The sequence below is a fragment of the Eleutherodactylus coqui genome, chromosome 2 (assembly GCF_035609145.1).
Source record: "Eleutherodactylus coqui strain aEleCoq1 chromosome 2, aEleCoq1.hap1, whole genome shotgun sequence".
Taxonomy (NCBI): Eukaryota; Metazoa; Chordata; class Amphibia; order Anura; family Eleutherodactylidae; genus Eleutherodactylus; species Eleutherodactylus coqui.
Genome location: NC_089838.1, coordinates 262,292,286 through 262,414,937, shown reverse-complemented (window position 1 = coordinate 262,414,937; position 122,652 = coordinate 262,292,286). Strand labels below are relative to the sequence as shown.

The following is a 122,652-nucleotide window of genomic DNA, read 5'->3' as shown; positions in this document are numbered from 1 at the left end:
TTGCACTTGCTAATGTTCGATTTGCACGCCGATGCGAAGCATTTTTTTCATTCAATGCCGCCTTGCATCACTTCTGTAAAATTGCGATCCTCCGGCACACGTTTCACGTGACTCAAAGAATCGCAAGTGTTTCCCATTGATTTCAATGAGAAACATCACGCCATGCTTGCATGCACATCGCATAACATGCGAGTGCCATGCGATATCTTTCATAGTCCCATTGAAAACAATGGGCGAGGCATTCCAAGGGAACGCCCCAAGATAGAACACGCTGCAATTCTTTTGCTCATGTGAATAAATACCTTCAAAAGAATGGATTTCATATTCGCACAACTTTTATGCGCACACGTGACGTGACTGAGCCCTCGATGAGGATTTTGATGCGGAGTTGCCAGCAGAATTAAGCCATTTTTTTAATTAAGCCATTTTCAATTACTCATCAAAATCTGCACGGAGACCTGGATTTTGGTGCAGAATGTTCCACATATTGCGTCCAAATTCCACCCGTGTGCAAGTGCCTTTACACAAACAGGCAATTTATTAGGTCCTGCCTCTGCTGTGACTTATAAACAGATACTTATGGCAAACTTGTTGTGCTAATTGGGCCACCTAAGAGCTGACTGAGGGAGCTAGTCTGGCGGTCAAATACCTTTGATGTATCGGCTATCAACTGTGGCATCTAAGGGGTTGAATAGACAGTATCAACCTATCAGGAACCTATTACTGCACTCCTGCTGTGAATGTCCTGCTGTCAAAGGCTGCCACTCTCCCCACAAGTCAGTTTGTGAAATTTTCTGATCTGCTGCTTCCAATCTAAGGGGCTCTCTCACACAAGCCTTTCCCCCCCCCCCGTGCGCCGTGGGCATATCACCCACGCAGGAGCACGTAGCAGTGCGCAATGCATTGCATACTTGCTGCATGCTGACAATCCCCATACACTATCTTGACATGTATGTGTGTGTAATGCGCGCTGAGACAGTGTATGCTGTGATCTTTTTTTTGTGAGCGCATTTCGCATGCTGGATGTGAGAGGCACAACTGCGAGTAATGTAAAGCTTGTTACTGCATATTACGGTCGCAATACCTGCGTGTGTAATTCCCTGTAAAAAAAACACTTGTGTAAGAGGGCTCTTTCACACGGACGTTAAAATCGTGTGAGACGCACAAATATGAACTCCATTCTTTTGAATAGGGGCATACAAATGAGCTATATTTTCCCGCTTGGCATCGCGATGCAATGGTATGCAGGAAACAAATCTCAGCATGTTCTATCAATGAGGCCGTCGGAGGCATCGCACCATGTGCAAAGTGCATGCGATGCGAGGTCTCCCATTGACAAACGCACAAAGCGGAGTGCTGAAGCGCGTGGTGCCTGATTATTGTCGATCCCCTATCACATCACTCACTACAGAGTTCCAAAATACTTGCAGCGATTTTGAACAGCAAACTTGCAAAAGTTATCTTCTAGCGTTGGGAGTTTAATAAAAGCTGTAAATAAATATACGATTGTTGTTCCTTCACTTCTGGTAGTTCTGGTGACATCGAATATGCATCAAATCTTATGAAGAATCGCCCGTGCATCGCTTTTACTTGTACGTAGTAGCGCCAAACTTCTGCATATTATCAGTGACTTCTAAAAAAGTACAGTGGAGCTTTGTATCAGCCGTTACAAGCCTATTGTAGCAGCTCCGTGCAGGCGCATTGGGGGATAACATGACCAGGTGCCAGCTGCTTTCCATTCTCACTCGCTGGGGCCTTCCCAAGCCTTTTTTTTTTGTCATCTTGTCTTGGAGTCCACATCACCATGGTAACGGGCGCTGGCATGCAGGAGTCTGGCGAGACCATACTGTTAATCAGGACAGCTGCAAGGCTGGCCACCCCAAGAACTAAACAGATGGAAACCTCTAGCACTACAGGCGCAGAAGGTTGTCATTAAAATACTCCACAAACAATTATTCTGTTTACCGATCTACTCAGTACAAGAAATACGTGTGTATACTAGTGACCACAAAGCATGGAGGCAGCGGTTGGAATGCTGAGACTTGTAGTCACCGCCATACGGAGGTTATTATGGAGCCTGCTCTAGAAGAACGTGTCGACGATGCAAGCGTGAACGCAAATAGTCTGGTGGTACCGTGACACCCTGATATTAATGATCAGTCGCTCTTATCATGTGGAACACGTACCGCCAGGCCATTTCCATCATCTTCTGACTGGGTGATCTGCGTAGACTTCTTTTACAGACAAGTAGCTGACTGTCTCCATAGTGACTAAAGGACCATTTGCATGAAGCAATTGGCAATAAGCGATCGGTTAGTGATAATACTGTGGATGTAGTGCTTGTTTACAAATATCGATACATTGTAACAATTCCTGCAACTGCACATAACTGTCTCAGTAGTCATCGGAATTTTAGATAGGCACAATCCATTTACTGAGTTACAAATACGCGTAATCGTATAAGTAGGAGCAGTGATTGTCACTTATCCTTAAAGGGCTTCTTCAGTTTTATGGAAGTAAGGCTATTTGTACCTGGAGGTATTTGTGAGACAACACAAGGAGTGTGACGTACATAGAGGAAAAGTATAATGGAAAGAATTGCATCTCTTCCGTGTTTTGGGCCGCTTCTGGCTTTGGCTTACAAATACGGTTGCTTCAGCAACTTTTTAATATACTTTAGGACTAATGCATCAATGCCCAATCAGATCACATCTATCATTTTCCAAACTACCCTGTATTGAAAGCTAAGATTTAATGAAAAGTGATGACATTTTTTTTGTAGAGCAGTTTTTATGCATAAGGCTCTTTGTGGTTTAATTCCTCAGTGATTTTAAGATCTCTGCTTGCTGTCAGCAGCTGCATCACCTTCTGCATCTCACTTACACAATCCTTTCTTTTCTTTTTTTTTTGGCCTTATGTCCTTTTTTTTAAAATTTAAAGTAGAGATGAGCGAGTGTACTCACTAAGGCAAATTACTTGAGCGAGTATCGCCTTTTGCGAGTACCTGCCCGCTTGTCGCTAAAGATTTGGGTGCTGGCAGGGGAGAGCGGTGAGTTGCGGGAGTGAGCAGAGGGGAGCAGGGGGGGGGAGAGAGTGAGAGAGATATTTCTCCCCGCCCCCCCCCCCCCCCGTTCCTCCACGCTCTGCCCCGCTGCTCCCCGCCCCCCGCCCCCCGCCGGCACCCGAATCTTTTGAGACGAGCAGGCAGGTACTCGAATAAGGCAATACTCGCTCGAGTAGTTTGCCGTAGCGAGTACGCTCGCTCATCTCTAATTTAAACAAATATTTTATTGGTTTTAGACAATGCTGTCGATACAAATTGTATAAATGCAGTGCTCATGAACAACATATGGAAACAAGAAAAAGACAAAAACAAAGCAAGAACAAAACAAAACATGATGATCCAATTATAATCTGGCGTGCGCAATCTGTAGTGAATGCACACAATAACATTCCATAAGGATAGTCACGTTTTATAAGTTGTATCATTCCATTAATGCAATCGACATCAGGAGTCAGTATTGAGGATCACTTGGAGAGAAAGGGGGTTTAACAGAGGGGGCAGGGGAGAGTAACAGGTGTAAACTAATAAAAGTGAACTTGAAATTGGGCCAAGGATTTAAAGTTTAAGGGTTGAGGATGGCCTTGCCAGGATTAGATATACTTGCCAATTGTAGGTTGCACACATAGACCCAATGCCCATGGACAGATTATCGCTGCGGAATTTACAGCCAGACACCCGCCGCGAATTCTGCAGCCATATCTAACCATGGACATGCTGTATTAAAAGATTCTTCCCTGCCCACGAGCGGAAATTTTGTGCGGAAAATCGGACAGACGGCTTCCATTGAAGTCAGTGGATGTTGTCTGTCCCGCGATATTCAGCGCAGTGAGCACTGCGGACGTATCGCAGGAATCCACATCATAGCCCAGCGCTGGCGCGTCATGTCCTACACTGCGCATTTGCGCCGGCTCGCAGGGCGAGACACTCGCGGCGGATCCGACAGGTGAGTATAGGGTCTCTGATGGGCGTTGGGTCTGATTCTGCTGCGAGATTTCGCAGTCGGAATCCGATCTTGCTGTGGGCAGGAAGCCATAGGAAGCTGCAACAGTGCTGCATTCTAGTGAGCAGGGTCAGGAAAGGCACTATAGCAGCAAAGCTCCATCTGAAGGGGTCCCCCTATTCTTGGGATATTTGTGATTACTAAAATTTGGATCCCACTGATCCCATATGAATATATTGTTATGCTATTAAAGGGGTATTCTGGTGACATTAAGTTACCCCTATGAGAAGGATAAGGGATAACTAGCTGATTGGTGGGATATGACCACTGGAACCCCACTGTTCACCAGAATAGGGGTCCTTTGTCCCCTGTAAGACTGGCAAAATGAATGGTGCAGCAACACACACCTCTATGGGGTTAGCTGAACGCTATACTCAGCTACTGTATCTCCAGGACTTCCATATAGAATTGAGCATAGTGTGCATGGTCACCTGCCGCTTCAATCATATGGTGGACATGTGACCCCCTGATCTCATGATTAGCGGCTCTTGTAACTCCCATCAGTCAGACACACGATGGAGTTAAAAGAGCCGGAGATAAGTTGAAAACTTGTCACAACCCCTTTAAACTTTATTGCTCATATGTCCACTATGTACAACGGTAACAACAAAAACTATATGCAATTACAAGTGGATGTGTCATGTTCTGTATAGACGGACGGTGGAAGCTCAGAACCCCTGGGGGGCATAAGTAACCCCAGTCCTACACCATTGGGGATGTCATAAAAGGCATCAAAAAATAGCTTTTTGTTACCTTTATCGGAACTTTGGGACCTGTTGTAAAAAAACAAAACACCGTACACGCTGCCTATATCATGTGCTAGTTTATAGATCCCGTCCTTTCTGTGCACTTCTCCTATATATAAAGCTGTTCCTAATGCCATTCATTTATCCTGCGAGATGGCGAATAGAGAATCGCTGGAATCCATTGAAATACTAATTGCAATGGTTACTTTTGTGAACCGGTACTGATTGATTTTAGCAAAAAAAAAATTGCAACATCTAAAAGACTGTAGACTCTGCATGCATCAATGATGTAGTTCTAGGAGGGGAGTCATTAACCCCTTGTTGTCAGGCCTTCCATGAATAATAATATCCCCCTCAACCCCCCAGCCCTGGGTGATTAGTGCAGGGTGGGGAGCAGCTTCTCCCAAACATGTGACCCCTTTGTTAGAATGAGACAGTGGAGATGTCCTCAGACTGGCTCACTAACCAATAGATGGCAGCAGAAGGACACCAAGATACCAGCTGCCTAAATAAACAGAAAGGGGGTTAAAAAAGGAGAAAAACTTGTGCAAGATGGCGTCTGACTGGAGGGAGAGGGAGCCCCTCTCTGCATCCCCGGGCTGGTGAGAGAGGGGTGCGGGCAGCCTGGCAGGAGGAGGGTCCTGGGCACTACATGGCGCTGTCTCTGCTCGGGGGATTGCACTGGGCTGGATGCATCCTGCTGCTGGCTGCTGGAGGTGAGTGCACAGATTGGGGGCTGCTCGGGAAAAAGAGGGAGGGGTGTCAGGATGTGCCCCCCAATAATCTGCCTGTGGGGTATATGGGGATCTGGAGGGGGGATGCTGCCTCCTCCCCAAGCCCCTAGTGCACCATCAGGGTTGCCAGGATAAATGGCTGCTGCATTCGTGAAATGTGCCAGTGGCTATAAATCACATGGGGCACATGCATGAGAGGAGATGGGGCACGATCGTCTCATGCCCGGTGCTCCACATTGTCAGTCACTCTCTGGCTCCATGACATGATCAGTGCTACACTCATAGAATGACAGCATCTGTATGACATGTTCATGTGTTACAGTCCCTGCACTGATATAATCAGGTATATATGGCACTGATAGAATGGTAGAGTGCAATAACATGACGCTGACTATGGCATACTTATATACTGCAGGTCAGACCCTGCACTGATATAATCAGGTATATATGGCACTGATAGAATGGCAAGAGGGTTATAATATCTATTGGGCATGTTCTTATATTACAGGGCAGTCCATGCACTGATATAATCAGGTATAAATTACACTGATATAATGGCAGAGGGTTATAATATCTATATGACATGTTCTTATATTGCTGGTCAGACCCTGCACTGATATAATAAGGTATATATGGCACTAATATAATGGTAGAGTGCATTAACATGACTATGGCATACTTATATACTGTAGGTCAGTCCATGCACTGATATAGTTGTGTATATGACACTGATATAATGGCAGAGGGTTATAATATCTATATGACATGTTCTTATATTACAGGGCAGTCTATGCACTGATATAGTCATGTAGAAATGAGACTGATAGAATGGTAGAGTGCAATAACATGACACTGACTATGGCATACTTATATACTGCAGGTCAGTCCCTGCACTGATATAATGGCAGAGGGTTATAATATCTATATGACATGTTCATATGTTACAGGTCAGTCCATAAACTGATATAATCATTCATGTATAAATGACACGGATATAATGACAGAGGGCAATAGCATGACACTGACTATAGCATACGCATATATTACAGGTTAGTGCATAAGCTAATATAATACTATAGGGGTATAGTATCTATATGATATGTTCATATATTACAGGTCAGTCCATAAACTAATATAACTATGTATAAATGACACTGATATAATGGCAGTGGGCAATAACATGACACTGACCATGGCATGCTCATATACTACAGGTCAGTCCCTGCACTGTTATAATAAAAGAGGTTTATAATATCTATATGATATGTTCATATATTACAGGTCAGTCTATGTCTTCATATAATCAGGTATTAAATGACACCAATATAATGACATGGATTTATAACATGGCACTGACTCTGTGACGACATTACAGGTCAGTCTGTTCACTGATATAATGGCAGAGGGTAATAACATGACACTGACTGTATGACATACTCATATATTATAGATGGGTCCATGTGTTGATATAATGACAGAGGATAATAACATGGTACTGACTATATAATATGCTCATATATTATTGGTCAGCCTATGCACTGATATAGCTATGTATAAATGACACTGATATAAAGACAGTGGGTTAGAACATGAAATCAGCTCTATGGCAGTATTACAGGTTAGTCCATGCACTGATATAATGACAGAGAGTCTTAACATGACACTGACTCTTATGACATGTTCATATATAATAGGTCAGTCCATGAACTGATATAATCATGTATATGGCACTAATGTAATGGCAGAGGGTTATAACATGGCACTGACTATGACATACTTATATATTACAGGTTAGTTCATGCCATGATATTACAAGAGAGGGTTATAATATCTATTATCATATGTTCATATATTACAGGTCAGTCCATGTATTCATATAATCATGTTTTAAATGACATCGATACAATGAGAGAGGTTCATACCATGGCCCTGACTCTGTGACATGTTCACATATTACAGGTCTGTCTATGCACTGATATAATGACAGATGGTAATAACATGACACTGACTGTATGACCTACTCATATATCACAGATGAGTCTGTGTACTGATACAATGTCACAGGATAATGGCATGGCAGTGACTCTATGATATGCTCATATATTACTGGTCAGTCCATGCACTTATATAGCCATGTATAAATGACACCAATGTAGTGAGAGAGAGTTATAACATGGCACTGACTCTATGGCAGGTCCATATACTACAGCTGATATAATGGCAAAATGCTATTTACAAGACTTTGTAACAAGAATTCTAGTCCAATAGTGCTATATTCACATACAAACTACCCAGATATGACGTCGGTACGGTTATGGCAGGCACCAGCATAGCGAGGTGCTCATATGTCCTAGGTCTGTATACATCTAACCTTATAGAATGGTAGAAGGTAATAACAAGACACTGGCACAGTGACCTACTCATGTATTACTGTTCTATCCATACACTCATGATACATTCTTGTGTAAACTAATATGATGGCAGAGGGTAATATAACACTGCTATATTAACCAGCTCTTACCTTATAGATCTATCCATGCACTGATGCAATCTTGTATTAACTGCCCTGTGGCCTTGGCACATTGAAATTGCCCATATATCACAGGTCTTATTACAGGTCTCTCTATTCACTGATATGTTGATGTATGAAGTGACCTGATATAACAGCAGAGCGCTATTGACGTGTTGATTTATTAATATATAGACAGGGCATAAGTTGTCTCTTATTTATGGCAGGATCGAAAAACTGACAGAGTGACTGATTGGTACAGTCATTGCTTGGCTCTCGCTTGTTTCACTGAAATTGGATTTAGAAGCCGAAAGCTTCAGCCGCTTCAAAGACTTTAGAAGTTTTTTTTCTATTTTTTTTGTAAACTACATCCTTGATACAGTTAAATCTACCCAAAAGACCACCTCTTATCCCCCTCGTCCAGAGCACGCTTCCTGAGATGGATTTTTAATTCTACCATGTATTGTATGTTGACCATCATCTTCGAGAAGACTTCCTCCTCCTCCCTAGATGACTCCTCTTCCATGCAATGTTGGGTGGTTGTTTCAAAGGGGCTTCACTGTATTTACAAATACATAAATGGAAATAGAAACTGTTACAAATATTTATTTACTGCCACTATTTACTAACAGGTACTTTATATCCATCATCTGTATGATATTTACAAATGAAGCCATCGATATTGCCACATAAACCTTTGTGACTGTTGAAGTCAAGAAACTCTTGTAGTCAATGGGCAACCATGCATCATCTCTCTGCTAATAAAGAGAGATCCAGAGCAGAGGAGCCTTTTTATTACATCTACACTATCCTACCAAAAGTAATTGGACACCTGAGCAAGAATCAAAGGCAGTATTTATTAACATATATTAATACTTAGTGGGCCTCCTTTGGCACTGACTCTATGGCTTATGTTTTACTTCTGATACATTTCAGCTAGTATTTCCCTCCATTCATCCTCCAAATATATGGCGAGTTATCTCAGAGAAGATGGACACTTTTCATATTTTCTGACCTGACGTTCCAGTTCATCCAAAAGATGTTCAGAAACTGTCGTGGATAATGATTAACGAGAAATTGGCCTCCCTTCTAATGGACCGGGAGGAACTTTTTGAACGTACCTGGGCTCCCAGGTATGAACACTCCCTAATAGAGATGAGCGAACCTACTTAGACACGCCCCGTTTTCGCCCGAGCGCCACGATTTTCGAGTACTTCCGTACTTGGGTGAAAAGATTCGGGGGGCGCCGTGGGTGAGTGGGGGGTTGCAGCGGGGAGTGGGGGGGGGGGAGAGGGAGAGAGTGAGAGCTCCCCCCTGTTCCCCGCTGCTACCCCCCGCTCCGCCACGCCTCCCCCGCCCCCCGAATCTTTTCACCCAAGTACGGAAGTACTCAAAAATCGCGGTGCTTGATCGAGTAATTACTTGAAACGAGTATATTCGCTCATCTCTACTCCCTAACTATGCAGATCTGGAACCCCAGGGCCTTAAACCAAACCCTCCCCAGCAATCCCAGTCAGTCTGTTAGTGTCTCTTCTTCTCCCCCTATTTAAGGGGTAGTAGGCCAAATGAAACTATGAAGCCGGAAGAATTCTACGTTTCAGGAAGTCGCCCAACTCCTACCCACCCCCTTCCCGTTTTCCTTTTGTGTTTTGACCCCCGTTTACCCTGTTTTTTATAACTGCAGTCACGAGCTTAGGAAATTTTTCCTAGATATATTATTTCCATAATGGTGTAAGGAAGTATTTTGTCTCGAACACCCTCACTGGGTACGTACGACATTCACTTAGGGTCAGTAGCTTCCTTGATATGTTTAATATCAAAGGCTCTCCTATTATTGACTGCTATGTTTAATCATTTTTGTATGTAACATTATTCTATACACAAATTTAATAAAATTCATGTGAAACCATAGATGTTCAGTAGGGTTCAGGCTGGGACTCTGTGCAGCCAGTCCCATTGTGAACATCCATATCCTCAAATTAACATAAAACAGCATTGGATTTGTGTCTTGTTGGAAGTATTGCTGCCCATTCTCCGAGTATTGTCCCATTATCACCAGCACATTATTGTCTAGAAAGTCAAGGTACATCTCCGTGTTCATGGTTCTTACCATGCCATGTAAAACAACCCCAGACCATAATGAAACCTCCGCCATACTTGGTACAACACACAGAGGCAAAAGGCGTTCCTCAGACATCCTCCACACCCAGCTATGTCCATCTAATTTGGAGAAGGGATTCATCACTCCATAGAACGCTCTTCCATTGTTCAGATGTTCAATGACAATGCTCCTTGCACCAGTGTAGACGAACCGATGCGTTGCGCTTCATAATGGATGGCTTGTGTGCATAACCCGTATATCCAATAGCGAGCAGTTCCAGTTACAAACTATGTCTGCCACCTCCAATGGTCTGTATCTTATATACAGGGGCGTAACTAAAGGCTCAGGGGCCCTGATGTAAAAGGTGAGCTGGGGCCCCCCTCTATCTGTATCTGTACCCGTACCCATACCTAAACCATGCTACACAGAGGCATAACTTGAAACTTCTGGGCCCCAATGCAAAATGTGTAACAGGGCCCCCAACTATAATGCTTTATTCATAGTACTGGGCTCCCTATATGGAGAAGAGAGGTCTTATGGGCCCCCTAAGGCTCCTGGGCCCGGGTGCAACCGCATCCCCTGCACCCTCTATAGTTACGCCCCTGCTTATATAGCATGGTTTAGGACAAGTGACTTGCTAATAAGATAAAATCCATTCTACTGATTAGGGGTGTCCAATACTTTTGGATAGGATAGTGTATATGCATAATAGGGCATAGGAACAGGGAATTTCTATGGGGAACAACTTCTTTGAATCCTTGATTATACTTTTGTGAGTTTGTGTTAACTATGGGAATACTAGAGCAATGATTTTGCGCCTTTTAACTAATGTTTTCCCCTTACTGACTTCAATAGAGAAAATCATGGCCCATGTAAAAGCTGCTTTGGAAGCTGCTACTCTAATGGTGTTTTCCATAATAGCAGTTCAAGAAAAATTTCCCAAGTAACAACATTGTTACCAATCATTGCAAAACCACATCTAAGCAGGCGGTTTGTGCAGCATTTTTTTTAGAAGTAGTAGTCAGGTTGCTCGCCGTGGCATCACTGCTGCCGAGTGTGAATGTGAGTGTAATACAATTGTTAGCAAACTCAATTGGCTCTTTCCATATTTCCCATGAAGAAGACTGGAATGAGCCCATATTTGCTAACCTTCTTCACCATTCTCCTTTTCTCTCCTGCAGGCTCACATAAAAGGGACATGGGACGACATTCTTGTAAAAAAGTTTCTGATACCATCTCAGGTACAAAAGAAGAAATCTTCATTTTTCCATCATGTAACGCTGTGACCGCAGTAGTCGTTGTCAAGCAGCAGTCAAAATGTTGCAAGATGGAGGAATATAATTTTTTTTGCACCTGAATTGCTATCAAAAACTCTTCTAGTGGACCATGAACCTGTGGATTTCAGGCTCTGGTGGCTGTGCATCTACCCACATGTACCATATGTAGAAAGAAAGCTGCTCACGTTGTTTATTTTGCTGTAGGACCCCAATCTTGTGAACAGTAGTGATTTCCCAAAGATCAAACATTTTTTGCATGTTTGCCCTCCGAATTACTATTCTTTTGAGTGTGAAGTCGGTCAGTAGTTACTAGTCGTTCCATTTCAGCTCACTGACTACTGACCGGCTTCTTACTGAGTGTAAACAGGAGTCGCTCAATCTATGAGCGACTGCCTGTTCACTGGGAATGGAGGCGAGAAGCCGGAAAAGATCTCCAGCAACTTCATCTCTATTATCTGGCAGACTATCACTCCTGTATTATAGCACAGGAGCGATAATCACTGAGACGACTTATGCGCCTAACAGTTGTCCCGTGTAGAGGCACACTAAGGCTCTCTCTGTTCATGTTACCATTCAGCTTTCTGTTTTCCTCTTCCATCATGGGAGCAGGAGACCCAAATGCTAGATCCGTCCTATTGTGGAAACAAATGGTACTAAAACGCCATGTTTGCCTATGGCTTTACAGAAATTTCAGTTTTATAAACAAAATAGTTGTAGGAAAATGTTGCAAGTACTGTTTTTATGGAAAACCGCATGTTTTTCCATACTGAAGACAAAACTGCAGCTGATAGGATAACACTCTGGCTTAAAAGAAAAAAATCGCAGTATGTCCTAAAAATCTAGGTTTTTAACTGCGCTATGTGAATGAGTTCTCATAAAAATCCTACTGCAGTGTAACAGTGTACAGCTAAGTTGGCAGGTCCCAGCTTTTTTAGCACTGGGGAATCTGTATTAATTTAGGCCAGCTCCAGATATGGTAGTACTCACATCTAAAGCTTGACCATGCACCCTTCACAGTAATCACATCCAGAGCTTGACCATGCATCCTTCATGGTAATCACATCCAGAGCTTGACCATGCATCCTTCACAGTAATCACATCCAGAGCTTGACCATGCATCCTTCACAGTAATCACATCCAGAGCTTGACCATGCATCCTTCATGGTAATCACATCCAGAGCTTGACCATGCACCCTTCACAGTAATCACATCCAGAGCTTGACCATGCATCCTTCATGGTAATCACATCCAGAGCTTGACCATGCATCCTTCACAGTAATCACATCCAGAGCTTGACCATGCATCCTTCATGGTAATCACATCCAGAGCTTGACCATGCAATCCTTCACAGTAATCACATCCAGAGCTTGACCATGCATCCTTCACAGTAATCACATCCAGAGCTTGACCATGCACCCTTCACAGAAATCACACCCAGAGCTTGACCATGCATCCTTCATGGTAATCACATCCAGAGCTTGACCATGCACCCTTCACAGTAATCACATCCAGAGCTTGACCATGCGCCCTTCACAGTAATCACATCCAGAGCTTGACCATGCATCCTTCACAGTAATCACATCCAGAGCTTGACCATGCACCCTTCACAGAAATAACATCCAGAGCTTGACCATACACCCTTCACAGTAATCACATCCAGAGCTTGACCATGCACCCTTCACAGAAATCACACCCAGAGCTTGACCATGCACCCTTCTCAGTAATCACATCCAGAGCTTGACCATGCATCCTTCATGGTAATCACATCCAGAGCTTGACCATGCATCCTTCACAGTAATCACATCCAGAGCTTGACCATGCATCCTTCACAGTAATCACATCCAGAGCTTGACCATGCACCCTTCACAGAAATCACACCCAGAGCTTGACCATGCATCCTTCATGGTAATCACATCCAGAGCTTGACCATGCATCCTTCACAGTAATCACATCCAGAGCTTGACCATGCATCCTTCACAGTAATCACATCCAGAGCTTGACCATGCACCCTTCACAGAAATCACACCCAGAGCTTGACCATGCATCCTTCATGGTAATCACATCCAGAGCTTGACCATGCACCCTTCACAGTAATCACATCCAGAGCTTGACCATGCGCCCTTCACAGTAATCACATCCAGAGCTTGACCATGCATCCATCACAGTAATCACATCCAGAGCTTAATACTTAATACTGGACATAGTATGTTGGGCCAAAAGGAGACACATGTCCATCCAGTACAAGCTATTACCCCCCTATGTTGATCCAGAGGAAGGCAAAAATACCTCAATGAGGTAGAAGCCAATTTTTCCTTCAGTTTATGGGAACAAATTCCTATCTGACTCTATTCTGGCAATCGGAATAATCCCTGAATCAATAACCCTACTAATAACCACTGACTATAGCCTGTAATATTGTAACATTCAAGAAAGGCATCCAGGCCCCTCTTATACTCTTTTAGTGAGCTCGCTATTACCATGTCCTCAGGCAGAGAGTTCCATAGTCTCACTGCTCTTACAGTAAAGAACCCCCTTCTGTGTTGGTGTAGAGACCTTCTTTCCTCTAGAAGTGGAGAGAGCCCTCTTATTACAGTCACAGTCCTGGGTATAAATAGATGATGGCAGAGATCTCTGTATTGTCCACTGATATATTTATATATAGTTATTGGGTTGCTTCTCAGCCATCTTTTTTTATAATCTAAATAACCCCAATTTTGAAAACCTCTCTGGGTATTGTCGTCCGCCCATTCCAGTTATTACTTTAGTTGTCCGCCTTTGTACCCTCTCAAGCTCTGATATGTCCTCCTTGAGTATCGATGCCCAAAACTGTACACTATATTCCATGTATGGTCTGACAAGTGACTTGTAAAGGAAGACCAATGTTCTTGTCATGGACCCCTAGACCTCTTTTGATGCACCCCATGATCCTATTTGCCTTGGCTGCAGCTGTCTGACACTGGTTGCACCAGTTAAGCTTATAGTTAACAAAACCCTCAAGTCCTTTTCTATGTCAGTGTTACCCAGTGGTTTCCCATTTAGTGTGTAATGGTGACATGTATTTCCTCTGCTCATGTGCAGAACCTTACATTTATTGGTGGTAAATCCCATTTGCCACTTTTGTGCCCCCAACTTATCCCGATACATTTGTAAGAACATTTCTGTCCTCTTTTCTTCTAATTACTTGACATAGTTTTGTATCATCTGCAAATAATAATATTTTACTGTGCAATCCTTCTACCAGGTCATTAGTAAATATATTAATGAGAATCGCTGCCTACAAGCACTACTTCTGGAGGTGAATATAATGCACCGCAGAAGCACTATGTAGCGGTATAGTGAGTATCTAAGAAACCACAAAGATTCTGTGTGCCATCGTACAGGCTTGTGTGATTGGCTTTGCCATGTACATGTGACACTATTGTCATGAGACAGTGGTACTTGAAATACAGGCATCTATAAAGTACTCAAAAGCATTTTAAACAGTGGGCACATAGTTAAGGTGATGTTCACTGCTTCTGCAGTCCCTATGGAAAGAATATTCATTTGGCAGGGGGAGAGCCCTCCAATCAGCGGTACTGCTACAATGGCGCATAGTTCTCACAGGGAATGTGGAAGCCACTGATAACTCGCTTGCTATGTTCTTGCTGCCTCAACTGTTCATGGGCATTTTATAGAACCTGCATTTAAATGCTACTGTCTTATGACTGTGGGAACTTAAAACTGCAGCTTGTATTCTGCTGATATTGGGAGTCTTATTGATATTAGGAATGTTAACCCTTCATTTCCGAGTGGGGTGGGGGATGCCCGGCTCCCCCAATTCATAGCAAAGAGTTGGTCTTGTGTGCAGTCATTCTCCTTTGAACTATGTACAAGATAATACAGTTCAGTGGAGAGTGACTACACATGTGTTGGGAGTAGGGAACCAGGCATCCTGATATTCATGGTCAGTGAAGGTCTCAGTGGATGAACTTCCATGGATCAGACATTTATGGAACATCAAATTAAAGGGGTATTCTGGGCATTTACTATCTTCAGGATAGGTCATCAATAGATGATTGGTGGAGGTCCGCTGGGGATTCCTGCCAATCAACTGATTCTCTGTCCCGCCGCCAGTACAGCAGAGCTGGATGTCTGCATTGCTAGCCAGAAATGTAATAGATAGGTTTTATTTCCACTTATGTGATGCCTCCTATTACATTTCTGACTCCTCATTGCAGTTAGAGCCAGAAGTATAATAGAAGACGACATTCCCATTGATTTCAATGGGAGTGAATTCTGCTCTTACACTTTTGGCTTTGACTACCGATGCAGACATCCAGCTCAGATGCACTGACAGTGGGTTGGGGGATCAGCTGATCGACAGGATCTCGAGTGCGAGATCCCCACCTATGAACCATTGGTGACCAATCCAGAGGATAGGTCTTCAATAGTAAATGTCCAGAATACCCCTTTAATATCTCATAAATGTCTATCGTCAGAAAACCCCCTTAAAGTGGTTGTCCCGCGAAAGCAAGTGGGGGTATACACTTCTGTATGGCCATATTAATGCACTTTGTAATGTACATCGTGCATTAATTATGAGCCATACAGAAGTTATTCACTTACCTGCTCCGTTGCTAGCGTCCCCGTCTCCATGGTGCCGTCTAATTTCAGCGTCTAATCGCCCGATTAGACGCGCTTGCGCAGTCCGGTCTTCTCCCTTCTGAATGGGGCCGCTCGTGCCGGAGAGCTGCTCCTCGTAGCTCCGCCCCGTCACGTGTGCCGATTCCAGCCAATCAGGAGGCTGGAATCGGCAATGGAACGCACAGAGCCCACGGTGCACCATGGGAGAAGACCTGCGGTCCACCGTGGGTGAAGATCCCGGCGGCCATCTTAGCAAGGTAAGTAAGAAGTCGCCGCAGCGCGGGGATTCGGGTAAGTACTATCCGTTTTTTTTTTTTTACCCCTGCATCGGGTTTGTCTCGCGCCGAACGGGGGGCCTATTAAAAAAAACAAACCCGTTTCGGCGCGGGACAACCCCTTTAAGTACAGTGTGTTACATTGCACCACATTTGTATATTCATATCATTTTATATTCAGAGCACTTGAATGTAAATACTAGAGACATGTTCTGCTATGCATCATCAATTGGAATATAAATATGTGTATTAATATGTATGTATCCATATAATATCCTGTACTGTGCTGTAGAAGATAATAGTATTCATTATAGCTTGGGGGCTTACATGTAAGAAGAGTGGATGATGGGGGATGTCATCTATGTGGTTAAATGTAGACAGTTTATTATATATTACCCAAGCAAATTTTGGAACCACCTTCAATTTGGCAATACCCATTAAAGATGTGGATTCAGTGGGCAATGTGGATAAGTTTTGCAAAGTTTTGCAACATTTGAAGATGCTTGAAATGCACAACAGCAACTATCTGTAGTAAGAGGCCTTGTGTTTTCAGACAGATTCTTCATACATCTTGAGACATTTTTATGCATGTGACATATGGTCGTGTTACAGAAAATCGCCTGCAGACAAAGGCCATATTTATAATCCTCATAGTGTTTTATGTGCGCATATTCTTAAAGATTCCTTCCCAAATGTTGCCCTCGTAAGTGTCAGGGTTGTTTGATGATAGTAGCAGGGACTCTGCCAGTTTGACTATAATTAAATCAGTTTGTAATGAGTCCTTAGTAAAAAAAAATCATTATTTCTTACACCCTCCTTTTCCCACCCTGGTGGTCTCACCAGCAGGTAAATATTATGGCCACAGCTTGATCATACAGTGCAAACCCATCAGATGGCTTGCTGTATATTACAGCCACTCCATCCAATAGATCAGCACCTCTCGGATGAAGCATTTATATGACAAGCTTATATGGCTGATATATGGAGCGCTGCTACTTATCCAAGAGGACGGAGCCATGTATGGGCTGAGTTATGAACACTAACAGCTGGAGGGCATGTAAGAAATATTAAAGTGGCCTCGTTTTTAATAAAGATCAATTACAAACTTATTGCTAGTAAAAGGACCACTTGTGGCCAAGGGTTAGAAACCGGACATTTACTTTAAAGGACCAATCTGACAAAAACCCATTTTCCATCTCCACCCCCTTACCTGATTGCCTGCCACACTATGGAGGTCTCCTTTGTGTATTGCAGTCATTTCCATGCTGTGCTACCCCCTGTCTGATACTTATCAGGCACCATTTTGATGTTGCTCTCACATCAATCCCATGATGCATCAGCACAGCATTACATGTACCACTTCTGCTGCAGGGAAAACTTTGCCATTACATTCTGTATTTACCTAAATAAGTTAGAAACCGTAAGTATACAGTCAGAAGGATGAGTTGTGATTTCCTCTATTATAACGGTGTGACAGGAACTGTGTAATCATCATCAGTAACTGTGATAGGAGTGTCTGTATCCCCCTCTGAACATTTTCTATGGTAGAGCCCATGTATTAGCATCACACAGACTGAGAAAATGACTAGAAGCTGAACACATAACCCCAAGTAGATCTAAGCTGGTCCTCATCCCTGCATCCTCTACCTGCATCCCGGTGTCATCTTCGGCAGTTAGGACCACTCACTCCTCAGTTCTCCAACTGTTTTAGCATTGAATCCAGCTGAACTGACCCAAAACATGTTTTCCAATGCTGGTTGTCTATTTGCCCAATTAAAGGAGAAATTTTGACCTAATTGTTCTGATTAGTCAATTATTTCTTGGAGCATTGTGCCAAGCCTCCACTGTTTTGTTCTTGCACTCCTCCATACACCCACGCCCCTTTAGGTGGAGCGATTTGTGATTGTTAGCACCCCTAGAATTTCCTGCACACTCCAAACCTCCACGGCGCTTTACCTCTTTTCTGGGCCACTCATTGCATACGGGTTTTGCCCAACAGCCATGTATTCTATTTTGCATCTGTCACTTCTGACATGTTTGTTTTAGTAAATACTTATATTCCTGATGGAATAGTAATTCTAGAGCACATTTTCTTAGGACTCTACTTTGTGCTGTTCCTCTATTATTCAGAGTTTACATTCACCTTGTCAAAGGGGCGTGTCAGCACTGATGTGATATAATCAGACTGTGTACGGACACGCCCCGACTGTCAATTTATTCATACAAGGAGGAATAACAGAGGAGCGGCACAATGCCGATAAGAAAAGATGCTCCAGAATTGTTATGTAATGAACAATACAAGTATTTATCAGCGCAGACACATCAGGGAAGTGACAAGCATTAAAATAGAAGATAATGCTAAGATTTTGCCTTTAGAATTGACTTGTGCTTCCAAAAACAGGTCCGGACTTAGGGAAGAACTGACCAAAGATCATCAGCCGGCCGCCGTTCCAAGGTCTGACAAGATAATATTTAACAGCAGATCTTGTAAATGAACATACATGGAAATGCTCAGTATTCAGCTGACACATCCACTGCAGAGGTTACCTAGGCCATTATATATAATAGATCTCTGAACCACTGCGAGCTTCCTCCTGCAGTGCAAATACAGTACGCTTGTCAGGGTTCTCCTCCCGCCCTGACAGTGACTCTCCGGAGGTGCACCAACACAGCGCTCCCCTTTTCGATGCTCAATGATTTCTATTGATACTACATTTATAGGAAGTATGTTTTACAGGGTCATATTTTACCATTATACCGGTCACCTTTTTTACATATAATTTATCTCTTGCTGTTCCTGCTTTACATGAACAGAGCTGCAGTTACAAATCTATAGGCCTCAGAGCTGAATTTGAACTGCTAAATTCTACCATAAAATGATCCAGATTCGTATTACATAAAGGGTAACAGAATAAACAGATTTTATTGAGCTCATACTGAGCAAATGTCCATACTAATTGATTGAAATAGCTGGAAACTGTTATTCTTCTTTTAGGCCGCCTTCCCAAGAGCATATTTTCATCGGTATTCCATCCATATTTTCCTGTCTTTAATATGAAGCTAAGGTTAAGCTATGAGTCTATTCACACGGGTGCATATATAATATGTATGTATTTTGAGAAAAAAACAGCTTAACTACTTTCATCCATTTTGCATATGGAAACCACCCACTTAAGTCTATGGAGATTACTTAAAGGGCCACTTCAGTGAAAACACTTTTTTATTCATCCCTGCCCCCCTCATCTGATTGCCTGTCACATTCTGGAGGACTCCTCTGTGTATTGCAGTCACTTCCAGCCTCCTTTCTGATACTTATCAGGCACCATCTTGATAGTGACATTTTTTGGTTCTACTTCCATATCAATCCCATGTTGCGCCAGCACAGCAATAAAGCGGTTTTCCAGTGAAATACTATTGATGACCTATCATCAGGATAGGGAAAAAGGCTTACCAGCAGCACATCATTAAACCCAAATCGGGTAGGACTGGAAGTAATGCAACAGCCACTTAAGAACTTGAACAACTGTTTTCAGAGCAAATCCAAAGAAAAGAGCCAGCTACGTTTCAACCCTGTGGGTCCATGTCAAGCAGACAAAGACCCACAGGGTCGAAACGTAGCTGTTTGACTTTGGCATGGAAGAATAAAGTCTTTTACTAGTTTTGCACCCAACTATGCTGCCACTTCTCTTTTCTTCCTAACATCAGGATAGGTCATCAATAGTTGATCGGCTGGGGTCTGTCGTTCGGGACCCTGACCAATCAGCTGAGCGGGCGCATGCTGTCAGTACCGCAAATACACAGAGGTCAGACAGGAAGCCTCCACGCCAACCTCTGTGTAGTGGCCAGCGCTTGTAACTGCAGGCATGGCTCCCATTGATTTCAATGAGAGCTGTGCCTGCAGTTACAAGCACCGGCCACTACATGGGAGGTCTGCGCAGAGACTTCCACTCCAAATACACAGAGGTTGGAGCGTAAGCCGTGCCTGCAGTTACAAATGCCGGACACTACACAGAAGTCAGCCTCTGCTCCGACTTGTGTGTTATTGCAGCGCTGACAGCATGCACCCGCTCAGCTCATCAGTCTGGGTCCCGAGCAGCGGACCCAAGCCGATCAACTATGATGACCTGTCCTGATGATAGGCCATCAATAGTATTTCACTGGAAAACGACTTTAAATATAGGTTGCAGTATTTCGTCCTACTGTGGGGAAGTTTACTTATCATTATCTTCTATAGTCACCTAAACAAGCTACAGTCCACAATTATACAGTCACGAGGATGAGCTTTGATCTCCTCTATTATAACTGTGTGACAGGAGCTGTGCAATCATCAGTAAGGCCGGACTCACACGAGCGTATTCTGGCAGCGTACAGCCTGCAAGACATATGCACGCGGCACGCAGCATACGCATTGACATTTAGTACTGGCTGTGTGCCGCCCATAGCCATGTACTATCTTGTTGCAATTTATCTTGCATGCACATTTTGCAGAAGTGATGTGAGTGGCAACATGGCAACTATGGTTGACTGGCATAGTGTATTATGCGCACAAGATCCGCACGCAGAACATGCTGTACCAATACACTCGTTCGAGCCCGGGCGAACAGTCACAGAAGTGCCTTGTCTCCCTCTAGGCAGTTTCTGTGTTAGATCATGTAACAGCATAACACAGACTCAGATGTGGTCTCTAACCTATTGAGGTTCTGCAGGTTGGTGACCCCATCTCTAGGTAACTTTACCTGGGTGCTGATTGAACAAATGAAGTTGGTACCTAATTGGCATCTGGAACGTTTGTTTCAAAGTCCCCAGCTGTGCCATGTCACAAACTGTGGGATAAAGTTTTAGCAGGGCAAGCGACAAAGTGGTGTCACCATTGCTTTCTTATATACATCCATAATTTCTTGTAATATTGGGAATAAGAGGAGGAAATTGATAACCAAGAGGCAATTCATTTCTTTTATTATAATCTATTAGTTATATTCTGGTATATAGGGGCAGTAAACAGTATTATAGTAGTTATATTATTTTACAAATAGTATTATATATTATTATCAATATCAGGTAGTGTTGTAGTTATATTTTTGTACATAGTAAGTAAAATTGTACATAGTGTAATATTATATGTTATTATCAATAGTTATGGTGCTGTATTTATGTAATGAGCTTGATTCTTATGCTATATTTATGTTATCAGCTTGGCTGTTGTGCAATATCCCTGTTACTAGCTTGGTTCTGGTGCTGTATTTATGTATTGAGTTTCATTCTGGTGCCATATTTATTTAATGAGCTTGGTTCTAGTGTCATAACTACGTTATGAGCTTGATCCTGTTGTATTTATGTCATCAGCCTGGTTCTGGTGCTGTATTTATGTTATGAGCTTTGTTCTGGCAGTGTATATGTCATGAGCTTGGTTCTGGTCCTGTATGCATGTTATAAGCTTGGTTCTGGTACCATATTTAAGTAAGGGGCTTGGTTCTTATGACATATGTATGTTATGAGCTTGATCCTGGTGCTGTATTTATGTTATAACCTTGGTTCTGATGTCGTGTAAATGTTATGAGCCTAATTCTGGTATTGTTGTTATGGCAGGTGGAGATGCTGTAAATGGGCACTGTTACTGTGTAAGGACAGAAAGGGCAGTGGATGGGGTTAGAGGTGTGGCTTAATGTTAAAAATAATTGCCGCGTCACACTATGCAAACTACTTATTTGTACCCTGTTTGGAAACCCTCCTTTAAAAATTCTGTAACATATGGAGTGACACAATCCCGGCTCATGCAGACAAAATTGGTGTTCAGCACTCAGGATAGCTGCAGATGGATCCCTATGGGAGCTGTAGGAGAATAATAGATTTATTGGGGATTTTATGATTTTAGGGACATTAGATGTTGTTTCCTAGCAGTTATACAAGATGCATATACGCTTTTCCACTGCAGTGTATATACTGTGCTAGATGAGTTCCATATTGTGGTGAGGAATGCATCTAATTACAGAGAAGCTGGAATCTGTATTATGTGGTTGGAGAGCCCTCCACTTTATAGACCAGGCCTAATTATATGAAACATATATACTGTAATTCACTGCCTAGGCGGTAGTGCACAGCAGTGTGCGTTGTTTACCTGTATGTCAAAGTGTAGACCAAATCTCGCTCTTTTGTTACAGTAACGGCTGGTAGCTAATTATGTCTATGTATTGTGGGAACCCCTTAGTGCTAGCAGAGACAGCTGGAATATGAAATGTATGAATCAACGGTATGTAGAAGTATAGCAATCCTATACAGAGCGCAGAACTAGTAAAAGGTGGTTTCACACTCTGCACTTTTCAGGAAAAATGCTACACTTTTTGTGGGACTTTTTCGAGTACTTTTTGACTCAAAGCCACAAGTGGAGTCAAAAGCAATAAGAAAAATAAAGGAAGGACTTTATACTTCTTCCTGCTAGATCTGGTTCTGACTTTGGCTTAGAAAGCTCCATCAAAACCTGCAGTGTCATGTGTGAAATCCCACTTTCCTTGCATCCTACCAGCAGCACAGTTATGGGGTATTTCTGCCCCTGTGGACTAGAAGGGCAGATGAAACTTTTAATGAAAATCTAATTAAATAGCCCTGCTCCATCCCCTATATAAGGCTAAGGGCTCTTTCACACGAGCGCATAAACGTCATTGTTTTTACGCCTAGACGATATATGCGACCATCTGAGCCATTAGTTTCCAATGCATCCGTTCACATAGGTGATTATACGACGTGTAAAACTGTCGAACTGTGAAAGATGGAACATACGCAACCGAAATACGCGCCAACGCATATAGGTTGGGCAAAAAGATAGTCCTGGAATTATCTTTTGGCCAATATATGCCGGTGGGTACCATAGACTCCTATTAGAAATCATTCAGAGGATTTAAGCCAAGCGTGGGTTTCCTGGGATGCAATATATTTTTCAGCTAAAAACCTTTCATGCACTTTTACGGCGCTAGCAAGAAAATGTTAAATTGCCTGCGCTTGTGTGAAAGAGCCCTAAAGGTGTTTTTAGACAGAACGATTATCATTCAAACAAGTAAAAGTGAATCATAATCGTTGGATTTTTCACTTATCGTTCCGTTTAAATTCTCATTGTTCAGTCCTTCACATTCGCTAATGTGAAAAACTTAACGGAACTGTACCATTCTCGTTGAAGGAGTCAACGATGTATCTGCCTGTCTAAACAGTCTGCACGAGAGTGAGCTAGTGATGACGTCACTTCACTGCTCGCTCGTGCAAACGAGAATTGGCTCTTCTAAAAAGAGCCTAACTATTCCTACCTAGCCTTGTGTTTTTCTGCCCTGTGAAGACTTAGGGCTCCTTCACATGGGCGCTGTGATTTTCAGTCGGCCGCAGCACGGCTGTACCATGGCTGAAAATCACAGGAACAAGAGGCAGTCATGACCAAGTCGCGGCTGCATCTCCTGTTTATGTGTTCATTCAGACGACCCGGGTTCGCCGAGTATACGCCGACACCTGGAATACAGGCGGGCAGGGAGAGAGAGTTTAGCTCTGCTAAACTCCCTCCCCCTCTCCACCCTTTGTTGGCTGTTGGCAATGGGAGGGGGCAGGACGGGGCGAGAGCTAGTGTGCTAATCCCCCCCCTTCCCCCCTCCTTTCCCTTTGCCAACAGCTGGCAAGAGGCGTAGAGGGGAAGGGAGAGGGAGTTTAGCAGAGCCTCTGCTAAACTCCCTTCTACCTCCCTTTTCCGGCAGCTCACATAGGCTCCCATAAGGGTCTATGGCACTGGCCGCCGTATTCCGGACGGCAAAGATAGGTCCAGAACTATATCTTCCGGCAGGCGTAAAAACAGCTCACTGGAATGCGTGCCACGTGTGCTATCTTTTCCGGCCGGCCGTTTTTTACGCACCTGAAAATCGGCCATCTGAACGGAATCCAATGCATCAGATGGCCGCGTACATCGGCCGTGAAAACATGGCCAATATACACTCGTGTGGATAAGCCCTTAGGGACAGATTAGGCTAGGGGGCAATTTTGTGTCTCCACATGTTTCAATCTATAATTTTTTTTATTAATTTATTTTTAAATAACTTTTTGATTTGCACAAGGACTTTCCGCGCTTTTCCCCCAGATAGGCTACTCCATGATCTCCCTATATTTACTTTTAGGCATACAAACCAGGTTATACCCTTACCAGTTTTTTATCCAGAGCCTACTTCTGAAGAGGAAGAAAGACTCCATATACCAGACATTTCTTGATGTCTAAGAATCTACCTTACTAAATCACAAAAAGTAGAAAGGCAGAGAATTTACTTGTTCTCTTCTCATTGAAAAATAAGGGAAAGAAAGCTTTAAAAGCCACTGTGACTAGATGGATAAAAAGAAGCAATCGGTGGGTTCTTTTCTTTTTCTCAGGGATTAGATTCTCCAGAATTCGAAAAGGCATACTCAACTTCTACAGTTTCCACCTAATGGAAAGACGCTCAATCCCCTTAGAGTACATTTGTGAGGCAACTTCCTGGAGGTTCCAAGGCACATTCATCAACCATAATAAATTAGAATCCAGGTTGTCAGACGGCATAACCGTTGGTCACTCGATTTTAGACGCTTCTCAGAAAGAAGGCCCTTTTTATTGGGTTCTAATTGCTAATCCCCCATAATTGTGCTGCTGGTAGGATGTAAGAGAAGAGTTGATTTCTATTGTTAATCTGTTTTCTCTTAAAGCCCATTTACACGCAAAGATAATCTTTCAAAGGATTGAAAGTTTTAGCGATCGTTTTGCATAAAGTACTACTGCATGCAAATGAGCCTCCAGGAGTTGCTTGCAGAACTCTGCAATTAGCCCCATTGTTCTGGCATGGGCTGCTAAGAGTAAAAAATGTTATCTCCTGTTCAGTGTGTGGTTTGAATGATGGTTTTTATGCTCACCTAAAAATCATCATTTAAATGAATTTGAGTGATAATGGTAGCATTTACATGCAACGATTATCGTTCATATGCTATCTTTTTATCGAATTTTGAGTGATATTTATTGCGTGTAAATGGGCCTTAAACCCTAACAGAAGTACAAGCTTCCCCCAATAAATTTTTTCTTCCTTTGTTATAATTTATAATTAACACAATGCTAGGTAGGAATAGTTAGCCCTCGAGGGGACGGGAATATTTAATTAGGTTTTTGTTAAAAGTTCCATAATTGCATAATTGTGTTGCTGTTAGGACTAAGGAAAAACAGATTAACAATCGAAATCAACTCTTATACTGTAAAGTGCAAAGGACGAAATCTGTGTTACATACGGTAGGTGTAACGGTTGAATAATAAATAATAATAAAAAAAAAATTTATTTGTATAGCGACAACATATTCCGCAGCGCTTACATAGACGGGGGGGGGATACAGAAAGACAAAAAATACAGAACCACGGTTACATAGTAATCAATTGATGGAAACAATAGGGGTGAGGGTCCTGCTCCAACGAGCTTACATACTACAAATAGTGGGGTGATCCAGAAGGTACAGGGGCTGGAGATGTGCACGGTATGGCGGGGTGGAGATGTGCACGGTATGGCGGGGTGTAGAGTGAGCGATGTTATACACATAGACAATGGTCAGACGTTTAGCCGTGTGATGACAGAATCGGTATGACTGCAGGATCGGTTTATGATGGCTAGCAGGGATTGCAGTCAGTAGGTCAGGAAGCATGTTATCAGGTGGAGTACAGAGGGGTTTGTTTAGGGTATGTGGTATGCCTCCCTGAAGAGGTGCGTTTTTAGAGCACGCCTGAAGTTCTGCGAGTCCTGGATTGCCCGGGTAGCCTTTGGTAGTGCGTTCCAGAGGACCGGTGCTGCTCTGGAGAAGTCTTGGAGGCGGGAATGAGAAGTTCGAATTAAAGGGGCGCTCTGTCTGGTTTCGTTAGCAGAGCGGAGAGCCGGGCTGGGTGATGGATTGAGATGAGGGAGGCAATATAGGGGGGCGCTGCGCTGTGGAGGGCTTTGCGGATGAGGGTAGTGATTTTAAATTGAATTCAGTATTTGATGGGCAACCAGTGCAGTGACCGGCACAGGGCAGAGGCGTCCGAGTAGCGGCTGGACAGGAAGATGAGCCTGGCTGCCGTATTTAGGATGAATTGGAGAGGGTAGAGTCTACTGCAGGGGAGGCCAATCAGCAACGAGTTGCAATAATCGAGCCGGGAGTGGATGAGGGCAACAGTAAGCGTTTTTAACGTGTCCACGGTGAGAAAAGAGCGGATTCTAGCGATGTTCTTGAGGTGCAGCTGACATGTTCGGGACAGAGATTGGATGTAGGGGGTAAATGAGAGATCAGAATCGAATATGACCCCAAGGCAGCGGGCGTGTTGTCTAGGAGTTATGGTGGCGCCACACACTGAGATGGAGATGTCAGGAGGAGGTCGGTTAGTGGAGGGTGGCTTATGTGGCTAAATGTTATATAGAAGTGGCTTGTTAAATGCAGCCAAAGTATTTTTGAAATAATGGCTAGTTGCCATCCAGTAGACTCACTCATGGAATCAAAAAAGCACATGCTACAGGGATTTTTCATGTGTATAATCTGTATCCTTAACCTGAGTCCCCAGAACAAGTCATGCAAATGACCCCTTTAATTTTTTTTTCAAACTTCTTTATTGAATTTTCAATTGTGAACAAGTCCCACAATCCAGGAACAGTTGACTTTGCAGAGTCTACTGGCAATATAGATGGCTAAAGTTAAACCTAGTACCCCGACAGAAATGCAATTGAGAAAACACTTTGATAGCATTGAGAGAGTGGAAGACAGAACGTTGGGGGTGAGTTAGGAAGGAAACTGTTTACCACAAAACATAATACAAAAGTAATGAAAAGTGGGGCCAAATACAAGCATTTATGCTATGTGGAAAACCCAGGGATAAAACTGAAGCAAGATCGTGAAGAATTCCAATCCGACCATATGGCCTCGAAACTAGGCATTTTATTTTCAATTATACTAATGATTTTCTGAAAACTACAGATTTCCTCAATTTTAGCTAGGGTTATGGGGAAGGGGATAACAGGGGACTTTCAAATGACAACTATGGTCCATTTGGCTGCTGATAATATGTATGCTGACACTTCCGGTGGTACTTGGGTAAGCGTCTGATTTCAGCATGCAGCAATGCAGACCATTGGGAGATTTTTATTCCGACTCCAAGCTTTGAGTTTAAGGGACTCTCCACTCTCTTCCAGTAGACTTGGGCCAATGGACAATGCCATAATATGTGGGCTAAAGTCCCAATACTGCCAATGGTAGCAAGTACTTGGGTGCAAGGAGTGAACTTTGGAGAGCTTCTCTGGGGTGAGATACCAGTGGGTCATAATCTTGTATGAGGCCTCCGTAATATTGCTAGACCTAGAGATAGTGCCAGTATTGTAAAAAATCTGTTGTCAAGATCTCTTCCTCGAGATGGGTCTCAATTCTTGTTGCCATGTTTACATATATGAAGTAGGGCCTACAAAGAGAGAGAACCTAAATGGCCATATAAGTCAGAGATGGCTTCTCTACCCCAAGAAGAGTAATGGCAGAAGACTTTGTACCTAGTTATAAATTTGGCTGTAGATCAATCCACCTAAAGTATTCCTAAAGTGCATGATTTTATTGCCCCTGCAGAGCTCAATGACTAATTAAACCTGCCTGGGTCCACCAATGGAAGTCTAATGGCGATTGCCCAGGTGGGAAATCAGGATTCAATAAAACTGGTTGCAGTTGGGATGGAGAGGAAATTAGGCCATATTTGTCACGTCAAGATAGCCACAATGAGAGAGTGTTGGACTATTTTATTGGTAACAGCAGAGAAATGGTGTTCTAGTGACGGGAGACACATCAAGACCCTTAAAGAGCTGGGGAAGGTCCCCATGGATCGCCTGCAAAGGGATCACAGTTCCGCGAAGCAATTTACACTATCTGTGCAACCTGGTTATACAACTTCAGGTTATGGAGGCCTAAAACTCCATTACTAATGGAGCGATAAAGTACTATTTTGGAGGCTCCAGCCTTGTGGCCAGCCCAGATAAATCTATTGATAAACCGCTCTAAAGAAGTGTTTGGAACCTTTACTGGAAGAGCTGTGAAAAGATTAGTTACTTTTGGCAAGATCACAATCTTGATAGTGGTTAAGTGCCACAGCCATGAGATATGATACCTCAACCACTCTTATAAACGTTTCCTGATTGCAGCAATTTTTTTAGGATGTTTACTCAGATATATATTATTAAGGTCAGATGGGAGCCTGACCCCCAGATATTGTAGTGCCAAGCAAATTTTAGTGTGATTGACTTCTTGATATGAGGTGAGATGGCTATGCCTAAAGCAACAGACGTAGATGGATTAATTTCTAATCCAGACAAGAGACCAAAGTCGGAGAGTATCTGCATAATGTGCATCAAAGAGGAGAACAGCTTGGAATCAAATAAAAGCAAATCATCAGCGTATATACTAAATTTAAACTCATGGATGTCTAATTTGTATCCATGAACATCATTTCTGTATGTAATTGTTGAGCGAGAGGCTCCATGGCGACAGCAAATAGGAGGGGGGAGAGAGGGCATCCTTGGCTGGTTCCTCTTTTAGTATTGAATAGGGGAGAATATTGGCCAAAAAACTTGAGCCTAGCTTGGGGGAAAAGGTAGAGAGCTCAAATCGCCGACAGAGAGGCACATCCATTGTTTAAATAGTCCCAGCGATCGGAAGCACATGCTTTCTGGATATCTGGGTTTAACAACATTAAGGATTGGTGATTTCTGGTAATAGAGGAAATTATGTTTGCTACCAATCTGAAATCAGTTGTTTGCCTTTTTGGGATAAATACTATTTGTTTAGTGGAGATTAGGCCTGAGAAGAGCTTGCTACACTGGATATCATCTTCCCCGTTTCGGAATCACGGAGATATATGCTTGCAAGAAGTCAGAGGGGGTGGCACCTTTTAATTTTTCAAATTGTAGCCCAACACGGAGCACATAGTGCCAAATCACAGTGTGCCAACTTGCGGCTATTCCCCACTGTTGTGCTCTAAAGGCCAAATAGTTGTGCCTTTACAGCAGTGACACCAACACAAAAATGCCAATACCACTATACTTACTGCAAAGAATTATCCATAATACTGTGCTAACCACACGATACTCCTATAATACAGCATACCTATTTGGGGTTGGGCCTCAGCCACATCGTGCTCCAATTAAATGAAGGTGCCTTTCAGTTTGATTGGCCTATAGGCACCTTTTTGTAGCCAAAGCATGTTGTAGCCAAAGTAATTTGGCAGTGAACGCAGCGCAACCAAGTGGTGCCCTTTGTGTACAACACATGCTTCTGAACTTCTGTTCTCCTGGTGAGGGGGTTGGACCCAATGACCCTGGAGGTTCCTTCCAACTCTACCCTTCTATGATTTTTGAAAGAGCATCATACATGCTCAGGGGTCTAGTGACATCCAAGCTTTATACAGTGAGAAGTCAACAGTTAAAATAACAATATGTTGCATGTAAGTCATGGAGTAAGAAAAAGCATTGCACTTTTTGTCTGTAGGACAGTAATACCTAATTGTTCTATATTTGTGAAGGTATTACTATTACAGAAGAACATGTAAAAGAAAATAATGATCCACATGGGAAAAATATCAAGATAATGGCGCCAATGAATCTTACCTCAATGTTTTCAGCCTGAGGGCTCTGTCAGATGAGCGAATTTTAAACGCATGTTGAGGCGCATTTTTAAAACGGATTAGAACCAATGCTTTCCAATTAAAGCGGTCACATGTCTGGTTTTTACATGCGTGTAAAATTTGCTCTGGAAAAAAAATAGGACAGTGATTTTTGATTTGCACAAAAACACAGTTTTCGTGCCAATTGATGTAACTTGGACAGTGGGAAATCCTACTGTCAAAGTCCTTAAATAAGCCCTAGCTGAAAGAAAAAAAATAAAAATACATCACCTAAAAGCACTGTGGTCAGCTCCGGCGCGTCTTCTCCCTGGGTCCCCGATTCTTCTTCATGCCTACCTCCTGAAAGCGCTGCCTCTTATTGGTTGAGTGCCTTGACCAATCACAGCCAATCAGAGGCAGCACTTCCAGGAGGTGGGGATTTTACAATCCCTGGCCAGAAGAACATGAACAAGAAGAAGGCTGGAGCCTCCAAAATAGTACTTTATTGTTCCATTAGAAATAGAGTTTTATGCCTCCATAACCTGAAGTTGTATAACCAGGTTGCACAGAGAGCGCAAATTATGACCCAGGGAGCGCTTCTAGGTCATGTGTATATATAAATCATCCCTGCCTTCATCCCATTGCTCTCAATTTGGCAGAGGATTCCTTCTTCCCCGCGGGGAGTCCCCTCAACACATCAATTCGCTGCTGCCGCTGGCCCCATTGACAACAAGGTAGAGCCCCTGCATATGACAGCATCCAGGGGTTTCACATCCAAGGAATCCCCTGCCACAGCTGTCACAGCCGCAGCAGGGGATAGCGATCCTCTCCCATTGCTTTCAATGGGGCTGCAATATATGTGCGAATTTTAGAATTGTGTGACCGCACAACAAGGGTGAATTAAAAGATATGTCTGCCGCTTCGGTCACGTGATTTTTATACATGCGCTTTGCGATTCGTTTTCACAGACTTATACATCCATGAAAAAAATGCTCGTCTGACTGAGCCTTAAGGCTACGTTCAGATGGCCATAACGTGGCTGGATTTTAGGATCTGCTGTATGGATGGACTTGGATTCCACGCTGTTTAAAGAGGCACTCCTGTTTTTTTGTTTTTTTTTCTATTTTGGGGGAATCCATCACGGTATCAGTGACCACTGCTTTATAGAATCCACTTCTGTTGCTTATCTCCTCCAGGCTGTGTATTTTGCCTCCAAGTCACATAATCAGCACTCTTACAACCCTCCGTGTCCTGCAGTTAATGGGGGGGATTTATGTCAGCTGTCAAAGAAAAATTGTGGGGGAAATTGACTAAGTTAGGCTTTCCCTGCACAAAGCTTAGTATAATTTCCCCGCACAGAGCACTGAATACATGAAGAGGTGCACGCCTCTTCATGCATTCAGCGCATCCCCGGCAGCTTCATGTGCCTTGCCAGAAACGTATACCTGGTTCTGAACAGGCATACATTTCTAGCATAACTTACGTCAGTTTCTGGTGTATGGGTTGCTAGTTAGCAGCGCAGGATGGGTCAAAAGATGTTTTTTTTTCAGTTTTTTGTACAGTTACATCCTTGTGGTTCAGGGCTTGTATGGAGGGGGATTGCGGGTCAATCCTGGGTGACAGCTGTTTCTTACAACCGACACCTGCACGCTACAGCTCCAATAAGCAGCGCCACTGATCGGACCTGTTACCCTTTAAATGCCTCCATCAATTCTGACAGTGACATTTAAAAGCCCTTATTGATGTTTGGGGGTCCCACACTGCCCACCGTGATAAGATCGCAGGTTGCCGTGCAGGTGTCATGGCAGCCAGGGGCCTTCTGAAAGGCCCCAGGGCTGCCATTGCAGATTGCCTATCAAGCCTATCAGATCGCGGTATAATTAGAGATGAGCGAGCGTACTTGCTAAGGCAAACTACTCGAGCGAGTAGTGCCTTATGTGAGTACCTGCCCGCTCGTCTCTAAAGATTCGGGTGCCGGCGGGGGAGAGCGGTGAGTTGCGGGAGTGAGCAGGGGGGAGAGAGAGATCTCCCCCCCCCCCCCCGTTCCTCCCTGCCCGCCGCATCTTTAGAGACGAGCGGGCAGGTACTTGCATAAGGCAGTACTCGCTCGAGTAGTTTGCCTTAGCGAGTACGCTCGCTCATCTCTAGGTATAATGTAAGGCCATGGCATTACATTATAGTGCAGTAGTGATCAAACCATTGCAAATTCTTGTCCTCTATTGGGACAAAAAAAAACTGTAAAAATATGTTTAAGAAAGTTTATTACTTATTAAAAAACTAAAAGGTAATGAAAGTTAAAAAAAAAAGCCTTTTGCCATATTTATAATAAACATCTAAATAATAAAACAAAAAACATACTTGGTATCGCTGCGCCCGTAGGAGTCCGATCTGTAAAAGTAATGCATTATTTACCCCGCACGGTGAATGTCATTAAAAAAAAAATGCCAGAATTGCGCTTTTTTGGTCACCTTGTCTCCAAGAAAAAAAATTGTAATAAAAAGTGATCAAAAAGTCGCATGTACTCCAAATTGTACCAATAGAAACTACAGGACATTCCGCAAAAAATGAGCCATCGTTCAACTATGTAACTTGAAAAATAAAAGTTATGGCTGTCAGAAAATGGCGGCAGAAAATAAGTTTGGTATCGCAGTAATCGTACTGACCCATAGAATAAAGTTATCAGGTCATTTATGTTGCAGTGTGTACACCGTTGAAACAAGACACATCCAAAGATGGTAGAATGTAATTTTTTTTTCCACTTTACTCCACTTGGAATTTTCAAAAAGTTTTTCAGTACATTATATGGTACATTAAATAGTACCATTGAATAATACAACTCGTCCCGCAAAAAAACAAGCCTTCATACAGCGCCGCCGATGGATAAATAAAAGAGTTATGATTTTCTAAAAAGGATGGAGGAAAAAACGAATATGAAAAAAAAAAAGGGCCGCGTCTTTAAGGGATTAAAGGAGGAGAGAAAGATAATAGAAGAAAGAGAGAGGATAAATATTGTAGTGAGGTGACCAATGACAGCTGGGAGAGAAACGGTATGAGGTGTGGAAAATGGGGTTACTAATGTAAGTAGTAGGGCAAGAAAAAGATTTTTTTCTGGAGGCAAGTTCTGTTATTGTGTCAAATCCTGAGAGTGAACTAGAGGAGCTGCCGGGAGGAAGGGGAACAAAGATAATTGGGGACTGGGACATTATTTCTAGCCATATTATGTCAATTTTCTTTGAAGTAAGTGACTGTGCCCTCCGCCCTGAGATCCATCATAGACAGCTGCACTTTAGGACTTCTGCCCCTTTTACATGTGCCAATTCTCATTGAACGAGTGAACAAAGGGGTGACGTCACCACCAACTCGGTCGCACTCGTTCAGCCTGTTTGGACAGGCAGATCATCGTTGAGAATCGTTCACTTCTCATTCAGTGTTCCGCATCACTATATGAAACATTGAGCGGCGAGCGTTTAAGCGCAACAAAGCGATAGGTGAACGAACCAACCATGACTTATAGTCCCGCTGAAACCCAACGCTGAATGAAAATAAGACGATTGGCTCGCGTTTAAACCGAACGATTATCGTTCACTTTTGCTCATTTTAATGCTCTTCTGAACAATAATTACGTCTAGTAATAATAGGTAATAATAATCTTACATTATTGGATAGTGAGGAGAGGAGAGTGGTGATGTACCGATGGGACAAATTTTAGCTTGAATGTTCAGGGCGCAGAAGGTTATTTTATCTTAATCTATTAAAAGGTTATTGTTCACAGTTACTGATGATGATTAAAGGCTCCTGCCACACAATTATAATGATGAAGATGACAGTTCATTCTCTTGACTGTATGAGTATGGTCTATGGCTTATTTTGGATAATATAGACAGTAATGAAAATACACTGTTCTTTCAACAGGCAGAGATGGTACTGGCTCTAGCTGGTCATGTGATGCATCATTGGATTGATAACACGGGAGAGTAGTAGGGAAAGCAGGGAGAAATCTAAAAAAATCAAGATGGTGGTTGATAAGTATCACACAGGAGGCTGCACTGCATGGAAGTGACTGCAATATACAGAGGAGACCTCCAGTGTAACAATCAGGTTCAGGTTCGGAGGCTCTTGTTGCCACCAGTTCTGAACAGTAGCATGGTTAGGGGGAAACTAGAGGTTGGTACATGGGTAGTATTGGTGCAGACAGGTAGCGTAGTCAAAAGGAAGCAAGAGGTCAGTACATGGGTAGTATCGGAGCAGACAGGTAGTGTAGTCAGGGGAAGCCAGAGGTCGGTGTATGGGTGATATGGGAGCAGACAGGTAGCGTAGTTAGGGGAAGCCAGAGGTTGGTGTACGGGTAGTATTGGATTAGACAGATAGCGTAGTCAGGGGAAGCCAGAGGTCGGTCCAAAAGTCTATCTGTTTGCAGTATGGAAGAGCAAGCAGGTGGTGGAGCTGGACTACAGGCTAGGGAGCACAATAATCTTGCAAGAATGGGTGGTTCTAGGCCAGGTTATATAGGGTGTGCAATCAGGGAAACAGGGTCGAGCAATCAAGGAAACAGGGACTGGATAAGAGCAAGGGACAAGGGATAAGAACAAGAGTTAGCAGGGGAGCTTGTTAGAGGGCTGGATAGCTCAATAGGTAGAGCTGCCGCCTGGAAGACTGGAGCTCCTAGGCTCAAGCCCTGACATCCAAAGTGTGACAGGCAATCAGGTGAACGGTGCAGTGATAGAAAAATGCGTTTTTGTTGAAGTATCTCTTTAATCCCTTGAATAGAGATTCACAACTACAGTGAAATATTCTGTTTCAAGTTACCCTTCAATTCTTCACACAGTGCTATAGGTGAGCACCTTAAAGGGGTTATCTGGTTATTATGCAAGTGTTTAAAAATGGGTTTAATGCTGTTAAAATAAGAAATGCAGAGGTACTAACCTGTCCATAGACCCAGAGATTCAGCAGTGAAGCCCCCCCCCAGTTCTTTGTTATGAAATGGAGACAATGTGACCATTGCAGTCAATCAGAGGCTGCAGCCTCACCTTTCCAAGCTCCTGCCATCATCATGATCAGGATGTGAGCTTTCTTCAAGGGCCCTATAGCAGTTGCATGGTCTGCCTTTATAGTACATACGCCCTTGGGTGCCAGACCATCCGTGCTATCCCCTTCAGCAAGAATGATTACCTGCACAGGTTTTAAGCCCCTAAGGCCAGCCTTGGAGATTATTGCTACCAAAAACGTTATATGGATAATGTTGTGGTTGTGACTTGGTGCTTTCTATGTGCTTAGCAGATGGAGGATGCTTATAAAACATTTTATTTCAGTTTCTGGCATTAAGAAGTTGCAACATTTTGTGTAAAACTTGAAGATTTGAAATGGTGGTCGTCATAAATCTCCTCCTAGGTTTGCAACAGAATGAGTATTTATAATCAGGGCAGCTCTTCTCCCTTCTCCAGTTTAAAGATGCAACAAATCTATCTAAGGGAGGTCTCACACGAGTGGATATAGTGATTGCAGATTCTGCGAGCGGTTGATCCGTGGTAATACACGGATCAGTCAAATGCATTGGATTTCGCAGTTGTGCTCACATTAGCGGGTCAGAATTGCGTAATCAGCTTGCAGAAAATAGAAAGCAGCAAGTTCTATTTTAACGTGGTGCTTTATTTTAACAATGTGCTCTATGGCGTGGATAAACTTTATACAAAATAAGACACTGCACTTAGCTGGTGGTGAAGACGCAGCACACAGAGCCGTCCGGAGTATGGTCACAGCGGATACCACGCTGTCCATGGGAGCCACTTACTGCCAGCTCAGACAGCAAGCAACTGATAGATGACATTCATACTTACCACCCAACCTTGCACACTAAAGCAGATGATAAAGCTGAATATAAAACGAGGGATTAGTCTGTGCATTGGCCAATGAGCGTAAGCCGCAAGCCCAATGATCAAGGGTCCTCGTGTCTTGCGGTCCCTACTCCAGCAAGACACATAATCAGGCAGCACAGGATGCAAAGCAAGATGTCCAGACACTACACACACAGCAAACTGCAGGGACACATGACACATACACAAGCAGACAAGACTGAGGAGAAGCCGTTTCCTCTTGCAGAGGGGCTGGAGTATAGATCTACACCCAAACCCAGCGGATTGACTGACCTGAGCAGCCACACACAGCCAGCTCAATTAACCCCTCACCTGTGAAGGTGTGCACCAGGAAGCCTGCAGAATAACAGGTCCCAGATGCACAACCATAAGTTAGTTTATGGTGCTGTGGGGAAGTGACAGGTTCCCTTTAATCCCTTAAAGGGGTTGTCCCGCGGCAGCAAGTGGGTCTATACACTTCTGTATGGCCATAATAATGCACTTTGTAATGTACATTGTGCATTAATTATGAGCCATACAGAAGTTATAAAAAGTTTTATACTTACCTGCTCCGTTGCTGGCGTCCTCGTTCCCATGGAGCCGACTAATTTTCGCCCTCCGATGGCCAAATTAGCCGCGCTTGCGCAGTCCGGGTCTTCTGCAGTCTTCTATGGGGCCGCTCGTGTAGAATGCCGACTCCGTGTAGCTCCGCCCCGTCACGTGCCGATTCCAGCCAATCAGGAGGCTGGAATCAGCAATGGACCGCACAGAAGCCCTGCGGTCCACGGAGACAGAGGATCCCGGCGGCCATCTTCAGCAGGTAAGTATGAAGACGCCGGACCGCCGGGATTCAGGTAAGCGCTGTGCGGGTTGTTTTTTTAACCCCTGCATCGGGGTTGTCTCGCGCCGAACGGGGGGGGGGGTTAAAAAAAAACAAAAAAACGTTTCGGCGCGGGACAACCCCTTTAAGGATGCAGCCTTTTTTTTCTTTCTTGTTTTTTCCTTTGCACTTTTAAAACATCTTAATTCTTTTATTTATCCATCGACATATCTGTCTGAGGGCTTGTTTTTTTTTTGGAAGGAGTTTTATCTTTCAATGGTATTATGTAATGTACTATATAATGTAGTGGAGTGATATAGAAAAAAAAGCTTAATTCTGCCATCTTTAGGGAGTCTTGTTTCTACGACGTACACACAGCAGCAAAAATAACATAATAACTTTATTCTATAGGTCAGTACGATTACTACGATACCAAATTTATATAGAATTTTTTTTGCTTTGGAAAAAATGTATTTTATTTTCTACTGTCATCTTTCCCGACAGCCATAACTTTTTTATTTTCTCATCAAAATAGTTATGTGAGGTCTCATTTTTTGCAGGACCTCATATAGTTTTTATTGCTTTCCTTTTGGAGCGCATATGACTTTTTGATCACTTTTAATTTTAATAACAGTTTTTATTTGGTTTTCAATCTTACATCATTAGTAATGCTTTTTGATCACTTTTTATTACATTTTTTCATGGAGACGTTTTGTTTTTTTTGTTTTTCTGATGACGTTCACCAGGTGGGGTCAATAATGCATTACTTTGAAAAATAAGACTTTTATGGACACGGCAATACCAAATATGTTTTTTTTAATTTACATTTTTTCATTATTAATAGGTAAAATGTTTTTTTTAAAATTTTATTACCTTTTATTTCTTTTTAATAAAACTTTTTAAAACTGATTTCTACAATTATTTTAGGCCCCATAGGGGACAAGAACTTGTTTGATCGTTTCTGCAGTATGATGTAATACAAAAGTATTACATTATACTGCAATCTGACAGACAATCGGCAATGGCAGCCCTCGGGACTTTCAGAAGGCCCCGACTGCTATGGCAACTGAGTGGCACCCCCAAACTCCAATAGGGGCATTTATATGCTACTGGCATTTAAAAGGTTAACAACCACAATCAGCGAGAGTGCTGATCGCAGCTCTTGTGGGTGGATCTTGGCTGCAAGAAACAGCCGGCACCTGCATTGTATGGAGCTGGATCGGCCATCGATGTCCCTCCATAAAAATCCAGAACCCCCAGAATGTAAATGTACGCCCTGAAGCGTTAAGGGGTTAAAGAAACTATTGTGGAAAGAACTGTAGTGCTGTTTTTTGTCATTTGTACACTAGAAGGATGGCAAAAAAGAGACAAATCCTATCCTACCATTTTGTGTCTACATCTCCCATGCAGATCTATGCGTCTCCATGGTAACAGACAATGAACTGGTATCTTCTATTCTAATGTTCATTAAGTCTGCTGTATAGTTCACAGATTCGAGAAGAAATAATATTCTTGTGTCCTAATTCTACTCTGCCAATTCAATTGCATTTGCTTCTAGAGAACAGCTGGACAGATCTCTGGGGCCGGGTCTCCTATTTGCCAAAAAATTAGCAAATATGACCTAACATTTCACAGTTTTTTTCATTGAATGGCGCCTCCACCCAAATACATAACTGTTCTATCGCTGTGTTTACCAGTCTATTAAAGCTACAAATAGCCTTTAAGGTGAAACACTGGCTCTGTCACCATCTTTTTTGCAGCCCGCTCTGATGGCAGCACAACATAGTGGCAATCACACTGATTACAGTGATGTGTCTGCTATGTGGATCTGTGCAGTAGTTTTGGAGAAACTTGCATTTTATCCGCAGCAGCACATGCATAGAGGATTACTTAAAGTAGTCCTGGATATTCGTAAGCTGCAGCCTACCTACATCCACTCCGTCCTCCAGCCAATGATTGCCTGCTGTCTGCCTGTTACTGTGTATAGAGAGCTGCCAATCATTGGCTGGAGGACGAGGTGGGTGTGGCTAGCTGAAGCTCATGAATATGGAGGACTACCTCTGTGTAAACTTAAATGCAAGTTTCTCCAACACTACTACACAGATACCCATAGCAGACATATCACTGTGATCAGTGTGACAGGAACTACCTTATGGTGCTTTTAGTGAGGGCTGCAAAAATATGGTGACAGATTCCCTTTAATACCACATTGTGAAGCTACATTATTAGCAATTCCAAAATATAATCGTATTAGCAGCAGCGCTTACTTACTATGGTGACAACGAGGCAGCTGCTGCCCTGCAGGCATTGTCAGCAGCATTTGCATCAGCTTGTATTCTGTGAATGGGCCATGTACAGATGGGCAGGCCATTTACAGCATTCTGGCTGACCACGTTTTGCTGACAGTATCTACAGGCAAGCATTGGGGCGCTGCCTGGGGCCACACCTAGGCATGCCCATGTATCGCCTACTTTGGGATACATTTGCATATATCCTGTCACTTTGTGGGTTTTCCCAGGACTATTTCTAACTATTGAATAGATGTATTTAAAATTTAAATGGCATTCTCAAACACCATAAGACTGTCCCTAAGGGCTTATTAACACGGGCGTATATTGGCCGGGTTTTCACACCCCGCATGATATACACTGCCCGTCTGATGCACTGGCTTACAATGCATCAGTGGACAGGGGAGTATTCCCGTGGTGTAAAAGTGCCCGACCGGGCGCTTTCACACCGGCAATGGCAGCTGCATAGATTCCTGTGGGAGCACTGTGACTGCTAAACTCTCTTCTCCTTCTCTTCTCCTCTCCGCCCCTTCCGCTGTTTGCCATGGGAGGGGGCGGGATGTGGGCAGAGCTAAGCTCCACCCCCTCCCATTGCTGGCTGCAGACAAGGGGCGGAGAGGGGGCAGGAACTTAGCTCCACCCCTCTCATTACAAACGACCGGAGGGAGGGAAAAGAGGAGGTGAGCCGGCGAGCGGGAGGGAAGGCGGAAAGTCTCCCCAGGCCCCACGGTAGGCGGGCGCACGTAAAACGCCTATGGCCGTATAAACTAGCCCTTAAATAGAGACTGCTACCAGGTTTTCTTGCAGCACATGAAGGCTTTTGCATGCTGTTGTGGACCAATCATTATGTATTCGATCATCCCTAAAATAACGGAGGCGGAGCACACCAGAGATTGAATGACAAACGATAAGATAACAAATGATCATTCGTCATTCAGTCGGTGCTTTTACGCTGGAGGACATTCGTTTCAATTATCACTGATTGCGGCAACAGGAACGATAAGTCGGTTGGTTACAGTAAAAAGATCTGAACTATCTTGAGGACCAATGCAAGGCAATATGGCTATTAGGTGGCAGCATAGTCATGGAAGTATATACATAATAAACTATATATGACTATTACTATATAAGAAAGGATCAGAATCTATCAACAATATTCTTATCTATCAAATAACAGCAGCTTATTCACCACACGGCACCTATGGTGTATAGGAAAAACATATTGAGGGTCTGTTCACATGGGGCAGATACCCTTCGTATTTCCCTATGCAAATTTGTGTGCAGAAAATTATGCAGCTTATTACAGTAACAGCAAAATCCATCCACCCTCTGCATAAAAGATCCACATTCCTGAAATCCAATTACACAAATTTCTCGACTCCACCTATTCCCTTTGAAACACTATTTACTAAGGGATCCACCTAGATGCCTGTCAAAAATCTACCAAGAAATTATCAGGAATACTTTTGATTGGAACCCCACCCTTATAAAGAAGTGGGAACAGGACATTGGATGTTCGATTGAACCCAGGGAATAGGAGAGAGCCTTCTTGGTAGCTCACAAGCTGTCCATGGCCTGTAGAGCACAAGAAAGGAATTCCAAAATAATAATGAGGTGGTACAGGTAGGTTGACTCAGCTTTCCATCCATCCGAGGTTGATAAAATGAGTACCCAGCTTGCTGGGTGGTAAAAGATGACTGGGGAAGGGAATGGCAAACCACCCCGCAAAAACAGTCTGCCTAGAAAATGTCACAATGTGACGTCACCCTAGGAGTTGGTCATGACTTGGTGCTTGCACTAGGGGACTTTACCTCATGTATGTCCAGCTATGTTGCACCGCATTTTCCACGAAGTCTCTCCCGATTGTTGCAGATGTGGTAAAGAACTAGGAACCATGCTGGTAGAAATCTCCTAGCATTGTGCTCTTTTGGAGTATGATGTTCTCCACTTACAAGGAGGTTACAAAAAGTTTGATTTCTCCCACCCCGCAGATAGCGCTCCTGACTATGCTACCTGGTTTAGTGTCGGCTGTCAAAAAAAGACCTGCTACGTTTCTTTTTGACAGCCACACACTCAGTTATACCTAGATATTGGAAAACAGAAAAGATCCCGACAATGGTGGAGTGGATACAGGAGGTTAACGAGTTGATGTCTATGGAGAAGGTGGTGGCGGAGGAGAGAGTCGGGAAAAGTTTATAGGCATTTGAAGTCCCTGGATGCACTTCCAGAAATCTCCAGAATGTAGTAGACTGATCGGAAACTCATAGACAACAGTATAGGATCGATCTTTATTGTTCTTTTTATATGTCAAACTAGAAATCAGGGCTAGAGGCTCATGGGCCTGGGTGCAAAAATTTAGCTTGGGGCCCCCTTCCAGACCCGTCCAACTGCCACTCCTTTTCACGACTACTCCTTGTACATCACTTTTAGCTACATTACAGTTTTTTTTTAAATGACCCATCAATGGATCATTAGTAATCAGGGGTTTTAGCAGAGTTTTAAAACATCCAGAACACAAGCCTCAAGGCATGCTTTGTTTCCCCAAGAAAAAAAAAAAAAAATAAATATATATATATATATATATATATACACACACATATACACACATATACATTGGAGATAGCATAATAACAATATATACAATAGAGACAACATAAGCTAACTTTTATAACATGTTAGGGCTCATGTCCACAACCAGGTTTTCACCACGTATTATGCGTGCGTTGCGCACACACACGTGGTGCACAGTGAATGGAGTCAATGAAAGTCAATGGACTGCGTGTAGATTTGCAAAAGAAATAAATCCCAGCATGCTCTCTTTCTCTGTGTACCACACAACGTGAGCCCTGTACACCTGTATGGACTGCATATGATACACTGCCCATACGCAATACATTGTTTCCATACGCATTGTCACTCTAACCACTCCCCATCACACGGGACACCCCTCATCCCCCCCCACTCCCCATCACACGGAACATCCCTCGTTCCCCCCCACTCCCCATCACAGGGAACACCCCTGCCCCCCCATCACACAGAACACCCCTCGTACCCCCACACCCCATCACACGGAACACCCCTTGTCCCCCCCCCCCACTCCCCATCACACGGAACACCCCTCGTTCCTCCCCCCACTTCCCATCACACGGAACACCCCTCGTTCCTTCGCCCATTCCCCATCACACGGAACACCCCTTGTTCCCCCCTCCCACTCCCCATCACACAGAACACCCCTCGTTCTTCCCCCCACTCCCCATCACACGAAACACCCCTCATACCCCCTCACTCCCCATCACACGGAACACCCCTCGCCCCCCCCACTCCCCATCACATGGTACACCCCTCGTACCCCCTCACTCCCCATCACACAAAACACCCCTCGCCCCCCCCCACTCCCCATCACACGGAACACCTCTCGTTCCCCCCACTCCCCATCACACGGAACACCCCTCGTTCCCCCCACTCCCCATCACACGGAACACCCCTCGCCCCCCTTACACCCCATCACAAGGAACACCCCTCATTCCCCCCCCACTCCCCATCACATGGAACACCCCTCGTTCCCCCCCACTCCCCATCACACAGAACACCCCTCGTTCCCCCCCACTCCCAATCACACGCAACACCTCTCGTTACCCCCCCCACTCCCCAACACACGGAACGCCCCTCGTGCCCCCCCACTCCCCATCACACAGGATCCCCCTTGTTCTCCCCCCCATCGCACAGGATCCCCCTCCGCCCCATCACACAGGATCCCCCTCGTTCTCCTCCCCATCACACAGGAACCCCCTCGTTATCACCCCCATAACACAGGGTCCCCCTCGTTCTCCCCCCCATCACACAGTGTCCTGCTCACTGACTGCAGTTACTTTCACTAAGGTCTCTGCGTGGGCCGGCAGCTTCTCCTGCCACCGGCGCTTCCTCCCGGACCTCCGCTCAGACTCCTCCTCTATCTGATTCTGCACTGAGATCATCAGAGGGGAGGAGTCTGAGTGGAGGTACGGGAGGAAGCGCCGGTGTGCAGGAGAAGCTGCCGGCCCGCGCAGAGACCTTAGTGAAAGTAATGCAGTCAGTCAGTGTGTGGATAGAAGGCCTCCAGGGCCCCCAGGGGCTTAGGGGCCGGGTCGCAATCGCGCCCCCAGCAACCCCTATATGTACGCCTATGCTAGAAATAATAACTTTGCATGGGTATAGACACATATTTTTTCTTCTACATATCATTATGCTATATATTTTTCCTTTCCCACTGATGTGTGTAGTTGTACTAAGAGCTATGATTCATGGGAAAGCTTAAAAAATAGGCCTTAGATAAATGCAACTTTTGGGTCATTGGATAGACAGTGATACTAATTAAGGACTATTAGCATAATTAGGAATTTATCGCTGTTGTTTTTTGACTACCTGCTTGTGTTTAGTGGTAATAGGTGGTTTATGAAAGATACATGTAAAGATGATTATGGCTATGTAAAAACTAAAATGCTTCAATAAAAGCTGATTAAGCATATAAGATCCATAGGCTAACTTGATCTTAGGGTCGGAGAGAAGGCGAGAACATATACATTTTTTTTAATTGTTCACTAAAGTGGTGCGCATTAACTACTGTGGAACCTCTAGGTATCTGCTGCAGATATGGTAGTATTCATGTGAACATACCCTTCACACTTGGACAAGACTCGGTGGGGCATATTTATTACCAGTGTTTTACAGAATTCAGTTGTATGTTGCACTCTTTTTTGCTAATCAATGTAGACAGATTTACTATTGATTTGAATCACAAAAAATAGATGTTATTGTAACAGGGGGGCGCCCTCTACAGCTAGAGAAAAGAAGGTTTTTACACCAACATAGAAGGGGGTTCTTTACTGTAAGAGCAGTGAGACTGTGGAACTCTCTGCCTGAGGACGTGGTGATGGCAAACGCACTAAAAGAGTTTAAGAGGGGCCTGGATGCCGTTCTTGAGCGATACAATATTAAATTATAGTCATTAATTACTTCAGAAGGGTAGGTGATTCGGGGATTATTCTGATTCCCAGACTTGGAGTTGGGAAGAAATTTTTCACCATTAATGGTAAAAATTGGCTACTATCTTATAGGGTTTTTTTGCTTTCCTCTCGATCAGCATCGGGGTAATAGGCTGAACTGGATGGACATATGTCTTTTTTCAGGCTAACATACTATGTTACACCTCTCACTGGACTCTTCAAAAGTTTCTAGAAAAGGGGGCAGGGTTTGAATGGAGACATTCATATAAGTGAGTTGGGACATCCCAAATACACATCAAATGGCTGGCCGGTCCCACCAAAATTATCAAGTTTGGCTGACATTCACCTTTTGATGCTAGAGGGTGTACATGTACGACCTCCTATCCTGTGGATAGAGAATGACTTGCGATTGTCGTACAACCCCCTTAAGAACCTCTGTTCTGCTCCGCTATAGGAGCAGAACAATGGGTACAACGGAGGTGCTGGATGTTTTATATGCCATAGACCAACAGCTACCCAACTGACCGCATTGTAATGGGTCAAGAATTTTATCTGAAAAAATAGTGCCGCATGCTACCAGTAAGGTAACGTCTGCTACGAGATTGTACTATAGGAACATGGATGTCAAGCGATGCTTTTTGCCTACAGCTGTCCAGTTTTGGTGTGCCAGTGTCTAGAGTAGCCTCAATTTCCTGTTGATATGGAATGAAGAGTGGTAATCCACTGCTCCTGTACCTTACCACCTTTGTGATTTAGGGCTCCTTAAGACCACCATACTTGCCCGCGCATTACAAGAATAGAACCAATTAATTTCAATGGGTTTGTTACCTTCTCCATATTTTGCACACTCATTCAGAAAACAATAGGACCCTCTCTATCTTTCTGCGTATTGTGCAGCAAAGGCTCCCATTGCAGTCTAAGGGAGGTGCACAAATGTGCAATACCATGTGCAATTCTGTGAAGGAGAGAACACATCCGGACCTCATTAGGCTTTAAAGCCTTTTAAATCTGGGCAGGGTGTTTTGCGCGCACATGTGAACATGCCCAGTTTGCGCAAAAAATACAGTACTACGCGCCAATACGTGCGCAAAATAACCTAATTAATTGTGCTGAAGCGAGCGTATTTGCACATGCAGTCATCTAAAGAAGCCCTTATAGTTGTGCTGAGATCCTTTTAGGGGCTTATGTATAGCATGCACGTTGCAGCCAAACAAATGCCTCAGACCGCTGTAACCGTGCGCTCATACCTGCTGTGTACACCTGCCTTTGACTTCCCTTACAGAAACAAATAATATCCATTTTTTGCATTTTGTATTGGTTTCTCCTTATATTAAGAGATGTATACTGACGAACACATGACAATTGGCCTTGTAAAAGAAGTCAAAAGTCACATTGTCATACATCTTGGGAGGGGCTCCTGACATATACTGCAAATGTACATTACACAAATGGCATAACCAAGGCCTTATGTGGAATGACTTTTCAATGTAGTGATGAACGATCGGAGCTATGACTTAGGGATCTGTATGTGCCTGGAATACATGAGTGGACTTCTGTAGTATGTTGCGTTACCCTGACTGAATTTTAATCTTAACCCTTCGGTCCTGAAGTACCTTAATAACAATTCTATGCATGCAGTGGTTTTTATAGCCCTACTGTATTTTTGTTCTTGGGCTGCCAAAACAATTTCTGCTGTATTTTTTTTTCGTGACATATGGGGCTAATTTTTAATACCGTTTATCTCTGAAATTTTTTTTTTGTTTTATTAGGAGTAATGTGTACAAAAAGCTTTTTTAAATTTTTAGTTATTTTTAAAATTAGTATATTTACGCTAAAATAAAGTACAAGAATGGCTTCCCCCTTTTATTTAGTATGTTTAGATATGTAATTGTATAGTCTTGGATTACAGGGTGGATATGGCAAAGGTTTCGGTTGGCATGTTTTCTTTTTCTTCTATATTTGTGTGTTCTGTAAAAAGTCACTATAATATCTGTAACTTCTGACCAAGTAGCTAGCTGCACACAGTTTTCTATGCACTTTTTGAAAAGTGGAGGTTTACATATGTTTTTTTTTGGTACAAATCACTAGTAAATCTGTCCACATTGATTTGTGCCAAAACAGGGGCAACGTATGCCAGAATTGTGGTGCCACACTAGTAGTAAATGTACCCCAATGTATTTAAACTATCATACATCAAATAACCGGGAATAGAGGAAGTCCAGCACCGGTGTCTATCCAATATTATCTTCTGCTTTAGCTAATGATTAACCCGCGTTGGACCAAGCGCCATATACAAAAGTATTTTTCTTTAACTTGACTCATAATGTGACGTAATATCAAAGTGTGACTTCCTACCAGGGTGGCTTCTTTGCACTTTGAATTCCTTTACAATGGGTTTTGTTGTGTTAAGATAAGTAAAAAATACTTTTTTAGTGGGTTTCAGATAACTTTCTGTGCCATGCTATCACAATCAAGCTAAAATGTGCTGCATCTGTATATATGATGCTTGGTACTGGGCTTTAATTCTGGTCGATACTAAAAAATGGTGTGGTTTTAAAGATCCTGCAATCTAGCAGGAACAGGTCAGGTGATCAGATGTCAGAGAAAGGCGAGGACCCGATGGAGAAGACAGAAGCCGTTTATAATCATTTCTGCATTCTCTTTTTCTAGCTTACATAGCACTTCATGAGCATTATGCAGAAAATAGAGGAAGTGTCAGTGCTGTTTCCTCTACTGCATCTGCCGATCACGTGATCGCCGGGTGTCCCTCGCATAGCAGAACTGCTGGGTCTTAGCAAACTCAGATCAGTGCTGCCGTGGTAACCTGTTCCACTCATTGATCACCCTCACTGTCAGAAAGTTTTTCTAATATCTAATATGTGTCTCCTCTTTTTAGTTTCATCCCATTGCTTCTAGTCTTTCTTTGTGCAAATGAGAATAGGGTTGATCCCTCTGCACTGTGACAGCCCTTCAGATATTTGTAGACAGCTATTTATGTCTTTAAAGTGGGGTGCCCAGAACAGGACACAGTATTCCAGATGAGGTCTGACTAAGAAAAAGTAGAGGGTAATAATTAGCTCACGTGATCTAGACTCTATGTTTCTCTTTATGCATCCCAGAATTGTGCTTGCCTTTTTGGCTGCTGCATCACATTGTTGACTCATGTTCAGTCTATGATCTATTTTTATACCCAAGTCTTTTTCACATGTGCTGCTTAGCCCAATTCCGCCCATTCTAAATGTGCTTTTTTTCATTTTTCTTGCCCAGATGTAGGACTTTGCATTTCTCCTTGTTAAATACCATTCTGTTAGCCACTGCCCACTGTTCCAGCTTTTCTAGATATTTTGGAATACTCTCTCTCTATTTTCTAGTGTTTGCTATCACTCCTAGCTTTGTGTTGTCTGCAAATTTGATCAGTTTCCCATTAATTCCCTCCTCCAGATCATTTATAAAAATGTTGAACAACACTGGGCCTAGGACAGAGCCTTGTGGTACCCCACTTGACACATTCTTCCACTTTTATGACCACTCTGAGTATGATCAGTTGTGAATTCACCTAACAGTTGCCTTGTCAATCCCATATTTGGTTGTTTTTTCTATAAGTATTGTATAAGATACTTTGTCAAATGCTTTACTAAAGTCAAGATATACTATATCCACTGCATTTGCCTGGTCTCTTTAAATACTTCCCATTCTTCCTTCTTTTAGGGATTGTTAATGATTGTGCTTTGAGAATCTCATTTTGCAATATATCTAAACCTTCTCTTACATTTCTGTCCTTAAGAACATCCAATCATTGGATTCTTCCTACCCTCTTTCTGAGTCCTATAAAATCTGCCTTTCTGAAATCCAACCTTCCGGTCTGAGTTTTCTCAGGTCTTACTCCCCTTTTCATCCACAATTCAACGATAGCATGATCACTGCCTCCTAAGGTCCCAGCCACTCTGACTTCCTGAACCATTCCCTCCCTGTTTGTAAGAATTAGGTCCAAGATAGCAGATCCCCCTGTTTTCTCTTCTACCTTTTGGAAGATAAAGTTGTCAGCAAGAGCAGATAAGAATTTGTTGGATCCATTAGTTTTACCTGAGAGAGATTCCCAACAAATGTCTGAATAGTTAAAATCTCCTATAATTACTATGTCATGCTTTTTTGAGAACTTGGCCATCTGATGTAGAAAGAGTCCATCCATATCTTCTGCTTGTCCAGGTGGCCTATAGTAAATGCCTACAATGGTGTCCTTTCTGTTGTTCTCTTTTTGTATCCTAACCCAAACAGTTTCTACAGAACTGCCTTGCTCTGCAGTTTGAATCTCTGTGGAGATGAATATTTTCCTAACATACAACGAAATACCTTCACCCCCTTTTTATGTCTGTTTCTTATAAATAAGTTGTATCCTTCAAGTCTTGTATTCCAATCATGTGTATCATTCCACCAAGTTTCCGTGATGCCTATGACATCATATTTCTCTTCCTGTGTTAGGAGCTCCAATTCCCCTTCTTTGTTTCCCATGCTCTGTGCATTTGTGTAGAAACTTTTTAGTTTGTGATCGGTGTCTCTTACTTCTCTACTTTTATGCTGAATTTTTTGTCTTAGTTCTTTCTTTCCACTTCTAATAGCAAGGTTCTTAAATGTATTAATTAGCTGTATATTTTTTACCTGGCCTTTCACCTCCCTTCCCATATTGTTTTAGTTTAAAGCTCTCCTAATGAGTGAAGCAAGGCGCCCACCAAATATATGCTTACCTGTTTTTGTAAGGCGCAACCCATCTCTAGCAAGCAGTCCATCACATAGGTAATTCACTCCATGGTCTTCAAATCCCTATCTTTGCTGACGGCACCATCAACGTAGCCAGATGTTCACCTCTAGAATCCTGTTCCATCTTCTTATTCCATGGCCATCCACTGATGGCTTGTCTATCGTAAGCTCTCATGAGAGCCATGGACTGGTCTCTACGAGTACGTTTCCCTTACTTCAGTCATAGCAGCGGTCCCACGGAACGTAGAAAGACATGGAAAGCGGATTTCTACTCCTCACATACTACTCTTCAACTTTGCAATCGGGTTATACTCACTATCTCATACAGGGACCACCATAGAAAATGAATATCCATGTTCTTGGGCGCTCAGAGGCCCGTGAGCCACACCATTGTGTAGGCATCCATGCCTTCCTATTCAGGTACACTAGTGTTATTTCAAAAAGACACCAGTAATGAGATATAGAGCTGGATCCATCTTTTTCGCTACACCTTGTATAACATGAACCAACTTTATAAATCAGGAATACCCAGTACTTGCACAGTGACCAAAGAATATTATCTACTAGTTTTAAACATCTTTATGCCAATAAATCCTGATGCTTAATTATGACTCAGGATCAGAAACCAGATAGGCACTGAATCTCTACCGAGCGGATGGGAAAAAGAGACGAGTGCCGGACATCATTGTCTCCTAGCAACTGCAAGAGATGGTTTAAAAATAGTAAAACTCTGTGTGAATAAGGTAAAATGTCTGGAACAAGCATTAATATTTCATTGTGCTCTTATGCTAATTACTATTATTATTATTGTTATCTCGTACAAGAAAGATGTCTGTAGCGTTGCAGAAAATCCCAAAAATGTTATTATTCATTCTAAAAAATCAGACATATATAATTTATTGAACTACTTTCTGACGAAAACACAGTTGCAGGTATTCAGTTTGATAACGTAATGTTGCACTGAGGTTGGCAGAACATTGACTACAGAAAGAAGACGAGAACGAAATGTTCACAAAGAGAGAACCTAATATATCTATCTATATATCCTATTTCAAATTAGGGTCTATATAGCTATGTACCTAGATAGATAGACATGAGATAGATAGATACATACATACATAGATGGATGGATAGATGGATGGATGGATAGATAGGTAGATAGATATGAGATAGATAGATAGATAGATAGATAGATAGATAGATAGATAGATAGATAGATAGATAGATAGATAGATATGAGATAGATACAGTGATGGATAGATAGATACAAAGATGGATACATAGATAAATAGATAGATAGACATGAGATAGATAGATAGAGTGATATGAGAGAGATAGATACAGAGATGGATACATAGATGGATAGATAGATAGACATGAGATAGATAGATATATAGATATGAGATAGATAGATAGATTGATATGAGATAGATATGAGATAGATACATAGATGGATGGATAGATAGATATGAGATAGATAGATAGATAGATACATAGATAGATACATAGATGGATAGATAGATAGGGAGATAGATAGACATGAGATAGATAGATAGATAGATTGATATGAGATAGATGGATAGATAGATAAATAGATATGAGATAGATACATAGATGGATAGATATGAGATAGATAGAGTGATATGAGATAGATAGATAGATAGATAGATAGATAGATAGATAGATATGAGATAGATAGAGTGATATGAGATAGATAGATAGATACAAAAATGGATACCTAGATGAATAGATAGACATGAGATAGATATGACATAATACGAAGTGATATGACATAGATAGATAGATAGATAGATACAGAGATGGATACATAGATGAATAGATAGATATATAGACATGAGATAGAGAGATAGATTGATATGAGATAGATAGATATGAGATAGATAGATAGATACATACATCGCTGGATAGATAGATATGAGATAGATAGGTTGATTAATATGAGATACATACATACATACATACATAGATGGATAGATAGATAGATATGAGATAGATAGTGATATGAGATAGATAGATACATAGATAGAGTAATATGAGATAAATAGATACAGAGATGGATACATAGATGAATAGATAGATAGACATGAGATAGATAGATAGATAGATAGATAGATAGATAGATAGATAGAGTGATATGAGATAGATAGATAGATAGATAGATAGATAGATAGATAGATAGATAGATAGATAGGTTGATTGATATGAGATAGATAGATAGGTTGATTGATATGAGATAGATAGATAGATAGATACAAAGATGGATACATAGATGAATAGATAGATAGACATGAGATAGATAGATAAATAGATAGAGTGATATGAGATAGATAGAAGCAACATATTCCACAGTGCTGTTCTCTGATTGTCATTACTTACATCAATCACTACAGTAGATGGCAGAACACAAGACTTCTTCCAGCACTCATATAAAGTTAAAAACAACTTTTATTGTAGCCTCCCTAAAAACATCCTCACAGAAGGAGATGGATGAAAAAGGAACACTTTTACGCGTTTCACGTTTCACTTCTTTCCTATGTAAATTAAAATATGAGGGATCAACTATAAGACTGCTGAAAAAACATATTGCGGAACACATATGGCTCCTCTCATGTTCGTAGGTTTTTGCATTATCGCATTATCTTGTATATGTGCACTCACAATTTCACATCATTTCAGGTTCTGGCTCTTGAGAGGGTTAACAAGCCTGGGAGACTGGGAGGCAGAATTGAGAAATAGAGATGCCTTTTGGATAATGGCTCTGGACAGCCACCACCCTGGAGGTTTAAATTACCATTCTGATTTACTTTATATCTACTGATGTTTTGCGTTAGCATGTTCTATTATATCACATTGTGGTCACATGCATCCTAAAAGGGAACGTGCAAACAAGGAAGATGGAATTACGGAGAAAAGATAGCGTTCCTGAGCCACGTCACAAGCCTCTCGCTAGCCAAGACGGAAACCTACTGCGCACGTATGAGGGGCAAACACCCCAAAACATCTGTCTGTGTATAGATTCTGGCTTGGCTTTCAATTCCCAGTCATTGTTACAAGGCTTGTATAAAGAGTCTAACAATGACTTGCAGGAATGCTGCCTTCCAATAGGTGGCACTGCAGAGGTATTGTTCTATCTCCCTAATTTGCATATTACCCAGAGGAGCATGAATGGTCTTATAAGTCTCCTAACTCACTCATCTTCTAGGTGCTCTCCCTCAAGAGAAAAGATAGCATTTCTGACTAAAGGGAACTTGTCACACCCCCACAGCACTATAAATTAACTTATGGTGCTGTTAGGTGACGTGACAGGAAAAAGGGATGTATTTTTATACTCACGCACTCCAGTGATCCAGCGCTGTCACCTGGTGAAAAATGCAGGCCGTAGGAAAATCTGACCCTTTTCAGGTTCTTGTGGGCGCAATCCAATAGACTTGTATGGGAGAGAACAGGCACAGAGCTCTGAAAAGAGCCAGATTTTCTTGCCACGCACTGACTTTGGGGAACACACTGCTGATTCAAAAACACACAGCCCGTCTCTCTGTCACGTCCCCTAACAGCACGATAACTCAGTTCGAGGTGCTGTGGGGATGTGACGGGCTCACCTTATGTGCAGAAAGGGTTTGATTTTAACTAGTTGCATAAGGTTGGGAATGATTTTATGAGAAGATCCTGGTTTGTCAGGCTTGAAACGTGTAATCTCAAAACGCGTAAAAGTGTTCCCTTTTTTTAATCCGTCTGCATCTATAAGAATGTTTTTAAGGATGCTACAATAAAAGTTTTTAACTTCATATGAGTGCTGGAAGAAATTTTATGTTGTGGAATTGGATCCTCCTGTGGCTAAAGTGACTTATCCATAGAATAGGTTATAAAAGTCTGATTGCTGGGAAATGTAATCCCAAGAACGGGGGTCCTATGTCCCTCTGTTTTTGTCACTGTTGGGTCGCTTCTCCCATCAACAGCGACGTCAGATTGAATGGAGCGCTGGCCACACATGCGTGGCCACCACTCCATTCATTTCAGTGCTGCTGACGGAAATAGCTGAGTACAAAGTGTCCGATTCCATAAAAGGACGATTTCTTACAATATTACAAAAAATTGACCAAAACATCATATGTACTCCAAAGTCATACTATCAAAAACTACAGATCGCCCTGCAAAGATGGAGTCCTCACACCATCCTATCTATGGAAAATTTTAAAAAGTCATGAGGGTCAGAAGAGGATGACATGAAGTTATTTATTTAAAGATTTTTTATCTTTAAAGGAGTTTTGCAATATGAACATCATTGGGGGCAGTGGGGGAGGATGAAATATATATACCAAAAAAACATATTCACCTCAACACTGCCGCACTGCTCCTCTGTCACCGCTTTGGCCATGTGGTGACTTTGATGATGACGCCTGCAGTGGTCATGTGCTGCGGCCAATAGGAGCCCTGCAATGGGACGTAATCAGTTACATCCTATAAATCTGCTGGGGCTTCTTCATTAGAAGCTCACATGCTTTGTTTACAGGATGTCATGGATGACCAGGAAGCACCATGGTAAGTACATATATGAAATGTACTTTGGGACAGGAGGGGCCCAATAGTTACAAAATGAAGTCAGACAACCCCTTTAAGTAGCAGGTACATAAAAAGCTAAATATATTTGGTATCACCGTAAATGTTCTGACTCATAGAATAAAGATAACAAGATAACGTCATTTTAACCATACCGTGACCGCCGTAAAATAGGATAAGGCACGAGAGCGAACGAAATAGCAGTGATGTCACTCGCTCGTTCAAACGGTAAATCGGCTCATCTAAAAGGACCCTTAATCTAATTTGGGCATTTTTCTAGTTTTTCCTGCCCAATTATCCAACATAACTTTTACTTTCTTGGTAAACACAGACCTGAATTCATCAGATAAAGAGGTTGTCTCTCGAAAACCAACCCGGTCATCATCTGATCACTGGTTTCTTTAACCCCAGGCGATCAGATGTAATCGCTGGGGAAAGCTGCATTTGGCCATTTATTTCTCCTGCATTGGCTTCAGATGACTTCTATGCATGAGGCTGAGGGTGCGTGAGATGTACTTGTAGGACACAGAAGGACTATTTTCAACTATTTTTAGTCTGTTCAGCATCCTGTCAGTACCGATGATGCAAACCTCATTTTGATCAATAGACCTCTGTTTTGAGGCCCTCTGCATTTTAGAAGTATTGCAGGGCTAGGAACAATATATTAGCTTTTCAAGTAGAAACCTTGAAGGTGCAGGATCCTGGGCCTTCCGCCCATTTTACTCATTGCTTCAAGAGGAATTCTTCATTCAGTGACCTTTGAACAGAACTGAATTTGGCTCCGAGAGGGATAATTTGTCATAGCAGACCTTCATTCATTGACTCTGGGCCAATGCAGTGTATCGGTAGACAAGGCATGATGTGACAGGGCAGCACTGTGAGGAATGGGTTAATGCAGATATCCTCGTGACATAACTGGGTGTTCGGGGTGCTGTAAGGATGCTCAGTCCCATTTAATATTGTCATATAGGAGAGACTACAGCTAATGAATCTTGCATATTTTTTGGACTTGGTAAAGCCATGTAGACCTACACAGCCTTCCAGTGTATACCAGCCACATAGTGCTTGAAGAAGGTGAAAATCAATACAGACTGGGACAGATTTACTAATATTATCCGTTAGTTAGACAGGGCAAACTTGAACCAGACAGTCTTAAAATGCGCCATATTTATTGCAGTGACTCATGCTGGATGATAGATGTGGAGTATCTATAATCGTCTGTCTAACTTTATACTATCTAGTAGTTGACTTTGTTTATGCCAGTTTTTGTGCCACATTTAGGCCATGCCCCTTTCCCAATAAGCCATGACACAACTTAAAACATGTTTGAAGGTGCCTAAAACACATCATAAATGTGGCGCAAAGCATATAAAACAGTTTTCTTGTGCAATTTGTACCAAAAGACTGTCATAATTTCAATTATACATTTGCCCCAATGTGTTCTTGTTGTGAACATCCAGCTCCAGAGGAATCCGAATAGACTGTGGCTAGTTATGTTTGTGTTATAAACAGAATCCTTTATGTGCCATGCTTAGTCAGAAACATGGCAGCCTCGGGTACCGTGTAGGGAGAATAGTTGAGAAATGTTACTGAAAAGTTTTTTTGTCCTAAGAGGACTTTCTTAAACTTGCAAAATCAATTAAGACTTTCACATTTTACTTTAGACGACTTAAAACTTACTGAGGTTTCAGATGACTTTTTAGAATAAACTGTTATGTATGTGTATGAGGAATCATTTCTGGCCATTATATGACTTGTATCCTATATTTTTCTGTGAGGTATACATCTAATTCTCCATCCACCCAGAACTGGTGAGAGGAGCCTGCTGCTGTGCCATGTGTGCACTGCAGAGATTCTAGCCCCTATTACACACACATAGTCGTGTGCAATACGATTTGGCAGTTTTCTGCAGCTCCTGATGTTACTCACCTTAGAAGGACTACTATAAGTGTATATACCTCTTTCCTATAACTGCAGCGACAAATTAGGACCACTAAGGTGTTAAATCAATGTATTAAAGCCTTCTGACTGATCAGTAGTCTTAAACGCTCTTGGATCTTTGTTGTAGGAGAGAGCACCTGGCTAGACCTTGGCTGCCGTCCTGGCCCCACAGATACAACTATCCTGCCACGTCAAGAAGCCATATTGCATTGTGATCTAGATGACACAGAGGTGTCCAATAATGTCACATGGTGGAAGGATGGAGCGCAACTAACAGCAGAAGACTTTACTGTGCTTCTTGATGGATCCCTTGTAATATCCCAACGAGAAGGAGCAAGCATCGAGGGAAGCTACTTCTGCACCACCAGGAACTCCTTTGGTGTTTTGCAGGGCAGAACAGGCACAGTCAGATTGGCAGGTAGGTACAACATATTTTGTAAGTAGACACCTTAAACTTCAGTTTTGACAAGTAGATATGAGTATAAGTCCTTGAGTTGTCCTTTCAAGTCAAGTCGTTAAAAGTTTCAGTTAACCTTCTTATGGTCACCATATTTCCGTTATAAAATGGCAAATCTGTCTAGTTATCCAATGATAACCCAATCTGTCTGCCACCCATGCCAGATCTGTAATGGCATCTATATAGAGATGAGCGAGCACGCTCGGATAAGTCAGTTACTCGAGCGAGCCTCGCTCTTCTCGAGTAACTGCATTCTTGTCCGAGCGTGCTCAGGGGGGTTGGGGGGGGGGGGGTTGGGAGGAGAGATAGCGGGGGGGGGGGGGGAATCTCTCTCACGCTAACCCCCGCCGCCGCCCCCCCAGCACGCTTGGACAAGAATGCAGTTACTCGAGAAGAGTGAGGCTCACTCGAGTAGCTGACTTATCCGAGCGTGCTCGCTCATCTCTACATCTCTACTGTTTGCAAACCAAGGATCCCCAGAGATAGATATAATTGACGGACTCATGTTGACATAAGGAGTGTATTTTTCATTTCAGGAAATACTGTTTAATATATGTGACATTATTTGTTGTTGGTCTACCTTGAACTCCCTCACACACCATGATACATACATTTAATTGTGTTGTTCTGTATCTGGAAGGGCTTCCTCCTTTTCACCTGCATCCTGAACCTCAGGTTGTATTGGAGAACAGTCTGGCAAGATTTGAATGTGGCATCAATGGGTCTCCGGCACCACAGATCACATGGCAAAAAGACCAGGTTCCTCTAGCTTCTAGTAGCAGGTAAGCCATTGGTATGAAAAGGACTTTATCTACTGATGGAAATCTGAGAGGAAAAACTGACTCATAGTTTGTTCATGGAAAAGTATTCTTATATACAACGTCAGTCATATATTCTAAAAGAGAGTGGTCTTAAGACCAAGTGGGTCATGCCTCTATCTGTCTTGACCCTTTCCAATCCATTGTCTGATGTCTGAAGACATTCTGATTGAAGGCTGTACAGCTCCAATGTCGGAAGACGTCCCGCAGGGTATTCTTACTGTATATTACTGGCCGCTCTGTTGTCGGGAGCCTCACTAGCATGTCCCATACCACAGTACTGGCTCTAGCCAGCAGACGGCGCCATTGTATAATGGCAGAAAAAGAAAGCCCCCTAGGAAACCCTGAATCCAAAATTGAATTGCAAAGGGTTAATGCCGAGGTGGCCACTCATGATCAGCCACGCATTAAAATGACTGTCAGTTGTGTAAACCTGCAAGTGCTCAAAATTAAAAAGTGGGTAGTGATAATTGTCATACCGTTCAGGGTTGAGTGACCATACTTCTGCGCTGAAAACATGGAACCTGGTGGAGATTAATATTTGTTCAAGCTGCTGGATCCCTACAGATCTTACCGACTGGCAGAAAAGAAAATTTTGAGGCTGCCCCCTTAACCTGATCAGGAGTTTTTCAAATTTTTGCAAAACTGAGTGGCCACTGGCAGGCTTGGGAGGGGTAAAAAACCTCTGTGTCACATAAGACATCAGTAGTGTAAATGGTAAATAGCAGGTAGGGACCGTGTTACAAATTTTTCATTGGTGTCTGGGAGCTTGGTGACATTCACTGTACATATACAGCATGGCCAGATGGGCATTTAAATAGCTCAAACAGCCACCTGTGAGGAAGTCATAGGGTGCCATTCAGGTGTCATCGTAGCCTGGGGCCTTCTGAAAGCCCCCCAGGTCTGCTATGTACTTCTTCCTATTAAGACATGCCTGTGGCATGTCTTAATAGATTTCCTGCAGAAATACAATATACAGCAGTACTATAGTATTGCAGAATATTGTATAAGTGATCAAGCAACCACTAGTTCAAGTCCCCTACAGGGACTAAAAATTAAAACTGAGTAGATAAAGTTTTTTTAAAAATTCCAAAAATACTAAATAATAAAAGTAAAAGCTTAACCAGCCTTTTCGATATTTATAATAAAAAAAATACATATTTGATATTGTTGCATCCGTAAAAGTCTGACCTAATAAAATAATGCATTATTTTTCCCGCACAGTGAACACCATTAGAAAAAAAACCATAATGCCAGCATTGCACTTTTTTGATCACCCTGTCTAGAAGATGACGACAGAAGTTTTTTTTAAAGTAGTACAAAAAATATATATATATATCTAAATTTGTAACCTAGTGATGTAGTATATTAGGCTGAAAAAGACATATGTCCATCCAGTTTAGCCTATTATCCAGTTATTCCCCCCCCCCATGTTGATCCAGAGGAAGGCAAAAAATCCCTATGACAGGTGTGTCAAACTCATTTTACTTTAAAATGTCTTTAGTAACTTTTTCATAAGTAAGAGGTACAATAGGATACTAGGTCTTTAGTAATAATTTTCACGTATTAAGGTACATATATCTGGTTCTGAGGATTAAAATTTAGTTTATAACAATAGTTTATAGCGTATGTTTTACTGGAGGGAGTGTGAAGAATAAATAATAATGATAATCTTTATTTGTATAGCACACTTATTCCGCAGCGAGGGATTGCACGGTGTGTTTTATTGGAGGGATTGTTCGGTGTGTTTTACTGGAGGGATTGTGCAATTTGTTTTATTGGAGGGATTTCGTGATGTTTTTTTTTACTTCAGGGATTGTGCAGTTTGTTTTACTGGAGGGATTGTGTGATGTCTTTTCCTGGAGGGATTGTGTGGTGTCTTTTACTGGAGAGATTGTATGGTGTGTTTTACTGGAGGGATTGTGTGGTGTGTTTTACTGGAGAGATTGTACTGTGTGTTTTACTGGAGGGATTGTGCAATTTGTTTTACTGGGTGGATTGTGCATTGTGTTTTGCTGGAGGGATTGTGCAGTGTGTTATACTGGAGGGATTGTGCAGTGTGTTTTACTGGAGGGATTGTTCGGTGTGTGTTACTGGAGGGATTGTGTGATGTGTTTTACTGGAAGGATTGTGCAATTTATTTTACTGGAGGCATTGTCTGATGTTTTTTCCTGAAGGGATTGTCTGATGTTTTTTCCTGGAGAGATTGTGTGGTATTTTACCGAATGGATTGTATTCTGTGTTTTACTGAAGGGATTGTGCAGTGTGTTTTACTGGAGAAATTGTACAGTGTGTTTTACTGGAGGGATTGTGCAATTTGTTTTACTGGGTGGATTGTGCATTATGTTTTACTGGAGGGATTGTGCAGTGTGTTTTGCTGGAGGGATTGTGCAGTGTGTTTTACTGGAGGGATTGTGCAGTGTGTTTTACTGGAGTGATTGTTCGGTGTGTGTTACTGGAGGGATTGTGTGATGTGTTTTACTGGAAGGGTTGTGCAATTTATTTTACTGGAGGGATTGTGTGATGTTTTTTCCTGAAGGGATTGTGTGATGTTTTTTCCTGGATGGATTGTACGGTGTGTTTTACTGGAGGGATTGTGTTTTACTGGAGAGATTGTACAGTATGTTTTGCTGGAGGGATTGTGCAGTGTGTCTTGCTGGAGGGATTGTGCAGTGTGTTTTACTGGAGTGATTGTTCGGTGTCTGTTACTGGAGGGATTGTGTGGTGTGTTTTACTGAATGGATTGTATTCTGTGTTTTACTGAAGGGATTGTGCAGTGTGTTTTACTGGAGAGATTGTACAGTGTGTTTTACTGGAGGGATTGTGCAATTTGTTTTACTGGGTGGATTGTGCATTGTGTTTTGCTGGAGGGATTGTGCAGTGTGTTTTACTGGAGGGATTGTGCAGTGTGTTTTACTGGAGTGATTGTTCAGTGTGTGTTACTGGAGGGATTGTGTGATGTGTTTTACTGGAAGGGTTGTGCAATTTATTTTACTGGAGGGATTGTGTGATGTTTTTTCCTGAAGGGATTGTGTGATGTTTTTTCCTGGAGGGATTGTGTGGTGTGTTTTACTTAATGGATTGTATTCTGTGTTTTACTGAAGGGATTGATCAGTGTGTTTTACTGGAGAGATTGTACAGTATGTTTTGCTGGAGGGATTGTGCAGTGTGTCTTGCTGGAGGGATTGTGCAGTGTGTTTTACTGGAGTGATTGTTCGGTGTCTGTTACTGGAGGGATTGTGTGGTGTGTTTTACTGAATGGATTATATTCTGTGTTTTACTGAAGGGATTGTGCAGTGTGTTTTACTGGAGAGATTGTACAGTGTGTTTTACTGTAGGGATTGTGCAATTTGTTTTACTGGGTGGATTGTGCATTGTGTTTTGCTGGAGGGATTGTGCAGTGTGTTTTACTGTAGGGGTTGTGTGGTGTGTTTTACTGGAGGGATTGTGCGTGTATTTTAGTGGAGGGATTGTGCAGTGTGTTTTACTAAAAGGATTGTGGTGTGTTTTACTGGAGGGATTGTGCAGTGTGTTTTACTGGAGTGATTGTACGGTGTGTTTTACTGGAGGGATTGTGCAATGTGTTTTATTGGAGGGATTTCGTGATGTTTTTTTTTACTTCAGGGATTGTGTAGTTCGTTTTACTGGAGGGATTGTGTGATGTCTTTTCCTGGAGGGATTGTGTGGTGTCTTTTACTGAAGAGATTGTGTGGTGTGTTTTACTGGAGGGATTGTGCAATTTATTTTACTGGGTGGATTGTGCATTGTGTTTTGCTGGAGGGATTGTGCAGTGTGTTTTACTGTAGAGATTGTGTGGTGTGTTATATTGGAGGGATTGTGCAGTGTGTTTTACTGGAGGGATTGTGCAGTGTGTTTTACTGGAGGGATTGTGAAGTGTGTTTTACTGAAGTGATTGTTCGGTGTGTGTTACTGGAGGGATTGTGTGATGTGTTTTAACTGGAAGGGTTGTGCAATTTATTTTACTGGAGGGATTGTCTGATGTTTTTTCCTGAAGGCATTGCGTGATGTTTTTTCCTGGAGAGATTGTGTGGTATTTTACTGAATGGATTGTATTCTGTGTCTTACTGAAGGGATTGTGCAGTGTGTTTTACTGGAGAAATTGTACAGTGTGTTTTACTGGAGGGATTGTGCAATTTGCTTTACTGAAGGGATTGTATTCTGTGTTTTACTGGTGGGATTGTATGGTGTGTTTTACTCGAGGGATTGTAAAGTGTGCTTTACTGGACGGATTGCGCAGTATGTTTTACTGAAGAGATTATACAGTGTTTTTTACTGGAGGGATTGTGCGGTATTTCTTTCTGAAAGGATTGTGGAGTGTTTTACTGGAGGAATTCTACGATATGTTTTACTGGAGAGATTGTGTAGTGAGTTTTACTGGAGGGATTGTACTGTGTGTTTTACTGTAGGGATTATGCGGTGTGTTTACTGGAGGGATTGTGCGGTGTATTTTACTTGAGGGATTATGGACTGTTTTACTGGTGGGATTGTATGGTATGTTTTACTGGAGGGGTTGTAAAGTATGTTTTACTGGAGGGATTGTGCAGTGTGTTTTACTGGAGGGATTGTGCAGTGTGTTTTACTGGAGGGATTGTGCAGTGTGTTTTACTGGAGGGATTGTGCAGTGTGTTTTACTCGAAGGATTGTGCAATGTTTCTTTCTGGAAGGATTGTGGAGTGTTTTACTGCAGGGATTGTACGCTATGTTATACTGGAGGGATTGTGCAGTGTCTTTTACTGATGAGTTTGTGCAGTGTGTTTTACTGACGGTATTGTGCAGTTTTGTTTTACTGGAGGGATTGTGTAGTGCGCTTTTACTAGAGGGATTGTGCAGTGTCTTTTACTGAAGGCATTGTGCAGTTTGTTTACTGCAGCAATTGTGCAGTGTGTTTTACTGAAGCGTTTGTGCAGTGTGTTTTACTGGAGGGATTTGATGTACATTACTGGAAGAAGTGTTTAATGTATTACTGGTTGGGTGGCATAGATTACTATTGGAAGGCTGGCACCGTATATTACTGGCGGTTGTCATAATGCATTCCTGGAAGGATGGCACAATCTCCATTTGGAATGATGACATTGTATTACTGGCTTGATGACTTGTAGTTTGGCACAGTTTATTATTCGTTGGACAGCCAAGCAAGTTACTGGAAGCTTGGCTTCTTCCTAAATGTTCTTATGTTGCAGTCTTTATCTTTAGATGCTATGAATGAAGTTAAATTAGGCCACAAATGATATCAATGTCATAGTATGAGACAGAAGTAAACTATAAAAGTACTTCAGTAATTGAGGAAATAGCCTTTTCTGAAGACCTCTGCTTTGACTGTCAGACGTTCTGTGTTACGTTTCAGGATCATCATCCTTCCTTCTGGTGTCCTGCAGATCATTGGGGTGCAGCCGGAAGATGAAGGATTATATCGTTGTGTGGCTGCCAACACGCTGAGTATTAGATATAGCGACGAAGCTCAACTGTCTGTGAAAAAAGGTAATTTCCTGCTATTCATGCTTTTTCATCAATAAAATCTGTTTTGTGTTGTGATCAGTTTTAAATATCTGTGGGAATTAAAGGGGTTATCCAGAACTTCAGGTTTTTTTTTTCTATTGATGAATCGGGTACTTGCTGCAGGTGCAGCAGCCACTGCATTCAATGAAAGCTGCGCCTGCAATACCAACTTGGGCCACTGTACCATGGTCAGCACATTCTGCTTCCTACACCTTCTATAGTGACAGTGGCGCCAGTGATCAGCTAATGGGCGAGCATCCGAGTGACGGACACTTGTTGCTGACCAGTCCTAAGGACAGGTCATTAATAGAAAGAAATCTAAAAAGTCCTATTAAAAGGCTCGTTGAAAAGCCTGACATTGACTTGTAGGAATGCTGCCTTCCAATAGGTGGCGCTGTAGAGGTGTTTAAAGCAAAAGTCCAAAAAGCTTCCCGGCCAAGGAGGCGTTTTTTACATTCTTTTCCCATATTAACTCCTTCATGTACAATGTAAGTTGTACCATATGCTTTTTAAGGCCACTTTTAGATGGGAATATTGCCTTTTGTGTGCCCGTTCAGACGACCCGGGTCCAGCGCATATACGCTGAGCCCGGTTGCTATTTGGCAGGGGGAGTCATTTTAGCTCTGCTAAACTGCCTCCCCCTTTTTCCCCTTCGACGGCTCTCGGCAAGGGAAGAGAGCGGGAACGGGCGGTAGACAGTTTAGGAACTATATTCCTGTCTGGAATACGTCAGCCGCTGCCATAGACTCCTATGGGAGTCTATGACAGCTTCCGGAGAAGGGAGGTGGGAGGAAGTTTAGCAGCAGGTCTGCTACACTCCTACCCCCTTCCCTCCGCTGCTTGCCAGCTGCCAGCAATGGGAGGGTGGCGGGATGGGGTGGGAGCTTAGCAACTAGCTCCCACCCCCTCCCATTGCAAACAGCCGGCAAGGGGCGGAGGAAAGGGGGTGGGAGTGTAGCAGACACGCTGCTAAACTTTCTCCCACCTTCTTTCTCCGGCAGCTGTCACAGACTCCCATAGGAGTCTATGGCAGCTGCTGACTTATTCCAGCCAGGAAGATAGTTCATGAACTGTCTTTCCTGGCCAACGTAAAAGCGCCCGGCAAAAATACGCTCCTGTGCGCTATCTTGGCCGTCCGGGCACTTTTAAACCACGGAGGTATGCCCATCTGAACTGATGCATTGTAAACCAATGCATCAGATGGGCAGAGTATATCGGCCAGGTGTGAAAGCACGCCGATATACGCTTGTGTGAGTGAAGCCTAAATATGAGGTTTAAATACTCTGAAAGCTGCCTACAAACTTTATACTAGAAAACATCTCACAGACAGTGTCAGTGAAAATGCCGGAAATCCATCAGCTGTCTTTAACATTTTTACTTATCCTCAGGATAGGTCATCAATAGTTAATTGGTGGGGATCTCCACTGGTTAGCTGATCGCCCGGACCACTGTCAGTGCACACAGTGCTGGAAGCAGATAGCGCTGTTCATATTGCAGCAGCCTGCTTTGGTATTGCAGGCACCACTCCCATGGAATTCAATGAGAGCTGTGCCTGCAGTACTAAACAAAGCCACCGCAATGTTAACAGCACTATCTGCTTCCAGCGCTGTCCGCAAAGGCTCAGCATTAAGCCGATTGGCTGGGATCCCTAGTGGCAGACCCCTGCCGAATAACTATTGATGACCTGTCCCAAGGATAAAAGTCTTGGACAACCCTTTTAAGTGTTTCTTGCGCTGCCTTTTCTAGACTGGAAACCATTACCTGATGAGCTGACAATTATTAGAGCACCACAGAATCTGACTGTGGCGGTGGGTCAGAGTGCCGTGATGGAGTGTATAGCTGAAGGCAATGTGACACCGGCCATCTCCTGGTATCGGCAAGGTATGAGTTAAACTTTAGAAGGTAACACTAAGTGACTTGATTTTTAACCCTCTCAATGCCAGAGGTTTCTGGACATTTTGCACCATTAGTAGCTGGGACAATTTTCACAAATCTGACATGTACAAATATAAGATGAATTATACAAGGTGTCATCAAAAAAGCGTGATCCAGCGCCATATCTCAGTACTGGTGTCCTGGATTGAAATAATAGTAGTGTTCTTGAATAGATGCTCTACGAGATGATTTGGCTCACAGGCCCATATTCAATTTTGTATTGTAGTCCCTGTATGAGACAGAGAGTAAAACCCAATTGCAAAGTTGAAGAGTAGTATGTGAGGAGCAGATGTCCGCATTCCACATCTCTCTAAGTCCCGTGGGACCACTGATATGATTGAAGTAAAGAAAGTGTACTCGAAGTGGCCTCCTTCTGCTACAATAGAGATAGATCATCTAGAAAGTCATCCACTTTTCAATTGTTTTTTTACTTTCTATCTCTTACAGGGGCCACAACTCAAAATTGAAATCCATATTCAGGAGCCCCTAGGGGCCCATGCACCATACCATCATGTAGCGCATCCATGCCTTCCTATTCAAGTACACTATTGTTATTACAATGTAGGGCACCAATGTTGAGATATAGTGCTGGATCCGTCTTTTTGACTACACCCTGTATCTAATATGTATACGCTCCAGCGTGTCCTGTGTCCGTTTGTAACCAAAATACTGCCACCGTGTGGTTGGATAACCTCATGATACACTAAGGCATATATATATATATATATATATATATATATATATATATATATATATATATATATATATCAATAGATAAGGACTTGATATAGATACAGCTAAAGCTGTTTCTGCTTTATCAATCTGTGGCCAGCTGCTCCTGCTGCATTCAGTGCCCATGTTAAAGTACTATGTAGGGATGTACAGTGTGATGTGGGCAGTACCAGGCCGGGGGGGTGGGGGGTGGCAGTGCTCACTGGCTTCTGTGCCCAGCGGCTCTGTGAGCTTGGATATTTGTGTGTGTATATATATATTGCAGTTGTCCTGGAACAAGAACTCTGCCCTTACGCAGATGCATTTCCTATTACAGTCACGGTCCTGGGGCTATCTACTAGTAATGAAATAAAATCATACTGTACCTCTATGCTCAGAAATGTCAAAATGTCACCTAGCACTTTAAATTTAACGCCCTTTTGTAATTTTACATCAAAATCTAACTTTCTTTAAAAATATGCAAAGTTCATACATGCTTCTTTTGCCTATACCTACTTTTGGGGTTGTTTTTTTGCAAGGTGTCCCATTCCTACTTCTCCTAGCCACACTTGTTCTACCACCTCAACCCAATTTTCCTTTGTTTCAGTTGTGAATTAATATTACCAGTGTATTTATTTGACTTTACTATGTATTGTTACTGTCACTTAGAGGCAACATTTACAATTCAGACAATGTGGTGCAGAGTGTTAAGGGAGCAGAAATGCAGTCCTAAGCTCTAAGCTCTTGCTCACAACCTGAAGGTTGCGAGTTCAATCCCTGCATGGTTGAGGTAGCCATCTCAAGGTTGACTCAGCCTTCCATCCTTCTGAGGTCGGCAAAAGGAGTACCCAGCTTGGTGGGGGGTAATAAATAAATTACCTGAAAGCGCTGCGGAATACGTTGGCGCTATACAAATGACAAGGCTTTTTTTTTTTTATATTTGTGCTCTGTGATGTAATTATGAAACTCATCATATGACGTTTTTATAACTAACCTATTTGCTGTATGTTATGTAGATGGAAAACCAATCTCCTTTGATATCATCCTACTGGGAGAGACCGGTCTTCTGATTCAGCAGGTTCAGGCCCATCATGCTGGAGTTTATGTGTGCAGAGCTAAGAATCCACAAAGTCAGCACTTTGTCACCATTTCAGCCCATCTCCACGTACTTGGTAATAAGGAAATGCAGCTTAACCACTTATTATCAAACATCAACCAGTTACCAAATGGATCATAAGACAGACGCTTTAAGCATAACTGAATGTTCTGATTCTGATCCATTATATCCTACTGGAACTTTACTAGTCTAACACATGTAACTTTCATCATACAGGTAGTATTGAAGTTGTCACGGCATTAGCACCTATCCAGAGGATAAGTGATAAATGTTGGATCACTTGGCTGTCTCTGTTAGTCCTATAGACATTGAATAGAGTGGCAGGAAATATACATGACCACTGCAATGAGGAGGAATGTGGGAGGCTCTAGACCCCTATTCTAATGATCGCTGGTGGTTAGTGATGAGCGAGCATACTCGCTAAGGGCAATTACTCGAGCGAGCATTGCCCTTAGCGAGTACCTGCCCGCTCGGAAGAAAAGGTTCGGCTGCTGGCGCGGGGGAGCGGTGAGTCGCGGCAGTCAGCAGGGGGGAGAAAGGAAGAGAGAGATCTCCCCTCCATTCCTCCCTGCTCTCCCCCGCAGCTCCCTGCCCGCCGCCGGCAGCCGAACCTTTTCTCTTGAGCGGGCAGGTACTCGCTAAGAGCAATGCTCGCTCGAGCAATTGCCCTTAGCGAGTATGCTCGCTCATCACTAGTGGTGGTCCCAGCAGTGGGGCCCCAGTGATCAGACATTTACCACCTGTCATGTGGATAGGTGATAAATGTCCATTGTGGGACAACCCCTTAAATATACAGTCCAGGGGTCCTGCACTATTGTGCTACTCACTGTTTTTTGCCCATGTTTTTTGCTCATGTGTCTGCCAGTAGATTATTGGTGGTCATTGTTATAAATGAAAAAAACATTTTTTGCCCAGCGAGCTTCACCAAACTTTTTTTCTTCCCTGGATAAGTCTGATGGTCTTTTCTGTGTAGTCACATGAGAATTGGATGAATTTCTAGAAGGATGTAAGATCAATATTTATCTACTCACAGTTTGGAATGAGTAGATGATCCAGGTATTTTTGTCTTTGCCATTTTTGGGATTAGGAGGAAACTTTTTATTCCCTTAGCATCTACAGATGTTGTTTTTTTGTCCTTCCTCTGGATCAACAAAATAAGCAAGTGACTGGTTCATCATAAAGAGGTTGTACCAAGCTTTAAAGTTATCTATTATCCACTGGATAGGAGATAAGTGCCTAGTCAATAGGGGTCCAACTGCTGGTGACCACATGATCATGAGAATGGGAGTCCCATGTCCTGCCTGTGAAAAGAGTGGTGGCCAAGCATGTGCGTTGCTGGGCCATTCATCTATATGATACCACTGAAAAGAAGCCAGTACTAGTCAATCCATAAATATGAATGGAACTGCAGCATTCATAATGTATGGGTGGATATGGGGTCTATGTTGTCATGATCAATGGAAGTCACAGTGCTCAGACCCTCACTGATCAAGCACTTATTGCCTATTCTGTTAAGACTCGGAGAACCTCTTTTAATCTACGTTATATAATTAGTGATACATTGATGATGATTTTTTTCAAATTTGCAATAAACTTTTATTATTGAAATGAACATTTTGATATGCAGTGACCAAGTTATGACAATAGAAAGACAAGACTGTGTATAAAGGATTTTATGATTAGGGCATCCTGGGTTGAATACCATAACAGCGAGTCCTGCGCCAAATAGAAGACACCTGTAGTCTTTATGAAAATAAGCAAGAAGACGAAAGGTTAATCCTAAAAAGAGAAAGAACAAGCAAACATGGACACCCAGTAATACATACAGTGTAATCAAGTTAATACTAGGAAGAACATAACCCTAACTATGGGAAACACAATGCATAAGTCCTACAGAGATACAAGACATACGAGTAGAGGCATAAAAAAAAAATCAAAATTTGTGTTTATCTAAACTTCCATTCTTCCCTGGATTTTAGTCCAGTTCCTTAACTATCAGTAACAGCCTGAAAGAGTAGACCCATGGAGGAGGATGGCCAGAGCCATCTGTCCCAAACCTTAGAAGATTTCTCTGGGTGGTTCCTATTTCAATAAACCCATTTCTTACAGGGAAGCATAGAGTTTAACAGTACCTTCCAGTCTAAGATTGCAGGGCCTTGATGGGCCAATCATAACTTAGCAACTACTGTACTTTCCTGGCATAATATAAGCCTTTTATATGAAATATATAAACATATATGGAGTCGCAAAGAGAAGGTCAGGAGAAAGGAGGCAAAGTTAAGGGCTTAGTAAGAGAGGGGTACCCATCTTGTCATTAAGATACCTAACCACTTGTTCTTAGAAACCTCATATCTTGGGGGACTATCACAGGAGATGGTATAGTGATAATGGGTAATAAGGATGATTGGCAGCGTCATGATATGACTAGACAGATGGGAGACACACACTTGTATATAGTATAGTATTATATCATATATATAATATTTTTCTCTTTCATTTGTGTGTGCTATTTTCAGTGCCGCCAGTTATAACTCAACCCCCAGAGACCATCACACGGGCACGAGCAGGGACTGCCCGCTTTGTTTGCAGAGCTGAAGGTGATCCAGAACCCACCATCTCTTGGTTAAAAAATGGACAGGTGCTTCCCTCCAATGGCAGAGTCAGGATACAGCCAAGGGGCAGCCTGGTCATCACGCAAGTCACTCTGGAGGACGCTGGCTACTACCAGTGTGTGGCAGAGAATATTTTGGGAAGCATCTGCGCTATTGCCAAGCTTCATGTTACAGTCCAAGAAGGCCTACCTGGTCCACCGCAAGCCCTGAAATCCCAGATCGTTACCAGCAAGACAGTAACTGTGGTATGGGAGAGGCCAGAGAGCAACTGGGAAAGAGTTGTAGGTTTTGCTCTTCATTATGCCAAGACGGGTGGTACGTATGTTTTGGATGGTTCTCCATTGTTTGATCTCAGATAATGTTGTAGGTGCTTATCTAGCATGCGAAAACCTCCTATTTCTACTCTTCAGGTTCGAATAATGAAGAATATCAGTTTGCAGTTAATAACAATACCACCGAGTTCACAGTGAGATACCTGGAACCTGGGACCAGTTACACCTTCTATATAGTAGCTTATTCACAGCAAGGAGCCAGTCGCGCTTCGGAGCCACTTGTGGTGCAGACATTGGATGATGGTATGGAAACTTTTACTGATCAGAACAGAATTTCTTGAATTGGACATTTGATGCTTTATTCTAGTTTTTTTTTTTTTCTCCGATTCGGAATAATGGTAGTGACCCGTTAACTTAATTTGAAGGTATTTCCAGTGTTATCTAAATGAAGCTTAATGGCATTCTCCCAGACTATAATATCGACGGCCTATCCTAAAAATAGGCCATCAATAGTTGACGGGTCGATCAACACAAGTGGCCTGCAGCATTCCTCTTCATTGCTTATATAGGTATGGCAGCTCATCCATAAGAGTAGCTGTGCCTGCTACTGCAAATTGCCCCATTGATTAGGCCATCAATGTTATAGTCCCAGAGAACCCCTCACTGTATAGTAAAAAATTCTGAAAACTTTCTGATATATTTTGTTTTTTTTCATCACTGTTTTTCTTTTATATGTCTTTTCACTGTCAGTGCACGTAAACGTTCTTATCTACATCTAATTCCAGCCATGCAATCCTCTGTGAGGATCCTACTAATCTCTCTCCTGTGCTGATATTAACCTACAATGATACATTGTATCAAACGGTGTCCATCTAGAGACCAGGGTGTTTAACTCACAGAGCATTGTCTAGAGTGAATACATTGTATCCAGACATTGTAACCACTTCTCAGCCATGACCATTGACTAGCTATGTACTGGATTTCGGGATGGAAACTAAAGTATTCTCATCCATTGACAGTAACAGTGAACCAGAAAACTGGAAAACCGCTGTTTACTGGTATATGCAAATACATGCTAAATTACTAATGCCAATCTAGATAATTAATGTTCTTCTGCGGTTCATAAATCTTTATTACTACAGTTCCAGGAGCTGCTCCCATGCTGGCCCTCAGTAGCGATGCTCCACAGGATATTCATGTGAAATGGCTCCCCCTTCTGCCTGAGATGCGCAATGGCCAAATCACAAAGTATCGCATTGAATTCTGCACCCAAAGAGATGGTACGTTTCCTGAGTGAATGTGTACATCACTTATTCTTGAAGCATAGAAACACAAGTGATACCATTAAATACAGTAAGTGTTATTGGTGATATTCCTTTAAGGTCATATGCATATTTTGCAGTAGAGGGGTGAGAGCCACACTATTATCATGTAATGCCTAGGTCAAAACCATGTTAATATATGTGGCTTTAGCCATTATAACCGGCTAGGAAATATTCTTTGAACTGCCAATCCATGATCAGAGTACCGCAAGTACAAAACACAGTTGTGGTTGAATGTACCTATTAGAACAAAAAATTGGCAAAAATCCATTTTTGCTTTGTTATACCTTAAACAGGTTTTCTGTGAACATACAGTACATTAAAGGACTAGGGAGCACAAGTGATCATCGGATAAAGGGGTATTGATGCTCCATTTGATAACCCTTATGATCATATATGGATGAGTTATACTAAGGATAGCTCATTAATTTAGATTCCCATATACTTTTGCTGATGCTTTGTTCATATATTACGGTACGGGAATCGCAATCGTTGTATGGCTGTTATTCAAATTATTTTTCTTTGTTAGCAATTTGGGTAATAGGGTACAGCCTTATACCTGCCCCTCTGACTTTTAGTACCCAAGATTACATTGATATAGGCTATTCTGGACATAGATCCCTATACAAGAAACAGTTACTAACAGCCACTTTGCACAGTTGTGGCCCTCAAGATCAGCATAATTTAGTAGATAATATATTTGCATTTCTAGCGCAGAGTTATTTGAACCCTTTATAATTTAGTACAGAAGCCCTATGACTGGCATTGAAACAAAAATGGCATAGTCAATTGGATTTACTGCAAGAGAAAAGGCTTTTCTTACTAATTACATATATGATCACTGCTGGTCTGACTGCTGGACCTCTAGTGATTAATAGAATAGTGGTTCCCTGAGTCAGTGGAGTGGTGCACACTGCTTATTGTCTATGGAGATAAGAGGGAGTTGCAGCACGTCTACAAATAGGAGAGACAATACTCACTAGAGCTTGTAGGTAGGCTTTAGATGCAGAGCTGAAATTAGACGTAGACCCTTCGTCCAAATAGAATCATCACAAAAGAGAACATCAGCAGCATCAGGGGTGTTCAAATAGATGCAATACATTGGTTGAAATAAAACTTCACCTTTAATTCATCTCGCATAAAATACAGCAACGTTTCGACTGTGTAAGTAACAGTCTTTTTCAAGCCAATGCATAAAAATGGATACCAATGCAGCCATTATATATCCCATCACCAATATAATCAACCAATACAAATGTCTAAAACAACAACCTTAAGCCTAATGGATTTGTTACCTGGGACTCCATAGGAGTCGTCCCGGACCCAGCAGCTGTATCCAATCTAGCATCCAATAGAGAGGAGGGGGGGCGGAAACTGCCATTGTGTGTCAGACTATGTGTCATCAAAAAGCGCACCATTGTCTCCTCCTATAGGCAAAAAATGCCTCGGCGCTGAACCTAGCATAGGAATAGATGGCTCCTCCCCTATAACTAGGTGTCATGACGCAGCGCGTAAATGACGTAAATGTTGAAAAAAATGTTGGAAAAAAAGGAGCCATAAACGGAAAAAGTCCAGAATCAGACCAATGGTCACTGGCCAATGGTATGGATGCGTAAATCATGGATGCAGCTGCCCGGTCTCATTAGGCAAAACCTTAAAAACAAGAAACATGGATTAAAATCAGAGAACATGACTGAATTGATATCAAACAGAAAAGATGTACACGTATATATACACTCAATATAGCAATAATCTCTCATCTAAATAGTAATGGGTTACAGTCGATATTTAAGCCCTTAGGGTGCAAGGTACCGAGTTCAAAGATCCACTTCGCTTCGAGGGACTTCAAGCGTCTCTCACGGTCCCCACCTCTCGGATTGGGTTCAACTGAATCAATGACCCTAAACCGTAGTTGGCTTATGGTGTGGCCAAACTCAAGAAAGTGTTTAGGAACGGGTAGGCCTTTTTTCGACGTCCTAATTGTGCTCTTATGAGCCGAAATCCGGCTTCTAACTTCATTGATAGTCTCACCCACGTAGCATAAGCCACATGGGCATTGAATGACATAAACAACGTATGTAGAGCGACATGAGTAGTGTCTCTTGATTTTATAGGTTTTGCCACTGTGTGGGTGCTGAAAGTTCTCACCTCGAATCATGTTGTTACAACTTGTGCAGTTGTAACAGGGAAAGTTCCCTCGTCATAACGAGGCCAACCTACCCTGTGCATCGTCAGTAGGGGTACTTCCACTGGTTTGGACTAACTCATCTCTGAGATTCCTACCACGGCGGAACGACATCATTGGTAATTGCTGGAACTCCGTGATCTCAGGGTGGCTATGTGTCACAATATGCCAATGTTTGTGTAGTATGTTCTTGACAAGACCACTATGAGGACCGAATGTCGTTGCAAATGGTATGCGTGCGGGCCCGCTCGAAGCAGACCTACTCAGAAATAATTCCTCCCTCCTAACATCTAGGGCTTTGTACTTGAACTGTGTCACCAACTTATATGGGTAGCCTCGTTTGATAAACTTGTCGCACATGGCCGATAGTTGCGCGTCAGCGAGTTCCTCCTCAACAATGCGTCTCACTCTCAAACATTGACTCCAGGGAAGTGACTGTACCATCCCTGGAGGATGTTGGCTATTATAAAGCAACAGATTATTACGATCTGTCTCTTTAACAAAAAGATCGGTTTTGAAAGTTTGTCCAACTTTGTGGACTAAAACGTCCAAAAATTGTACCGTATCCGGTGATTGTATCATCGTGAACTTCAGCTTTGGAAATATGTTGTTTATCTCGTCATGGAAAATTTCTAAATCGGCAACCGTACCTCTCCAGATGAAGAACTCGTCTATATACCTCCACCACACCTGGACCAAGGCCCAGGAGGGGGAGGTATACAAACGACGTTCCTCCACATGTCTCATAAATATATTGGCATAAGTAGGGGCCACATTGGACCCCATAGCTGTTCCTTGCCTTTGCCGATAACATTTACCATCGTACATGAAAAAATTACGTTCCAAGAGCAACGTTAGAAGTTGGATCAAAAATTCGATATTTCTGTTTGAATGATCTGAATCTACCAAAAAATCTCTAACCGCCTGTACACCACAGGCGTGCTCTATGTTGGTATATAAAGAGCAAACATCGAATGATCCAATGATTGTCTGCTCATCCGGAACGATCTGTTTAAGCTTTTGTAAAAAGTCTGAAGTGTCACGTATATACGATGTTGCATCAGTAGCAAACTTACGTAAGATTTTATCCAGAAAGCGAGAGCTATTGTTGTAAAGGGATCCGCGTCCGGAGACTATCGGTCGTCCCGGTGGTGATCTTAGGTCTTTATGGATTTTTGGTAATGTGTATAATACCGGTACAATAGGGTGCGCTGGAAGGAGAAAATCATGCAATTTTTTGTCTATAATACCCAATTCAAGACCTTCCTATAAAAAGGAACTCAGTTCATTGAAATATCGTCTAGTGGAGTCCTCACCAAATAACTCATAGACCGAATCATTTGTGCTAATTGTGACAGAATTTCACCATGGTATTTATCCGTATCCATGACAACAATCGCGCCGCCTTTATCCGCGGCGCGAATTGTTATCCTGGTGTCATTACTAAGGGCTCTCATAGCTGTATACTCAGAAGCATTCATATTGTATTTTATGCGAGATGAATTAAAGGTGAAGTTTTATTTCAACAAATTTATTGCATCTATTTGAACACCCCTGATGCTGCTGATGTTCTCTTTTGTCTATGGAGATAGCGCAGTACATTGGTCAACAGTCTCCGTTAGTCCCATAGAAGTGAATGAGCTGTGTTCATTCATGCGCACCACTGCTACATTGACACAGGGAACTGCCACTCTAATAATTCCTGGGATCCCGGCCATAATACCCCTAGCAATCTGCAGGGGAATCCACTTTGTGTGCACCTACCCTATTAATACTTCCAAATCTTATTGCTTGCCTGACATTTCAGGTGTGGTCAGCATGCTGGAAGTTGGTGGAAATGAAACCCAGGTCACATTATCCTCATTGCAGCCCAATACTGTATATAAAGTCCGGATCTCCGCTGCGACCACAGCTGGATATGGCGTCCCCTCAAACTGGCTTCTGCATCGCACTTTAGACAGAGTCAATCAGACACAAGAAGGTGCGTAAATATTATGGCATGGGGAACTGATGATTGTTTGGTGTGCCAGATGCATTGACTGTCCTCCTTTATGGCTTCTGATACCTTCCTATCTGTGATGGTAATTCTGCGTTCCTGTCATTACAGTGGACAAGGCACCAATACAGCTGCAAGTCATTGCCCACACGGACTCACTTCTTGTAAGCTGGCAGCTGCCACACTCTGATTTCCAAGTCACCGGTTACAGGCTCTATTACCGAATGATGTGTCCTGTGCTATATCACAACATTTCCTGCCCACGGCAAGGACAGAATGACTGGGACGTGGGGCCGATCAAACTAAAGAAGAAGAGGAAACAGTATGACTTAACTCATCTAAGTAAGTTTTCTGCCACAGATAAATGAACAGTATGCAACAGCTGGTAATCTAGAACTATTGTGTCCTGCCTTCTGGTAATCTAGAATTTACCATTATTCTCATACACTGGATGCAACAAGTTTTTGCCAAGTTTTTCCCATCATAATAAGTGATGATGGTGGTCCATTTGCTGGCAAAATCACAGTTTTACCCTGGACAATAACAGTTCTGGCCACCCTGTGCAGCTCACTACAACACAGGCCTATTCATTGGGGGCCATGAGCGTTGAAAAGCCAGAGAAGCTTCAAGTCCTTTCTTGGGATCAACAATGGTTCCAGAGGTCAATCCCTTGCTGATCAAGTTTTGGCTATGGCCAGCCTTAGTTATGTGTGAGCTCTGCGGTCAAACAGGGCGCTGGCCAACAGCTTGTAGGTGGGGCACCAGGCAGATATAGGGGCAATCTCCCCCTTTAGGTCCACCCGACCAGATGATCTTCTTTATCTGTGTGACAGCATCTTGTGGAGCTACATGAATTATCCTCCTCCTGGTTCTGCCTTCTCCCCTCTGATTTCCCTAGTTGCTGCTGCACCCCTGCAAAACAATCAATTATTTCTGCTACTGAATATATGCTCTGAGTTTGGTTCTGGTGCTGTATTTATGTTAGGAGCTTGTTCTTGTATTGAGGTTGGGTTATGCTGTATTTATGTTTGAGTTTGGTTCTGGTGCTCTATTTATCTTATGAGCTTAATTCTGGTGCTGTATTTGCACACTGAGCTTGCTTCTGGTACAGTATTTATGTACTAAGCTTGGTTCTGGTGCTGTATTTATGTAATGAGCTTGTTCTGGTGCTGTATTTATGTTATGAGCTTGGTTCTGGTGCTGTATTTATTTACTGTGCTTGGATCTGATGCTGTATTTATTTTATGAACTTGGTTCTGGTGTTGTATTTATTTTATAAGCTTGGTTTTGGTGCTGTATGTGTGTTATGAGCTTGGTTCTGGTACAGTTTTTATTCACTGAACTGTTCTGCTGTGGGTATGCTGCTATCTCTCTGCTTTCTGCACAAGCAGTATATAGGCAGACTCCCTATCAGTGCAATATATGTTGTATTTTTATTCATGATGGGGGGGTGGGGGTGCTAAAAAATTCTTTACAGGGTGTCATCAAATCTAAGGCCAGCACTGTTTATGACATATCCTCCATGTAACTAGAGTCTATGCAGTCTATGTTTAATAATTCTCTTTTCCTTCACATCTATATCAGCACCCGGACAGCTATACCAAGTCAAACTGGTGGCATTTAATAAGAAGCAGGAAGTTCAGACGGTCATGTGGGAGGGAAGAACCAGACAGATCTTGGCTACACCACCAGGTAGGATATTTAATTTAATTATTTTGCTTATACCTATATTTGCAAAATATCAAGATGACAGGACCGTAGTCTTACGGTAGATATTAACACAATGCAGACAGGCCAAGCATCTCAAGTCCTGTGTCCTCCCTCAGTTCTTAGTACAACACTCAAGCAACCATTTCTCCCTATAGGCATGAGATTTAAATTGATATTCCAGTTTCAGTAAATAAAGGTTATTCTTTGTATAATCGATGTTACATGATTTTCCTCTATACTATCTGTATCAATCCAGCATGGTTTTCAAGATCTCTGCTTGCTGTCATTCAGTAGAAATCTTCCTTGTGTATTTCCAATGGATACAAATCTCTCCTGGTCGTGTGATGTACACACAGAGGCTGCGTTCATTCCAGTCATCAGACCCGTCACATGACCAGGACAGATTTCTATCTACCTAAACAAAGGAGGTTCCAACTGAATGACAACAAGCAGAGATCTTAAAACCAGTGAGAAGTTAATACAGAAAGTATATCAGGAAATTGTACAACATTGTATTATACAAAAATAGGATTTATTTGCTGAATTTGGAATACCCCTGTAAGAATAAGAATGGCTTGAATAAAACAATAATAACTGGCTTAACCCTTTCCAATCCACTGTCTGACGTCTTCCTACATTCTGATTGAAGCTTGTACAGCTCCAATGTCAGAAGACGTCCGACAGGGTATTCTTACCGTCTATTGCCAGCGATTCCGCTGTCGGAGACTCCCTGGCGCACACGCACTGGCTTTAGCCAGCAGATGGCACCACATTATAACAGCAAAAAGAGAAAGCCGTTTAGGAAATTCTGAATCCAGTTGGATTGGAAAGGGTTAAAGAGGTGTTCCTATCTCCGATATCCATGGCGTATCCAACTTTCCATCTATTCTCTGCCTGATTTGGTGACTGGTGGCCACCTTCTCATGCAGGATGGGGACATTGAGCGACCATGGGCCTTTCTTATTGGCACAAACAAGCAGTATGGACGTCAGTATTCCAAAAGTACAAGACGTACTACAGGTTGGACATACACAAGGCAACGTTTCATCTTGGAAAAAGCTCTATTATTGGGCTGAAATGTTGCTTTGTGTATGTCTAACGTGTTTGTGCAAATCTGGCTTATATATAGGTTAAACAGGACCCAATCATCCAGGACGGTCTACTGCATCTGCTCATTTTAGGATATTTTGTGCTGTTCCTAACTCTTCTTTTGTGCATAGACCTCCCTTAGTCAGACATCAGACATCCGTAAATCAAAATGAGTATAAGCAATTGGTATGTACAGCATGCTTACCCATTTATTCGGAAGATCTCATAGATCAGAAGATTCCACCATTGCCACCCAGCCATATTCAAGCGACGCCGAACAGCTCTACATCACTGTTGGTGAGATGGAGGAGGCCCATAATAAGTAGCAAAATTGTGAAATATACCGTACGATGTGGACCTTGGGGAGCTAAGAATGCTTCTATGTTCACCTATCATAACAGGTAACCAGGACCTCATGCTCCTTGCTATGTTCTCCACACACATCAGGCCTTGGAAACGTCCATGTAACCGGTATATTGTCTCTTCACAGTGGTTTAGAGGAGATTCTCATCAGTGGATTGAAGCCATACACCAAGTATGAACTTGCAGTTCAGTCCAGTGGAGCCGGAATTGAAGGGCCCTATAGTAACATTGTGGAAAAGATGACCCTTCCAGATAGTGAGTAAGAGACAGTATTTGGTCTGCGGTTGGATATGGCAGTGATGCTGCAAAGCCTTCTTGTCACTTACTCATACATTATTGTCACAGTCCAATGCAAGTTTTAGGTATATCACCAGCCATGTACATTCGCACGTCTAAATATTAAAGGATTATGTGGTGCTACGTAATACAGTAACATTGCAGTGATTCTTGTTATCTCAGTGATGCACTGGCGTTCACAGTTAAAGAATATGGTTGCAAGAATAAGTTAGTGAACCCTTTTGAAATACCTGGATTTCTGCATTGATTCCTAATAAAATGCGGCCTGGTTGTTTTGTAAGTCACAGTTATAGACAAACAGAATCTAACAAAAGCCATAACACATAAACATGTTGTACCATGCATGTCTTTTATCGAACACATTGAGTAAACAGCCACAAAAAATAAGTGAACCTCTGTCTTAATGATTTCTCCAAAGAGTTTCACTTAAAGAGATGAGGTTGCAAATGTGCATTTCACAGGTGCTTTGCCCATTAAATAAAGACACACAAAGCATGTCTACTGGCAAAATCTATTCTTCTCAAGAAGTATTGATTAATGTCAGCCATGCCTTTATGCACATGACTTTCGAAAGACTTGTCATAAAGATGCATGCAGCTGGAAAAGGCTATAAAAGTATGCCAATGGCGAACATTCAGGACTGATTCTACATGGGTGATCAGATCACATATTAGTAATTATTACAGAAATCCAGGTAATTCCAAAGCATTCTTCTTTTCTTGCTAAGCTACATACATAGGGTTCTGTGTATTGAGGACTGCTGCTCTGTCTTGGCAGATGCTTTCAGATATTTTCCTTATTCTTCACTTAATTGACCAAGATGTATTGCCCAATTTTACTTTTAGTAGTAGTCTGACCACATACAGTACACATTTTTACTCTTCACCTTCTAACAATTTGGAAGCCATGACATCAGACTATGAGTTTAATATATCCATTCCACACACTATTCTACCATGCATCTGATATTGAGACATACCGTGATTTATGGAATCATTGGCACCTTTTATATATTTTCCACTAACTTGTAACTTTTAATTATAAGGACCATTTTCCGCTCCCGCTGACCTGGTGCTTCAGCCACTGTCACAGTTTTCCGTTCAGGTGCACTGGCGCCCCCCAGTGGAATCAAATGGAATCATTGTACAGTATCTGATACTATACACTGCCAATAAAAGCCACCCTGATGAAATGTGGACTGTTTTAACCAAGGACGGTGAGTGTACAATATTACATGGTCAGTGGTAGTTATATTAATGTGGCTTCTTTCCTATTTATAAGCTTTCAGCTTCTGTGATGCTTATGCTGTTCTCCATATTATCCTATTAGTGTAAGACCAAAATAACAAGTTATTCAGGACCATAACAGCTCAGCTCTTTATAAGTATGTCCATATAGCAGCTTGATTACACATGTAATATGTGAATATCTCATGTCTTTTTAAGGGACCTTGCAAACTTAGCAATAGTTATTGAAGTGTAAAGAGACTCTTTCACCTTGGACCAACCCCATAAATTAATGAGTAAATAGTATAAAGGACAGTGCTCTGTACTTTATGGTTCTATACCCACTCTTGTTCCCTTGCTATGCACCACTGCATTCACAAACCGGCCATTTGCTGCAAGCTGAAGCATAAATGGACTAGTCCTCTCCATTATTTTTGCGCATTCAGTAGTCCTCTCTATGCAGTGAACGTCTGCTCAGAAGTCTGAACTATTAGCCCTTTCCAATCCACTGTCTGACATCTTCAGACATTCTGATTGAAGGTTGTACAGCTCTGATGTTGGAAGATGTCCAGCAGGGTATTCTTACTGTAGATTACTGGCCGCTCTGTTGTCGGGGGTCTTTCCAGCATGTCCCATACCACAGTACTGGCTCTAGCCAACAGATGGCGCCATTGTGTAATGGCAGAAAGAAAGCCCCCTAGGAAACCCTGAATCCAAAATTGGATTGCAAAGGGTTAAAATATCATGTTATTTACGCTGCACAGAATTACTATTTTTTGGTCACCCGTCTTATAAAAACAATAGAATAAAAAGTGCTAAAAAAGTAATGTGTACCCCAAAATGGCATCAATAAAAATGATATCTGTCCTGCAAAAAAAACAAGCCCTTATATAGCTCCAGCAATGGAAACATAAAAAAGTTACGGCAACAGAAAACAATTTTTTTTCCTAAAATGTTTTTTATTTTGTATAATAAAACATACTAATATGTAAATTTGGTATTGCTGCAGTTGCACTAAAATGCATTTTTCCAGTCTATAAGAAAGCTTTTAAAAGTTTTCCAGTACATTATATGTTACTTTATAAGGTACCGGATCTGCTGCGTGGGATCCCCACCAATCAGCTGATTGCAGAGGCCGTGCTTGGGTGAGCGCTGAGGCCTCTTCTCAAGCATGTGACTTCATGTTCATCAGTCACATGGCCTGAGGGTAGCTCAGTCTCCTTTAAGTGAAAGTGATTGAGCTGCAATACCAGGCACTGCCACTCTTCAATGTACAGCGCTGTGCATAGTATGGATTGAAGTGACAGCAGTGCTCTTTTGAGCACTGCTTTCACTTCAATCAGCTGATTGGTGGGGATCTGTTTTAAGTTTAGACTGTTATAAGTTTAGACTTACGTAAACCATTTTGTGATCTGTAGTCCATGCTAGAGGAATATAGTAAATACTATGAGGGTCTCAATTCATTTTTAGCATTAACCAGACAATATGTGTTGTTTTCTACAGGAAATGTTTTCAGTGCAGAAGTGGATGGTTTACAAAGTGGGACCAAATATTACTTCAAGATGGGGGCCAAGACAGTGTCGGGGTGGGGGCCATATTCCAATGTGGTAGAAGTTGAGACCCTGCCTCCAAGACCTCCAGGTATAAAATATCAGGTTTTGTGCTTTGTGTTGTCTGACTACATCAGCCTCTGTTATGCAAATATTATTACACAGCTCTCATTACATCTTCCTGTATATAACTAAAACTCACTATAGTGTTCATTACTGCTGGCTGAAAATCGTGACCATCTGATGCATTGGATTTACAATGTGTAAAAACGGAAAAGATAGCGCATACAGTGTGCCTTCTAGCCGGCCAATTTTATGACGGCCGGAAAAGATAGGTCTGGACCCATCTTCCGGCCGGAGTACGGCGACCAGTTCTATTGACTCCTATGGGAGCTGCTGGATAAGGGAGTAGGGAGGGAATTTAGCAGCGGTTCTGCTAAACTTCCCTCCTCCTCTCCGCCCCTTGCCGGCTGTCAGTCCGGAGTTTAGCACACTAGCTCCTGCCCCCGTCCCTTCCCCTCCCTGTTCCGGCAGCCGTCACAGGGCCGAGATGAGGAGGGAAGAAGTGGGAGTTTAGCAGAGCTAAACTCTCTTCCCCCGCCCGAGGGTATCCTGGGCTGTGGCGTGTATACGCCGCAGGCTTGGCCGTCTGAACGGACCTGGTCATGGCTGCCTGTCGCCCATGCGGCCGTGACACGACTGGTCGCAAATCACAGCGCCCGTGTGAAGGAGCCCTCAAGCTTTATTTGTACATTTTCATTTGTCTCCCATATTTCAATGGAGAATAACTGTACGTCTCTCCACTGAAATGCCAGATTATCAAATGTTCTGCATTATTGGGCAGTCACAACAAAGTGCTGTGTATAAAATGTACTTCTTAGAGTAGAGAACCTGCTGGAGGTCAGCCCAAATGAAATGCTAATATGTTGGATGTGCCCTGAAAGCGTATCTGCCATATGTGCTGTATGTCACCCGTTCTTGTTGAGCAATATCTGACTGCTTTTTTTTCAGATGTCCTGGATATGAATTCGGTTACTGGTATCATTGTTGGTGTCTGTCTGTGCCTCCTGTGCCTCCTGCTCTGTATGTGTGCAAGCTTCCAACAGGGCAAGCAGAGGTAAGTCAATCAGACATGTAATACTTGTCAGTATAGACTCAGCACTTGTCTATTAGTGCAAATCGGCAACCAAACTTAACACTTTCTTGAGTCAATGCCTCAATCAGGACCAGAAGCCATTCGCTATAATGGTTACTCAGTATTTTGCAGAGAGGCCATCACCTATAGGCAGTGTAGATTAATAGCTTTCCATAACATACAACATATATATCCAATAGGTGGCACTGCGGAGGTATTGTTCTATCTACCTTATTAACATATATGCAAATATGACTACTTAAAGGGATTGTCTCATTAGGCTACACCATGTCCGCTCATCTTATTAGGGCATGTGGACTTCATAAAGTGGGGTCTCCCACTTGGACCCCCTCTGTAACAGCAGCTTCAACTCCAGTGGATTTGAGATGTCCATATAATATTACACCTCTGACTCAGAATACCCCTCACAGCTGATTTCCCAGGGAAAGTCTTGTTTTTTGCCAAACTTTTCTGCAACAGCTGCATTATGGAAAGGGGTATTTCTGATGAGATAACCTCCTTAAGATACTGTCCTTTATGACTTTAAATTTTTTAAATAAATATGCCCAGTACCATAGAAGTACCACTGACTGGGGCTTGCACTCTGGATTTAAAGCAGTTGGCACCCACTAAAACAAGGCAAATATGTTAAGCAAGATATCTGTCCAACATACAGTACTTACCATAGATATAACAGTGATATAACTACACTGATGTGCCAAACGTCACGGGACAGGAACTAATATCATGTAGGACACCCACGGTAAAGTGCAGCAACTTGATGTGGCATTGATTCCACAAGTGGATGGAAGATGTCTGGAGGAATGTTGAGCCATGACAGCTGGATAGCCACCCACAGCTCTGTGGTATTTGTAAGAGCAGGATCTTGGGTGCAAATGGATGTCTCCACCTCCTCCCATAAATACTTGATGGGGTTCCCATCGGGCAAACATGCAGGCCACGGCACTTGTAGAAAATCTCCAAAAGTCCCCTCAAAGCAATTCTGAACAATTTAGGCTCAATTGCGTGGTGCATTATCTTAAGGGAATATCCCATCATTGTAGGGACACGTGAAGTCTATGACGTGCTGCAAAATATCACCAAGCAGTAAAACGTAGTGGACATCAGTCAATGTCATGTTTAGTGGGACTAGTGGATCCAACTCATGCCACAGTGCCTGCACAGTGTCTTGTTCACCAACTAGGGTCCATGCCTTAATGGGGTCTGCACCATACAAGAACCCTACCATCCGCCCGAAACAATTGGTACAGTGACTCATCAAACCAAACCATATGTTGTCGATCCTCTGGTGTCCGGTCAGCAACCCAGCAAGCTCATAATCCCAGATGAGATGCTGTGTCCAGTGTTATGGTGTTAACAGAAGCATTCTGGGGGGTTTCTGCTCTTATATCCCATGGATGCTAAAGAAGGCTGCACTGAACTGTGGAATATGTATGTGGGGCCTCTTGAATTGAATCTGGATGTGATTTCTACCAGAGTCGCTTGTCTGTTGCATGGATGATTCTAACCAGACACTGCCGGTCATGATCATTATGCATCTATGGATGGTGGCTACGATGTCTACTGTAGGTGGCAATACCTTCTGTGATGTATTCTTGTACATATGTAATACTGTGGATGTTAAATCCCGAACAACTTTGGAATTGGACAACTTATAGAGGTGTGGACATTCCCAAGTCATCTCCACAGATAATCTCACATAATTATCAATTTACATACTGCTATCCCATGACTTTTGGCACATCAGTGCACGTAATCTGTTTGTCTAGAAAGCTCTGCTTTTATGCTGTATTGTTTCACACTCTTTACTCGTTCTTACCTAGGGATGTTGGATCTGATTTGGGGTCCAGGTCTACTAGAGGCCCCTCATCCTATCAAAGGGCAAGACAGGGGTCATGTTCTCAAACTCACTGCCAAGACTCCCATGAGTTAGAAACGTTGATGCCTCCTGCCCAAGAAGATACTCCTGTTCCAGCTCCAGATCTATTAGGAAGCCATAGTCTTGTTTTAAACCCACCAACAGAAGACAAAAACCAAGTGAAGGTGAAGGTAGGTGCATATATTATACATACGGATAAACAGTTGAAGAAATAAGAAAGTTGCTCATGACAACCTGCAGCTATAGAAACTCAAGCATGTACAAGTCAACTTGAAGTTAAGAACAAGTTAGAAGTAATCTTTATTTATATTAGATATTGCTATTGGATGTTTGCACAGAGCTTCCAATATTAAAATCCATATTAAATGTAATATTTTATACTTTTAGATCAGTGGTTTCCAAACTGTGGTTCATGAGCCCATACTATGTAGCTTGCCATAGGAGCCCTGAGTAATGACTATATACACTGACTAGAACTTAACTGACAATATTACAAACATATCCTGACTTTCCAACAGAGCAAATTTGGATGTTCATGAAATTGTCAAAAATCTGTACATTCTTGCAATGTTCTGATTTCTTGTTCTCCATGTTTACTATGATGAGGCTGCTGACCATCACTGAATATTGAATGTGGCTCACAAGAATAAATAAGGCTGAGGACTACCGCTGTAGATCTTAAATACATAAGTATGAACCCTTATGTGTTCTCATTAAGGAAAAGGCCCCGTTCCCTGCACGATTGGTGGGTCTGCATTCAGCATATGCATCAGGATAGACTTGTGATGTGTAGGCTCAGCGCATCCATGGGGCCTTCTTGGCATCTGCTGGCAGCTATACATTGGAAATCCATTACTGAATAGAAAAGTTTAATCTGCTGCTCTTTCCAAAATGGCAAGGACTACTGCAAAAACATATACCAGCATATATGCTGGATGTGAAGGAAAGCATGATGTGAACAGCACCAAAGACTCAGACTTTTCTTCTAGCGACTAGACATGAGCGAACTTACTTGGCTCAGGTGTTTTTGGACTCGAGCACCGCTTTTTCCGAGTAACTGACTACTCAGATGAAAAGATTCGGGGGGCGGCGTGGTGGAGCGGGGGGTAGCAGTGGGGAACAGGGGGGAGCTCTCTCTCTCCCCCCCCCCCACTCCCCTCTGCAACCCCCCGCGCACCCCCGGCGACCCCCGAATCTTTTTGTCCGAGTAGTCAGTTACTCGGAAAAAGCGGTGCTCGAGTCCAAAAACAGCCGAACCGAGTAAGTTCGCTCATCTCTACTAGCGACCCTTAATACACAATATTAGATAATTAGTACTTATATTTATAAAGAATAAAGCATCCATATGAATTATCTCCATATTCTTTTCCTTGTAGCCTTCATGGAATGGATCAGTCACTCAGAACTGGGCGAATCACATCACCAGCTATGCCGATACCATCACAGGGGACCTCACCTGTGCTGCCAATGGCTCAGCAAATCATATGACCTCTGGAGGTCTGAGGATGGTCTTGCATGAAATTTCCTATGAACCACAAAAGGTAAAATTGATTAAATGTGTGTAGACATGCAGGACTGTGCAAAAATTTTGGGTGGGTGTGGAAAAAATGCTGTAAATGAAGAATGTTTTCAAAAATAAAAGTGTTAAAGGGGTTCTGACACGAATAAGGTTTTTATGCTTTAGCAGCCATTGTTCCCTGGTCTGCTTAATGGACACAGGGAAACCACGATTTTTGGCTGCTAAAGCATAAAAACTTGAAATTTACCTTTTCTTCTGTTGTTGTTGTCCTCCGGAGGTCATCTCCCAGCAGGCTTCTTTTTCCTCCGATGGGCTGCCCCCCTCCGGAATTTCGCGCAGGCGCAGAAGAGAGGTGCCCTCTGACAGGAGTCAGGTCGGGCCGCGTCTCCACTGCGCATGCGCGAAAACCTTGCAGCTCAACCAGGATGGATGGGCCGCCCTCAGCAAGCACTAATTGTGACGTGCTTGTTGTGGGAGGCCCGTCCGTTCACCTCGAAAGTGGCGGACGAAGCAGAGCAGGAAGCTGTCATTTTGACCGCTCCAGTTCTGCTTCAAGAAGACATAGAGGAAGATGCCTGACGGAGGGGACATGCCTGGCGATCAGTCCTGGCCAGGCAAGGTAAGTAACATTTTTTTTTGGGTCATGTCAGAACCCCTTTAATGGTTTTTGTCCATTAATGTAATGTAAAGTGGATGAACAAACAATAAATCTAAAACAAATCAATATTAACTGTGACCACCCTTTGCCTTCAAATTAGCATCAATTCTTCTAGGTACACTTGCACACAGTTTTTTGAAGTAACTCGTCAGAGAGGTTGTTCTAAACATCTTTGAGAACTAAGTACAAATCTTATGTGGCTGTTGACTTGTTCAAATCCTCCTGTTTCTTCATGTAATCCCAGACAAAGTGGATGATGATGAGATCAGGACTCTGTGGGGCCATATTATCATTTCCAGGACTCCTTGTTCTTCTTTACGCTGAAGATAGTTGTTAATGACATTGGCTGTATGTTTGGGGTTGTTGTCCTGCTGCAGAAAATATTTGGAGTCAATGAGACGCCTCCCTGATGATATTGCATGATAGATAAGTATCAGCCTGTACTACTCATGACCAAACCCCAACTCCATTTGTTGAAATGCTGCCCCAAACATTTAAAGAAACCACCAAGTTTCACTGCTACCTGCAGACACTCATTATTCTACCTCTCTCCAACCCTTCAGCAAACTGACTTCTGTTACAGACAAATATTTCAGATTTTGACTCCTCAGTCAAGAGCACCGGCTGCCATTTTTATGTATTCATGCATAGTTGAGTCGCTTAACCTTGTTTCAATGAAGAAGATATGGATTTTTAGCTGCAATTCTTCCATGAAGACCAATTCTAGCCAGACTTCTCCATACAGTAGATGGGTGTATTTGTGTCCCACTGGTTTCTGCCAGCTCTGAGCTGATGGCACTGTTGGACATCTACTGATTTCAAAAGGAAGTAAGCATGATGTGTCTTTCCTCTGCCGCACTTGATCGACCACTGTGTCTATGATCCTCAATGTTGCCGATTTCTTTGTGCTGCTTCATAAGAGCTTCAACAGCATAATTTAAAAACCCTAGTCTGCTTTGAAGTCTTTGCCTTGGAGAGACGATGCTGATACAGTATAATGTCCCTGTGTCTTGTTCCTGTGCTCAGTATTGCCATGGTGTATCAGCTGTGACATGAAACTGTCTCCTTTATAGCAGAGTTTGGCTGTTCCGAACCCAGTCCTAAGCCTCCTACACAGCTGTTTCTGTTTCAGTTAATGACTGTGTTTCAACCTACATATGGAAATGATGATCATCACCTGTTTGGTATAACTGCTTAATCATATACCTGACTATAATCCTACAAACTCCCTGACTCTGTGCAAGTGTACCTAGAAGACCTGATGCTGTTTTGAGGGCAAAGGGTGGTCACACCAAATATTGCTCATTCACTTTGCATTTTGTTAATTGACTTAAATAAACCACTAACACTTTTATTTTTGAAATCATTACTACTTTGAAGCATTTTTTTCACACCTGCCTAAAACCTTTTGCACAGTACTATAAATGTTCTCTTTTTGGGCTGATATTTTGCCTTTTGTATAATGACTTTAATTCTCACTAGGTGGATGTTGTAAGGAATCACAGGAATCCATCTCAGAATCAGGTGGAGGCCGACGTCATTGTACACTCGGATTTCTCTGCTTCTGAGCGCAGCGGTCATTGTGCTGGGTTGGACTCAGAAGAAGAGGAAGAACTTAGTTTGGATCCAGACAAAGACAAAGCTGAGACTTGTTTGACTCCAGTTTCTAACCCTCAAACTCAGTCTATAGTGACTGAAAATGGAAGCCAAGACTGGAGCAGCCAGCCATTAATGGCCATTAGTACAGAACAAAATTTAAATTCAGTGGCGACAAAGAGCCAGCACCTTGCCAATGGCATCCAGTGCGCCAGGAGTGTGGACCTTCAGGAGAATCAGGCCGTCATTAGCCTACCTTTCACTGTAGACACTGGAGATCCATGTTCAGAAGATGTTTCTATAACCTCTAAGGCACAGCAAGAACTGCCTCTAAGCAATACACCAGACTCACTACAACCACTCAACCCCGAAGAGATTGTACACTGAATTATGATTTGGGGCTTAAATGAACCTACAAACTAAGGATTTCCTGATTTGAGTACATTAGTCTATTTCATGATATCACAGATTTCGGAATAGATCTAATGTTGTGGGCAAACCTTGTGACTATTGAGCCATGTGCAACTAAAACCTGTTCTGACCTAGATGAGTTTTCTGACAGACTTGTAACAGTACACATGCACTTCATAGGAGGGAGAATGGCTAGAGGTAGCAGTGAATTGGATACCATGGCCACTAGGCCATGACAATGTGCCATCTATGGAAAGCAACCTAGAGGCTGCAACGTACCATTGCTGCCAAGGTTCCTGCAAAACCAAATTTCTATAGATCTAAAAGAATAGAATATTATATAGAAATCTGAGTTTTGCACCGTGTGCTGTCGTCCTTTATGATGGCTTTTGGGTCAGGCTGAAATCACCAAATAAGTTGCCTTCTTGTACCTGTAGTGCAAAAACAATGAAACAATAATTATGTGTCATGTGTGCTCCTTTTGCACTGACAGAGCTTTCTGAAAATGCCAACCTTATATGGACCCATCAGAGGCGTAGAGGTAGTAGTTCCACCTTTGTCTTCATGCCAGATGGGGCCTAGTATTCCCTCTGCCAAATAAGAAGACTCCAGTATTAAAAATGGCACCTGGTAGGTGGGGGATGCGTTACGGATTTTGCATTTGGGCACTGGTGCATCTACTGTATAGAGATCAGTGCTACCCTGGTATCATTGAAGGAATTGTCCAAAATCTAAAAAAAAAAATTTCTAAATGTAAGAAATGTCCTAACATTAAAATAAAGCTATACAATCGCGTTCAGTCCCATAACCTCCGCTCCTGTCTACCCTGCTGGGCTTTGTTTACAGGCTGCAGCACTGATGTTCCTGCATACCCGTGTGACCACTGCAACCAGTCATTAGACTCAACGGGTCACATGCCATATACTACTGCGTGTGATTGGCTGCAGTGGTCATGAGTGTATATGGGTACGTCACCCCTGCGGTCCTGGAGCGGTGGAGATCTCAACGGTCTACAGTAGTATCTTTTGGTATTTTAGAACATTTCCTACCTTTAGAAATGGATATGTATATCTCTGCCACCCCTCTAACTGTTCTACATATCTTGTATTTCTGTTCTGATGTATCTGATTACATTCGATGTCTGTATTATATAATTTCCAATAGCCTTATGTCGATTCACTGCCCGAGTCTTGTTCACATTCCTGATGCCATACTTTGTGGATTGTTCCTGTAATTCACCAGCATCATTAGTTTCTTTGTTTCCATAGCATACACTAAATATGGCTGTATGATGTACCAGGATGTATACCTCTAGCCCTCACACTGGTCACAGGCTTGCGCTGCCGCTCGGTACCCCCCACACATTATTGCATGAGAATTTGAGGACTTATGGACGGTGCTACACAATCCCCTTCTGTGACAATGGTCCCTTTTGTATGCACTCTGTGAGTGCCCCACCAACACCTCCAGGACTCTTTTCTAACTTGTAGGTCATTAGCACTCACCTGTATTTTCTAACTGACATATGTATATGCCATAACAGCCCTTATCTGTTGGATTCTCATCGATTAGTTTTCTGAAGCCTTCTGGACTGCAGTTGTATGCATCCATCGCCAGGTCCATCTGAATGTTAGGAGCGATGCAGTCAGACTTGGCAGAACATGTCTACAACAGGAGAATGGCCACCGACGTGTTACCTATACTGTGGCCTAGATCCACCAAAAGTCAAAAAAAGAAATACATGTTAAAGTCATTAGCGGTGTTTAACAATCGTTTTTATCAATCAACCTGAATATTGTTTATAATCTTTATTATACAATGCAGGGAAATAAAGAAAATGAATGAGAGCACTGCAAAGAGGTTTATTCTGTCTGTCTGTCAGTAAGAACGAGTACCCTGACGCGGGGCACTGACCGGAGGTAAAAATGGGAAAAGTCCATTAAGCTAAATTTGCGATGTATTTAAAATGTTCATACAGCAAGAAAGCTGCATAATATGAAGGTAAAAGGATGAAGCTATAATATATTAGTTTCTTAATATCTGTATAGTATACCTGCATTATACATGTACAGTAGAACCTCAACTAAGGTCATTAATCCAGCCGGAAGCAATGGACTTTAGTAGAAATCGATGTTAGCCGAGGACATTATTTCCATAGGAATTAATGTAAATCCAATTAATTCCAAAAAACACACCAAACCCCATTTAATAGAGGATAACTCTAGTCTTTAATACCAAAAACGATAACAATAACAATATTGAATGAATATAAAACACAACTGTAAAGAATAAATTAACATTGCAGGGACATCATTATAGAAGTACGTATCACTGTGTTATCTGTGCTTTGACATAGGACTGCAGGGACATCATTATAGCAGTACGTATCACTGTGTTATCTGTGCTTTGACATAGGACTGCAGGGACATCATTAGCAGTATGTATCATTGTGTTATCTGTGCTTTGACATAGGACTGTAGTATTTATTTGCAAACGTTTCTTTACTGTACTCATCTGTACAGTACTTACATTTTGCAGTACAGTGGGGATTCAGGAGGCAGGCAGCGTTCACCCGGCACTTTGGGGATTCAGCTGCTGTACTATGTCAGGAGGCAGGCAGACACAGCAACGTTCAGCCGACACTGTGCACTGTGGAGAAGGGAGGGGGAGGAGTAGGCGCGCGCTGATGCAGGAGAAGCAGGAAGTGATCGGTATCAGCTGAGTGCCGACTCACTGAGCGGCGCCCGGGGTCATGGAGCGGTCGGTGCCCTTATCTGAGGAATGCAACTTTATTTGAGGGACCGCCGCTGCCCTGACACATCGACTTAAGTTGAAAACAGTGTTACTTAACAGCAATGCTACTCAAGGGTTTACTGTACACAGTGTAACTTAAAGATAACCTGTCACAAGGCTCAAACTGCCTGCAACATGAACTACGGAGGGGCACGTACACTGCAGTCATGTATATTTTATACTGAAACTCTGCATTATTTCCCCCCAAAACAACATTTATAAGCAAAGAACCAGTTAAAAGCTTCAAGGAAGATAATAAATAATTATCTTTGATGAAGACTTCAAAGGGTCAATGCCATTGGAGGTTTTTGTGAACATGACGTGTTTAATGTTGGCACAAATACATGAAACAGTCAAAAATTTCAACAAAAAATTACAATGTAAGAAGAAAGGTGCAGAAAATAGGGGCTGGGGAGATAAACAATATAATTATGCCATACTACTAGATCAGTCATGCTGTCCAGCACCTTCTAAGTAACTTGTATATTTTGGCCAACTAATGCCTCTTGTTTAGCATTTTTGCAGGATGCAATCTGAACTTGTGGTGTTTCATAGAATCATAAAATAGTAGAGTTGGAAGGGACCTCCAGGGTCATTGGGTCCAACCCCCTGCTCAGTGCAGGATTCACTATGTCATCCCTGACAGATGTCTGTCCAGCCTTTGTTTGAGGACTTTCATTGAAGGAGAACTCACCACCTCCTATGGTAACCTGTTCCACTCATTCATCACCATCACTGTCAGAAAGTTTTTTCTAATATCTAATCTAAGTCTCCTCCCTTTCAGTTTCATCCCATTGCTTCTAGTCTTTCCTTGTACAAATGGGAATAGGGCTGATCCCTCTGCACTGTGACAGCCCTTCAGATATTTGTAGACTGCTATTAAAGGCCCTTTTACACAAGACGATTATCGTTCTCCCGCGGGGTTTCGAACGATGATCGTCCCGTGTGACTGTGTACTGAAACTAAACGACTGGACGAGAATCATCCAGTCGTTCACTTTTGGGCAACTTAAAAGCTGAACGTGTTTTTTGTTTGGTTGAACGACACATTGTTTGGTATAAACAGCAGTCATTCAGTACTGAAAGGCCACTGCTTACAGTAAATGGAGAGGGGCGGGGGGAGAGTGAGGAAGGAACTTTCCTCCAGCCGCCCGCTTCCCTGATGGCTGCACTGTCAGTGATCCAGCAATACTCACTCCTGTGCAGAGCAAGTTTCACTGGGACGAGTGTTGGACATCGTTTGCCTGACACTCGTTATGTATGAAAGGCCTTAGGTCTCCTCTCAGCCTTCTTTTTTGCAAGCTAAACACTCCCAGGACCTTTAACCGTTCCTCATAGGACATGATTTGTAGACTGCTCACCATCCTGGTAGCTCTTCTCTGAACTTGGGGTGCCCAGAACTGGACACAGTATTCCAGATGAGGTCTGACTAAGGAAGAGTAGAGTGAGAGAATTACCTCACGTGATCTAGACTCAATGCTTCTCTTAATACATGCCAGAACTGTGTTTGCCTTTTTGGCTGCTGCAACACACTGTTGACTCATGTTGTCTGTGATCTATTAGTATACCCAAGTCTTTTTCACATGTGCTCTCATTCTATGTGTGCTTTTTTTATTTTTCTTGCCTAGATGTAGGACCTTGCATGGCCCACTGTTCAAACTTTTCCATATATTTTTGAATCCTCTGTCTTCTCCAGAGTTAGCTATCCCTCCTAGCTTTGTGTTTTAGACAAACTTGATCAGTTTCCTATCAGTTCTCTCCTGCAGATCATTTATAAAAATAATAAACAACACTGAGCCTAGGACAGAGCCTTGTGGTACCCCATGTGACACATTCTTCCCATTGGATGTGCAGAACATTGGGAAGTGAAGTTAGAAAATGCTTGTCAGCCAGCCTATTCTAATGTGTCCTATAGTCTAAAAAAATATGGTAAAGGTACTCGCTGGAGCATGATCAGTAATTAGACCTTATTCAGGTAGTTGTATTTTATTTTTTCATGTGCTGTCCGGGAAACCCACTATATCCAATTAAGCTATTCACATGAGCACTGTTTCACACAGATCGCGAGTCCGTGTAAAAATAATAATAATAATCGCTGCATTTCTGGTCAGTATTACGAACAAGAGTAAGACATGTATTGTTCACTGTGCCCACAGATTGGACAGCACACAGATTGGGTGACCGTGTACTGTCTAATGTAAGTTGCGCCTGAGATTCTTGGGTACAACTTGCATTCAGCCATCTGAATGAGGTCTTAGTATATTTGGGCCTTGAGGCAAGAAGAGCTGATACATCGTAACAGATGTCTGTAGACTCTTACAGCACTTTTACATCTTCACTCAGACTGCAGAATTAATTAGTCTGGAGTTCGAGAAATGATGTTTTCATCATCATCAGACAGATGGAGGAAAAACACTGCACGTCTCTGACAGATGTAAAGAGGAGAATCTTCTGTGTGCAACAAAATACTCAACGGGTTCAAGTATTACTGATATCTGTTAAATATTGTAAAAGTGAAAAAAGATCTGCTTAATTACATTTCTTAAAAGATTCCTACAGGGGCATCCACAGAGCTCATGGGACCACACAGCAAAATTAGAAGTACCCACCCTGAACTATAACATGGAAAACTCAGATACAGCGACTCAGCTCTATTCAGGGATAGTGATCACAGTGCAGATACCTTCAGTGATGACAGGTGATGCCCTCTTTGATTGAAGTTGACCGTTTGAGTGTTTCCTCTCTATTTGAGCCCAGACAACCATCAAGACTTCTTCCAGCCACAATTCTGCACAGACTCCACATCCTGTGCTATCCTAAATGCTCCTTTGAGTGACACCCAGAGTACTAGTGCACCCTGTGGCCCTACAAAGTAATAATGCAATGATATTGCTTCCAATAGCAAGGAGGTCAACAATAGTTTCATCTTGGAAAATCCTAAAAAGACTATGAACCTCTTTAAGGCTCCGGCATCTTTATTTTGTTCATTTAGTTCTTAAATACAAAATTTGCCAATTTTCTAAAAGAGCTGTAATTAATAATGTTGTACTGTTGTAGAGTCTGTGCAACTCTTTCACATAGCTAACTGTGCTGCTGCACACTCTTCCTGGCTCACTCCATTCTCTCATGGGCTACAGTAGGGTAAATCAATGACAGCTAGTGAAGGTGGCAGAATAGTGGATACAAAAAAATTTACATTTCTGAGAAATCTCATCCACATGGCTGGCTAATCCCGAGATTAGCAGCCGTGGGCGGATTTGCCGCGGCGAAATTCCGCGCAGAATTTCCGCGGCAAATCTGCCCTGTGTGAACCCAGGCTAATTTGTCACATATTCACCATTCTGTAGTATTCCCTGGAACACTGGAGAAATGGAGTTAGGAACCTAAGAATCATAAATTGTATCGGAGGGGAAGTCGTCCCTGCTGAATTCTGCAAAGAAAGATTTAAGATGACATCAGGTTCATATATTATTTGTGTCAGGACTGGTTAGGAACCAGGGGGCACGGAAGTCCCTACACCAGCCCTCTCTCCTGTCCCTGCCTACTTGCCCCCCTGAGCTAAACCCCAGGGCGACAACTGGGCGGCGGTCCCTACTCTGCACTAAGGGGAACCCCCTAACAGAAGGGACAGAGAAGACCAACTAACAACAAAACAACTGACAGACACAAAACCTCAGAGTCAGGGAAAAGCCGGGTTAAGCCGAACAGGAAAGTCAAACCAAGGGAGAGACAAGCTCAGAGTCAGGGAATAGCCGAGTCAGACAACTAGAGACAGATGTAGCAGGTGTTAGCTGGACAGGACCAAATTAAACACTGGCACTGGCCTCTCTCCAACCATGCCTCCTAACAGGGGAACCCGGAGCCTGGCCAGCGCGGATGCAAACAAATTAGGAGGAATAACATGCACAAAAAACAAATGGGAGAGGGAAATAATCAAAGTAAAAGTATACAGTAATATTCAAATAATAATACATAGATCTATGCAATGTAAACTGATCCCAACACTTACTCATAAAGCTGTATGTGGTACCACCCAAAAGCAGGTTTATGTATCTTCCTCATCAAACTACTAACAACGACCTGTCCATCATTGCATGATTGAGTGGGTTTGTGAGTGACTTACATGTTCTGCACCTGATCATGACTGTGACTTCATCAAAGGTCCTTCATCCCCAGTGAGGGAATTACATGCTCCGCCCCTTATCACATGATGGTGACATCGGCTGTTGCCCAGCTAGGTGTTCCATAGCAACCGAGGCCGCAGGGGGTTTATAGTCCATCCGTAATCTGCACAAGGATACAGGACCTTTGATGACGTCATTGTCATGTGATAAGGAGTGGAGCATGTAACTCCCTCACTCGCGATGAAGGACCTCTGATGACGTCCCCGTCATATAATCAGCATGTAAGTCACTCACTCGGGATGAGCGTCACCCTCATCTGATCAGGGGGGGAGCATGTTGGTGATGTCATCACAGGTCCTTCATCTCCACTGCTGTGCTGCTTCTGATCCCTGTTGTATGGGATGAACAATGTATGTAGCAGTGCTGTGCATGTGTGATGTGCATGCATTGCGGCACGACAAACACTGCTACTAGAGCAGACGTTGAGCCGAAACTATTGAAGTTAGAAACATGAAATTTGGACAGTAGCTTCTTTGTATAATGTAGAGATCCACTAAGAAAGGATTTTTGGAAATTCAACCACTAAGGGGGTTACAAGGGGGATCAAAGTTTGTATGGGAAAACAGGATGCACTGGATCCGTAACCTGAAATGCTAACACAAATGCACATTTAACAGTGGTAAACAATAAAAGAGACTGCAACAAGGAAAACGCTGGCCCAAAAGAACCTACCCACGGGAGAGACCTGCCTATACGCAGGTAACCCGCCCCGAGAAGGGAGAACCTGACCACATCCCTAGGTCACTAGCTGACCCTACATGAAATAGGAAAATACCCTAGCACACAAGATGTAACAGATAAAAACCACTGTACTTAGTTTTGTGGAGACTCAGGTAAGCAGGGAAAGCAGCTTCAAGCCCTGGCCTCCTCGACAACTAGAGGAAGAATGGAAATAAACCACACTCAAGCCAAGCACCTGGCCAGGCTAAATAGTCCTGACAAATTACCCACAGGTGAGGCCAAGCACATCTTACCTAACACCACTTCCACCAGAGCCAGAAGATGGAGAAACACACACAAGACCCGCACCAAACTATCTAGTATGTCTATAAAGGTGAGTTAGTGGTATGCAGACTACATATAAAAGTCCTCTTAACAAATGATGTAACAGTGCATCAAGAAATCCAAAGCAACACTGTTGAGGTCAGACAGCTACATATTGAGCTTCTGATTTCAGTACATGTAGTACATATCCATACCTGTTATAGGCTGTTAATAAAACGGACGTATGGAGAGTTAGGTTTCTAAAAAAATAAAAGGTATTGTATGCTCAAAGGATATGGAACATGGGCAGGCCTTACACTGGATGATGCCTTCCTAGTAACACCCCACAATATGGTTAATGGCCATAAGGCATAGAAATAATCATATAATGCCTATTTATCAGCAACATACAGTATGGTGCCCAAATAACAGTGCCAAATGCTGACCAAAGAAAACTTGTTTGAAAGACAATGTTCTACAATACACTGCAAAAATCACATACTATACAGTAGCCAAGTAGCAGCGCCACACAACGCTAATGTGCATTTCACTGTGCAGTGCTTAGATAAGAGCAACTTACTGTTGTGGTCAACATTATTGACCCCCTTGAATACAAAGTACACCATGTCAAGTATCATCTGAAATAAAGTGTGTATGGAAAGTTGTAACAATCATACAGACAAGCACAAGACACAAAAATAACATCACATGGGGAAAAAAATCAGCTTCTCGGAAGGCTTTTATTAGGTAATTGTGAAGGAGGTGACAGCTATCTGAGTGCTTCCAAACTTCCAAAAGGTGAGGGAAATAATTTCTCAAGGACATCTACTGGTAGAAATCTGGATAAATGCATTATGGACCTTGTTCACACTTGTGTTGTATTTTCCATCCTTCATCTTTTTTGTTTTCTGTTAGTTATTTTCCATGATCTAATATAATGCTTATTATTTTTCTTTCTAGGCTTAAAACATCAGTTTATCTCCTGTAAACCTGTTGAGGCCCTCAAGATCAACATGAAGCACTGGAGATGCCATAAACGGCCTTTTCTTCTTCATTCTTTTACAGATGAAGAGAATAAATAAATCTGCTCGGCTCTTCGAGTACTTTCAACATAAAAGACAGGTAGATAGTAGTATCACTAAATGTGTCCCATTTCCTTCCAAGTTCAAGTTCTGTCCGAGTTCTGCATCAATGGAAGTGAAATGAAGAAAATAAAGCGTAGGATGATCAACCTCTAAAAACCACCAAAATCATATACGTTCTATAAGACACATTCCCCGTTTTAGAGGGGGAAAAGAGGGAAAAAATATTTTGAACTCACCTAGGGACAGTACAGGGGATAGTACCGGGCGATGGAGTAGAAGAAGCAGCAGAGGTCTGAAAAACCGGAGCTCCATGTTAGGCCTCCCTCACACAGGGCATTTGCAGAAATGCAGCGTTTTTCAACGCTGCGTTACTGCAGATTCCGCCCCATTTCAGTAGCGCTGGCATACTTTATTGACTTCATTGACTGTCTCAGTCAATCAGAGCTTGCCGGCGCTGATTGGCTGAGACAGTCAATGAAGGGCTGTGATTGGGCCTTGAGCGTGCCGACAACCAATCACAGCACTTTATTGCCGGAGGCGGGGTTCTCAAACCTGACCTCCGTCAATAGACTTGGAAGTGCCGAGGAAGCCCGGGTCAGCGGCAGAGACCAGCGGCCGCGACCCGGACTGCAGCAGCTAGGTGAGTATTACTTTCTTTTTTCTCTAGCCAGCTGGGACTGATTTTCGGGGTAGGGCTTCTATTGCAAGTCCTCACCCCCAAAATCGGCGAGCCGTTAACGCTGCCAAAAACGCGGCACCAAGTGTTGCCGCGTTTTCAGCAGTGCTAAAACCGCTGCCCATTCATTTCAATGGGCGACGCAGGGCTGAAAACGCCCCAAAATAGAACTTGCATCACTGTCAAAGCGCAGCGTTGGGAGGCGCTGCGTTTTCCGCCCTGTGTGAGCAGCCCCATTGAAATGAATGGGAGTGTTGTACAGCGTTTAGTGCTGGGCTGAAAAGGCAGCGCTAAATGCTGTATAAAACGCCCTGTGTGAGAGAGGCCTTACTGCAGTGCTTGTGTATGGCAGGAGGAAGGGAAGAGCAGCAGAAGTTCCCATTGGTGCTCCGCACCAATCAGCGGTACGTATGGGTGGCAGTGGGGAGGAGAGAATACTGCTAACTGATCACACATTTGTTCGTGCAATAGCGAGTTTAATGAGCGATCACGCTAACTAAATTGCAGTACAATGAATTTTGGCACATTCGCTCTATAGCATGCAGCAACTCTCCCCCTCCCCCCGCTTTGGAGGGAAAAAAGTGTGTCTTATAGAGCGAAAAATACGGTAGTTCCTAATGAGATTCTCAATAAATAGTAAGTACTTACTTGTGGGTCTTGCGTCTCTTCATGTGTTCAGTGCACCATGTGTCGGGGAAAATTTTACAACGCCTGGTATCAGATATATGATTTTGGAGGGTTTTAGAGGATAATCCCCTGAGTGCTCTTCTCTTTTACTTCACTTCCTTGGATCCACACTTAATGTTAATGTCCTGGATGGATAGCAGCTCCTCCTACTGTAATATTCAATCAAAAGGTTTAAAGAAGGTAGATGTGGCTCGTGGATGTTGTGGTCTGCCCTAGTTTTATATATATACACATGCTGTGCATGGTGCTGGCTGTGACAGCCAACACCAGCCTGCGTATCTTTCTGGAGTGGAAGGATATTACAGGATATAAATCTTAGGTAATTGTTAATCCGGGTATACAGGCAGGTAGGAACTATTAGGGGTTGATCCAGGGAACAGTCTGATTGCCATTAGGGAGTCTCGAAGGAATTTTTCCCCCAAAAGGGCTAATTGGCTTCTGCTCTTGGGGTTGTTTGCCTTCCTCTGGATCAACAACACAGAAGGATAAAACAGGCTGGACTAGATGGATATTGTCTTCATTCGGCCTTACAAACTATGGAGACTTCTGAAGGCCGCTAGGGATGCCATGATCCTTTGCCTATTAGCAATGTGCCTGTAGCCTGTGGCACATCTTTAAAGGGGTTGTCCCGCGAAAGCAAGTGGGGTTATACACTTCTGTATAGCCATATTAATGCACTTTGTAATATACATCGTGCATTAAATATGAGCCATACAGAAGTTATTCACTTACCTGCTCCGTTGCTAGCGTCCCCGTCGCCATGGTGCCGTCTAATTTCAGCGTCTAATCGCCCGATTAGACGCGCTTGCCCAGTCCGGTCTTCTGGCTGGTGAATGGGGCCACTCGTGCCGGAGAGCTGGTCACCGCGTCGTCATCGTAGCTCCGCCCCGTCACGTGTGCCGATTCCAGCCAATCAGCAGGCTGGAATCGGCAATGGAACGCAAGGAAGGAGAAGAAAATCCATGGTGCACCATGGGAGAAGACCTGCGTTCCACCGTGGGAGAAGACCAGCGGCGCCATCTTCACAAGAAGAAAAGAAGAAGCTGCAGAACGCTGATGCAGGTAAGCGCAATGTGCTTTTTAAAAACTAACCCATGCTTTCTTTTTAACAGGGCAGAATGCGGGGGTAAGTGAAAAAAAAAAAATTTCACTTTCGCCACGGGACAACCCCTTTAATAGGCAGCTTGTTAAAATACAGTGTAATGCAGTATCATAGTATTGCTTTGTACTGAAAAAGTGATCGAACAATCACAAGTTTAAGTCCCTTGTGGGGGCTAATAAAAAAAAAGTTAAAATAAGAAAATTAAAGATAAAATAAAGATTTTGCAGCATCATTCCCTTCCCCTAGGCCATGTTTGCTGACCACTCCTGCATCCTCTCTTCTTCTTTGATTTTGATTTTGGAGTTGAAATTATCCATGATGTAGATAATGTCCTTTCTTGAATGCACTCTGGACCCAGGCATAGAAGTCCTTAATGTCCTGCTCTGATGCATCTACTCTTGGTGCATAAATTTGGATGATGCTCATGTTCAGAGGTTTTCCTCTGATGCAGATAGACATGACTCTATCATTCATGTATTTAGGGGTCTCTATGCACATTGTGATTTCTTTGTTTGCCACAATGGCAACCCCTTTTCTCCTTTCTGTCTCATTTCCTGACTAATAAATGATGTAGTCATCTGAGCTGAAGTCCCCAAATTCAGTCTAATGCAATTCACTGACTACCATTTGATCCACACTTTTTCTTGCTATTTCTCTTTTGATGATATCCAGCTTTCCAATGCTCATCCCTTTCACATTCCATGTTCCAATGGTAAACCATTCTTTGCAAGGACTACTTCAGCAATTGGGCTATCTTGCGGGATTTCCCCTCTTGCGTCATCCCTATTGTTCTGATTACTTTGGGTTCTCCTTCACTCTTCCCTGGCAGTGTTATTTATGCTATTCAGCCAGCGGGGCCCACAGTTGAGCCACATATTTGAAGCATGTTGATTCTGATCCATAGAGTTTCATGTTGTAGATCACCAGGTCTTTCTCTAACCCATAGCACTTAGCCACACGACTGCCATTGTTGGTATGTCACACCCTCCCGACACTTTGAGCCAACTGTGGGAAGGAAGGGCCTTGAATTAGCCTAAAAGAAGGGTCACACCAGGGAATTATTTGCCACTGTGAAACAGGTGAAGAAGCCTTTCTCCGCTTGCCAAGCAGCTATCAAGGACCATGATGGGAATGAAATCAGTGACCAGTAGAACATCAAGAAGAGATGAAAAAAATATACAGAAGAACTATACACTGGCACCAGCAGTGACCACCCAGAGGAACATGGGGGCCAAGAGGATCTGCAACCAGACCTGCTGGAAAGTGAAGTGGAGTGGGCAGTAAAGCAGCTGCCAAACAGCAAAGCACCTAGCATTGATGGAATCCCTGCAGAGCTGCTCAAACCAGTCCCAAGAGCTGCACTGACAACACTATACTGGACAATCTAGAGGACCTGCACATGGCCAAATAAACAGTTTTCTTCCCACTGCAAGTAGGGTGATGCCAATGACTGTGGAAACTATGGAACAATCACTCTGATTCCCCCACACCAGCAAGGTACTTCTAAAAATTATCCACAAGCACTTGGGCAATATCCTTGACCAGAAACTTCCTGTGCAAGATGGATTCTTTAAGGGCAGAGGGACCTGTGACCACATCACAAATCTTAGATGGATCATGGAAAAGGCAAGAGAGCATCAGAAGAAACTCTACCTGTGTTTCATTGATTACACAAAGGCTTTCATCTGCGTTGAGCATGATAAGCTTTGGAAAGCACTGAGGGAGGTAGGAGTACCAGCACACCTGATTGCATTGATCAGGTGTCTCCACAGCAATCAAGAAGCCACAGTACTAGGTATGGGGATACAGAGTGTTTCAAGATTGAAAAGAAAAAAACAGGTTTGGTACCGTGTTAGCCAGTAGCGCAAAGTGTGATTGTTCTAAGTAAGAGAAACCAAGTAATCTTGTAGATATGATACCTTTTAATGGCTAACAAAAATACATGATGTTATAGCGAGCTTTCAGATCTTGTACCCTTCCTCAGGCTTAATGCAACTGATTTGGATGGGGCATATATATATGTATGTATCATATCTACAAGATTACTTGGTTTCTCTTACTTGGAACAATCACACTAAGATCAAAAAGGGCACAAGACAAGAAAACATCATCTCTCCTTTTCTTTTCAACCTCTATGCGGAAGTGATCATGGGGCAGTTGGACTTAAATGATCAGGGTATTGGGTAGAAAATAGGTGGAAGTACCAACAGCAATCTAAGATACGCAGATGATATGACCCTGGTAGCAGAGACAGCAAAGCATCTGAAGACGTTGATCCTGAAGCTAAAGGGAGAAAGTGAGAAGATGGGCCATCAAGAAGACAAAGATCATGATCACTGCTGATAAGGAAGTCCGTGTAAAGGTCAACAATGATGAAATTTAAGTGGTTAACAGTTTTTTGTTGCTTGCGTCCCTCATCCATCATAATAAAAGCTCGACAGATGAGATAAAGTGCCATGGTGAGCATGGACCCAATATGGAAGTGCAAGGATGTCTCAGTCACCATCAAACGGCTGTGGTGTTGGAGAAAACTTTTAACAAATCCACTGGACAGCTAGGGTCACCAACAAAGCTGTCCAGACCGTATCAAGCCAGACGTCCCTGGAAGGCACAAGACAGATACTGACTTACTTTGGATACATGATGAGGGTGAATTCACCAGGAAAAGAGGTACTACTTGGAATGGCTAGTGGTAAAATGAAACAAGGAAAACATTGGATGGACACCATCAATAAGGGCACGGGAATGGACATCAGGTAATTAGAAGCAGCTGTAGAGTACATAGAAGCATGGAGAAGACTGGCCTACAGAGTATCCAAAAGTCAGACATAACTGAACGGATAGAATTAGAATATAAAAAAAACTATATACATTTAGTATAAAAAAAACTATATACATTTAGTATCGCTGTGTACATGTACTAACCCACAGAATAAACATAATGGGCTATTTTTACTGCACCATGAATCTGACCCCCCCACCCCCACCCCAAATGGTGCAATTGCAAATTTTTTTTCACTTCGCGCCACTTAAATTTAAAATTTTAAAAGTCCTCCAATACATTATATGGTATGTTAAATGGTACCATTGAAAAACAGAGCTCATCTCGCAAAAACCAAGCCCTCATGTAGATATATCACCAGAGAAATAAAAAAGTTATAATTTTTGAAAGTAGAAATACCAGAGCTACAGAATCTGACCTGGATGGAAGTCATGAAAGGGTTAAAGTTTATGTCCAATCCAGTAACAGCAGATTCTTTAAGGATATAGAGCAATTTTGCCAGATATTTGCCCGTGCAATTTACTCTTTGTAATGCCAGGGCCAAATCCTACACTTCTCAGTATCATCCCAAAAACACAATAAACCCTTTTATTTTATAGTTCTGTGGGAGGGGTTTCCAAATGCAGCTGCAACAGAAATGTGCCAAAACAAAAGCTGCAAATTTCTGTTTTATGCAAAAATGTACAACTTTTTCCCTTTTTTACGCCATGCTCACCAAGTTTTCGAAAGTGTGTGGGGCTTCATGGGATGGGGCGTGTCCTCCTGTAGCTTGGAAAATATACTAGAATTTATACCAAAATTGACGTAAACTATAGTGCAAATCTACGCCAGCCGAGTGCTTTAGTGCAATGTTGTTTGTGTAGCTCTTATTGAAGTGAATGAGAGCTATAGAAAGAGTGTAGCACAGTGCGCTATGCTGTTTCCGTAACTCCATGAGTTTTGCTATTTCTGTCTGGGTGAAAAGAGGTGAGTGTGGGAAAAAAACAGAACTAAATGCAGCCGGGCCGAAGTTACAGAGCCGTGCCGTCATCCTCGCTGATTCTATCCAGTGACCGTTCTTCTATAAGACCCTAGTAATACCCCAGGAAGTTCAGCACTGCTGCTCTCTTCACATCACTTTATGAATTGACTGAAAGTCACTGCGCAGTTGGTACAATATTGCAGCATTTGGGGCCCCACTTTTCATTTTATCCAGGGCCACATTTTGTCTACAACCAGCCCTGCAACCCAAGCCATTAAAGTCCATTAATCTGTAAGAAACATTGAGTCTGTGGTCTAAAATGATACTTTTCAGTCCCGGCAGCATTAATAAAAGTTCTGAAGAGCTCAGAGGGTCCGGCGTTGCTATCTGTTTCTTCATATATAGTGATGGCAGTGCTTTTTTACAATACTGTAAGTGCTCTCGACACCTCATGTCAATATAGTCGAGTTAACCATTTGTGAAAAGCTAAACATGTTACTTCCAAGTCAAACTTTATGAACCTGGTGACAGAATCCCTTTAAAGTAATAGTCATAGCCAGGCAATAAACTCATTGTTAAATGACTAGTTTAACTTTCATACAAAGTTAATGCTAATTTAATGAGGGGTGGGCATGTGGGATTATACGCTGTACTTGAAATGTCTTTCCTCGCTCTCCTGGAATGTGCCACTTCCCCAGGTCTAGGAGCTAATGTCAGGATTATAGATGTTAAAGAATACAATTTTAAGACCAACTTTTTGATTCTCTGATTTCCTGCTCCTGAGTGTTGTCGTTCTCACCAAAAGTCACCAAACGTCCCATTGTGTCCTGAGAATTCACATTTTCTCTACCAACCAAAAGTCAACACATTCCAACATGCTACCTAAATACCCTAAGGCTGGGACTATATGGGTGACTTCATCACTGACAACTTGCCAGTGACCTCAATGACCCAAAACTAGGGTGGGATTTCACAGAATCCATCATCATTATCATCCATCCCTCATTTTCCCCTCTCAGAAAAGACCCAGTATCTACTTTTCTGGATCCTTTTCTTTATGTTTGTTGAATCTTTAATTATTTACTCAACTCCAGGGGAATAAAAATGGATTCCTAAGAGCCACCTCTAGATAGCAGCCCTGTAAGTCAATGTCTGACCCATTAAAAAGTCTTGAAGCATGATTAAGGATATCTGTTAAAGCAAAGATCTCCGCCATCTGTAATCGACTCGGTTTTGGATTTTTTGCTCCGACTTACTGCAGATGTGAGTTGCGGTTGGCTGGCTAGATGACTTTGACGTAACTCTTGAAGGGTACTCTCTCTCCTTGAACCAATTGGTAGGGAGTCCTACAGGCAATAGTCCCTTGGAAAAATATGCAAATCCTCCAGAAGGAAGAAAATTGATAGATCCACCTATAGGTGGGACTATAGAGGGACTCTTATCCACTTATGGAGGGACTCTGTAAGTAAATGTCCGACCCATTATATAACAATAATATTCTTCATTTGTATAACGTCTACATATTCTGCAGCGCTTTGGAAAACGGGGGAAACACACAAAATGAGTAATGACATACTGTATTCAACTGATGCAAATCTGGAATAATAGGGGTGAGGTCCCTGTTGACAAGAGCCCACAGAGTATAAGGAAGTATACACATAGGATACTATATATATGCATACAGCTGTGCGAGTGGATCACCAGCCATGCTTGTGAATAAGCAGATAAGAGGTGCGATGGGGTATATATGGGGAAAACAGTGGGAAGAATGGAGTTAGGAAAAAGGGAGTGTAGAAGTAGGGTAGATGGAGTAGAGTTTAGATTAGGTATTATGGTAGGCCTTCCTAAAAGGATGTGTTTCTAGGGCTCTCTAAAGCTACGGGTGTTGGGAATTAACCTGATTGTGCGGCTCAGGAAAAATCTTGTAGATGTGAGTGGGAGGTCCGGGTAAGTTACAACATGGAGTGCATAAAGCTCTTAGAACTTGGTACCTGGCTAAACCATATTATAGTCAGTTAACGTTGTAGTTGGAGACACCGTACTCATATATTTTATAGGTTTTCTGTTGTATTTGAAAGGTTGGAAAACCTGACTCAGGGTTCCTGCAGACAAGTGTAAGTGCAAATACCCTTGTTCCTGTGCAACGTATTTGCGCAATGAACGAGTCTTTTTTGTGCATGTAATGGTGTATATATATATTTCTTTTCCCATTGACAATAGCTGCACATTTGCATGTGCATAAACTCCCGCTAGCAGTACATCATGCTGTCATCATTGACCCAGCCCCTGTAATTAGCGGAATGTCATGGTGAAGATGTGCGGGATTTTCACAGCAAATAATGTGGACTACATATTGGAAAATCTGCAAACATGTCTATTTTTCACTGTAAGTGAATAGGGTTAAAAGCCCACTCAATGACATTGCACTGCACATTAGTGCAGAATTTCGGCTCACATTTTGCAGCCGAAATTCTACAAAAATTCTGTCTCATGTGACCCCAGCCTTAGGGCTTATTCAGACGACCGTATATCGTCCGGGTTTTCATGCCTGGCCGATATATGGTGTCCTTGTCTGCAGGGGGAAGAGGCTGGAAGAGCTGGGAGCAGTGCACTGAGCTCCCGCCCACTCTCCACCCCTTGACACTATTTGCAATGGGAGGGGCGTGACAGGGCGGAGCTTAGCATTGCCCTGCGGCTATTAGGTTCTATTGAACAGGCACCCTTAGGCAGGTGCCTGTTCACGGAATCACGCCGGCCGACACTTGCCATAGCATTGCTATGGAAAGCGCCGGCACCTGTCCATGAGCGGGGAATCATTGCGATTCTTCACTTGCGGCGGACAATTCGCAGCATGCTGCGAATTGCCCTGATTCTCTGCGGCCAGCCTATCTATCAGATAGGGCTGACCGGCAGAGAATTGGCGGCGGCTCCTACTCCTGGGCAGCGGATACCACGGCGGAGATCTGCCACGGGACTTCGCATCGCCCGCGGACAGGGGGCCTAAAACTTATTTAGTTATGAAAGCATAAATAGAACTTTAAAAAACAATACGTGCAAGGAGCTTTGCATTTTCATTGGTTAGTGTATATAATAATTATGCATTTTTTCAGATATTAAATATGTATCAGTGCTGTTGCCACACAATTTTGCTCGTACAGGAATATATTTAAGCACAACTGCCATACTATTACCAGAATCGCCTCTCACCTGTCAAGGGTGCAACTGCAAGAATAACACTATATGAGGAAATGGTGGTTTTATAAATATTCCATGTTAGAGAAATCTATTTCACAGTTGTCATCCAAGGCTAAACTTATTTGCCATGAGCTCCAATCTGGATTCCAAGTTCTGTGCACTACAATGTGGATTTAATGCAGTGCTCCCCTCTGCAGGTGTGCCAACAGTAGACTAATGCTTTTTGTTTTGTTGCAATACCCAATATATCCACTAAGGGCAGCAGACAGGGTGGAACTGACATTTGTTCCTAAATCCAATACACCTCTGGTTGTTTTATATTGAAAGCTATCCAAATGCATAATTCATTAGCTCCAAAGTTAAGAAAACACTGTCCATCAAGTTTTGTGTAAATTCCTAATTTTCTATTTGTGTCACTTATGGGTACTAGTGCAATATGTCCACACCGTAAGTATAGACATACTGCACTAGTAGCTATGGGTTGGGCTGCCTGAGGTAGAGGTCACACCCAAAAACTTCCCATATTCCCTATATTGGAATATGCTGTTTTCTGATGTGTGAGGCGGATATATCTAGTATGAAATGATCAATAAACAGCCAGTGTGTGCAAGCATTTATGGATCATATTTATGTGTTGTCCGTCACTTGCTTTAGTTGAGGGCTGGTTGATGAGGTTTGTATAGCCTTTGTTCTTTCTTTTTGGTTATAATTAGAGATGAGCGAGCGTACTCGGAAAAGCACTACTCGCTCGAGTAATTTGCTTTATCCGAGTATCGCTGTGCTCGTCCCTGAAGATTCGGGTGCCGGCACGGAGCGGGGAGCTGCAAGGGAGAGCGGGGAGGAACGGAGGTAAGATCTTTCTCTCCCTCTCTCCCGCCCGCTCTCCCCTGCTCCCTGCTGCGACTCACCTGTCAGCCGCAGCGGCACCCGAATCTTCAGGGACGAGCACAGCGATACTCGGATAAAGCAAATTACTCGAGCGAGTAGTGCTTTTCCGAGTACGCTCGCTCATCTCTAGTTATAATGAAAGAACATTTTAATAAATATGTATATCTTGAAATAACCTAAGTATACTAGGACATATGGGCTTTAGTCTTATATAATCTCTCTATGAATATAATGGTGATATGATGTGGTTTAATCTACCTCATTATCTTTAATTTTGAGATAACTAGAGGTGCGGTATGCACCATTTGCAGTCAGGGAGAGATATATAGTCCCATCAGGTTTAGGGCAATTCAAATATTATTCTTGTTACAGTGTGTGGTGCCCCACATTGATTATATTATCACTTGTAACCAGTGAGTAGCTCTAAAATAATGAGACACATTATGGTCAACATATATGTGCAATAGTCTCTTTGAGGAGCACGGTGGTATGGGCAATGCCGTGATGGGCTCCTGTTAACACAGGCGCGCTCACTGACGTGGGAATGTGTAGTGCTGTGTATGTTCTCGCGGGATTTGGGTCACCTGCGTTAATGCAAGAGCCTTTAGCGCATGCACAGTGACCTCTTTGATGAGTTTTCTGGTATGGGCATGGATGTAATTTGACACGGTTGACACATGCGCAATTGCCTCATCAGGACGCTGCAGTATGGCGCCATACATACCCACAATGTGGCTTATTATTGTTACCATGTGGCGGCTAGTTGTCGCGGTGCGCGCGCTCGTGGGTCCAGGCGGCGCCATGCGCACGCGCACCTGTGAATGCGGGTCTGTGCTCTGGTTCCTGTTTATTTGATTCTGCTGGGAGGTGTCGCCTCCCCCTCTCCGCCCCTGGGCGGAGGCTTCTGTGTATAAGGCTGGCAGTGAGGTCTATTCACTGCCAGTTATTTGTTTCTGTCAGCGTGTTTGCATCCTGCCTCTGGCAGTCTCCTGTTTGTCAGCTTGTTTGCTATATCTGCCAGGTTATCCCATCTGTCTCGGTCTGCTTGTATTTTCTGTTGGTTTGTTCATCTACCCTTCCTGTCAGTATTCTACCCTGTTCCATCTTGGTAATCCAGCGTCCCTCCTCGGTCCCTAGCGAGAGTAGGGACCACCGACCAGTTGCCCGCTGTCCGGTTGTATGGTGGCCCAGGAGCAGCGAGCATTGGTGCATGTTTCTGCCGCCCCATCTATCCCTGAGCCCAAGTGTCCTCTTCCTGAGGTATTTTCAGGGGAGAGAAGCAAGTTTTTTTGCTTTTCAGCATGCATGTAGTCTGTATTTTCGGATGCGGCCCTGTTCCTCCGGCTCAGAGTCCCAGAAAGTGGGATTGATTATCTCCCTACTGCGGGGTCCCCCCCCAGACATGGGCCTACTCCTTACCCGAGAGTTTGGCTTGCCTGCAGTCAGTGGATTCGTTTTTTCGGGAACTAGGAGGTATTTTTGATGAGCCAGATTGGGCAGGCTTGACGGTGTCACAGCTCATGTCTCTGTCAGGGGCAGCAGTGGGTAGAGGACTATTGCTCTAAGTTTAGACAGTATGCAGGTGAAACCTCCTGGAATGATAGTGCCCTCAAGGATGTGTTTTTGTTGGGTCTTTATGATGATGTCAAGGATCTACTTATTTCTCATCCCGCTCCCGTAACACTCAATAAGGCAATGGAATTGGCAGTAAAAGCTGACAGGAGGCTGAGATCTAGAACAGAGGAACGTCGTGCCTATAAAACTAGGGAATCTCCCAGACCCGCTTCTACTTCTTCCAAGCCAACTCCTGGAGCCGAGCCTATGGAAGTGGACCAGCTAAGTCCCAAGGAACGGCGACCGTTCCGGATGTCTTACCGTCTTTGCCTCTACTGTGGGGAAGCTGGACATCGGGTAGCAACCTGTCCACAGAAGCAACTGCAACATCAGTCTGAACCAGCGGAAAAACTACAGATCCTAGGCAATTGTCGGGAGGATCGCCTAGGATCACAGGTACTCCATAAGTTGTTGGTACCTTGTCAGGTGGGCTTCCGGAATTTCAGTCGGTCCAGGCAAGCCTTTATTGATTCAGGTGCTACCGCCAATTTTATTAAAGGGGTTGTCCCGCGAAAGCAAGTGGGGTTATACACTTCTGTATGGCCATATTAATGCACTTTGTAATGTACATCGTGCATTAATTATGAGCCATACAGAAGTTATTCACTTACCTGTTCCGTTGCTAGCGTCCCCGTCGCCATGGTGCCGTCTAATTTCAGCGTCTAATCGCCCGATTAGACGCGCTTGCGCAGTCCGGTCTTCTCCCTGGTGAATGGGGCCGCTCGTGCCGGAGAGCTGGTCCTCGTAGCTCCGCCCCGTCACGTGTGCCGATTCCAGCCAATCAGGAGGCTGGAATCGGCAATGGACCGCACAGAGCCCACGGTGCACCATGGGAGAAGACCCGCGGTGCAGATCCCGGCGGCCATCTTAGTAAGGTAAGGAAGAAAGCGCCGCAGCGCGGGGATTCGGGTAAGTACTAAACGTTTTTTAACACATGCATTGGGTTTGTCTCGCACCGCACGGGGGGCCTATTGAAAAAAAAAAAAAACCCGTTTCGGCGCGGGACAACCCCTTTAAGTAAAATTTTGTCAGACCTCTGATGACTGAATTCTCAGCACTAAAGTCCCCCATACACTTCACTAGCCTTGACTCTACCCCTCTGTCTGCAGGTGTTGTCTAATGGAGGACTCCCATTCTGCAGTTCACTGTGGGTGTTCTCCACTCTGAGAATCTGTCCTTCCAGGTTATGGAAAGGATGTCCGTAGATGTGATGCTTGGTATGCCCTGCTTTGCATTGCACAACCCCCAAATTGATTGGTCCACCTGGGAATTGACACGTTGGGGGTTGTCCTGTCATAATCAAGGAACTACTGTATCCATGTGCTCAGTAGATACCGTACTTATCCCAAAGTATTTGTGATTTTTCAGGACGTATTTTCCAAGAAACTGTCTGAGACTTTGCCTCCTCATAGGGAGTGGGACTGTGGTATTGATTTGATCCCCGACAGTCCCATCCCTAAGGGAGCCATTTTCAATTTGTCTGGGCGTGAGCATGAAGCTCTTAAGTCCTATATCTCAGTCTCTTGCCAAACGACATATCAGGCCATCCAGGTCCCCTGCCGGGGCAAGTGTCTTCTTTGTGGAGAAGGATGGGACATTGAGGCCTTGTGTGGATTATCAGGCCTTGAACAAAATTACAGTGAAGAACCAGTGCTCCTTGCCCCTGATTCCTGACTTATTGAATCAGGTAGTAGGGGCCCAATAGTTTTCCAAATTGGACTTAAGGGGGGCTTACTAATTCGCATTCGAGAGGGAGATGAGTAGACCACCACGTTCAACACCCTGTTAGGACATTTTGAATGTCTGGTCATGCCCTTTGGACTTTGTAACGCCCCCGCTGTGCTCCAGGGGTTTATGAACGCAGTCTTACACGACTTCCTGGGGGTATTTATGGTCATATATCTGGATAACATTCTGGTGTACTCACCACTGATGCGCTGCAGGGAGTATGGAGAGACGTGCAGAGGAACTTGGAGGCAACGGGGGCTCGTATGCAGTTGCGTTGTGGGAGGAGTCTGTCCGTATCTGAACTTTACAGGGTGGGACAGAAGGTATACCTGTCTTTGAAAAATCTCAAATTAAAGGTCCCGTCATTGAAGCTGGCGCCGCGTTACGTAGGGCCCTTTGTCATTACACGTGTAATGAATCCACTCACCTATGAACTGGATTTGCCAGCTACATGGAGGGTTTACAAGGTTTTTCATAAGTCTTTATTGAAACCTTTTGTCCCTTCGGTTACCCGCCTGGGGTTAGCCAGGAGTGGAGACAAGTAGGCAGGGACAGGGGTTGCGGGTAAGTTCTAGGGCAACCCGGGCTGGCGTATCATCGGGTAGGATACCATAGCAATTATACAGCTGTTCCTTATTGCATTGGAGAGGTGAGGGTCCGGTCGCAGGCTCCAGATCCATCTGCATGATTGATAGGTGGAAAAGGTGTGTCTTTATCTGTATTTTTCATTGGTATACGTTTTTTATATAAATACATGTGTGGTTTGTCTGTACTGTATGCTTGAAAAAGACCCGACAGTGCTGAGGAATAAAGGATTCAAGGATTTTAAGAAAACCTCTGAGTGCTGGTCTTCATACTGGATTATTTGAAGCTATATTATGTGTGATCTTCAGTCCAGACCCACGTATGACCGTGCACCTATTTTTGGCTTTACATTGTTCTCACTTTTGGAGCTTTGGTTGTGCTGCTATCCGCATATCTTCTATTGAATATACTTCCAGTGTAGACATATTACACTAGTACCATGTTTCGCTAAAAAAGACATTGTCTTATATTTTTGCGCCAAAAGAGGCACTGTCTTATTTTCAGGGGGAGCTTATACTCACCTGGCCCATGGCGTCTGGCTGCCTCGTGCTTGTCTCAGTTGGCGCTGCGGCAGGCTGCAGTGTTCTCTGCCCTGACACCGAACTCTTTCTGGTGAAGGGGCTTTGAATATCCCGCCTCTAGCAAGCGAGTGCAGTGATTGGCTCACAAGCGCCGTTGCTCAGCCAATCAGAGCCAGCGCTCGATGAACCAATCATAGCCATTCAGTGATGTCAGCCGGCTCTGATTGGCTGGTGCTCGATTTAATTACAGCACTTGCTTGCTAGAGGCGGGGTATTCAAACCCCCGTCACCAGAATAAGAGTTCTGTGTCAGCGCAGAGGACACTGCAGCCTGACGCAGCCCAGGGGACCAGTTCGAGGGACTCAGACGCCATCGGCTAGGTGGGTATTGATGGCTTTCCATTTTTAATTTTATTAGCTAGGCTTATTTTGGGGGGGGGGGGGCTTACATTTCAAGCCCCCTTGAAATAAGGGTGGGGCTTATTATTCGAGTAGGGCTTATTTTCAGGGAAACACGGTGCCTCATTTATGTCATGTTTCAAAGTTGTGATGCAATCTTACAAATGTGATTGAAAGGAATAATGGATACCCATTGCTTCTATCAATAAACATAAGCACTATGCTGTTTAAGTCTCTTCACCAAGAAAAAGTGAATTAATAAAACAACGATAATCCTAATTATATAGGATTATAATACTCTTTTGCTCTTATACAAAAGAAGCTCTGCATATTTTAGCAGAATGGATTAAAAGGAACTTGTCAGCAGGATTATAGCTATAAAACCGCCACCATGGTGCTATTCAGCATGTTGTAAGCATATCACACTTGTATTTGTATAGAAACAGCCTTTTAACTTCACTCCCAAATCTTACTTTGAATCTTTCATGCCCTAGATGTGAATTCTCCTTCTTGAGTCACACAGTTGGTGCCTTCCTCGCTCCAAGTCACTGCGTCATCACAGCAACCTGCCCTCTCTTCCTGCTCGCTGCCTCTTCCTGGCTTTTGACGTCAGCGCTTCTAGTACTGAAATCACAAGCGCATGCCATGTGTTTTTTGTTTTGGCACATACACCGGTGAAATCAGTGAAGTTTACACTTTGACTTCATCGGCATACTGTGCATACGACGGAAGACGCAAGCACAGCCCACACGCACGTGCACAAGATTTCAGCTCTGCTCGCGCTGATGTCAAGAGCCAGGGGGCAAGCAAGGTGGCAAGCAAGAGGAAAGAACAGGTGATGATGGAGAGAATCAGAGTGAGGAAGGCACCACCTGTGTGACTCGAGAAGGAGAATTTTCATACAGTGCGCAAAAGTTTAAAAGTAAGATTTTAGAGTGAAGTTAAAAGGCCGCTTTTATACAAATGTGTGATATGCTTATAAAAGAGTAGCTCTATGGCAGCAGTTTTATATCAATAATCATGGTGACAGGTCTCCTTTAAAATGCCTGACATGTTCCAGATATAGAGCACACTGCACCCAGATCCTTATCTGTATAAAGAGGAACCAGCAGATGAATGGGAACAGACCCCAGGGGGCTCGTTATCCTCAGTCCCTGATACAAACAATATGATATCATTGTTGATATTTTCATCAAGTTGTTAACATTGTAGCATTGTGTGTTGATACATTGTTGCTATCATACTTGTGGCTATCATGAAGCATGCCATGCAGCCCGCTGGGGTAGATTATTAAGTGATTTTATTTTCTTGACCTGTGAGGACAAAGGAAAAATTCCATCATCAGAATAATCATTAATGCTTGATAACTATAGCTATATCCTGTTTAATGACTGTTTTTCCAGGTGGGACTGGCAGAACACATTTGTACTCGCCAGAAATATGCTGTGAAAGTCATTGCCAAGAGAGACTTGCTTGTCATAGGAGAGGACCACATGTTAAGGCCCATTTACATGGGACGAATGTTGGGCAAACGATGCCCGACACTCGTCCTTGTGTGTCCTCGTTTTCGTGCTGTTGCACAGGAGCTAGTATTGCTGGCCCGCTCACAGAGTGGCCAGCAGGGGGGCGGAGTGGCTGCAGGAGATTTCTCTCCTCGCTCTCCCTCACTCCTCTCCATGGACTTGCTACTAAATCCTACATATGGAGGAAATATCTGAGGCTGCTGGGACTTTATCATGTGGCAACTACAGCCTAGTACCGCTGTGTCACCTGGGCTACAGCAAAATATACCATATATATCCCATTCCAACTAATTCTTAATTTATGGACTGTGATCTGGATATATTAATTTATCTGGAATTCTGATTTTTATAACACCAGTATTCTGGTATGAAAAGTGATGGGCATTCCCTGATTGCTTCAGTTCAGAGATTTCTGGATAATCATATGAGTTTATCCTCATATTTGTAGAATCTAATCAAGGCGATTATCATTTATGTTATTTAAAGGGGTTGTCCCGAGGCAGCAAGTGGGTCTGTACACTTCTGCATGGCCATAATAATGCACTTTGTAATGTACATTGTGCATTAATTATGAGCCATGCAGAAGTTATAAAAAGTTTTATACTTACCTGTTCCGTTGCTGGCGTCCTCGTCTCCATGGTGCCGACTAATTTTCGCCCTCCGATGGCCAAATTAGCCGCGCTTGCGCAGTCCGGGTCTTCTGCAGTCTTCTATGGGGCTCCGTGTAGCTCCGTGTAGCTCCGCCCCGTCACGTGCCGATTCCAGCCAATCAGGAGGCTGGAATCGGCAGTGGACCGCACAGAAGAGCTGCGGTCCACGGAGGAAGAGGCCATCTTCAGCGGTGAGTAGAGAAGTCACCGGAGCGCGGGGATTCAGGTAAGCGCTCCGGTGAGCTTTCTTTACCTCCCTGCATCGGGGTTGTCTCGCGCCGAACGGGGGGGGGGTTGAAAAAAAAAAAAACCCGTTTCGGCGCGGGACAACCCCTTTAAGTAATCAGTTTTGCTGGGTCATAATATATATATTTCTCATATTTTATATATGGCCACATATGTAACTTTCTGTATCTTCCCCTTTGCCTGATCTGTGTTTGGTATAACTCCATTAAAGTGTATGTTATGTATGATATAATTGTATCATCTTGCAGTAACATTATACTTGTCAGCAGATGTGGGTGTACAGTTTACCTTTAACATTGTCATATTCTTTTCGTATAGAATTTTTTATCCTTAATAAAGTTTAGTAATTTTGATGGATTTGTGTCTTCATTTACTTATATCTGACCTGTGTGCTCCATTAGTCTTCCAATATAATGTGTATTTTTTTCAACTTCCCCATGGAGAATTTGCTTTCCAGACCCAAGGTACTGTACATTTATTACTCCAGCCAACCCCCGCTGACAGCTTCCCCAATTTATACACAATTTAATAATATAGCGTACAGGGGGGCGCTATTGCCTATAACTTTATCTGCATGCATCCACCACTGATCGATCATGGAGAATATAGTTGTTCTAACCTCCCTGTCATTGTGTAGTCTACATGTATGGTGATGAGGGAATAACTGGTGATGGATTCTGTATAGTAACAGTATAGATGCTGCAGTCATCTGGTAACTTTATAATATATGTTAATATTCTTATGCCGGTGTGGCAGAACCTCGGACTGGTCGGAATGGAGTACATCAACTGCGGGGATTTCTATCAACTTCTGCAGCGGAAGGAGCGTCTTGACATCCCCAGTAGACGGTAATGTAGTCATAGGCTAATAAAAGAGTCTCTACAGTTTGTATCTATTCAGGGGACAGTACATGAATTAGAGGGCTAGCCTCACTGCCCACATATAAGGTCCAATGATAGCTTCCATTGGGGACAGTACATGAGTTAGAGTGCTAGCCTCACTGGCCACATATAAGGTCCAATGATAGCTTCCATTGGGGACAGTACATGAGTTAGAGTGCTAGCCTCACTGGCCACATATAAGGTCCAATGATAGCCTTCATTGGGAACAGTACATGAATTAGAGTGCTAGCCTCACTGCCCACATATAAGGTCCAATGATAGCCTTCATTGGGGACAGTACATGAATTAGAGTGCTAGCCTCACTGCCCACATATAAGGTCCAATGATAGCCTCCATTTGGACTGTACATGAATCAGAGGGCTAGCCTCACTGCTCACATATAAGGTCCAATGATAGCCTCCATTGGGGACAGTACATGAATTAGAGTGCTAGCCTCACTGCCCACATATAAGGTCCAATGATAGCCTCCACTTGGGACAGTACATGAATTAGAGTGCTAGCCTCACTGCCCACATATAAGGTCCAATGATAGCCTCCATTGGGGACAGTACATGAATTAGAGTGCTAGCCTCACTGCCCACATATAAGGTCCAATGATAGCTTCCATTGGGGACAGTACATGAGTTAGAGTGCTAGCCTCACTGGCCACATATAAGGTCCAATGATAGCTTCCATTGGGGACAGTACATGAGTTAGAGTGCTAGCCTCACTGGCCACATATAAGGTCCAATGATAGCCTTCATTGGGAACAGTACATGAATTAGAGTGCTAGCCTCACTGCCCACATATAAGGTCCAATGATAGCCTTCATTGGGGACAGTACATGAATTAGAGTGCTAGCCTCACTGCCCACATATAAGGTCCAATGATAGCCTCCATTTGGACTGTACATGAATCAGAGGGCTAGCCTCACTGCTCACATATAAGGTCCAATGATAGCCTCCATTGGGGACAGTACATGAATTAGAGTGCTAGCCTCACTGCCCACATATAAGGTCCAATGATAGCCTCCACTTGGGACAGTACATGAATTAGAGTGCTAGCCTCACTGCCCACATATAAGGTCCAATGATAGCCTCCATTGGGGACAGTACATGAATTAGAGTGCTAGCCTCACTGCCCACATATAAGGTTCAATGATAGCCTCCATTGGGGACAGTACATGAGTTAGAGTGCTAGCCTCACTGCCCACATATAAGGTCCAATGATAGCCTCCATTGGGGACAATACATGAGTTAGAGTGCTAGCCTCACTGGCCACATATAAGGTCCAATGATAGCTTCCATTGGGGACAGTACATGAGTTAGAGTGCTAGCCTCACTGGCCACATATAAGGTCCAATGATAGCCTCCAGTGGGGACAGTACATACACGTAGTGGAGAGTGTTATCCCCACTGCTCATATATACAGTACAAGTATAGTCTCCATTCATAGGAATATTATTACTGAAACACTTCTTTAAATGACTTTTATTGAATGTTAGGCTAATTACCCTCCATATGGTCTGCAATCTGTATATAATGGATCTCACTTTATAATAGCAGCAGCTCTTATATATCACTATAAGCCTCAAGCAGCGTAATGGTTGTGCTTGTATATCAGCCCATCAATCTGTAAAAAGGGAAAAAAAAAGTTTCATATTGCACCACATGCCGCATTATATTGCATTGCTCAAGTGGATAGTATGATATCGCCTCAAGGCGCTATAGGGCAGCACACAGAGTGCCTATTGATCTATAATATTAACACAGATGGCATTACCCTGGGCAAAAGTTCCTAATATCACGTTTCTAGCATGTGAAATAAAATAGGATAAGCAGAACATGTAGCATGAAGAATAAGATATTTGTGATTGCCCCATCAGTCCACAGTAATAAGATCACATGGTCAGATATTCTGCCCTTCTGTTCTGTATTATGTATTTAGAACAGCTTTCGGTCAGCCTCCAGATACTAAGTGTCTTTTCCTCCCTTCATGCCAGTTTCTACGCCACAGAACTTGTGTGTGGTATTCAACACCCGCATTCAAAGGGCATCGTCCACTGGTAAATATATTCCTATTGGTTTTTTTTCGGTGTAATAGAATATAGATGTAATTGAATATTTAAATTTGAAGGTAAGAGTGCACAATGAAGCATATTTACTTAGACCACTGTTTTACACATCAGTCTAAGTGAAGCCTGTACCCATCTACCAGTGACAGATGTAGTAAGAGGTGCGAGCCTTTTTATACATTTTTTCCATCTGGTGACAACTCTGTACACTAGACAACAAACATATGCCAGCTAGGATGTAGAATAGATTGTTATATACTCTATAATTGTTTATAGATTACGCTAGATTATAATAAATGTTACAGGCCGCACACAGCCATGCTCCCTAAAGCCAGGCCATGCCCAGTTTTTAAAAAGTGGCATAATGGCCAAAAGGTTGCAGTTTTAGCACATGCCATTAATAAATAGGCCCCAATGTACATATTATTTTATCATTGCTTTTCTCTATTTCACAGAGATCTCAAATCTGAAACGGGCCATCTAAAGATCACCGACTTCGGGCTGGTCCTCGAAGATGTCTATGGAGACCACTCAGCCACTGGATATGCTGGAACACCGGACTTCATGGCTCCTGAGATGCTGAACGGGGAGGAGTACAATGCTGGAGCCGACTGGTGTGCCTTAGGTATAATGTTAAACATCATGGTTACCAGCAGGTCCAAGTACCATCAAGAACGATTTGATGCTTCCAACAAGGAGGCAAAGAACCTCATCAGGAAGGTGAATATATTCTCTATGTAATACATTTTATACTAAACCAGGACAGAAATAGTAGTTCAAATCACTAGTTAAATTTGTTCAATTTTCAGCTCCTCCAGGAGAATCCTACGAAGCACTTAGGGGTCAATGGTGACATCAGAACACAGAAGTTTTTCTGACATATCAGCTGGGACTCGCAATCACCACACATCCCTGTACCAGTAAGTGTGAAAGCAGAAACTGTATTGGTTCTAAGGAAGACATTATACTGTACATAGACACTATATTATATATTGTATATACTGAGTATACATTTTTTCAGTTCTAACATAGTATGTAAAGACGAAAAAAAATATATGTCCAGCCAGTTCAGCCTATTAGCCTCCAATGTTGATCTAGAGAAAGGCAAAAAATACCCAATGAGGTAGGAAGGATTTTTTTCCCCTTAAATGGGGAAAACTGACTTCTAAGTCCAATCTGGGAAATGGAATAATCCCCGGATCACCAACCATTCTGAAGTTATTAATTATTATAACATGTAATATTGTACTGCTTAAGGCCTTAGTCACACGGGCGTTTTTTCACGCGATTTGCGCATCGCATGACGGATGCGCATGCGCAAATCGCGTGACCGGCGCCGAAAAATCGGCCCAAAAATCGCCCGAAAATCTGCTCCTAGCCGCGTTTCATTAGAAACGGGCCGGAGCTGTCCAGCGCATTGCATTCAATGGAGACGGCAATACAGCGGCTCCATTGAATGCAAGCGCTGCGGGCGAGTGTGGGATGAATTGTCGGGAAGGGGTTAAATATATAACCCCTTTCCTGCAATGCATCCTGAAAAGTGAAAAAATAAAAAAAATGTATGTACTTACCTGCTCCCGGCAGCTGGAGATCCCGGCGGCCGGCCTGCAGTGGGTGTGAAGGGGGTGTGACTCAGGCTTGCCCCTGATTGGCTCAGCGCTGAGCCAATCAGAAGCAAGTCTCAGTCACACCCATTCATGAATTCATGAATGGGTGTGACTGAGATCAGCCTCTGATTGGCTCAGGCTGAGCCAATCAGGGGCAAGCCTGAGTCACACCCCCTTCACACCCACTGCAGGACCGCCGCGGGGATCTCAGGCTGCCGGGAGCAGGTGAGTACATCCTTTTTTTTTATTTTTTCACTTTTCAGGATGCATTGCAGGAAAGGGGTTATATATTTAACCCCTTCCCGACAATTAACCACGCGCACGCCGGCAGCCCATTGCTTTCAATGGAGCGGCTGTATTGCCGCTCCATTGAATTCAATGGGCAAACATCGTTCTTCTCTGTCACAGCTGTTCCAGCTGTGGCAGAGAAGAATGATTTGTCTTCTATATGTTCTCATTGGGGTCGGCGCTGCTGCCGCCGGCCCCATTGAGCGCATATAGAGAAGAGAACAGGAATCGCAGATCGCAGATAGGTGCGATCTGCGATTTCTGTTCTCTAATTTATCGGACGAGCGCATAAAAAGCGCTCATGTGTCCGATACCATTGCAAAGCAATGGTTTTAAAAAATCGCCGGACGCATGCGCATGCGCAAATCGCGGCAATAAACGCCCGTGTGACTGAGCCCTGAGAAACACACACAGACCCTCTTGAACTCTTTTATAGAATTTACTATCACCACGTCTTCAGGCAGAGATTTCCAGTCTCACTGCTTTTACAGTAAAGAACCCCCTTCTGTATTTTATAAAGTCTTAATGGTGCTAATAAAACTGTGTATAACATTCCTGAAACCCTCTACTGTACTAGGCATTGGTTATTTCTGTGCTGTGATGAGAAGGTATTATAGTCATATCACCAAATCCTACTGCTTCCTTAGGCCTCAGTCACACGGGCGCAACGGCACCCGTACACCGGCGCCGATGCGCCCGTGTGACTGACCCCAGCAGACGGACGTACCTGCAGACGGCCGTCTCTCTGCAGCGCCGGAGGAAAGAACATGTGACCGGCTTTATTGCCGGTCATGTGTTCTTTCCTTCGGCGCTGCAGAGAGACGGCCGTCTGCAGGTACGTCCGTCTTCTTCCTGCAGTCACACGGGTGCATCGGCGCCGGTGTACGGGTGCCGATGCACCCGTGTGACTGAGGCCTTATAGTCAAAAAACATCCGGCGTGGCACCAGATTGTTTGCTTTTGAGAGGATGGAAGCAGCAGAGGCTCACCACTCGGCCATATCAGCGGACCACCAGGCCTTATTCACAAGGTTTTCCTTTGTCAACAATAATTGGAAAACCCTGGACAGTGCACTGGCTCTATGACATCATCAGAGTCAAATGTCCTCCACAGCCCCTCAGGAGTGGAAGACCATCAAGACAGAAGAAAGGTCAAGACATCAGAAGAAGAAGGTCCAGCATATTCCACTAATCAAGCTGGATGAATGAGGTGCTATACTTTAGAAAGTTTTTGCATAGCATGAGGATGTGCCTGACCATGGCAGGCGCTCTCATATGGCAATATTATGATACTATATGTATAGTGTCACACTACCTATATTTTATAAGATATATATATATTTATATACTTCATATTAAACATATGATTACATTTACCTGGCCACACCACACATAGAATATTGTGTACATTTTGGTCACCGGTACTCAAGAAGGACATATCAGAGCTTGAGAGGGTACAAAGGCAGACAACTAAAGGAATAAATGGAATGGGCGGACTACAATACCCAGAGAGGTTATCAGAATTGGGAATATTTAGTTTAGAAGGATGACAGCTGAGGGTCAACCTAGTAATAATACAGAGATCTCTGCCATCATCTATTTATACCCAGGACTGTGACTGTAACAAGAAAGCATCCTCTACATCCAGAAAAAAGGTTTCTATACTGACCTAGAAGGAGGTTCTTTACTGTAAGAGAAGTGAGACATGGTGATGGTGAACTCGATAAAGAGGGGCCTGGATGTCTTTCTTGAGCATTATAATATTACATGTTATAGTGACTAATTACTTTGGAAGGGTCAGTGATCCAGGGATTATTCCGAATGTCAGATTGGAATCAGGAAGGATTTTTTTCCCCTAAATGGGGAAAATTGGCTTCTAATTCATTGTTTTGGGGGGGGGGGGGGGGGGGGGGTTTGCCTTCCTCTGGATCAACATTGGAGGGTAATAGGCTGAACTAGATGGACATATTTCTTTTTCCAGCCTTACATACTACATTACCTATGACCACTAGTGAGTGTAATTTTATATTTCCAGCTCTTCTATGACATCTATTTGTATGGTCATCGGCAATGAGGAATAAGGTGAGAGATAGCCGACTATTAAGGAGTGGAGGAGGGCGGACCATTTTTTAAATATTTATGTATGGCAAATATGGTAACAGCCATTACATAGACGCCTCTGCACTATGCCAGTCGCTGCATTGGCTGCCCATCCACTGCAGAACTACATTTAAACTACTCTACCTCACTCACAAAGCTCTGCATGGCGCTGCACCAGCATACATCGCCTCCCTTCTGTCAGTACACCACCCAGCCCGCTCACTCCGATCCGCTAATGCTCTGACTAAACACCCCTGTAATACGAACCTCCCATGTTCACCTACAGGACTTCACCAGAGCAGCATGAATCCTCTGGAATGCTCTACCCCAAGGCATCCGGACAATTCTGAATGCACAAAATTTTAGACGCACCTCTTCAGGGAGGCATACTAAATCCCCTGACCTAGTCCCCGGCGCCTCCCTATGGCTCCCCACACCTTCCACCCTGCCTATCACATACGACCTCTACCCCTGCACCTCCTTACCGTCCCACCCCGTTTGCTTTCTAATAACTGATTTCCACATAAAACCCCCTACTGCCTGTGTTCCCCATGCCTCGCCCCCCCCCCTTGTACCTCCTTTACAACCCCCTCCCCATTTGTTTCAAACCGATTGTATCTCACATTGTAATTGTTGTATTGTTTGCATTTATCCATGCCTGAAAGCGCTGTGGAATATGTTGGCGCTATACAAATAAAGATTATTATTATTAATAGGATGCGCCATATCAGGCGCTCTATATGCCCAGAATAGGATGAAATTATGTTTCTCTATGTATAGTGTTGCACTATATTTACATATACTTCATAAGATATTAAGCATATGATTACATTTACCGGTGACTTCTGGTCTACCAATAAGTGTAATTTTAATATAATAACAAATGTATTTACAGGAATACAAATGCTTGACATTAGGATGTCAGGCGCTCCACATGAGAAGAGCATTATGATACTATATATATATATAGTGTTACACTACACACATCTATATATATTTCATAAAAGGTTAGTACTACTAATTACTACAATAATACAATTACATTGACCTCTGACCACTGGTGAGTGTAATTTTATATTCCCCCCTCTTCTATTACCTATATTATTATTGCCATTGGCGACGGGGAAATAAGGTGAGAGATGGTTGGCTATTAAGGGGTGGAGAATAAATAAAAAAACAAAAAAAAAACAAGTTGGTATACGAGATTGTATGTGTTGTCAAGGTTACAAAGATATCAAATGTTTTTATCTTTTTATGCTTTGTGTGAATTATTCAATGAAAATGTATATATTTTTAAATCGTATGGATTCTTGTTTCTCTTTTGTGATGTCATTTTCTGTTTCTCTTAGAGGGGTCATCCTAGGATAGACATTTATTTATTCATAGGATAGGTGATAAAAGTCTGATCTGTGGGTCCCATGTCCCCCATTCATCTGCAGTGGGGCTGACGGTGATAGCAGAGCGCTTGTACTCCAGTTTGACCACTGTAGAGCTGCACACTTCCTTATGCTAAAAGTCCATGATAGAAAAGAGAAG

General features: G+C 43.0%; 1 protein-coding gene across 1 annotated transcript; it reads left to right on the top strand.

Annotated features, from left to right (window-relative positions):
- The first annotated feature begins 5,361 nt into the window (after positions 1-5,361).
- LOC136612504 (immunoglobulin superfamily DCC subclass member 4-like) lies at positions 5,362-89,414 on the top strand. The gene is made up of 20 exons (XM_066592906.1): positions 5,362-5,526; positions 55,300-55,590; positions 56,270-56,411; positions 61,813-61,946; positions 63,711-63,845; positions 65,627-65,782; positions 68,244-68,654; positions 68,750-68,914; positions 69,754-69,891; positions 73,926-74,099; positions 74,226-74,456; positions 75,699-75,806; positions 77,134-77,314; positions 77,404-77,531; positions 78,619-78,789; positions 80,302-80,439; positions 81,360-81,465; positions 83,328-83,553; positions 84,760-84,924; positions 87,043-89,414. The coding sequence occupies exons 1-20, from the start codon at positions 5,463-5,465 to the stop codon at positions 87,541-87,543; spliced, it is 3,765 nt and encodes a 1,254-aa protein (XP_066449003.1). The 5' UTR covers positions 5,362-5,462; the 3' UTR covers positions 87,544-89,414.
- Positions 89,415-122,652: the final 33,238 nt, after the last annotated feature.

Bases quoted from the DNA above. Each gene is read 5' to 3' on its own strand.
- LOC136612504 (XM_066592906.1), top strand. From the start codon at position 5,463: ATGGCGCTGTCTCTGCTCGGGGGATTGCACTGGGCTGGATGCATCCTG. The intron at 68,655-68,749 runs GTACGTATGTTT...TCTACTCTTCAG, and splicing joins TCATTATGCCAAGACGGGTG to GTTCGAATAATGAAGAATAT. The intron at 84,925-87,042 runs GTAAAATTGATT...AATTCTCACTAG, and splicing joins TTTCCTATGAACCACAAAAG to GTGGATGTTGTAAGGAATCA.